Source organism: Syngnathus typhle, linkage group LG16 (assembly GCF_033458585.1).
Source record: "Syngnathus typhle isolate RoL2023-S1 ecotype Sweden linkage group LG16, RoL_Styp_1.0, whole genome shotgun sequence".
In the NCBI taxonomy this organism is placed as follows: domain Eukaryota; kingdom Metazoa; phylum Chordata; class Actinopteri; order Syngnathiformes; family Syngnathidae; genus Syngnathus; species Syngnathus typhle.
Genome location: NC_083753.1, coordinates 3,191,626 through 3,333,797, shown reverse-complemented (window position 1 = coordinate 3,333,797; position 142,172 = coordinate 3,191,626). Strand labels below are relative to the sequence as shown.

The 142,172-nt window shown below is 47.3% G+C and overlaps 6 protein-coding genes across 10 annotated transcripts; 2 read left to right on the top strand and 4 right to left on the bottom strand.

Annotated features, from left to right (window-relative positions):
- The first annotated feature begins 1,644 nt into the window (after nucleotides 1-1,644).
- ap4s1 (adaptor related protein complex 4 subunit sigma 1) lies at nucleotides 1,645-3,048 on the top strand. The gene is made up of 5 exons (XM_061302108.1): nucleotides 1,645-1,791; nucleotides 2,309-2,395; nucleotides 2,492-2,560; nucleotides 2,636-2,647; nucleotides 2,734-3,048. The coding sequence occupies exons 1-5, from the start codon at nucleotides 1,645-1,647 to the stop codon at nucleotides 2,860-2,862; spliced, it is 444 nt and encodes a 147-aa protein (XP_061158092.1). The 3' UTR covers nucleotides 2,863-3,048.
- On the bottom strand, nucleotides 3,047-26,459 carry hectd1 (HECT domain containing 1). The gene is made up of 43 exons (XM_061302106.1): nucleotides 26,292-26,459; nucleotides 20,467-20,584; nucleotides 20,167-20,318; nucleotides 19,864-20,098; nucleotides 19,024-19,251; nucleotides 18,632-18,916; nucleotides 18,217-18,487; nucleotides 17,927-18,003; nucleotides 17,760-17,858; nucleotides 17,561-17,675; nucleotides 17,307-17,481; nucleotides 17,086-17,224; nucleotides 16,847-17,017; nucleotides 16,556-16,778; nucleotides 16,212-16,475; nucleotides 15,905-16,116; nucleotides 15,679-15,822; nucleotides 14,943-15,037; nucleotides 14,744-14,849; nucleotides 14,533-14,667; nucleotides 14,315-14,454; nucleotides 14,033-14,245; nucleotides 13,703-13,813; nucleotides 13,471-13,637; nucleotides 13,211-13,387; nucleotides 11,211-12,077; nucleotides 10,903-11,124; nucleotides 10,497-10,630; nucleotides 10,238-10,394; nucleotides 10,070-10,140; nucleotides 9,830-9,981; nucleotides 9,706-9,754; nucleotides 9,307-9,523; nucleotides 8,884-9,094; nucleotides 8,553-8,754; nucleotides 8,353-8,490; nucleotides 7,743-8,200; nucleotides 5,886-6,044; nucleotides 5,251-5,329; nucleotides 5,092-5,185; nucleotides 3,865-4,015; nucleotides 3,643-3,787; nucleotides 3,047-3,573 (listed from the first exon to the last, which is right to left on the bottom strand). The coding sequence occupies exons 3-43, from the start codon at nucleotides 20,304-20,306 to the stop codon at nucleotides 3,436-3,438; spliced, it is 7,566 nt and encodes a 2,521-aa protein (XP_061158090.1). The 5' UTR covers nucleotides 20,307-20,318; nucleotides 20,467-20,584; nucleotides 26,292-26,459; the 3' UTR covers nucleotides 3,047-3,435.
- A 4,481-nt stretch (nucleotides 26,460-30,940) lies between these two features.
- hikeshi (heat shock protein nuclear import factor hikeshi) lies at nucleotides 30,941-32,857 on the top strand. Its single transcript, XM_061302107.1, has one exon. The coding sequence runs from the start codon at nucleotides 31,280-31,282 to the stop codon at nucleotides 31,871-31,873; it is 594 nt and encodes a 197-aa protein (XP_061158091.1). The 5' UTR covers nucleotides 30,941-31,279; the 3' UTR covers nucleotides 31,874-32,857.
- Nucleotides 32,858-33,425: 568 nt separating this feature from the next.
- LOC133169591 (SUN domain-containing protein 3-like) lies at nucleotides 33,426-37,852 on the bottom strand. The gene is made up of 9 exons (XM_061301931.1): nucleotides 37,624-37,852; nucleotides 36,295-36,385; nucleotides 35,758-35,942; nucleotides 34,705-34,757; nucleotides 34,500-34,629; nucleotides 34,090-34,232; nucleotides 33,855-34,028; nucleotides 33,639-33,728; nucleotides 33,426-33,542 (listed from the first exon to the last, which is right to left on the bottom strand). Exons 2-9 carry the CDS (start codon nucleotides 36,381-36,383, stop codon nucleotides 33,426-33,428), a joined length of 981 nt encoding a protein of 326 aa, XP_061157915.1. The 5' UTR covers nucleotides 36,384-36,385; nucleotides 37,624-37,852.
- Nucleotides 37,853-42,925: 5,073 nt separating this feature from the next.
- Nucleotides 42,926-51,824, bottom strand: mdga2a (MAM domain containing glycosylphosphatidylinositol anchor 2a). Of its 5 annotated transcripts, none has more exons than XM_061301859.1 (18): nucleotides 51,204-51,822; nucleotides 49,057-49,196; nucleotides 48,704-48,878; nucleotides 48,437-48,636; nucleotides 48,225-48,357; nucleotides 47,865-48,137; nucleotides 47,256-47,585; nucleotides 46,865-47,176; nucleotides 46,430-46,702; nucleotides 46,048-46,196; nucleotides 45,789-45,966; nucleotides 45,678-45,698; nucleotides 45,190-45,345; nucleotides 44,424-44,567; nucleotides 44,229-44,353; nucleotides 43,747-43,846; nucleotides 43,541-43,625; nucleotides 42,926-43,297 (listed from the first exon to the last, which is right to left on the bottom strand). In XM_061301859.1, exons 1-18 carry the CDS (start codon nucleotides 51,274-51,276, stop codon nucleotides 43,282-43,284), a joined length of 2,883 nt encoding a protein of 960 aa, XP_061157843.1. In that variant the 5' UTR covers nucleotides 51,277-51,822; the 3' UTR covers nucleotides 42,926-43,281. The 5 variants fall into 5 exon arrangements, with proteins under 5 accessions (XP_061157843.1, XP_061157841.1, XP_061157842.1 ...); XM_061301857.1 differs by lacking the exon at nucleotides 51,204-51,822 and adding an exon at nucleotides 50,777-51,098 and having other exon boundaries at nucleotides 46,048-46,235; nucleotides 47,865-48,161; XM_061301858.1 differs by lacking the exon at nucleotides 51,204-51,822 and adding an exon at nucleotides 50,777-51,094.
- A 2,260-nt stretch (nucleotides 51,825-54,084) lies between these two features.
- Nucleotides 54,085-141,450, bottom strand: LOC133169101 (neuronal PAS domain-containing protein 3). Its single transcript, XM_061301009.1, has 12 exons — nucleotides 141,360-141,450; nucleotides 125,861-125,962; nucleotides 120,542-120,786; nucleotides 110,429-110,511; nucleotides 99,454-99,543; nucleotides 91,656-91,848; nucleotides 66,193-66,311; nucleotides 65,913-66,106; nucleotides 61,700-61,806; nucleotides 58,537-58,684; nucleotides 58,126-58,241; nucleotides 54,085-58,033 (listed from the first exon to the last, which is right to left on the bottom strand). Exons 1-12 carry the CDS (start codon nucleotides 141,407-141,409, stop codon nucleotides 56,661-56,663), a joined length of 2,820 nt encoding a protein of 939 aa, XP_061156993.1. The 5' UTR covers nucleotides 141,410-141,450; the 3' UTR covers nucleotides 54,085-56,660.
- Between the last annotated feature and the right edge of the window lie 722 nt (nucleotides 141,451-142,172).

The following is a 142,172-nucleotide window of genomic DNA, read 5'->3' as shown; positions in this document are numbered from 1 at the left end:
ATACAACTACCCCCCCCCCCAGATTTTCTATTATATACGTATAATAATAATAATTGGCTCGGCTAATTCACACATTTCTTTCTATAATACAACACTTAGACACTGATCCGTTGGCAACAGTCTCTCAACCGGTCGTGAACGGGAAGTCGTGTCACTGACTCGTAAAATCCCGCCTCCATCTATCGCTCGCTGCTGATTGGTCGTTCGCGCAGATTCACGAATGAGTGACAGACAGCATTTCTGCTATGCCAGCCGACACACGTTATGCCAACATTTATGTTTTAATCTTGTATTTGTTGGCTTATAGTTGATGGTGTTATTACACCGAATGTGTTTGTGTTTAAATAAAAGGTTGGAAAAAAACCGTTATGCCGACATAACATAACATTTGTTATTTAAGAGTACACAACTCATATAACAACGTAAAACACATACATATTGTTATATAAAGCAGTTAACCAAATGTCTGATCTTTATGTTTTAATTGGCGAATATGAAAACAAGGAATAAAACACCAGACAATTTTTAACAAATGTTTATCATAGATAATAATAATAACAATAATTATAATAATAATAATAATAATAATAATAATAATAATAATAATAATAATAATAATAATAATAATAATAATAATAATAATAATAATAATAATAATAGTAATAATAAAAGTACATTTCAAACCAGCAATCTAATATGAAATTCCAGTAGATATATAGGATAACAATATTTAGGCGTATATATGCATACACGTTATTTTAAAACAACGATAAGTAAATTATAAATCTACATTCTGGCTTACATAGTTCACGCCAGGAGACGCAACATGTCCGCTGACTGATCCGTTGATGCGGACCTTGACTCGTTCGCGAACGGGAAGTCGTTCCCTCACTCTCGCGATGAACAGGTGTTATGCAAATCACTCACTGAATCGTTCGTTCGTGAACGGGAAGTTGTGTCATTTTCTTCTTCGTTTTGTTTTACGGTGAGGTGGCACCAGCTTCAATGCGCACTGGTTGAAGACATATGCATTATGCACTGAAAGAAGAACGAATCACTTTAGGAAATGATTCGTTAATTCTCGTTCACTGAAAAGAGGCGTTCTTTTGAACGAATCGTTCTTCCAGGAGCCAACGCTAAAGCTGGACACGAGTGGAACCTTAAGCGAGTTTTGTTGGCAAAATATTCAACATTTTCACGAGGAAATGTAATCTGCGATTCGGTGATACTGCCTCGGTTTAAGAACAGCCTAAAAGGATTTCGGTACGAGCTTGATTGTTGCCGTTTTTGGACTCATCTGACGAAGCTCATGTAGGTGCTAAACTACCAGGAAGCTGACCGTAGGTTGACAGTATTTATGGAATCAATGCACGAACGTGTTTTGAAATACTATTAATTATCATTATTAATGCATTGCACTGAGAAATGGACGCAGTCGCACTCCCAAGTTCGCATTAGAATTACGTCAATGTCTCACTTAATGCTTTTTATTTAAACTCATTATTTTTAAACTCAAGGAATAGTTGCAAAAGCAAGGTAACGTGTTTCAAAAATTTGACGCAAAAATTAGAAAAACCTCAAAAGGCCACTGCTTTGTTGTCGTCGGTGACATCGCGATCAACGTCAGAAGGCTTCAGCCAATCAATGTCAAGCATGATCACCTTCATCCTGATGGTGAACCGCCAGGGTCAGACCCGACTCTGCAGGTACTACCAGCCCGTCAACATGAGTTGCAGGACGGCGTTGGAGGCCAACGTCGTCCGTGCCTGCCTAAGCCGCAATAGAGACCAGGTGAGCGCTTGCTGTGCATCACGTGCACTCGGCTTAGCAATAACCCCCGTGCTGTAAATATTCATAAATCTTTGCAGAGGATATAGAATATACATCCGGGAGTACTATACAATAGAAATGCAATACAAAAACTACATCAAAAACTTTACACCGACAAAAAACTGTGTTGCCATCTCGTGGTCAGCGGCAGAACTACACCAGAAATAAACAAGCTGCAAAACAAAATTAGAGATAGCTAGCTACTTTATTGATCCCGGGGGGAAATTCAAGAGCCATCAGTAAAATACAAAAACACACAAATTAAGTACTAACTGTACCCCCCCAAAATAAATAAAATAAATCCACAAACAGGAACCCACAATGGAATTTGTGTATGTTGGCGGCTGCACAGATTTTCTACCTTAAGAAAAGAACAAAACAGAACAGCCCTTATGTAGTAATTGTGAGATTAGTGAATGTGTTCCCAATAGTCCCCAGTTCACTTCCTGTCTGTGCCAAATCTGTCTGTCATTCCCAGTGTTCCTTTGTGGAGTACCAAGACTTGAAAGTGGTTTTCCGGCAGTACGCTGCCCTCTACATCGCCGTGGGCATCACCGAGGATGAGGTGGGTCGCCTTCAGCTCCACGCCTCCCCCGTGACTCGTCCTCACGCGCAGTAGCTGAGCTTAGCGTGAGGACTGATGATTTTCTTGCTCCCGCAGAACGAGTTGTCCATCTATGAGCTAGTACAGAACTTTGTGGAGGTTCTCGACAAATACTTCAGCCACGTGGTGAGTTGGTAAAGATGTCAGTCACATTCGTAGTATCCCACTTCCGTGTTTTTTTCTTTTTTGTACCTTTTGAAGAGCGAACTGGACGTATCCTTTCAAGTCACGTGACCTCAAACTAGTGCGTAAAAATGTACAAAAAAATATGGGTGTTCCTTGAGTCGCTGGTGTCGCAGATTATGTTCAACCTGGACCGCGTTCACATCATCCTGGACGAGATGATCCAGAACGGACGTGTCGTGGAGACCAATAAGAGCAACGTCCTCGGCCTACTCAATACCCTGGACAAGATGGCCGACGGCTGATGCCAAAAGGAGATAAACTGGAATTTTTAAACATTTTTCACCGACACGTCAACTGCTACGCTTTTGGTCGTAATGACAAAGGATGGTTCTTTGTCATTTAATTGCTGTCACGGTCAATCACGCTTAAAGTGTTCAAATGTAAAGTGGTGCAAAGTAAAAAAAAAAAAAAAAAAAATTCAAAAGCTTCTTTTTACCTTGCAAACATTTTAATGATCTTTTTTTTATGGAGCAAACACATTTTTGAAAATATTTGTTTAGCTCAAACTGCAACTTGAGTTAAATAAATGTTTATAATATACAAAGAAAATACAGGATTTTTTTTCTGTTTACCCTTCGCACACGGACAGAAACAAAAGAATGAACGAACGACCAGTGTTTGTGTCTCTGGAAAGAACCACCACGCACGCACAAAGCAATCAAAGACTAAAAACAAAAGCCAAAACAACTCAAAATGTGGTCACAAAAAAGGGAAAGACAGGACACACACATCCACACACATCCACACACATAGCGGGTGGGTGAGAATGGCTGTGGGGAGACCGACCCCCCCCCCACCACCAACCCACCAGGTCATCAGTTGAGGTGGAAGCCCTTCTCCATGGTGGCAGCCAGCAGACGTTCCCTCATGATATCCTCGGACGAGTACTCGGGCAACTTCAGGTAGTGAACGCACGTGTTGACCGACGGGTAGCTCGAGTCCGTCGCGTCCACCTGAGGGTAAAGGTCAAAAAGTTGCAGTCTCATGGAGCGGCCTTGTGCACGGAGACTTTGGCCGCTTACCTTTCTGACGATGGTGAGGCGTGGGTGCAGGTTGGCCAGGCCTCCAGGAGGCAGCGTGGAGCAGCCAGTGGTGAACTGCAGGAAGGCTTTCCTCTCGTCCGACGACATTCCGCACAGGACGCGCACGAAGCGCAGGAAGCCCGCGCTGAGTGTGGCAAAAACAAAGGGGAAAGTTTTCGCGACCCACCCACCCGAGGACGAGGAAGGGCAAGTTGTTGGGACCTGTCTCTGGTGTAGCCCAGCTTTGGCTCAGTGTAGTTGATGATGTCATCAGAAGTCCACGAAGGCGACTGGTTGCCACACAGGATCATCTGAACTTCTTTGTGGCTGAACGAGCTCAACTTCTCCATCGGGAAAACGCAGTTGAAACCCTCTGATGGCAAGGTACCACAGCACCGGCAAATCACTAACTAGCTGGCTAACTAACCAAGTAACCAGCTAAATGGTGTGTTTGTAATTAAGCAGTCAAACCACTACTCACGCAGGTGAAAAAAACCCACTAAGAAACAAAATCACAAATTCATTATCTAGTCTTCAGGGAGTTGGCAACCCTAGTGCGTTTTTTTTTTTCAAGGGCAATGAACATTCAGGAACACAGCAAAAAAGCATCCGGATGTGTTTGTATGGTGTCTCTCTTTTCCACATGTAACAAGGGGGAAAAGCGCGACGAGAGAAGCGAGCGATTTCCTCAAATTGGCATGCGGCCCATCCCTTCACATTGTCCTCACCTTTGACGTCCCCTCCTAAAAAGCAGCTAATTACCGTTGACAACCAGCATTAGCGTTCAGAGAAACCAACTTTTCCAATCCACTCTAAACCGTTGGTCCAACCAAGTATAAAATAAACAACTACCGTTTTTTTCCATGTATAATGCGCCCCCATGTATAATACGCACCCTAAAAATGGCATGTTGATGCTGGAAAAAAGCCTGTACCCATGTATAATACGCACCCAAATTTTTACTCCTACTTAAGTCTGTAAACATAAAATTATTTCAGAAAAAAGATCATCTTTGGGAACAACCGGATGTGGTTCTGCCGGTCAGTATCACTGCGCATGCGCTAGCAAACTCGATAGCGAAGAAACGTTTCGGATTTGTGTAGGGTACATTGTGACAGCAAACGAGCAGGCAAGCGTCTGATACGAGAGCATTGTGTTCGTATGGAGCGTGTTTGAAGTGAACAGCAGAGAAGAAAGCGCATCTGTAATGGCGGCCTCCGTATCCTATCCGGATTAAAAAAAATATTTAAAAAACATTTTTTTTTTTTTTTTTGTACCAATGTATAATGCGCACCCCTGATTTTAGGACGATAAATTAGTTAAATTTTGCGCATTATACATGGAAAAAACGGTAATTAGCTAACAAAAAAACACGACTTACTTTAGCTACTTTATTTCTGACCACTAAATTCCTTGTGGAAGTTAGTACATACACAAGCAAGTGCGTACCTCTGAACGCCTCCATCTGTTTCTGTATCCCCATGTGCATGCAGAAGTCAAACATTAACTCCACGTAGTCCTCGGCGTTCTCCACGGTCACCATCTACACACACCCACACTGGCGTTAGCCAGATGCAGCGCGTTTGCACGTAAAACAGGCATGCTTACCTCGTCGTCTCCGTTGGGTTTGAGGTCCACGGCCGAGAAACCGTGAACTTTGGAAGATGGACAGAACTGGAAGTTCAACCTGCGTGGGAGGAGACACGCGAGTAAGGCCACCGTTTTGCCTTACAAAGGTCAGTTAGCTTAACGCTGACGCGCAATGGAAAACGCCACTGACAGGCTAACAAAAATAGCGTCAATGGAGACACGCGAGTGAGTCCACCATTTTGCCTTACAAAAGTCAGCTAGCTTAACACTGATGCACGATGGAAAACGCCACTGACAGTCTAACAAAACTAGCGTCAATGAAGAGACGCGAGTAAGGCCACCATTTTGCCTTACAAGTCAGCTAGCTTAACGCTGATGCGCAATGGAAAACCCTACTGGCGGGCTAACAAAACTAGCGTCAAACACACAGTGGTGACCTGTTCAGCAACAAATATTAAAAAGAGAGCCAAACACTACATGGAAACACAAAATAATATTCACAGCCATGTATTGTTTATCGTCCAAGAAGAAATGCAAATTTTAAGGCAGCAGCTACAGCTTAAGTTTACGGAGCATCGGATGAACTTGTGTGTTTGTGTTTTTGTGTGTGCGTGCGCATTTGTGTGTTTGTGACAGTTGGGGTCTCAAGTCACCCGAGGTCTTCAATGCCGAGCGGGGGTCCGGAGCCCAGGGTGTTCAGAAGCGTCAGATCCTGCAGTCGCGTGTTCTTCTCGTCCTCGGACAGAATTTTACAGGTCAGGATCTGCCGCCTTTTCACTGCCAGATCCTTGACCTCCTTCAGAAAGCTGGCCCTGTGATTGGTCGACGAGAGAATGTGCTTATTTTGGCCTCATGGCCTGACCACCTCCTCAATTGCTAATCCAATGTACGTCATGGAAACCAAATTTTAAGCAAGATTTTTAAATCAAGCAGCGTCTATATGATGAACTACAGTATACAACAGTGCCTTGCGAAAGTATTCGGCCCCCTTGAACCTTTCAACATTTCGCTACATTTCAGGCTTCAAACAAAGATATAAAAAATTTATTTTTTGTCAAGAATCACCAAAAGTGGAACGAAATTTATTGGATAATTTAAACTTTAACAAATAAAAAACTGAAAAGTGGGGCGTGCAATATTATTCGGCCCTTTACTTTCAGTGCAGCAAACTCACTCCAGAAGTTCAGTGAGGATCTTTGAATGATCCAATGTTGTCCTAAATGACTGATGATGATAAATAGAATGGACCTGTGTGTAATCAAGTCTCCGTATAAATGCACCTGCTCTTTGAGACCCGGCCGTCCCTCCAAACTTTCCTCTCAAACAAGGAGAAGACTGATCAGAGATGCCGCCAAGAGGCCCATGATCATTCTGGATGAACTGCAGATAACTACAGCTGAGGTGGGAGAGTCTGTCCATAGGACAACAATCAGTCGTGCACTGCACAAATCTGGCCTTTATGGAAGAGTGGCAAGAAGAAAGCCATTTCTCAAAGATGTCCATAAAAGGTCTCGTTTAAAGTTTGCCACAAGCCAACTGGGAGACACACCAAACATGTGGAAGAAGGTGCTCTGGTCAGATGAAACCAAAATCGAACTTTTTGGCTACAATGCAAAATGATATGTTTGGCGTAAAAGCAATACAGCTCATCACCCTGAACACACCATCCCAACTGTCAAACATGGTGGTGGCAGCATCATGGTTTGGGCCTGCTTTTCTTCAGCAGGGACAGGGAAGATGGCTAAAATTGATGGGAAGATGGATGGAGCCAAATACAGGACCATTCTGGAAGAAAACCTGTTGGAGTCTGCAAAAGACCTGAGACTGGGACGGAGATTTATCTTCCAACAGGACAATGATCCAAAACATAAAGCCAAATCTACAATGGAATGGTTCACAAATAGACGTATTCAGGTGTTAGAATGGCCAAGTCAAAGTCCAGACCTGAATCCAATCGAGAATCTGTGGAAAGAGCTGAAGATTGCTGTTCACAAACGCTTTCCATCCAACCTCACTGAGCTCGAGCTGTTTTGCAAGGAAGAATGGGCAAGAATTCCAGTCTCTCGATGTGCAAAACTCAGATACCTCAAGCAACTTGCAGCTGTAATTGCAGCAAAAGGTGGCGCTACAAAGTATTAGCGCAAGGGGGCCGAATAATATTGCACGCCCCACTTTTCAGTTTTTTATTTGTTAAAAAAGTTTAAATTATCCAATAAATTTCATTCCACTTCACGATTGTGTCCCACTTGTTGTTGATTCTTGACAAAATATTAAACTTTTATATCTTTATGTTTGAAGCCTGAAATGTTGCGAAATGTTGAAAGGTTCAAGGGGGCCGAATACTTTCGCAAGGCACTGTATACCGTGTGACGCAAACAGTAGTTTAAAACAAAGTAAAAGTCACCCATACTGCAGTACTTGAGTGTGCCTTTAAGGGGCGTGACCTGGTTGGTGACGGCACAACAGCAACAATAAGCAAGTGCAGCGGGTGGAGGCGCGCGCGAGGACACCTGTGCGGGTTGACCAGCTGGAAGTCGTCCCAAGTGAGGATGCCGTGGTACCAGGCGGGGGGTTTGGGCTTGGGCGGGTCCATGATGAACTCTGACTTGGAGTCGTCGTCGAAGCTCCCCACCGAGAAGGTCTCCCGGCTCTCCTCGGTGGACGCCTCGGAGCGCACGTCGGACGGCGGCGAGCGCTCCAGGTCGGCGGCGCCCTGCGACGAGTAGAGCAGCTTGCTCATGTTGGATTTGATGTCGCCCATGCAGAGCAGCTTGAAGAAGGGTTGCGAGATGGGCAGGTCCACCAGCCGGTTGTCCTGGATGCACTTGGCCAGGAAGACGCCCAGGAAGCGAAAGAGCTTGCTGATGCGCTCCAGCTCCTCGCTGTCCTGTGGGAACGGCGCAGGGAAGAGGCCACACGAACGCTGCACGTAGTAGCCCGGCGGCTTAAGGCCACCGCCCAGGTCCACCTGTCACACAGAGGGACGTTAGCTTAGCGTTAACGTGGGAGCATTGGAAAACTGCACCAGTGAGTAAGCGTGCGTGTGTGTGAAAATGGTGAGAGCTCGTTAGAGAGTGTGAGACCCAATAAGGGAGACAAAAAAAATACGTCCATGGCGACCTGTCTGGATTCATCGTCGGGGAAGTCGTCGTCACACAACCAAATTCCCAAGGAGGTGGTCTGGAATTCCGCCGCCACCAAAGCGTAAAACTCCAAAGTGGGTCCCAGACCAGTGCCCTCCTCTCCCTGAAACTCCACCTGGACGAGACACGTGTGTCAAATACAGAACGCAGGCAGGCAGGCAAGCAGCGAGCGCTCACCTCTAACACGGACTTCCTGTCGGCGTGAATCTGCATGACGGCCTCGGCCCACTCCATCATGGTGTCACCTCGGGGCACTTTGACGCGCTCATGCTTGAGACGGCCCACCCGAAAGTCACCGGGGTCGTCCCGGCGGACGGCGGTGGATGGCCGCGACCGCTCCATGGTGGCCTCACGGCGGTTCTGCAGCCACACGATGGCCCTGCAGTACATGCACGTGAGACAAGACATTGACGCACTCCTGGCTCCTCCCGCCACAATTCTCCACCGATTTCAATAACTCTGATCTGGAATTGCCGAATGGGTCTCGAGCAGTGCGCGCGGGTCTCACCTGGAGGCTCCAAAGGCGGTGCAAGTGAAGAAGAGCTGTCGGGTCTCGAAGGGGATGAGGAAAGGACACTTGGAGGTGAGGCGCTCGCACCAGTCAGGCAGCGCGCCGCTGGCCAGGGCCAGCGGCTCCTCGATCTGCTGCAGAATCTTGGTGGTGATTTTCTTGCTGGTGAACTCGTCTGGCGAGGCGTTGAACTGCAGCTCGTCCGCGTCTGCGCTCACGCAGTCGTTCGGGTGAGGTCACGCTGAGGTTAATATGGAATGATTGGCCCCCTTCCCGTGTTTGGGTTGGGCAGCTAACTTGCATATGTAAACAAACCAATGGCATTCACCGGCATCAACTTCCACAGTCATTCAATAGAATAGCAGGCACCAAATCCTAAAGGGTGAGCCAAAAATGCCAATGACAAAGTTGTGTGCCAACCTTCTTGCAGCGTGCGGGCATTGGAGGTGCCGTCTCCCCCGATGATGTAGAGGATGCGCAGCAGCTGCAGGACATCTTCCACGCTGCAGGCGCTGTGCGCTGAGCCCGCCTTGGCCTGCGCCTCCCCGCCACAGGCCAAGATGTCACCGCCGCGCTCGCTTGGCGAGGCGCCGGGACTCGGGCCACCACTGCGGCCCACGCTGTGCTCACACACGTCCTGAAGGCAACCAGCGCATGGTTACGGTGAGGGCGCGACTCGGCGCATATTTATGCTTTGCGTATTGTGCTCCATTGGAACCAAATATCGTGCCACTTAGACATGCCGCCTCCGCCAAATACAAATCAAATATTCACGGGTGCTTTGCATTTTTATTGGTCCCGGCATGCGGCGATAGTTACCGTCTTGTCGCTTTCCTTGTCTGCGTCCTTCAGCTCTCTGTACATGATCCTGAGGCAAGGACAAAAGCGTCAAGACACGTGCGTCTTCGCACGCCGCTGCCGGAAGCTCGTGGTGCGCTCTCACGTGTAAGTTGGCTCCCAAATGCGCCGCAGCTTGTCTGTCTTGACGGCGCCGTTGCACGAGAGCTGCAGGAGCCGCTGGACGTAGAAGAAGATGGTGGACTTGTAGTCGGACAGAAGAAGTTCCACCTCCCGTGTTGCGCCCAGACCTGCCACCTGCGAGAGAGAGAGAGCGAGAGAGAAAGTGCGAGCTTAGGGGGATAAGCCTGCTCATCAGCGTCAGAGGTGTGCCACAAAGAGCTACCTTGAGAGTGAGGGCCAGGTGTGGGGACGGAGCGCACTCCACCTCCTCCTGCACCTCTGAGCAGGGAGTCCCTGAAAGCCACGACCAAGAGAGAACGTTGAGAGCGGAGCAGACATTATTGGCTTTGGGTGAAAACAAAGGCGGCCTGGGGGTGTGGTCTTTGCTTACCCGGCGAGGGGATCTCCAGGTCGGTGGTCTGCTGCACGTTGGTCCTTCCGGGCCGAGGGTCGAAGGCCGGGACCAAAGCCGAGAACTGCCTCTTGAGGACAAAGTCGTCATCCCACGTCCTTCTGCGACCACCTTTGGTCTCGTATTCCTCCTCCTCCTGCGTAAGGTCGGCAGAGCGCGCTCACTGCCCGTTTGCTGGATCTCTTCGTAGGTGCTGGCGACCGAGCGGGTGGGCGCGGCGGGCACTTTGTTGGCATACCAGGACCTCCTCGTAGTCCTGATCCTCCTGATTATCGTCCTCGTTCTCGTCGTCATCGTCATCGGGCTCTGGCAGGTCCTCCTCGTCTTCCAGCTCGGCCAGTAGTGTGTTTGCGCGGCAGCTGTCCAGGAAGTCTGCACGAATGGGGAGTTTTGCAACAGCCAAACAGAACCCAACCATTATTAGGAATTCTACTCAAATCCCCTAAGGTATTGGCGACGGAAACGGGGCCCAACAATTAGAATAGAATCCAAATTTCAAACAGCGAAGGCTACAATAATGACGACGGTGAGCTAGCTAATGCGGCTAGTTTACCCCGACGTCGACTACGTGAGGAAACTCGGCCGACAATTAGCTGCTGCGACTTAAGGATGACGCGACCCTCGGTAAAAATGCGCAAACTGACCGTAGAGCGAGAACTCAGCCTCCTGCCCTGTGTCGCTCTCGCTGGATGTGGAGGTGAGGCTGGCGGTCAAGGTGTTGCTGAGCATCTGTCCCACCGACAGACCAGTGGTCGCCGTGGCAACATTGTTGCTGCTGGTGACGATGGACGTGGACATGGTGACGGTGGAGGTGGTGCCTGTGGTGGTGAGGTTGGGGAAGCTCTGGGCGCCCATGAGGGGAGATGCTGGCAAGGCACACGGCGGCAAGGATGGTTCATATTTCAACAAGCGAGCCCTCGCAGGTCGAGTCGTTTGGATCCCGGCAACTTACTTGCCGCGCTCATGACATTGCGGCCCAGCGTGTTGGTGTTGTTGTCGCTGCTGCTGCGGCTCAGGTTCATGTTGTTGGTGGCGTTGGTGCGGGACATGTTGGGCGCACGGCGCACAAACGACTCCATGAGGCTGGCCTCGCGCGACGACAGATTGGGCACGCTGGCGCTGGAGCTCATAGGGGCACCAGCCGCCAGCAACGAGCTGACCGAGAGGCGGGCGTTGGCGGCAGAGCACAAAGGCCTCTGGGGAGGCGCGTCCTTACTTGGGGACTCTGAGACGGAGCTTACGTCCGGCGAGCTCACGCTGACCAGGCCCATGGAGATGGCTGCCGCCGGGTCGGATGGGTCTTTGGTGCCGTCGGCACCCTCCGCGGCCGAGGGCAGCACCACGACGGCTTCCTGTCGCCGGCCTTCGGAGCCGGCCCCGCCTATGGCGCCGCTGCCCTCCCGGCAGCCCGGGAGAGGCCCCTCGGTCCGCTTGTCTGGCCGCCCTCCAAGGGAGGAGCTCAGGCTGATGTCTGAGGAGGAGGCCACGCTGCACACGGAGCTGTTGCTGCCCTTGCGGCTGGAAGAGCCGACTCCGCTTAGCGCTGAGGCCCCGCCCTTGTCTGGACAGTTATTTTTCACCAGACTGCTCCACGAGGACGGCGTGGACGCGGAGTTGCCGCCGCCGGCTGCCGGGGTCGGGGAGGGTCCCAGCGCGCCAAAGGCGGGGCCTGAAACAGCGGATGAGACAGGTTTGGGTGACGGTGCTGAGGCAGCCGACTCGGGGTCGTACCCCGGAGCAAGCTTGAGGTCAAACTTCCCTTCGGCGCCCATACGGTAAGAGTTTGAGCCGCCGGCATCCCAGGTTACATCAATCCAGCCTGGATGGACAGAGACATAGGAGGACACGCACGTATGGATGTCAGAGACCCGGCAGAGAAGGCCAGAGTGAAAGAGAGAGAGGGAGGGAGGTACAGACTGAACGAAAGAGAAGGAACGAGAGAAAAAGAGAACGAGGCGCATACGACCAACAAATAGCACCGGACCACAGCGCCGGCCCGTTAAGGCCACCAACATAGACGACTGCTAGTATGCGGGGGTCTGATTAAACGCGTTTGGATCCGTAACATCCAATGTTACCGACTGACCTGGAAAAATTGCGCAAAGCGATTTTCGATCAGAGAGCCGCAACAATTCCTGTTCATTTGTAAACTGGTGCCTTGAGATACTTGCAGCCCAACTTTACCAACAGACAAGCCATCCAGTCGTTGCCGCCCCCTTGACTTGCAAAACGAGCCCTTTTGTGCCGCTTCCAGTCGAAGCTGAATGTCTTCATGCTAACACACGACGCAGATATAGGCTGACGACCGGCACCAACGGCGACATGCGAGAACGGGTCTATATTCCTCAACTGCGACTGGTAAAAAAGAAGTGCAATACAAACGTTTGTCGATTTTTTATCCGTATCTCAAGGCAGCAATGTAATCTTATTTCATCCCCGTTGACAAAAACCAGCTCCTCGTATGTTGTACATCCAATGTTTTTTCTTAAGACTGGACTAAAATGGACATTTACTAGAACCCATTTCAACATTCAGCTCGTGATATAAAATTCACTCAAGACGGCAGGGTTCTTCTACATACGAGCCACAAAGTCAAGGGCAAAATGATACTATGCCCAAGCGCCGCCAACAAGAGTTGTCTCAAATGAGGCGTTGCCACCCACGGTGAAGCTTTGCCACAGCCGGGCGCGCGTCTATGGGTGCAGCCTTAAACAAACAGGCGGCTCGAGCGCCATTGTGGTCCGGTGACGGGGAGCACATGAACAAACAGCAGAAGACATTTGAGATCATCATCCTTCACGGCAACAAACTGAGCAAGGGGAGGAGCCTCGGGAAGACGAGCGGAGCAGGTGCATAATTGGCTTGCGTTACAACCGTGTGGCTCCGGCAGCCAATAGATTTTTTTCTCTTTTAGGTGCGCGACAAAGCTTCATCTGCGCCAGCTGTTCTTACCATTGTGGGCCTCTCCGGTGACGGTGCCCTCGCCGGCCGGGTTTCCATCTTGGTCACGCCACTTCCAGTCGATGCCGCGCACCACCCGCGCGCCCGGCACAATGTATTTCATCACTTGAGAGCGGAAGAGGCGGCGCTGGCGCCGCAGGTTGGCCTCAGCCTCCTTTACGGCTTTGCCTGCGGGGGTCAGCAGTTAAGTGTCGCGCGTCGTCATTGTAAGCCTCGATGAGTCGCACTTGCGGCCATGCTGAGGTGCTCACCTAGTTGGTCCTCGCAAACGGCAGTGACTGTGCCGTAGAGTTCCAGGCCCGACAAAGACAAGTAGTGCGTCTGGGCGCTGGCGTTCTTGCCCATCTGCTTAATGCGGATGTGCCTCCAGCCCTGCTTATCATCTTTGGACGGGTCCAGGGGCCAAGTAGCCGTTGACCTGAACACGTAAATCGGTCACGGAGGAGTCTTGCGTGGCCACCGTCATGTGCCAAAAAAGCTTACCCCGGCTCGTTGAGGCTGCAGTCGTCCACGTGCGTGTAAAGCGTGCTCCAGTTCTGACCGTCTTTGGACACCTGGAAGACCCAGCTCCTCAACGCTGAGCGCCCATAACCCCTGAACCGGGACAAAGAATGAGCAGATGACAGCAGCGTGACGGCAAAAAGGCTTCTTTCCTATCGACCTTAAAGGGAGGCATGCGTAGAACTTGCAGGGACAAACAAAAATAACTAAACTGCAGCACAGCAAACTGTGGAAGAATTTGAATACGTTGCCAAGGCCAGCTGAATGAAGCCCATTCCGATTGGCCGGGGCGTCTTTGTTTGGCTTGCGTACCTGGCGTGTCTCAAGGTGTAAGCCGAGGGGATGAGCCAGAGGCCGAGGTCGACGGCGAACCAGGCGTTCTTGTCGTCGTTGGTGTGGCAGTTGAGGGCGGAGCCGTCCCGACTGAGGATGTCTTCGAGACGGCCATAAGGCAGGTTGCGCCCTTCCGATGACGTCACCACCACCAGACCGTAGGCGGCGGGGTTGACCCACTCGTAGGCCGTCCTGCGGGGCAACCGATCCGTTGACGGCTGGCGTCACGGCCAACGGCGAATGTAAGAGGCCACGACTTACTTAGCGTTGGTTCCGACCCAATAGATGACGCCGTTCTCGTCAAAGTCGTGCTGATGCCTAAAGGCAAAGGTCTGGCCTTCCCGCAGCTTCCTGACGAAGACGAAGGAGGAGCGCTCAAAGTCGTACCACTGCTTGGCCACCTGCGCTCACGCCGAGGGAGAGCCAGAAATGAGAATCCAGCAAGGTGGCGGCCAGCACCAGGTCGACTGTGGGCTGACCATCTTGAGCAAGTATTGCTCCAAAGATTCCACGGTGGCCAGCGGTTCCATCTTGAGCATGCGGCCCGTCCGATCGATCAGGGCCGTCTCGCCCGGAGCTCGCTCCAAGCGGAAGCGCAAGCGTCTGGTCAGAATCTGAGAAGGCGATGCGGAGGGTGGCCAACGTGACTGTGACGACCGACTGTGGAGCCGTTGAGAGTGCGTGACCCACCTGCAGGTTGTAGGCAGAGCCGGGAGTGTCATACAGGTGCAGCGGCAGCCGCTCGATGGACTCCAGGACAGCAATTAGCTTGCGGATTAAGGCGACAGCTGGCCGGCTGCGCGCAAACACAGACGCATTCTTCATGCAGTGGCTTTTGCTCACACAAACGTTGCTTTGTTATGGGAGGTCCGGCCCATCACGTCGTTACCTTTCGTCGTCTTCGTTCTCGCTGAAGGCCGCTTTGAAGACATTGATCCTCTCCATTAAAGGCTTCCGATCGGGTTTCGGGTCCACGTCAACACTCTGAACAAAGCAGCACCGTCGATTGTGTGTGAGTGTTTGTGTAACCTGATGACAGTGAGCAACAGCGCGGCTCAGCTTGCGCAACAGTGTTTGCGTGAGACTAAGTCTACGGAAAATTTTGTGTTATCCGAATCCCACAATAATGAGAGTACCTTGATTGAGGTTGCCTGGCCTAAGTGCTTATGTTCAGCCAGGCAACGGTCAAGCCGAACGCGGCAAGACCCACGTGTTACTGTTGGAGCCAACGCAGACTTCAAAACAAAGGCAAGGTACCCAAAAAAAGGAACAGCCATGCCTCAGCACGCTTTTTCCTTCAGGCAGCGCGTTGTCACATCTCTTCGACTTGTGACCACAATCATGGCATATTTCTTAGCGCAAATATTTATCTATATCATGATTACCTGATGAAAAGCAAACACTTGTATTTCTGCTTCTTCTTCACCTGAGCAGAATTGTCAGTGTAATTTTTATAATCCACATACTCGCTCATTCAACACAAGTTTGACTGGGATAGCAAATTGTCGGATGGCGGCAGTGTGTGTGTGTGTGTGTGTGTGTGTGTGTGTGTGTGTGTGTGTGTGTGTGTGTGCGCGCGTGCACCCAAGTGCGCCAAAGAGTGCCTTTGTGCCTGTGTGACTGACGTTGAGCACGATGAAGAGGGCCTGCACCAGGCCGCTGCTGCACATCTCATAGGGTGAAATAGTGTTCTCGTCTTTGAGCACCACAATCAGGTTCTCCAGGGCCGTCTTCATCAGGTCCCTCCACGTGTTCTCCCCTTCAACGCACTGACATTGAACGCAGGCATGCACAATGACAAAGGTTATTGTCAGCAGCAGCGGGGCGCCGACAAGGCGTGATGCTGAGCACCTGTCTGTTGGTGTGCAGCTCCCAGGAGGACTCCAGCTGCGTGGAGATGTTTCGGAGGGTGACCACAACGCCCCTGGGCATGCTCTCCACCGCCTTGAAGTGGTCGTCATACAGCTCCCTGGCCATGCTCTTCACTTTCTGCTTGGTCTTTTCCAGCTTGGACTTGAGTTTGCGACCCCGTTTGCCCGTCCAACCCGTCACAAACTCTGAACCTGCACAAAACGGCAGAACAGCCGGTGTTGGAGCTCCCTCAGCTTGATGCACATTGTTGCCTCATCCTCCGAAATGAAGACAAGAGCGTTCTCACCTAGCGAGGTCTCGGCGGTGAAGGAGTGTTTGGTTCCCCGGTTGGACTCAAAGACAAAGCCGGGCAGGTCCTCCTTCAAGATGGTGGCCTGCTGGCCGTCCGAGTTGTGAATGGCGATCTCGCCGTCCTTCAGGCACATCAGTGACCAGTTGCCCACCGTCAGTTTGGCGGGACCCAGACCGGACAGGACTGGCTGGCTGGACGTGACGGGCTTCACTTGACTCCTGGCACGCTGTAGCTTCTCCAGGAACTCGCTGCGAGACTCTTTGGGAGAAAAAAAAAAGAAAAAGGTGGTCAAATCACTCAAGCGGCTTTTGTTCTTGTACGGCTGGTTTTGGCATTACCAGAGCTGTCGGAGCCACCCTCGGGGCTGCCGCTGGAGTACATGGTGGCCAGCTTGCCGTCAAGGATGAAGCGGAACCAGCCATTGGAGCCATTGGACAGCTCTAGGGCGGCGGCGTCCGACCAGATGTATAGACAGTCCCGGCCCCTGATGATGGACCAGTCCCGCCAGTGGTAAGGCTTTCCTTGGAGGATCTCCCGGGCATCCTCCTGGGCTTCCTCCTCCTGTGCGCACACAATTATGGGTCAAAGTCTTCCGCTGTCCGTCACCCTTCCTCACTCCCTCGACGCACCTTCTCAGCTTTGACCTCATCCTCGTTCTCGTCGTCCGACGTGGGTCCGGCCAGAGTGGACACCTTGTTGATGACGCCCAGTCGAGCTAGCTGGTCCAGAAAAACATCTCCCCCTTTGTCCACCAGGTCTCGGATGATCTGCAGCGCCAGCAGGTGTCCATCGTCGTCATCCTGGGTTGGGGGAGAAAGGCATTCGTTTCATTGGGGCCCGCTCCATCCAAATGGCAAGACGGGGTTACCTCCTGGTCCAGCACGGTGGCGGTGATCTCCACCAGAACAGTGGGCAGATTGTGGCCCGCCTCGCCGTCGCAGACTTCCTTCAGCAGCAACTCGCCGCTGTAGTGGACCATCTTTCGGATCAGGGCCAGGCTGGCTTTCCTGATACAAACAAACACTTGAGGGAGTAAGTCACTGGAAAAAGTACGTCGATTCAGTGAGCCAATCAGGTGAGCAATTCCACCTGATGGAAGGCAGCATGGTCTGCTGGAAGGTTTGTGCAAAAACAGGCAACAGTCTCTTCAGGTAGACTGGTGCCATTTCGGGGTCTCCTTTCGGCTCGCCTCCTTCGTCCTCCTCCTTGCTGACGTCTTTCTTCTTCTTGTCATCGCTCTTGTTTACTGGACACATCCAGTCACCTGACGCACACACAAACACGCACTCGTCAGGTCGGGAGAATGCTATGGTGGCTCTTTTCTCGCCACGCGAGAGACTGACCCGGAGACTGCAGTATGGCCACGACCTCGCTGTGGCCTCGCTCCCTGGCCTTATCCAGGGGGGTCTTTCCATCTTCATCCCTCAGGTCAGGATTGGCGCCGTGACGGAGCAGAGTCTGCGTACAAGTGCACGCATGCATGCACGCACCATTTAGACCAGGCGCTGTTGAGCGGCGCCTTCCACAGTGTCGGGTTGCTACCTTAGCCACTTGCGGCCGCCCGAAACAGGCAGCGTAGTGCAGCGAAGACGACCTCTGTCCTCGGTTGACATCGGCACCACGCTCACACAGGAACTCCACCTGTTGGCAAGCAAAAGAAGCGGGATCAATAGCGGGCACATTTGCGCTGAGCTTTGTGGCTCCTTTACCATTTCCTGCGTGCCGAAGGCAGACGCCCAGTTGAGGAGGGTCTGACCCACGTCGTCCATGAAGTTCACCTCGAAGGCTGCCAACAGTTTAAAATCTCATTTCAGTCGCACCAATGCCGCCCTTTTATGGAGCCTATCAAATGCTCAGATTTGTGACAAAAGCGCCTCAACTTCTGTGTGTGCCGCCATGAGACGGCGCTTGGGCACCATCTTGCAAGAACATTGCCGATTTAACTTGAAAAGCCCTGGTGAGTCTGTACAGCCACGGCGTTCTCGGCCGGCGCCCTCACCTCCCGTGTCGATGGCGTCAATGAGCGCATCCGTGTCTTTGCTGCGAATACAGTCGATGAGCTGCCGGTGGGATCGTTCTCCCGAGCTGTCCAGGCGCCGCAGGCAGGGGATGCGGCTGGAGGAGCCCGCCGCGGACTTGGGCAGCGCCTTGCGGCCCTCAAACAGGAGCACTAGCAGCAGGTCCACCAGGCGCATGGTGTCCAGCACGCAACGCTCATCCCCGCCCAGCGCGCACTCCATGGAGTTGAGCAGCGCGGAGCGTAGCAGGTCCTGTTGGCATCAAAACACTGCGGTGAGCCTCGAGCTGAACTGAGCCTCGCCGAGTTTGAGGAGGAGGGCATGTGCTGAGTGACAGAGAGCCGACCAGCGGTCGGCAGAGGTAATCCCATAAACTGGAGCGGCACGAGGACGTACGTGGGTGACGAGCGGCGAGCCTCGGCACAGCGTGGACAGCAGGCTGACGATGGTGGACACTTGGTTGCTGAGCTTTGAGTCGGGGGTGGAGGGGGCGGCGCCGGCCAATGGGCGGCCAGGCTTGCAGGCGGAGGAGGGGCCCGGCGCGGCGCCACCACCCGCCGCTGCCATGCGCGACAGGAGCTCCTCCGTCAGACCGTGCTTGGCCAGTGGGGCCGGATCCACCCCACGACGCGTGAAGCGGTCAGCCAGTGAGGCAAAGCAGCGCAGGGCGCCGTCCGACACCTGAGCGCAAGCAGACAATTCAATCAAGCCGGCCTTCCCGGAAAACAAATCCAATCTGCCCGAGCAACTGCAGTCGCTTGGAATTGTGTTGAGGAGGCGGGGCGGACCTGGTGGTCTTCGTGCTTGAGGAGGCTGGACAGAGACTCCACGCAGGTCTCCAGGGAAGTGTCCTGGGGCTCCATCTTGCCGCAGAGGCGCGACACCACCGCCATGGCCGAGTGCAGCGTGTCTTTGTGCACCAGGTGGCCGCTGTCACGAATGAAGCTCAGCACGCAGTTCAGGCCGCCCGCCTCAAACACGGCACCAGACTCCCTGGTGCAGATCAACTCCAGGACCTACAACAGCAAGTCCACTCCATTGACTGGATCAGCTTTGGCTGGATCAACTTTGGAGGCTCCACATGCAACACAGCACTCAGTCAATCTTTTAGCAACAGTGCAACACAACGTGCAACTCGCGCTACTAAACACTCCCAATCGCCGACTCCAGCCTTGCATTTCAGAGACTCTCCATGCTTGCCTTTCGAGCCCCAGCTGAAAATTAATATAGGGGCGGCTCACTTTCAAATTGTCGTATCACGACTCCTCACAGGATGTTTTTCAAGAAGTTGCCGTGATTTTTGTTCTGGAGAAGGCTGAAACTTCCACTATTTGAAGTACAAGGCCTCAAGGCATCGCCATACTACAAGTCATTTTTCAAAACACTTGATGGTTTTTCATCTTGCCGGTAGTTAACTTTAATCTAGCTCACTCCATTATATGGTGGAGCCCGGCTACTTGGGTGTTAGTGGGGGGTTGGTAAATCAGTGGCTTGGTAAATCAGTGAATAGATGAATCTGCAAGTATGTGGGGCCTTAGTCAAACCTAAACAAAGACTTCATTTTATTCTCTTCCAAACAAGTAAATGGCGCGGAGGCCCGTATGTTACCCTTTGGCGCCCCGCCTCACCTTGACGCACTGCTCGGCCAGGTCCCTGCTGGTCCTGTTGTTGAGCTCCACCACCACCAGGCGGTTGCACAAGGCTTTAATGGCGCCGTCCACACCAACGATCCTGCGCGTGCACTCGGCAGACACATCTAGGTAGTATGTGATGGCCCGGGCCGTCACCTCCAGAACGTTGTCGGGGGCACTCTCGTCCAGGAAGATCTTGCACAGCGCCGGTAGGAAGGTCCGCGGGGGGCACCTGGACAAAGGCCGGCATGCGTCCTTGAGCAATGAGAACCCTAACCTCTCCCCGGCCCCCCCACTCACGTTTCGAAGCATCGGTCCACGTTGTCAGACATGAGCAGCAGCATGCAGAGCTGCTCCAGCGCAATAAGCTGCATGTCGCGCTCATCGCCCTGACCCATCTGGAGCCACTCGAGCAGGGTGTCGGGGTCCACGTCTGCCATCGCACCTCACCGCTGAAATGTCAAAACATACGGCTTTGCGCAAAAATCAACAAACTAGCCACTTTTACTTACAACAAAATAGAGCAAGCATAACGTAGCACGCACGCTGGGACTCTTGACCACGCAACATGAAACAAAGAAGAAAGAAAAGGTGACCTACCTACCCACCCACCTGGATGGCTCTAGGCCAATCAGTGCTCGCGTTGCTCGGGTTGTTTGGGATTCATCCAAGCCAGCAGAAAGCGGGAAGCGGCTCTCACAGGGAACAAGCGCACAGCCTGGCAGACACACGCAAATGTTCCATCAAAGATGTTGTTCTCCAAAGGTTGTCACTGCCTTTTACTCTGGGAAGCAAATGGCCAGTGGGGCATGTTAATTTCCGATGCAATGCATTGTGGGGGAAGGGGCGGTCACGGAAGGGCATGCTGGGAGATTTGGATGGCGGCTTTAGTTTAAGTCCGGAATAGCTGCAACACCAAATCAGATTTGCTTCTCATGAGCGCTGCACGCTGCTGGTAGGCGCTGATGACCCTTTTCTCTTCTCTTCTTTTGGTTTTCCCCCCTCAATTTACTATTTAACTTTGAACTGAAAATATGCCTCTAAAAACACCAGCACCCCAGAAACCATGACAAAGCGTGCATTTCCGCGAAGAATTGGTTATTGTTATAGAAAAATTATCCCTCCCTCTCTCTCTCTCGTGATTTAAATATTACAAATAATACAAAATCCACTTTTTGGGCTTTTAAATTAATTTCTATGTGTACATATTTGGGGTCTCCAAGAGTGTAGATAAGTGTAACACAGTAATCCCTCTTTTATCGCGGATGATTGGTTCCAAAAACCACCCGCGATAAGTGAAATCCGCAAAGTACGGTCACCAACAAGAAGTTACCGGAAAGACGCTAATTCGCGATCATGCTAACACACGAAAACGGACTTCTAAAGGAATGCAAACGAACATTCGGAGCAATACTAATTTGTCCTAATTTCCTCAATTCATAAGTTTTATTTTGACTTTTAAATGTTTTTTTTAATTTGGAAAAAAAATCTGCGATGTAGTGAAGCCGCGATAAACAAAACGTGAAGTAGCAAGGGATCACTGTATTTCCCTCCAGGTGCAGCAGAGATACTTTTATGATCTGTTTGAGGGGCTATGTTTCTACTCTGTTCAGTTTTCTCCGTTATCTATTATGTATTTTTATCTATTACGTCACATCCGTTGGGGCTAGACAAACCAAACAAGGGAATGAGTGTTTGGCAAACGTAAATCCGAGTCAAAAACATGGCGGGTTTGCGAATCCGCTGTTCCCATTACAAATACAGTGGAGCTTTGGTTTTCGACCACAATACGTTCCAGAAGGCTGTTCGAGAAGTGAATAGTTCGAATTCCGAATCATGTTTTCCAATTACAAATAATTTTTTTTTAAGCATTTTTTCATTTGCGCATATTTGTCCAACCGTGCAACCGTAGCGCGTTGCCGAACGCGCAACTGCACCGCGCTAGTCGCATTATTGTGACAGAGCCGTCACGGAAATTTAGAAAATATTTTTAAAGTCCTGATGTACTTTCCAAAATGTAAGTGGACCTAAGTGCGCAGGGAGCTTAATTTTGTCCGTTCGCCCGAACCCGCAACAGTAGCGCGTCGCCGACCGCGCAACTGCACCGCGCTGGTCGCATTATTGTGACAGAGCCATCGCTAAAATTTTGAAAATATTTTTAAAGTCCTGATCTACTTTCCAAAATTTAAGTGCACCTAAGTGCGCAGGGAGCTTAATTTTGTCCGATCGCGCAACCGCAGCGCGCCGGGCGCTCACTGTCGCATTGCTTTAAGAGCGTCTTTGTGTTTTAGGATGGCTTTACTGCTCCCATTTGCTTTCTTTGGAGGCATGATGAGGGGTTAATACAATCCTCAAAGTAACGAAAATACAATAACAACGGAGTCAGTCGGCATCTGGGCCGCGCGGTCGGGTTTCCTCGGGTCCTCCCGGCTCATCACCCGAGGTTCGACCTCTGAATTTTGTTCGACAACCGAAGCAAAAAAGTCTAGAATTTTTTGTTCGAATTCCGATTATTTCGAGAACCGGGACGTTCGGAAACCAAGGTTTGACTGTAAAATAAATAGATGCAGCTCCCTGACAAGTGCCGCTATTTGAGCTCATTTTATAACAGTCCTGCGGGATATACATGACGTGTGTGTGTGGTGACATTATTTACTGTAAACCTCTGCCGTTTACAAGCTTCTACCCAGCGAAAGCATTTCTCTCGGCCAATCCACGGCTTTGGAAAAGATATGAAGAAAACTCCCCTCATATATCCCAAGTCGCTCCGGCAGACACCAAAGCAGCAGTGTTTGGTTGCAACCATGATAGGTCCGTTTATGTTATTTCTGATAGAAAAATAGCGAGTTGGTCCTTTTCACTCCAGCTGTTCACTACCTGTGCGGCTCGTGTTTGTCCGACCACAGCGCATGCGCAGTTTACTGTTCTAAAAATAGTAACTCTGGGGTAATTGTGACAAGCCCCATTGCATCGAAGGTGCTGTTTTATTCTTGGGGAACACAATAATATGTTAAATGCATTCGTTAGCTTACTTTGCAGCTTGACTCCAGTGCTTGTTTACAACACGTGTTCATAAATATTGTGAGGGGATTTATTACGTGTTATGTATGTATGTGTATGTATGGACAAGTCTTCCGTTGACATCTTTTAATCAATCAAAAAGTTTGCAGCGCAAGTAATCGCTACCTCGGCTAAAAAAACTACAAATATGTCGACTGGAAAAGGAGAGGCACATCTTGCGGCATGTGAAGTATCTAATTTGCATTTAAAGAGACTGCACCAAAATGGCTTGCTCTGAGCTGCACCTCAGAACAAGAAGAAAGGAGGGACCTGTGTTGCGAGCAAAACAAGGAATTCATACAAAAGCATCACTGTTCCACTTTATATAGACCACAACTTAATGAGTAAAACGTAAAACAATAGAATTTATTACCGTGATGTGTGGGCTTTAACAGTTCGCTCATATTCCAACATGTGCGGTACATGCTGCTTTTCAGCTTCGCAGCAGCTTCCATGGTCTCCGGTCGGGACACTTTTAAAATCAAGACAAGCGACTCGATGGGATTTTGCTTGCGTACTTTGCTATTTAAGATCGCCGGCCCAGATTCATTTTGGACAAGACTATCAGGACAAGTCCACTCTTAACACATCTCAGACAGAAAGATCTGTTCAGAGGTCAATCTATCATGCGTTGTCCTTGATCGAAACAGAGACTTGTCCAAAACCACGAGGCGACATTTGGGAGTTGAGTCCCAGTTCCCTTCAAAGAGTGACCTGGACACAGCTCTCCGGTGTTACAACCACAAACCGGTTATCACTTTCTAAGTTTAGCGTAGGGTGACTAGACGTCCTCTTTTTCCCGGACATGTTCTACTTTTGAAACCTAAAATAATCTCCGGGGGGAATTTCAAAATCGTCCAAGATTTTATCGGACTGCCTCAAACATAATACATGTACAGTACATTGTCAATAGAATTGCCACTCCGTTCCATTTCACTCAATTCCAGGTTTTTCAGTATCGTTCGCAAATAAGTCACACCCTTCTCCTGAAATCTAGTCACTTTGCTACAAAGTAGGATGGGCTGGACAGTCTACACCGAGTGTTTACAAGCAGTGCCGGAACAAAAATGCACGTTTACGGAGGAGTTAAATAAAAGATTTCCGGTGCTTTCACCAGGGTCGTGATCAATGTTCCCTCTAAACTGCGCGCGTGCGCAATCGTGAGTGACAGGTGTCCAGCCAATGATACGATACGGTTCACTTACAGTACGAAGCCAATCATGGCATTGACGCTGCTTGCGTCTGGGCCCTGCCTATATGCGCCGTGCAGGTTAGCTAGCAAGTTAATTGATGCTAATACAAACCCCGCATCATGGCGAAACGAACAGGCGGCGATACATCCACTCACCAAGCCACAGTAAAAAAGAAATGCAGTTCTTTTAAGATGGAATGGCTGTCGGAGTATGTGCAAATTGAAGAAAAAGTGGTTAAATTGGGTGAGATTTTTTCTTTTTCAAGTGAGAAAGGTCTACTTAGATGTGAGGAGCTAAAGGAGATCTCACAGCTTGTGGATATTTGTGCTACATTTCAAGCTTCCAGTGCCGACTGTGAAAGAGGATTTAGTTTAATGAATCATATCAAAACAAAATGCAGAAATCATTTTGAAGTGACACATTTGGACCAGCATGCGCATAAAGTCAAAGCAAGAAGCAGACGAAGCCATCAACCTGGACAAAGTGTACAACCATTGGAGAAGTGAGAAGGACAGACGTGAAAAATAAGGTAAAATTTAAGTCAGATTTGTGCATATTCTAGTGACGGTTATTAAGATTTTGTCTTTATGGATATTAATCATTAAATGCTGTTACTATTAGATCATTTATGGGTAGTAGAAATGCCAAGAAAAACTGTGTAATTAATTATTTTACAGACAGTGTTACAGGAATTTGCACTGTATCACAAGCTACAGCACAAGTCATTGTGCAAAATGTGAATGTTTTAATGTGAGCAAAATGTTATGTCTGAAAGGTGTATGTCTCATATTTTCCAGAATAGGACCTTCAGCCAGGCCAAAGCTTCCCATGGCCAAAGCAGGACTCTTCCCATAGCCAAAGCAGGACTCTTCCCATGGCCAAAGCAGGACTCTTCCCATGGCCAAAGCAGGACTCTTCCCATGGCCAAAGCAGGACTCTTCCTATGGCCACAGCAGGACTCTTCCCCATGGCCAAAGCAGGACTCTCACATACTGTATAACATCTACACATCCCATTTTTCAGATTTATGTCTTTTTTTAAGTGGACCAAATTACTTATTTAAAAAATAAAGCGTGCATATCTGATGTTGCTCACAGTAGTCCTCAGTTTGCTCAGGGAGCTTGTGTGTATGCCCAGATACATGAAAAATTAGAGGGAACATTGATCGTGATGCTTATGAAGCCCAGTGCTTGACATGCAAGGTAGGCAAATAAAGGTGCCAACGCAAGAGGAGGACTTTTTTTTTCTTCTTCAAATGGTGCACCGATGGCCGTATTTTTTTTTACTTAGTGTACCACTATATAACTAAAAAATGTCAGTGTACACCTGTTTTTGTTATTGTATCTATGTTGTTTTGTGTGTAAATATGTTTTAGTTATTGTATATATCTTGTTTTGTGTTATTAAGGCCAATAAATGCAATTGCTATACTGACACCATGTCATTTGTGTCAAAAAGAATACCCCAAAATAATGCACAAACCGTGCTAGCTGTCCTGTTGTGCTGGCACGTTTTTATTTTATCGTGTGGCCGCCTCGCCGCTTCCATCACACTCGACTAGTGGTCACAAACGCGCTCCAGCAAGTGTGCATGTAGGTTTAGCATGTTACCATCTCAGACTGATGGGCCGCTAGCGTCAACCAACAACATTCCGTCATAATCGCTCTTGTCAAGCCACTTGACTAAACCGCGAGTACTCGAAAAACCCCAAAACAACCGACGAGGACAAGTGCACATGTTTCATAAGTTTTCCCACGCACATTAGAGGGTCGAATTGCCTTGAATTAGCCGGTTAGCTCGTGGCAAGCTTCGCGCTAGCTTACCCGGAGACTAAGCAGATTTAACAATTGTTTACATGTTCACATAACGCTGTCATATTGGCGTGTTAAATCCACGCACGTGTTTTACCAAACCTGCAGCCACCGACAACGAATGCGACAGTGACGAGTCAGGCTCGGGGTTAGTCGAGGTGACCGCGGACAAAAACACGGGCGGCCTCATGCCTCGGGTCTCGAGTTCCAAGAGAGCCAGCAGGCCGCGACGCAGCCGCCGGATAGCAGACATAAGCCGGCCCGAACACTCACTCTGGCTTTTCTTGACGTGTGCGCGTGTGCATGGGTGGGTGTGCGTGCGTGTATGTGTGCGCGTTGGGAGGGGGATAGTCGCTCCTTACCGCGGGGAAGGAGAAAAGTATCACCGACACCCGTGGGTTGCGTTCCTTTCCAGCGAGGTGCTTCAAGGAGGTCAGCGTGGACCGAGCGGACGGCAGCCCGGAAAACAACACACAAATTCACGCACGCTAACACATGCGCACACAACACACACAAACAGTGGCAAGAAATGGAGTGGAGCGGTGCCCACGGGCCGTGCGACGTTCAAGTACCGCTTGTCCACTGGGAACTATTATACACGCTGACGACCGCCATGTTTTTTCAATTGTCATGGCCTGGTTTAATATTTGCGCGGCGGTATGAAGACATTTAACAAATTGTGGAGTAAGCATGGACTTCTTTGGATGAATAATAAATGATAATGAAAACGATCAGTCCTCGGTATTGGTGAGTCACCTTGGAAATACCCCAAAACATGAAAATAAAATAAAACACATACTACTAATAATAAGTTTATGGCGTATTATGTAACTCGTTTGAGGTGGAAACATAACAGTTAAAGAAAAGAATTAAGGTAACTTTTATTGCATTTCCTTCCCTTTGTTTTTTTTTTCTTTAAAAAAGCGGACCGAAGTTAATACAAATGACCAAATTCATTCAATCAACAAACTTGTATTAATTTGTAATAATTTTGTAAAAAAAAAAATATATATATATATACACGCATCATAGTTGTACTGGGAAAAAAAAATAACTACAACCACAAATTGGAAAAATGCCGTTTGTATAAACCCTTTGTGAGTAGACTTGCTTTTAAGATAAATCTTTAATTCTATTATGCAGGGAAACACTTTTCAGTTGATTTAAAAACAAATAATCCCAAAATAATTTTCAAAGTGTTTGGAAAGAAGGAATCACATGAATTTGACACATCTTTTGTAAACAATGTCACCGTTTATTCTTGCTTTTTGGTCACAACCGAATATGCATAATAATAATAATAATATGCACCCTAAAAATGGCATGTTGATACTGGAAAAAAGCCTGTACCCATGTATAATATGCACCCAAATTTTGACTCTTACTTAAGTCCGTAAACGTAAAATTATTTCAGAAAAAAGATCATCTTTGGGAACAACGGAATGTTATTCTGCCGGTCAGTATCACTGCGCATGCGCTAGTAAACTCGATAGCGAAGAAATGTTTCGGATTTGTGTAGGGCAGTGGTCCCCAACCACCGGGCCGCGGACCGGTATCACGATACGATATCATATCGATACAAAGAACTACGATACGATATTTGCCGATATCTTAAAGCCTGCTGCGATTCATTCACAATATATAGTGCTCTACGATCGATTTCTTTTTTTTTTAAATAAAAAATATAGAACAATATCCTGATTTATAACAATTCATACGCAAAATCAACAAGGTACTGCAAACTCTTTATTTAGGAAATTCCAAGAGTATTGTAGTATACAGAGTGCTTATTTTAACACTGAACTTTGTGCGGCGAGATTTGTGGTCCCTGAATATTTGATCACCGCATGGCAGGATTTACAAACTGGACGTGTCTTATCCGTTTGGCCATTTTTTCTTTGGAATCCAAAGTGCTTCCAAATAGGGGTGTAAATCGCGGGGTTTGTCACGATACGATATCATATCGATACAAAGAACTACGATACGATATTTGCCGATATCTTAAAGCCTGCTGCGATTCATTCACGATATATCACGATGTAGTGCTCTACGATCGATTTTTTTTTTTTTTTTAAATAAAAAATATAGAACAATATCCTGATTTATAGCAATTCATACGCAAAATCAACAGGGTACTGCAAACTCTTTATTTAGGAAATGACAAGAGTATTGTAGTATACAAAGTGTTTATTTTAACACTGAACTTTGATGTCGGGTTTTTTCTTTAAATGTGCGGCGAGATTTGTGCTCCCTGAATATTTGATCACCGCATGGCAGGATTTACAAACTGCACGTGTCTTGTTCGTTGAGCCATCTTTTCTTTGGAATCCAAAGTGCTTCCAAACGAACGACTTGAAGCCTAAAGGGGAGCAAATTTCCTCGTCTTTTTGGACACTAGCCATAGCACCAGCCCAGGAGCCGCGTACTAGTTCTCGACTCCCCTTTCACGTGCGTGCTCTGCTCACAACACAACAACGCCGCGCACTGCTCCCGGAACGAGGAAGCAAGCAACAATGAACTGGATTTCAAAATAAAGTCGCGTCTAATGTCCGAGGTCAAACACGGCAATATAAATCGATGTTTACGTTTAGCATCGATGCCAATAAATCGTAGAGCATTATATCGATTAATCGATGTGTATCGATGAATCGTTACACCCCTACTTCCAAACGAACGACTTGAAGCCTAAAGGGGAGCAAATTTCCTCTGCTTTTTGGACACTAGCCATAGCACCAGCCCAGGAGCCGCGTACTAGTTGTCGACTCCCCTTTCGCGTGCCTGCTCTGCTCACAACACAGCCGCGCACTGCTCCCGGAAAGAGGAAGCAAGCAACAATGAACTGGATTTCAAAATAAAGTAGCGTCTAATGTCCGAGGTCAAACACGGCGATATAAATCGATGTTTACGTTTAGCATCGATGCCAATAAATCGTAGAGCATTATATCGATTAATCGATGTGTATCGATGAATCGTTACACCCCTACTAATATGTGGTGACAGGCTAACTAACCAGGCAAAGAAGCATTCAAAACTGCTTCAACACAAGGAGACCAAGCATCCTGCAATAAAAGACAAACCTTAATCTCTCTGGGTGTCATTGTCTCCGATTACGTCTAGATGGGACCGGCTCGTTTCTGAGAAACAAACTTAGTCCTCCCACTAATTCAACGTAATGGTGAGTTTTATTTTTGTCATTTGTACTTGTTTTTATGTCAGTCGTATCATTTTATTTCAACGTATTTATATATTTATTATAAATGTATTATTTATTTATATAAATTTATTATTTATTTATATAAATGCCGGTCCGCGAAAATATTTCTGAAATGTAACCGGTCCGTGGCGCAAAAAAGGTTGGGGACCACTGGTGTAGGGTACATTGTGACAGCAAACGAGCAGGTGATCGAGGAAGCATCTGATACGAGAGCATTGTGTTCGTATGGAGCGTGTTTGAAGTGAACAGCAGAGAAGAAAGGAACAAGGCAAAGTGTTGTGAAATAAAATATTACCTGTAATACGCATTTTGTTATTTGCTAATTGAAACTGCTAATTAAACTGTGAATTGAATCAACGAACTTGTATTCATTTGTAATAATTTTGTAACATTTTTTTAAAATATACACGCATCATAGTCATACTGAAAAATAACTACAACCACAAATTGGAAAAATGCAATTTCAGTTGACTTAAAAACAAATATTAGTCCCAAGATAATTTGCAAAGTGTTTGGAAAGAAGGAATCACATGAATTTGACAGATCTTTTGTAAACAATGTCACCGTTTATTCTTGCTTTTTGGTCACAACCGAATATCATTGATTTCAGTTTTTAGAAACAGTAGATACCGTGTTTTTCCATGCATAATGTGCCCCCGTGCATAATACGCACCCTAAAAATGGCATGTTGATACTAGAAAAAAGCCTGTACCCATGTATAACACGCACCCAAATTTTGACTTAAATCCGTAAACGTAAAATTATTTCAGAAAAAAGATCATCTTTGGGAACAACCGGATGTTATTCTGCCGGTCAGTATCACTGCGCATTCGCTGGAAAAAAGCCTGTACCCATGTATAATACGCACCCAAATTTTGACTCCCACTTAAGTCCGTAAATGTAAAATTATTTCAGAAAAAAGATCATCTTTGGGAACAACCGGATGTTATTCTGCCGGTCAGTATCACTGCGCATGCGCTAGCAAACTCGATAGCGAAGAAATGTTTCGGATTTGTGTAGGGTACATTGTGACAGCAAACGAGCAAGTGATCGAGCAAGCGTCTGATACGAGAGCATTGTGTTCGTATAGAGCGTGTTTGAAGTGAACAGCAGAGAAGAAAGGAACAAGGCAAAGTGTTGTGAAATAAAATATTACCTGTAATACGCATTTTGTCATTTGCTGATTCAAACTGCTAATTAAACTGTGAATTGAAACTAATAGGTAGAGAACTGAACTCTCGCTCTTTATATAGCTGACGTGTCTTGCGCATCCGTTCTGCGCATACTGTCATGGCGGCCTTCGTATGATATCCGGTCTGCGATGGAGATTAAAAAACAAACAATATTTGACAATAACACACCATCAAGGATTGCACCATCACATCAAACGATGTGTCGTCAATTATGAATTTTACTGACTAAGTGTGTTGGGCAGGATGGCTGAATGCGATGCGCGATTGACAACAAACAAGAAAGGTGTGATTTCAAGTTTTATTTCGAGGGAGATTTTATTCAAAAATTGTTGTAACCATGCATAATGCGCACCCCAGATTTTAGGACAATAAATTAGTTAAATTTTGCGCATTATGCATGGGAAAACACGGTAATACACTTTTATTTGGGTTCCATTATGCCGAATTTAACAACATAAGCAAGAGAAGCTATAAAATGAATGTAAAAAGTGAAGCATTTTCCATGGGGCCATTTGGGGTAAAATAAGAATTTGTTTTTGTTTACAAATAACAATAATATTCTAATATTAATATTAATATTCTTAAGTAACTCCGAGCTCAGGGATTGTAATCGATAGCCGAGCAGATGCGACGCGACCTGAGAAGCTTCTCGAACTTTCTACTGTCGTCTATTGGTTGCATAGCAGTCAAGTGAGCTGGCCTGGCAGTTGGTCAGTGAGACTCCACGAATGGACTGTGCCAGACACCGACCGCAGCTAGCTGTTAATAAAGCCACACCATTGGGGACGCCAGCGGGGCCTAACGTTAGCGGCTAAAGTTACATCGGGTAACGCGTGCTAGCTAATGTTGGCAGCTAAGGCTACACAGAGTGCTCAAATGGCAGCTTTCGCTAGCAGCCAAAGCTAAACTAAGCCAAGGCGGGGAAAAGGACGAGCGGCTAGCCATGTTCGGCTGCTTGGTGGCCGGCCGACTGGTGCAGACCGACGCTGTCCAGGTGGCCCCGGACAAATTCGTCTTCAACCTGCCAGACTACAAGAGCGTAAACCACGTGGTGGTGTTCATGCTGGGCACCGAGCCGTTCCCGGCGTGCATGGGCGGCGCGGTATACTTCTCCTTCCCGGACGCAGGAAGCGGCGAGCCGGTATGGCAGCTGCTCGGCTTTATCGCCAACGATAAGCCCAGCGCCATCTTCAAGATCTCGGGCCTGACGGAGGGCCGGGGCGGGGTACACCCCTTTGGCGGAATGTCCTCAGCCGCTCCCTCCGTGGCGCAGGTCGGCGTGTCGGTGGAGCCGCTGGAGCAGCTGGCGCAGCAGACGCCGGTGTGCGGGGTGGCGGTGTCCACCGCGGACGCGCTGCGGCACTTCACGCAGAAGATGCTGGATAGTTTGTACAACTTCGCGTCGTCGTTCGCCGTGACGCAGGCGCAGATGACGCCCAACCTCAGCGAGACCTTCGTGCCGTCCAGCTGCATCCTTAAATGGTACGACAACTTCCAGAGGCGCATGAACCAGAACCCCAATTTTTGGAAGAACTGAACTCACGGACTGTTTGCTTTCGTTCGTTTCCCCCGAAGGACAACTTGAAGGAATCACGAGCGACATATCCTGTTTATGTTGATTTTTTTAACTACAAATGCGTCAACTTAGTATCGTGTCAAAAGAATAAGCTATCTTAATTAAGCTTGCATTCAATCCATGTGAGAAAAGTCTGAGTTTTGAAAGTTTAAATACTGTATGTTGGGGGAGCCGAGCACAGTGCAAGAGGCTCATTTGCAATTGCTTTGTTTCTTGGCAAATCTTGCTTGGTTTCAGTAAATCGCAATCTTTTGATGTCTTTCCCTTGTACATTTGTGTCAAGTACTTCTTGGCAATTTTTTTTAAATTCCCTGGCGGCAGTCTGAACCCACTTATTGATTGATGCCTTTATTTTGAACATATTTAAAACATAAAAATAACTTAAATAAAACAAATAACACTTTAATGTGCCATATGTAAGGCCGTACAACAAACAATAAACCAACAAACTGAAAAAAATCAATAACAAAGAATGCTTGAAAAGGAGGAAGCATAGCATTTTAGATTCCTACCCCTTTCTCACTTTATCCATTAAAATGATTCAACATATAAATCAACAAGTAGACGCTTACAAACTTGTTTTTCGGTTTCATTTTTGCTTTTATGTAGCCATTTGGCATTTTTAGGCCTTATACCCGCTAAACAACATTTTTTTCCCTTTTTTTGGGCTTAACCAAAGTACTTAAGGACTGTTCCATAGTTTGACCCCAGTAATAGTTATACAGATATTTAGTACGGTTGTTCTTATGTTAAAGATTTTTAAGTTGTGATTGCCCCTTAACATATACAAGGTCTTACCCAACAGGAGTGAGAAGAGAACAGAACCCCCGCCCCATAGATATAAATGCAACCGGAAATGCTTCTTCACATGAAAGCGTAAAAGGAGAAAAGGTGTTTATTGGGGGGAAATAAAAGTCTTGCAATCGATTCTGCAACTCACAAAGACTGCAGTGAGTGAAATGTGCTTTGTCTTTTTTGCCGTTGTTGGGTTCTGTAGAAATGCTAAACAATGTTTAGAATCCAAGGCCTGAAAGTGGACAGGCCGTCTTTTTTTTTTTTTTTTTTGGGCAAGGAAAGGGCCCGGAGAAGTTTTGGCCGCAAGCGACCATGCTAGGCAACCATAACTTGCTATGCTTAGCCACCGATGCCATCGACCGGTGCACAATTAGAAAAGAATCACGCCACTTAAAGTCACGAACCGTCTTCATTTTCCATCAAATATGATTACGACTCATGATGAGCAAACGAGCAATCGCAGTTTGTGACTTGAGATTGGAAAACACATTGAATCATGTATGCAAGAGAACTAGTAAAGTAGAAATACACAGTATTGTACATGCTGTATGGAAAGTGCAGCCTTGCTGGTGAGCTGAACCAAACCTGGGAATGGCTGAAAGGCCGCCCACACCAGGGCCGAGGTCATGTCCGCTTGCAGCGAGCGCTCCCCCATTTGGCGCCGCGGTCCGTCCGCAGCTGTGTGTTGCGTGTCGACGGTGGGACGCGCCCACCCGCCTCAGGACGCCAGAGCTCCGTGCACCCTGAAGCTGTAGAGGCACGTGTAGGTGGGGTCGCCCCAGTTGCTGTGCACGCTCAGCGTCACGTGCGTGCTCACACCGGCGCCTTTGGGCTGCTGCACCAGCACAGCCACACATTGCAAACGCACCTTCTCACAAGCTTTTTAAACTTTAGCCTATTTTTTGCATGCTATATTGGTGGCGTTACTTACCGATATTTGGAAATTTTGGAACACGGGCCCAATCCGCTCATACTTGAACCTTCCCAGTTCCACGGCCGCCGACTCCAAAGACACCAAACCCTACAGGGACAATTGCCATCAGCCCGCGCGCTTCAACACGGACTGGCGATCGGTCGACTGTCCGCGACCCCAAAGTGAGCGGCGAGGAGTTGGTGAGCAGGCAAATGGACGTAGCGCGCTACTCACATAGACTAAGAATTCCTTGGGCGCGTGCGGGATGTCGCCGGTGGGCGAGATGCTTCTGGTGATGTGTCCGAGGGTGACGCTAGTGACCAGCACCGAGTGCGAGAGGGCCACCGTGAGGTTGCCTTGCTGGCCGGCGAAGGCCCAGCAGTCGCCCGGATTCAGCTCCGACTTGCCCTAAGAGACAAACAGCACTGTGTCAAGGCCGCACCGTTTGCAGTTTGCCGCGGCACCTTACCTCAATGACCACTCGTGCCCGGGAGACATAGGGGACATTTCCCCTCCAGCCCAGGAAGGGCACGCGCACCAGGCCCAGGAAGGGCACGCGGAACGCTTTCGCCATGTACGGCAGCGACGAGGCGCTGCACAGCACCCGGGCACCTGACAACAAAGCAAAAGACGCCTTGCTGGCTTCACCCATTGCCGTAAGCAGCTCGGTGCCCCTTGGAATGCGTCATGGTTGCCACCCGTTTGCCACCCGTGTTTATAGTGTTGAATTGTTACCCGTCACTGACACGACTGTCATATTTGGTACATTTTTCCCAGAGCTTCATTTGTAGGCGGGCGCCTTCATGCGTTCAGATGGCGAGATGCTCCTTGAGATCATGATGATGCTAGGGGGTTGCACAGAGATATGTGCACACTCACCCGCCGACTGGAGTGCGTAGTTGGGAATGGAGGTCCACGACGGGTCCTCTTTGCGTATGTGCAGAAGCTCTTTGAGCTCGTTGTACGCTGTGTAAACCTCCTCCAAGAGCTCGTTGCCACGTCCGGCCATCTGGGAGGACGACACCACAGCGTCGTTAGAGAGGTTGCTGATGAGAGAGCTTAGCGTGGAAGAAAGCTCTCATACCGCGTTGGAGGGAGCGGGGCCGCCCGCCATCTGACGGACCAAGGGCTCGCACACTGGAAACAGGAAGTGAAAGATGCGTGAGACCATCTTGAATGGTCGGACCAGAACCTTTCCATCATACAATTGGGACTGGAACTTGCTCTCAGGGGCCACTACCGTCTACCAGAACATTGAAACTTCCGTTGGGAGTAGAAAGTGCACTTGGGAATAGGCTTCTTTCAGGACTCCAAACTTCTCTTTGGACAAGAACCTTCTCTTAAGGCGAGAACTTTGTACAAACCAGAGCGGGGACTGGCACCTCTACTAACTTGGACCTTCTTGCAGGTCTATCAACCTCACATCTCTGGACCACAAGTTTTGCCCTGGACTACGTGGTTCACATTGGACTACAGTAGATATTTGCCAGGAGCCCAGTTTTCTCCTGGTAACATAACTCTCCCTCCTGCTCCCTTGACAGAAACTATTTCTCGGGACTACGGCCGTCTGTTTTGACGGGAACTGTATCTTGTGAGAACCTTGGGTTTGGGCTATCACCTTTATGCTGAACGAGAATATTTTGCTTGGACTGCAACGTTCTCTGGACAAGACCTTTTACCTCGTCATTAGTTTAGGTCTGGACTAAAGCCCTTTCTCATGACATGAGCCGTGCTTCCCCCGTGACAAGGTGCTTCTTTTCAGACTACTTGAATCTTCTCTCCTGACTCAAGCCTCCACCTTACCTTGGAGTGACAAGCGTATCATGACTGGAACATTAGCAGCAGACTACGAGACGAGACTCAAACCACCACTTGGATGATGATCTCTCACGGCCGGAACTTTCTCCCTGGGCTACGAATGTCGCTGGGGACTAAAACGCCAACCTTCCCCTGAATTACTCCCACCACCCACTAGAACTTTCTGACAAGACACACGTCTCTGTCTCATGACTAAAAAGTTCTCTGGGCCAGATACAACGCAACTAGATGGCCCTCTTAGTTGACGAGAACCTTGACCCGAGCCAAGACTTGGACTTAGAACCACAAGTTTCTCTCAGAAACTACTGTGCATACTCACAGATCCAGAGTGCAGGGATGAAGATGGGGATGAGGTAATTCCGTGCCAAGCGTAGCAGTCCTTTTCCTCTGCGTGCCGGTCTGACGTCTTCAACAGGAGAGTCAGGCAGCGGGGTGGCTTCCTTGGCGTTGTCCGTGGCGACCCTGTGGGGGCGCTGCTGAGCGCGGCTCCGTGTCCACAGCTTCCTGTAAAGGGGGGAGGGGGCGCGAGCAAGCAGCGGCGTGGATATCAGATGCACACCAACTTCTGCCATATTGGATGTGGCGGCACAACCTAATGCAGGTGAGGCACTGGCCAGACTCTCCAAAAATGATTCATGCAATTCTTTACTTTGGAATTTCAAATGTTTGATGTGGCCCGGGTAAATGCAGACAGTTGCATCAGGCAGAAAGGGCATCAAACGACTTCTCGCGCTTGTCTTGACACCTTGGCTCCACATTGCCACATCCGTTTATGTAGCAACAAGTGCTCACTGAGCACTCAACTCGCCGCGTTCTGCGTGTGTGTAAGTGCGCCATCATGAACACACCTGCTTACCTGTATGGCGTCTCCTTGTACGAGATGACGGGCTGACCGTCGCTGTTGTAATAGCCCGATAACTCCAGGCGAGAACTTTTTCTTATCATGGCTGCCGGACACAATGGGGGGGGTTAGATTTGAGAAGGAGGAGGAGGCAGCGACCACTATTGATGCTTACCATTTTTTTCCATGTATAATGCGCCCCCATGTATAATACGCACCCTAAAAATGGCATGTCGATGCTGGAAAAAAGCCTGTACCCATGTATAATACGCACCCAAATTTTGACTCCCACTTAAGTCCGTAAACGCAAAATTATTTCACAAAAAGGATCATTTTTGGGAACAACCGGATGTTATTCTGCCGGTCAGTATCACTGCGCATGCGCTAGCAAACTCGATAGCGAAGAAATGTTTCGGATTTGTGTAGGGTACATTGTGACAGCAAACGAGCAGGTGATCGAGCAAGCGTCTGATACGAGAGCATTGTGTTCGTATGGCGCGTGTTTGAAGTGAACAGCAGAGAAGAAAGCGCATCTGTAATGGCGGCCTCCGTATCATATCCGGATTAAAGAAAATAAAAATAAATAAAATAATTGTACCCATGTATAATGCGCACCCCAGATTTTAGGACAATAAATTACTTAAATTTTGCGCATTATACATGGAAAAAAAACGGTATTTTGTTGTTTTTCTTCAGTGAAAAAAAAAAAATCTGTTGGCTAGACAAAGCAAGGACGTCGATTGTGCACATTCAAATCATGTTTCGTCGACGTGAATATGAATAAAATAATGTCATGTTGATCAAACCCAATTGGAATGTGAATGCGTGGAGCCAATATCTATTTTGTTTTGAAAGTTACGGAAGTTTCCAACTAAGTAGAAAAGGTTGTGGCGCAAATCTCGACAGTGGGCACCATATGACGTATATTTACCACTTTTCAATTGTCAACTTTCGGAATATTTGTCACATGCAGGAAAATGATTCTAACTTGCATTGACAAGGCCTGATAATGCTTGTCTCAAGCTTTGAAATTTTACTTGCATACCGCCATGCTACAAGCTGCAGAATGAGATGGCCCGGGAGCATGAAGAGGTTTCAAGACATATTGAAGAATATCAACGTTTAAGTTGGCTGCAAGTGCACATGGACAACCGAGGTGAGCGCACTGGTCAGACATTTGGAGCAAATCCTCAACTACTTTGCCACAAATTGGTCAATTGATGTATTGAGTTGATTACAAACCAAAGGCGTGACGTCAGCCATAGACCCGCCCCTTCCCGCAGCCAGTAAATCAAACCTTTCCAGTTGCCTTTTTCGGTAACCGAGTTTGAACTTTCTACTCACATTTGCACTTGTTTATTCCCACCGTCTTCTTCTCGGTGTCATGTGAGTCGATTGATGTGTTGTTAGATTCCCGTGGCGTGCGTAACGTGACTCGTGAGCTTTGCCAATTTACTGCCTTGGGCGTCTAATCGGGAGGGGCTGCCATTTTGTACCGGTCACCTGGGAGAAGCTCTTCGTCGTAGCGCGTGCGCGCTACAAAGGCCGCCGCCGCCGCCTCAGCAGTCGCCACCTCACCTACCGTGCGTCGTTGACGTCATGGCGCGTCACCGCCAGCTGACGGCCCTGTGAAACGTGACGTCGCACTTTGGGTCAAGGCGCGCAAGAGAGTGCACGTGCAGGCGAGGAGCAGTAGGCTGGTGTAAACTTCGAAAAGGAAGACAAAATTACTTTTGGCTTTTGCAAAGGAAGGAATATTTTTGGTTTGAAAAAAAAAAATCAGTGCATTTAAAAATATATCTTTCCAAATTCCAAGTATTTCCTTCGCGGCTCTAATTTTTATTTGAACATTATTTACCGTGGAAAATTATCAGCTGTTGACTGACTGAAATCTAAATACTAACCCCCAAAAATTACTATCAGCGATTCTCATTATATACGACACTGTTATTATGAATAATAGTTTCCATCACTTCAGCGCCTGCAGGTCAGATTTATGAAATATGTTTATCTAATGAGGCGAAATCACATCCAACGGCAAACATTCTGACCAAATACATCATCTTGAAGAATACATCTAAATAAAGTAATAAAGAAATCAATAGTATTGTCCTTGCACACCACAGTCTCCCTTTTTTGCAAGTGCATCATGGTCTGGAGTAAAATTTGTTGTGGTAATTCTTAGGATAGAGCCGAGGTGTCGGTCCGTTAACCTAGATCTGTGACGGGCTTTATTGACGTTCATGTGGCTGAACGGCTGCTCACACACGCAGGTCGAGCCAAATTGTCCAATCTTTTTTTAAACACTCGGCACTCAGTGTCCACCTTTCTTTTCCTCGGGCCAGTCATTTGAATGGAAGGGTTCCAGGGGAAGGTTTGTGGGTGGCATTAGCGTAAAACTATTTGAAAGCTCAGCGCGCGAATTACGAGAATGCTGACGTCACAGCACTCACTCGAAATTCAGCACCGATGGAAATAGAGCGCGGAGTGCGCCGGTTCCGTACTACTTACAGGACTGTATCAGAAAATTAGAATATTGTGATAAAGTTCTTTATTTTCTGTAATGTAATTAAAAAAACAAAAATGTCATAAATTCTGAATTCATTACAAAACAACTGAAATATTGCTAGCCTTTTATTATTTTAATATTGCTGATTATGGCTTACAGCTTAAGAAAACTCAAATATCCTATCTAAAAAAATTAGAATATTTCCTCAGACCAAGTAAAAAAAAAGATTTATAACAGCAAAACAAAATCAAACATTTGAAAATGTCCATTAATGCACTCAGTACTTGGTTAGGAATCATTTTGCACGGATTACTGCATCAGTGCAGCGTGGCATGGAGGCAATCAGCCTGTGGCATTGCTGAGGTGTTATGGATGCCCAGGATCAATGTTCCCTCTAATTTTTCAAGTTTCTGTGCAAACACACATGCTCCCTGTGCACACTGTGGACCATTGTGTGCAACACCAGATTAAATAAATACTAAATGAATGAACGAATAAATAAATAAATAAATAAATAAATAAATAAATAAATAAATAAATAAATAAATAAATAAATAAATAAATAAATAAATAAATGAATAAATGAATAAATAAATAAATAAATAAATAAATAAATAAATAAATAAATAAATAAATAAATAAATAAATAAATAAATAAATAAATAAATAAATAAATAAATAAATAAAATAAGATATTGTCAACGAGAACTTTAACATACTCAGGGTCGGAATTTGTTTTGTCGGTCTTTTGCGCTCTCCCACAATAATGTACCGATCCCCTGTCCCATCAGGAGTCTTTGTACATTTCCAACAGCTTTCAAATGTAATTTCTGCTAAATGTGACGCTTGAGGTAGCCAAACTTCCATCCAGTCCATATTTTTCCCTCCGTAAACTCGCCCGCCACTTTGGCTTCACTGCATGTTTTGCATAGTAGACCATTCTCACTCAAAAAAGCGAAAATCACACTCAGCTTCACCATTTGTTCTTTTATTTGCACACACTCCGACAACCATTCCATCTTAAAAGAACCGCGGCATCTCTTATTTACAGTACTTTGACTTGACGAGTGGATGCGTCGCTGCTCGTTCGTTTTGCCATGATAAGGGGTTAGCTAACTTAGCATTTGCATCTCTTGACTCCGCCGCAGTGTTGTTAGCTAGCAAACCTGGACGGGACGGATGGGCAGGACACATTTTCAGGCACTGTCAATGCTATGATTGGCTATGTAGCGTAAGTGAACCATATAACATTGGCTGGTCAATCACTGATTTGCACTATAGAAAGGCACAGAAAGAAAGTCATTGGTCCACTTAATTAGATTAAATTATGTCTAACATTAGATACTGAGCAATTAGTGTATGCTGAATTTTATTTTGTGTGCAGCATGGAGTTTCTTGTGCGCAGAGACTTCGCGAGCAGTGTGCAATTGCGCAGCTGCGCAGCTTAGAGGGAACACTGCCCAGGATGCTTCAATAGTTTGAGATAGGATATTTGAGTTTTCTTAAGCTGTATGCCATAATCAGCAATATTAAAATAATAAAAGGCTTGCAATATTTCAATGCTCATTTGCATTGTTGGATCTGGTAACTTTCAGCTTCTTCACAATACCCCACAAATTCTCTATGGGGTTCAGGTCAGGGGAATTGGCAGGCCAATCGAGGACAGTAATGCCATGGTCAGTACATCATTTACTGGTGGTTCTGACACTGGGCAGGTGCCAGATCATGGAAAATTAAATCATCATCCCCATAGAGCTTTTCAATAGACGGAAGCATGCAGTGCTCTAAAATCTGCATTTACTCTGGACTTGATGAAACACCAGCAGCTGACATGGCTCCCCAAACCATCGCTGACTGTGGGAACTTCACACTAGATTTCAAGTAACTTGGATTTTGCTCCTCTCCAGCCTTTCTCCAGACTCTGGCGCCTTGACTTCCAAATGAATCCAGAATGTATGACATTTTTGGTTTTTTAATTAGATTACAGAAAATAAAGAACTTTATCACAATATTCTAATGGATGGAGTCCTGTAGTACGTACACGCACTTGCGAGTGTGCACCGAGCTTTCTGAAATGGCTTCCAGGAGTAAATGCGCGGGCGGGCGCTTCCCTATCTATTGGGGAAACATAGTAATTGCAGGGAAAATGACCCAAAAAAAGTTTTATAATACAATTTATTCAGGTTTGGCGGGCCGGATTAAACGGCACTGTGGGCCGGATGTGGCCCGCGGGCCGTAGTTTGCCCATGTCTAGGTTAGTAACTAGGTTATAACTAACCTCAACCATACGCTTTCTGCTGGGTACATGTGGTACTCCACCCATCCCACTCATTTCTATGTGGAGAACGAGATGTTCAGAATCAACGTCGGCTCCCCCATTTTCAGGACACCTGAACGCGTTGAGCGAGCTGGCTCGAGTGGCTCAACAACCCTCTGTTCACCCAGAATGAACGTCAAAATGGCCATTTCAACCACTTCCGTTAAATCGTTCAGTTAGCTTATCCCAACTGACTGAGGGGTAAAAGTTCTAAATGTTTGATGTTTTAAAGTGTTTAAAACGTAAGCGTGACGTCATAGGATGGTGCATTATTAAAACTGGCAAAGAAATACCTTAAAGCAGCGGTCACCAACTCCGGTCTTCAAGGGCGCCAATCCAGCCATCACACCCCCACCAAGGAATGTTCTCCCTGCAACCCTCTGGGAAGAGGTTTCGCAGCATCCGCAACAGTTTTTTCCCTACTGTCGTCAGACTGTTGAACAGTCAACTTAGCATTCCTCTGCGCACTTTGTAAATACAGTTTTTTGTTTCCTGCACTGGGTACATACTTTATCACTGCTGCGCTTTATACTTGTCTTATTTCATATTCCATCCATCCATCCATTTTCTGTACCGCTTAGTCCCCACGGGGGTCGCGGGCGTGCTGGAGCCTATCCCAGCCGTCGTCGGGCAGTAGGCGGGGGACACCCTGAACCGGTTGCCAGCCAATCGCAGGGCACACAGAGACAAACAACCATACGCACTCGCACTCACACTTAGGGACAATTTGGAGTGCTCAATCGGCCTACCAAGCATGTTTTTGGGTTGTGGGAGGAAACCCGAGTGCCCGGAGAAAACCCACGCGGGCCCGGGGAGAACATGCAAACTCCACACAGGGAGGGCCGGAGGTGGAATCGAACCCGCACCCTCCTAATTGTGAGGCGGACGTGCTACCCAGTGCGCCACCGAGCCGCCTTATTTCATATTTATATAGATATTTACCGTTTTTTTCCATGTATAATGCGCAAAATTTAACTAATTTATTGTCCTAAAATCTGGGGTGCGCATTATACATGGGTACAATTATTTTTTTTTTATCCGGATATCATACGGAGGCCGTCATTACCGATGCGCTTTCTTCTCTGCTGTTCACTTCAAACACGCTCCATACGAACACAATGCTCTCGTATCAGACGCTTGCTCGATCACCTGCTCGTTTGATGTCACAATGTACCCTAAAAAACGGTATATAGAAATGTCACTTTTTATTCAGCCGAAATATCATTTCATTGTTGAGAGCCGTATGCAACGAAATTTCGTTTTGTTTGCACCAAGTGTTTACAAAATGACAATAAAGTCTAAGTCTAAATTTAGGTCCAGCCCTACAACAACACACCTGATTCAAATAATCAGGATCGCTATCAGCCTTAATAGAGCTTGCTGATGAGCTGATCATTTGAATCAGGTGTGTTGTTGTAGGGCTGCACCTAAAACAGGCTGGATTGGCGCCCTTGAGGACCGGAGTTGGTGACCCCTGCTTTAAAGAATAGTTGAGGAAAATGGCAATTATAATCCGTGTGGGCAGAGTCAAACATTTTGGCCCACCCCAAACTGAGCCAGCCAGGGCTTCTCGCCTCATTCTGCAAAACAAAACGCAGCCTCCATTTCATCTAACTGTTTTTTTTTCTGGTGTGGTAGCAATTAGTGTTCACTAAAAAATATTCTAGAAATGTCGACATTGAAGTCAAAGTTGAGAGCTGTTGCTTCTCCCTAGAGTTGCTAAATGGTGAAACACCCTCATGCAAGTGGCGCCCCACCATTTGAGATTCATTGTTGGTGAAGGCTTTTCGGAAGGCGTCCCAAAGGGATGACATTGCCTCAACATGACAAAAATCACTTTTATTGTCTCCAGTCCAACACTTTGTCAAACATGCTGAAGGAAGGAAAAAGTGGCCAAAAGCGAGCGGTCCTCACTCATCATCGCTTTGCAATTTCGTGCCCAGAAAGCGAGTCAATGTTTCTTTGCCCCTGGCAGGGCTGATAAGGGGGGAAAAAAGTTTCAAGCTTTTGTCTTTGTTGTGCTTGTTTGAAAAATAAATTCCACACCGTGGACTTTATAGCGACAGCGAGGCGTCAACCAAGTCTCGTTTTTGCAACTGTCCCTTTTCCGCCGTTCCCGGTCCTCAGGTTGCCGTGAGGCCGGCAAAATCCCGCTTGGTCTCAAGGCACTTTAGTGTCATGGCGGATGCACCCTGAAGCAACAAAAATGCGCCCAACCCCCAAAATTAGTGTGTGCGTATGTTCTCAAGAGTGTGTTCTCGTGTGTGTGTGTGTGTGTGTGTGTGTGTGTGCGTGCGTGTGTTAGTGTGTTTCTGGGTCGAAGGGGTCAGCGGGGTCACAGTAATAACTGGAAAAGAATGCTAAGCTAAGAGCCGTCAATGTTCAGAATGCGGGGGCCAGCGCGCAGGCGGGGCTAAACGTGGTGGCGATGTCACCTCTGTCGGCCAAGTAGGATCAAGCTTAGGGTGACGTGCGGGAGCCAGTCGCCAGGACGGCGGGGCAGGGCCAGCGAGATCAGGTCTGAAAGAGGAGGAGAGAGCAGGAGAGCGGGATCTCATTGGCATGGTTCACAATTCAAACAAAGCACAGTGAAGTCGGTCTGCTCAACCCCACGGAATCAGCAGGCGGCGCTCTCGCTTACTGTTGGATGGCGGGTCTTGGCATGGGCCTTCCTGGATGGTGATGTCGTCGACGGCAATGTCGCCCTCAATTCCCGAGCCGCGCACCCCTTCCAGCACCACCTGAAATAATTCAACCATTCAAAAGAATTGAAACCACGTTCTGATATCAATGATGATTTGGTTCAACGTATCAATAACACACAAATGTGGTGTATCAAAAGCAACTTCTACTGGTGTCCATAAAGCGCGGCCACATCGATTTGACACGATTTGAATTTTGCCATCTTTTTTGCTTCTACTCTTCCTCCTCAGACTGAAGATGGCTCGTCGAGAGCAGAACATATCAAAGAATGCGTTTTTGTTTTTTTAGCATGTGGCCAAACTTTTTGGAGTGCCTGTACATCAAATGATGAACGCTTTAGTTGGATCAATTACCTTTTTAAGTGACAACAGATTACTATTATTGAATGACTACTACTCAACTTTGACTATTATTGAATACCTGGAAATCGGCATCGGGGTGAATGTCGATGGCCGCGCGGCGCCATCGGTCGCCTTGGTTACCCTTCAGACTCCACACCGGCGTCTCCGACACCCCTTTCTGCCGCAGGGAGACGCTCAGCGAGCCTATGTTCAACAGGGGAAGTTGAGGCGAGTTCGGGGCGACGGCACGCCGAGTGACACCGCGCTCACTCACCGATGTGCTTGCCGTACATGTGGTAGTGGAAGGCCAGGCAGTAGGTGGCGCCACTTTTGGAGCCCGTGTTGAAGGAGGGCGACAGGAGGCGGGCCTTGTCGCCCTCTGTTCTGGGTCGGGACGTCTCAATGTAAACGTAGTACCCTGCAGGACACCACCATAGCCGCTCAACTTTTTTTCTCAACAAAAATGGGATTGTTCGTCAAGACAGGAAGCGGATGAAATCCCCAAAGGTCCGCCGCAAAAGTGATTTAAAGAGCAAGCGGCAAAACGGGAAATGATCTGAGAAGCTCGCTGTGTGTGTACGTTTGGGAGCGATTACTTGAGAGTACTTGTATTGTTATGATTACGCACGTAGTCTGCCTTCACAACAAAGAGTCACACATGCACATTTGTCTTTCCTGTGCCTAACACGTACCCTCTTGAGATTCCTGAAATTGTAAATTTGGCAAATCCAGCCCCTGAAATAGAATTAGAAATCCGGTAGAAATGTCAATGGCGAGTGGAGCCGCCCAAAAGCCTCAAAAAGACTCAGAACGTCTGCCATTTGCTTTGAAACATCCATTTTGAACATGATCTTTCCAAATTCAGCGCCCAAAGCCAGTTTAAATTGTCAACATGAACTTTGCTACACGTCAATCATGAGTAAGACAAAGAAGGTCAAACGTTTCAATTCAAAGCATCAATTTTCGGCACATTTTGACCATCCCAAGATTTTGTCAATCTGACAGCGGATTTGAAGCGGGAGTGTGTGTGAGTGAGTGACCTTGTTTGGATCCACGACGGTCGGCGCTGGGTCCGGTGTTGGGTGTGTACTTGGTGTCGCGGGAGGCAGCGCTGTGGCGTGTCCAGTCGAAGTCGTCGCTTTTGTCCTGAGAGAAGAGACACATGGCCTCGTCCTCGAAAGCACACTGGAACTCCCCTGCGGACACGCACACAGGCACAGGGCGCATGCTCGGTATGTGATATCAAATTGATACTCTGCTCTCAACATTAGCTGGATATGGGACTAAAAACACATTTTCAATTCCTGATTGCAAACTTCTGCTCCATTGAAGTTAAATACGGCTGAACCATACTTTAAAAATCCAATCCATTGTAAAGTTCATGTTTGACATAAGCAGTTTTTTGGTGTTCCACTAGGGGAGTCCATTCACCACACGTAGACAATCTCTGCTTTGAACTTTCAATATAGCAAACGTCACGGTCAACGTGTGTTGGAGGGTGATCGTCGGACTACAAAGGAGTACTCACTGAGGTGTGGATTCACGGGCGCTGCGGAGGGAACGCGACACCAGTTAGATGGGTGCACATGTGCAGTGCAGGCTGCGCTTGGCTGCGCGCGGCGGCCACGCCGGGAAGTACCGCTGTAGGCGATGACGCGCTCGGTAGGGTCGCCCTCGCCGTAACGCGTGATGGGCGTCAGGCGGACCAGGTAGGACTCGGGCTTGACCAGCTCCGTCAGGTTGTGGGTCAGCAGCTGGCCCTTGTGGATGTTGACCTCCATGGGGATCTGCTGCTCCCACAAGCGGCCCTGCCCCACCTAACACATGCATGTGTGTGCGCGTTCACTCAGCTTAGCACGCAACCACGGCACTTGGAGCGGCGTCCCTTTGTGCCTCACCTGGCGGATGCCCAGCCTGTAGGCTAGGATGCGGTCTACACCGGCGGGCTCCATTTGGGTCCACTGCAGTGTGAATCCATATGTGCGGGGCCGGTTCTGCCACAGGGCACCGGGCGTGTCATAGTAGAACTCGGGAGGGTACGCCTTCCCTGGCGGAGGTACAACGCGGCCGCTCAAAGTGGAGAGAGCTTGACATCAAGCGTGTGTGTGGGTGTTGTGAGAAAGGGAGAGTATTCAAGTCCAAAGAAGAAGCGTGACAATTGGCTGACTCAGCTCTCGTACATGTTAAGTCCCAACGTGACAAAGGGGAAGGAGCGATGAGCAAGCTAAATCAGAGCAGAAAATGTCCCGTCATGCATCGGCATGCGCCGCCGCGACTAACCCGTGACCAGGAAGGTGCATCTGCCTGCTCCGGCCTCGTTGCTGATGTCGCACGTGTACTCTCCGTAGCCTTCGCGGTTGAGCGCTCGCACCTGGTAGCGCGTCTCGTCGCCCATCTCGTCAAACTGGCCCACAGTCAGGAGTCGCGAGCCGAGCTTCCACTCATAGCGCAGCGGCCGGGCCGGGTGGGCACGCAGCAGTCGGCACGTCAGAGAGAAAGCCCGACCCAGAGCCTGGCGCACCTCCGACAACACCGGCTCCACCGCCGGTGGGACTGCAAAAGGAACTGGGAGTCAAAAGTGGCGCGGCGTTACGCATAGGGCCCGACCAATATGGCATTTTAGAGGCCCGTCTCCAGGGCTGGAGGGGACTGGGGGGCTTTGTGAACAAAATTTTCAATTTTGGCCGGGCACAGGTGTCGGTGCACGCTACCCACACTGTACCACCAGCTGTATGAGGGCCTGTCGAGGTTTGACGTTAAAGCCGTTGTACTGGCTGGTCTGGCAGCGGTAGGTCCCGCCCATCTCCCGCGTCACGTTGGCCAGCCTCAGCACGCCGTCGTGGCTCTCCGTCTGGGCGGCTGCCTCGGCCGGCGGGGGCGCCTCAGGCGCCGCAGGACCGTCCTCCACGCGAGACCACAGAATGACAGGTTTGGGTTTGCCTGACACCAAACACTGCAGCTCCACCGCGTCGCCTTCCTGCGTAATGATGCGTGAGCGTCCCCTGGGCACCGTCAACTCTGGGGGAACTGCAACCGTACACCCAAAGTTCCGTTCATCAAGTTATGCTGAGTGAGTCGAGCGCCGGGTCCCCCTCACCTCCCTCACCTGTCGTGGATGAGATGTTGACATCGATACTAATCTCGGGACTTCCCCCGTCCCTGAGCGAGGCCACGCAGGTGTACGTTCCAAAATCGGTGAACTTGAGGTCGATGATGTCCAGGTTGGTGACACCCGGCGACATTTGCACGTCTGAGTGCGTGATGACCATTCGCTCTGAGCTGCGCAGCGGCCGACCGTTCTTGAGCCAGCCGAATTGCAGCTCCTCGGAGGGCGTGGCCTCCACCTCGCAGCTGATCTTCACCTCACGCCCGATCTGAATGTGGTCATCGTCATGGTATGGGTCCGGAGTGATCCAGAAGCGCGCTTTACGCAGACCTGATGGAGAAGCAAGCACAAACAGGAAGCGTGTCGGATCAAACAAGGAGTGCGAGAAGTGGGTGGAGTCGCAAATGGAAACTGTGCCGAGTCAGAAACGGTAAGTGGCCGAGTCTCGCATTTGCCCGGAATGATTCCGACGCCATTTCGGCCTTGGCCACACGAGAGCACATGTTTGCGTACACGGGAGCCTTTGTACATGTGTGTGCAGTGGCAGGCATCACCCGCGCCCGTATAGCGCCACCTTTCCAGCTGACCGTGGTTCAACAATGGCCTCACCTCTGACTAGGATGTTGGCCGACTTCCTGGCAGTGTTGCCCACGTGGTTGTCGGCCAGACAGCTGTAGACGCCTCCGTCGTCGACGGTGACAGCGGGGATGGTGAGCTTGCCGCCCTGGGCCCGGCTCTTCTTGGGGAGCGGCTCCCTGCCGGGACGAAGCCACCTCAGGGCGGGAGGAGGGTCGCCGCCAGACGCCACGCACACCAGCGTCGCCGTCTCACCAGGGTTCACCACCAGCGGGTCGTCCAGGAGCAGCTTGACGGAGGGAGGGGCTGGCGCACACAAAACACACCCACCTGCCTGCTGTCACCTCCTGATGCGCTGCCGGCATGCGTGTGTGCAAGTGTAGGCATGCGTACCCGTTCTGTTGTTGAGCCTGAAATGCGCGACCTTGTCGGCGATACCACACACGTTCCTGACTGAGGCGATACACGTGTAGTTGGCGTAGTCCTGAGGACGGAGGTTCTTCAGCTTCAGGATCTTCGTCTCTCCCTGAAACGCACGCACACATTGTTTGAGATGCGCGCTGGGCGGTCGGCGCGCTGGAAGAATGCTGGCGGCGCAAGCTCACCTGTGTGAAAAACGGCTCATAAATATCCACTCCGGCGTCCGCTCCCTGCGACAGGTCTTGGCGACCTCTCCTCCAGATGTAGCGCACAGGCGGGTTGGAGGTGGCCACGCAGCGCAGGAACACCGTCCTCTCAGAGTAGAAGAGCTCCTTGGCCCCATCGCCCACGCTTTGGTGCACCGTGACCAGTGGCTGGTCCAAAACTGCACAGCAGAACGTGTGACCTTCAGGGACCGCTTGAGGAGTTTTCATGCGTGCATGCGTGCTCACAGTATACATCAACCCGTATGGAGCGGATGGCGGGGGTCCCAATGCCGTTGTCAGCCTTGCAGTAGTAGCGACCCCCCTGGTTGCGGTCGATTCTTTCTATCTTTAGTGTGTCGTCGTGGGTTCGGGCGTCCCCTTGCCGTTCCAAAGTTCCGCCCGCAGTTTTGGTCCAGCGGACCTGTTCAGAAGACGGCAAGTGAGCGAGCAGCAAGTGAGCAACCTTCTCCTTTCCAAAATGTGTCATCAACAGCTACGTTTATGTGAACGTTTTGTCCACGAGGACAACTCTCGGCCGCCTCCCCTACCCCCAAATGGACAACAATTCCCCATCCGGGCACCAGGTGAGGCATGCTGACCTGTGGTCGCGGGTGTCCGGTGACCAGGCAGAAAAGTTCCAGAGTTTCTCCTTCTTTGATGGTGTAGACTCGCTCGCTGAGTCGCTCCTCCTCCACGTTGCAAGCTTGTCCCGAGTGCACGATGCGAACTGTAGGTGGCGCTGTGCACACATCCCACATTTTTCTTCTTTAAGGCACAATTAGAAATGTTGCCTGTCGCTACGGCAACACAAAGCTCATGTCTTGAAAACGATCAGAATGACGTCAGGGACATGAGCCCCCATCATGACAAAAGGGTGACACAGCATTTAGCAACAAAGGTTGGATGCCATCTCAAGCGCTGGGCACCAAATTGCGCCAAAACCTGATAATAATGAATGGAGGGCCGCGAGGAAGACGAGCACGAGGAGGAAGGTGAAAGAAAAAGAACGAGGGTAGGGGAGAGGCTGGGCAAGGATGTCCTACTTTGCCTCTGCTATTTTTAGCCTGGGATTTTTCTGTTGGTCTCCTCTGACGGCTGAATGCTGATGTCATCAGAGACACACACACACACACGCACACACACGCACACGCACACACACGCACACACACACACAGACACAGACACACACACACGCACTTGACCTCGCGTGACATTTCCCAGTACCGCACACATTCATTTGCTGTTCCAGAATATTAGCAACAGTGTTGTGCGTGCGCGCATGCTCTAATCCAAGGTCTGCTGCTTTTAAGTGTGTCATGCGTTCTCCTTCCTCTGTGACGGCGTTACATAAGATGCCCGACTCCACCCCGCTTACTCGACCGCCCCCCTCGCTTTCTCTCATCTTTCTTTTTGTAGGCCGAGGACACCCCAATCAGTCAGTGGGCCGCACAAAAATAACCGCCATCGCCCCATTGGCTGGCAGCCGCACACACTCATGCATACGGAATGAAGCCCCCAGAGGCCCGAATGATGAATGGAAGATTCACTCACACGATTCCATGCAGCAACCAGCGCAGATGAGCTGTCAATCACAGGGCGATAGTGTCGCAATGTGAAGCACTACCCTACCATTGAGACTCCTGTCAGAGCCAATATTGAGGGTTCCCACCTACAAGGAAATATTTGAGTTCCGAGAGCGCCAGACCCCTGCCGCGAGACGAGGCCTGCAAGTTGCGCAACATTCGGCCACTAGCAGAAAAAAATCTGCAAACATCATCTGATTTTCAGCTGGATGCTAAAATGTCATTAACTTTATCTATTCTTCTATTGTGTTAATGTGTACAAAAAAGCAAAGTTTTGCAAAAAAGGAGGACTTTTTTAAGGTTTTCAAAAGTGCTAAATTCCAATTAATTAAATTCCAAATCGGCAGCTGATAGACCTGAATTGTTGTAATATTTCTAATAAAAAAGAAGTGGGCCGGGTTGTGTTCATTGCATTTCAATTTCTTTCAATGGGGGTGATTTGAAACAGTTGGCGATATGAGCGTTTCTTTCAAGAGCGCAAGTATTCGCAGCGAGCTAGCAGTTTGAAGATGACGATGATGAAGATGACATGTTGCCTCCATCTGCGAGCGAGCTCCAGTAGGGGCGCGCGCCCACAGGAAAAAGAATCGAACCACGCCGTTCGCTGATCGCTAAAACAACATCCAGGTCCGGGAGGCAAACGGTGAATGGATAACATCGCGCACATAGAATAGCGAAAGCACATTCGCGCAAGACCGAAAGAAAAAAACGGCATGAAAATGAAGAATCAAAAAACCTCGATTTTTTTCAACTGGCGCGCAGGGAGTCCTAACCGGGGCGCCGCCCCGGCTCACCCCGGCTTGGCTACGCCTCTGGAGCTTGTCATCGCTGAACATCAACGTTGGCGCAGATGTTCGCGCCTAATCCGCACACACGCACACGGGCCTGCTGTGATGTAAACTAGATGCAATCCACACCGGAAGTGCTCAAATGCCCAATCCTGAGTCACTCCACTTCCGGTGTGTGCCAGGTGACCTTGACAGGTGTTTACCCACCCGCAGGAAAAACGACCGCGTTGTCACGTGACCTGAGGCTTCCCTCTCTGACGTCGCCAGAGGAAGGGGGGGGGGGGGACAGGGGCACGCGCGCAGCCGGTCTACCTGTTGCTCCACAGGCCCACGCTGTCAGTCGTCACAAGGTCACGTGCGTACGCGCGCGCTTACCGTAGACGCCCTGCGCGTGCATGCTGTGCACGAAGCCGCTCAAAAAGCACACGAGCGCCACCAGCGGGCCCATCTTCACATCCTCCCTCCCGGGACGAACTCGAGGGTCCAGGCTCCTGCAGCCGCTCGGTCCCCCTTCTCCTGCCTCTCCTCGTCCTCTTCTTCCTCTTCCTCAGAGCAGAGTCGTGCCCAGAGTCGGCCTCTCATGCAAACATCCCGAGCCGACGCGTCCCGCCAGCGGCCCCCCGTCGGCCGGGCGGTCAGGTGGTCCAGCTCATCCCGAAGCAGGAGGCCGGGGGAAGACGCAAGAGGAGCGCTTCGGGCGCCTCAGCTAGGCGGCTCTCCTTTGCACTGACAATGTGTGTGTGTGCGTGCGTGTGTCTGTGTGTGTGCGCGCGCGTGGGTGCATGCGCCGTAGGGAAGCTCTTGCGTCCGAGCGAGTCCTGCGGTGGGTGCGAAGCTCCACGTCACTCACGCCGAGCCACCCTGCAGAGACTCCTCGCGCTCCGCCTGGCCGCCGAGGTGCGAGCAGAGTGGGCCTGAAGATGGAGCGGCGGTCCGCTCGTTCGCTGCTGGTGGTGCTGGATTTCACCGGTGAGACGTCAGCGAGAAGCCAAGTCGGACGCAGTGGGCCGCCAACATACTTCCTGCTTGGCTTTTCACAGTAAAACGGTCGGGAAGACTCCAGTGACGTGCGGTGAGGGTTAGGGTAGGTGAGGCACTCACTCAGCGTCAGATTTACAAACGTACTGTATGACGCTAAGGCACTGACTCACAGATTTACATGCATACATGGTTGTTATCCCATTCTTGATTAAATTTAATAACATTTTAAACACACCGCTGTACATTGAAACACACCACTGCAGTATTCTTACCTTTACTTGTAAATGAAGTCCATTCTCCTGTCTTTCTGGACGAAGATCTCAATGACAGGGAAAGCAATAAAGTCGATTTTTGGCAGCACAACCACAAAGCCAGTCTTTTTTAGAGTACCAATCCTTTTGAAACGAACGTGTTGTAGTCCGTCCCGGGAGGCCCGTAGTTTGAATTAATCCTCGCAAATCTGGCGTTGGTCTTCCCTTACTTAAGGTTTCTTGCTTTGACTGAAAGTCAAGTTTTGAAAAATTTCTTATTTTCGAGATTATATCCTCTATTGTGGGCGGCTCGGTGGCGCACTGGGTAGCACGTCCGCCTCACAGTTAGGAGGGTGCGGGTTCGATTCCACCTCCGGCCCTCCTTGTGTGGAGTTTGCATGATCTCCCTGGGCCCGCGTGGGTTTTCTCCGGGCACTCCGGTTTCTTCCCACATCACAAAAACATGCTTGGTAGGCCGATTGAAGACTCCAAATTGTCCCTAGGTGTGAGTGCGAGTGCAAATAGTTGTTTGTCTCTGTGTGCCCTGCGATTGGCTGGCAACCGGTTCAGGGTGTCCCCCGCCTACTGCCCGATGACGGCTGGGATAGGCTCCAGCACGCCCGCGACGCCCGTGGGGACTAAGCGCTTCAGAAAATGGATAGATGGATGGATATCCTCTATTGTCAGGGAAAATAAAGCCAAATAGCAACGCGTTAGCACCGAATGTTGTTGGTTGTTTATCTTTTCTTATTACCGTTTTTTTCCATGTATAATGCGCCCCCATGTATAATATGCACCCTAAAAATGGCATGTCGATGCTGGAAAAAAGCCTGTACCCATGTATAATACGCACCCAAATTTTGACTCCCACTTAAGTCCGTAAATGTAAAATTATTTCAGAAAAAAGATCATCTTTGGGAACAACCGGATGTTATTCTGCCGGTCAGTATCACTGCGCATGCGCTAGCAAACTCAATAGCGAAGAAATGTTTCGGATTTGTGTAGGGTACATTGTGACAGCAAACGAGCAGGTGATCGAACAAGCGTCTGATACGAGAGCATTGTGTTCGTATGGAGCATGTTTGAAGTGAACAGCAGAGAAGAAAGCGCATCTGTAATGGCGGCCTCCGTATCATATCTGTATTAAAAAAAATATATATATTTTTTTGTCTTTTTTTTTGTACCCATGTATAATGCGCACCCCAGATTTTAGGACAATAAATTAGTTAAATTTTGCGCATTATACATGGAAAAAAAACGGTAATTCTTAATTTACTCTCGCATTTACTCGTGTCGTGAACTATTAGCCGCAGGCTCACTATCGCCGCATCTTCGAGGCAAAGGTACTGGCTGCCTCAAGGCCCGTATTTTTTCGGTGACTGCAAGCACGCGCCGTTTGCACGCGCTCAGTACAGTGTGTGAGTGGTGCACACTCTCACACGCACGCCCTGAGAGGCACTACCTGTCACTGCCTCAACCTCCATGATTCTCATCTCCCATTGTTATTTGAACAAGAAATACAGCTATTTTGACTATGAAAATGATCCAAATGTATAGGAAACACACCAAAATTGCATTAAAAGCATAGACCACAGGACAGATATATATATTATGTTTTATTGTATTATTCATTTTTTAACAACTTATGGTGACAGCTGAGGAAACCATGTTGAGGCCTTTACTGCCCCTGGTGGCAAGTTGAGGCACTGCCTCACCTGCCTCCTATGAGTGCACGTGCCTGGAAGACTCAGAGGTGCGGCCTGGAATTTGTTCTGCTCATTCAGCGGATTTACCGGAGACAAATTTGACTTTGATTAAAAGGCACTAAAAGTGTCCATGTTCGGCCCCAGGAACAAAATCATTGGCTTCTTTTTCAAATGCTTTTCATTCATGAGAAGTAAAAAAAGATCATGTGATTCAAGGTAACTTGAGCAAATTGCCCAGAGAGGAGTGAGGGGGAGTATTCATTCTCTCAAAGTCGTTTGGGTCATGTTTGTGGCTTCCCAAAAGACGCAACAGGCAAGTTGAAGAGAAAAACCTTTATTGTGAAAATGTCTCCTGCCAGATGTCATAGTGACGCCAACTTAGTAGACGTAGAAAAGAAGAACCGTTATAAAAATGAAGTTTGCACACGCTCAGTTTGCAGCATTTTCGATGGTCAAACGATAAAAAAGAAAAACAAGTACACACAACACAGAGAACCCCCCAAAAAGAGAAAAAACAAGGCAGTCACTCCAAGTTAGCATCCGCGTTAGCATCCTGTTCATGCTCCTCCTCTTCTGTGAGGCAAAAAAAAAACATTAAACAAATGTACCGTGGTTTATTAAGTCTTTTTTCTCACTCTTTTCATCCATTTTTTAAATTGTTGAATAACACCCTTAACATTGATAGTAGGAGAAGAGCCTCACCACCGTCTTCTCGTGAAAAAAGAATTTCCAAAACAGACATAGATTTTGTTCACACTTAAATGACGGGGACGGCAGGCGCCGTTTTCACGCGCAACCGAGGAGGGGAACGCTAAGAAAAAGTGCTTTGCTGGATTTTGGTGGAGTTTTTTTTGCCACAAGTGCGTGTGCACACCTACGTTGCGTGCGCAATGCACGTACTAGGCCACAAAGCATTCTGTAAAACCGGAGCCGTCGCTTTCACACCTGCCGTCACGCGACGCTGAGCATCCTTTGACGGCCGAGTGCAAAGCTCGCTTTCCCTCGTTTGTGTTCTTGACATGTCAAACTTTCAGGACGCGGCGGCCTCGTACTCTTCAGTCTTGTTTGCTTTGTCGTGTCACGTGTTGAAGTTTTTAAGAGCGCCAGCTGCTTTCCTCAAGACATGGTTTCTCCACTTTGAGCCTTCTACATGCGGCTAAGCATTTTTTCCCACAAGTAGTCACGTTGTTCCTCGACAACATTTCCAGCGCTTAAACAAAAAGTCTCCTTTTTCTCTACCTTCAGTGCTTAAAATGCTCCAAAACGGAACTGCTCTTTGAAAACGGCATGGAGTCTTGGAGACAATCATTGTTGGAATATCGGAATACGTGAAGCCGCAACGGCCGGGTCAAAAGGACTGTGTCAAAGGAGCTGTGGAGTCCCAGAATGCTTTGCGTCGCCCGCTCACCATACATCCAGCCGGTTTTGTCAACGAGACGACAGCACGAAAGCAAAGCAGAGAAGACTATGAAAATTTAAAGGAGAAAGTACAAACGTTTTCTTTTTTTTTGTAGTTTCCTGCAGCACAGCAACCTCCCAAACCTCCCTGGGTTGTTTTGGGGTTCACAAGAGAGCACAGAGAAGACACAACGACGATAGCTGCGGCGGCGACAGCGCACACACGGCACAGAGCAACACACACAGGAACAGGAAGTGGCGACACCAAAAACGCGGCGACGGAGGGGAACAAAAAAAACAACACTTTTGCGCGCTAAGCACATTTTTGCGGGCTCATCTTTTTCATCTTAGCAAAAAATACAAATGACGTAGATTCACAGTGCTCGTTAGATTTTTTTTTCCATTTTTGGGGGTGGGCAACGCCCCCTGGACATATGGTCGGTTTTCCAAAGTTGGCGGAAGAAGTGCGGAAAACAAACGTATCATATCAAACAGCAAGCGGTCAGTCAGACATTCATTTTTAAATTAGCCATTCTAACTCGTTAGAATCAATGCTAGCTGATTAGTCCCAATGCTAGCTGATTAGTCCCAATGTCAGCCAATTAGTGTCATTGCTGACCAATTACCATCCATGCTAAATGATAAACTCGCTGACCAGCATCACCATTATTGTCTGTTAAGCTTCACCACAAGCTAATTAGCATAAATGAGTCAATTACAGATGCAATGTAGCTGATTAGCATCCATGCTAACTGATTAACATCAAGCCAATTGCACTAGTGATGCTAAACGATTAGCACCGATGCTAACTGGTTAACGTTGCGGTCCACTGAGTAGCATCAATTCTAATAACCAATTAGCCTTAAAGCTAGTCAGTAACTCACTTCAATACTTATTAATTAGCCAAATGTAGCCAATTCTAGTAGTGATGCTGATTGGTCAGCATCAACAATTGCTAACCAATCAAAATCAACGCTAGCTGCATAGCCTCAGTATCACTGAGACGATAACGTAGCACCACCAGTGTGTCGTCCTCGAAACTCCAAGATGGACGGGACTGGGTGACGCAACAGGAATTAGTTCCACATTCTCAAGTCGCTTGTTTTTCTGTGCATGTCACTTTTGTATTGTTTTCTAGCCTTGCCAGCGACAACAGGAAGTAATGATGTCAACAACCTTCAGCTAGATCAGCGAGGGAGCAAAATGGTGGCAAGAAGAAGTGAGGATTTCAAAAAGTGCTACACAAGCTCTGGCATTCAGGTCATCCTTCCATCTTTCCCTTCTATTTGCTATCCTCACTACTTCTTTTCTTGCCTGTCCTTCCTTCCTTCCTTCCTTCCTTCCTTCCTTCCTTCCTTCCTTCCTTCCTTCCTTCCTTCCTTCCTTCCTTCCTTCCTTCCTTCCTTCCTTCCTTCCTTCCTTCCTTCCTTCAACACAGTAGAGTCGGAAGCACAGTAACCCGGTCTCCGGTCTGGGCCGGTTTGGGCCAGTCCCCACTAGTTGTCCTTTCTCTGGGCTTGAATGCCGTTCGTGTAGATGGGAAACGGCAGCGTGGAGAAAATTCCATCAGCTGTGGTGAACACGTTGGCAGCGGCGGCCGCTGCCGACACCTGCGCTGTCCCTGCGGTGGCCCCTGGAGAGCCTGCAAAGGGCCCTGTGGTGGCAGCGGCTGACATGTTGAGACGGTGCACGTGGTGGTACAGCATCTCCATGGGGGTCTTGGGGTCCAGGCCGAAACCCGGGGCGTCCACAAAGTTCACAGAGGCGTTGGGCAGCAGGCTCCCCGGCGCCATTGGGAGCGTGACGTCAGCGGGCGCATAGCGGATGGTCCCGGTGGTGTACACACGGGGCGGCGTGCTGCCACTGGGCGCCACTGTGACGCGGTGGACAAGCGGCAGGACCATGTTCCCCGCCTGCAAGCGCTGCAGCACTTCCAGGTCACCTGAGCACAACAGCGAAGACGACGAAGCTGAGGACGTGGCCAAAGTTGTAGCGGGGGAGTCTTGCCGCTTGTCGCGCGGCGACGACGAGAGGGGCGGCGATAGGGGATCTGCCGAGGAGCTGCTGGAGGGCAGCACTAAACTGGCCGGGGTGGAGCTTCCATTATAAGGGGGCTTCCTGGCCCCAGCCCCGCCCTCGGTGGCGGGCGGCGTCAGCGCGGTGTCAGGAATGGGGACCTGGAGGGAGCCGCCCTGCTTGAGGGGTCCTGGGGTGGCCGGCTTGGCCGTCATGCTGTACGGCGATTCGTTACGGGAAATCTCCCTGTTGGGCGGAAAGTTCCAGATACTGCTGTCGTTGTCAAAGTTAATGGGCTCCGACATTTCCGTCTTGATCTTCAGGACGGCCAAAGTGCTGCCGCGCAGGGACCCGAGAGGTTGCAAGGAGTCTGGCGCCTCGGTGGCATCCATCAGCGGGACTGGGCTGGCCAGCGTCGATGACAGGCGCAACTTTCTGCCTCGTGTCCGGTCCCATTTATGCAATCTCCGTCGCTTACGGCTTAGGAGGTTTTCCGCGCCGCCGCTGGCCGGCTCATCACCGTCCCTCTCCTCTTCCTCCTCCGACGAGGACGACTGCGAAGGATGAAAATGCTCGTCGGCCTCGCTGTAATGCTCCACTTTGATCTGAAGGCCGTCCAGGACGCTGTCCATCCCGGCCGCTGCTGCAGCGGGCTCGGCGGTGTCGCTGTCTGGGCTATCATCGCTGTCATTGCTGTCCGGACTGTCGGCGTCGTCACAGCACGTCTCGGGCTCCTTCCGCCGCTTGGCTTCCTGCTCGGACGAGCTCTGCAATCGGCCGCGGCGCTGCAAATTGGCCTCCGTGTCCGTGCCATGCTCAGATTGGCCTGGCTTGCACGCCGCCTTCTCGTTGTCTGGCGAGACAAACAAATATTCCACAGATGAACGCAACAAAAAAAACAAGATGTGCTGTTCTCCCCTTAAGTTTGGGATAGGCCAAACTCACCCGAGTTTTCTTTAGACTCACAGTCCGAGTCAGAGGATTCCAAGGAATCCAAAACCTTTTCTGGAAGGTTTGGCATTTGGCCAAAGTCAATGGGCGTGTTCTTGTATTCGTGATTACTGCATATGCAAATGTAGAATCACATGACAAAGAAGAAAAGAAATGGCTCAACAAATATTTAAAACAATATAATATATATTTCATTTCTGTCTTGATATTTTTCTCAAACCGCTGTATTCCTAATAAAATGGTGTGTATGAATGTCAAGTTAAAATGTGTCCAAAAATACAATCAAAATAAAATCTTAACTTTTGAAACTGTTTTAATGAATACCTTAATTTTGATGATAAATAATAATACGTGATCGTATGATTGAAAGAAGGAAAAATGACTGTAGCCTGGGGGACATCAAACCTGAGCACGTAGTTGACCCAGATGACGTTCTTGTCGCCGGCGTTTTTGGCGTTGACGGCGATGGTGGCGCTGGACTGGATCCAAACGTAGCCGGCGCTCCTCTGGATCCAGCGGTAGTACTTGGTCACGCACTGGCCTTTGTTCATAACTGCGCACACACGCGGGCACGTCACAAACCGACTCTCGCTCGGTCACAAATGTAGCTTTTGTACGTGGCAACCACGCGGCCGAGTGGAGGACCTGCGTCATCTCAGGCGCGGTGAGCGTTTTAGTCCACTAGGTGGTGCTGCGACTGTGTGAATGAGAGCACCGTCAAACGACTTTCACTCGCAATTCAGGTGAGGAAGATTGGGAGCCAGGGCAGGACAGGAAGCCTTCTCGCGGGCGGAACGATCTGGCGCCAATGCTGATGGCTAACCATTGATAAAGAACAGTGGCGGTCCCGAGCAATTTGGTGCCCTAGGCAAGATTTTCCCTGGAGCCCCCTGGCCGTGGTCGTGGTGTGCGGCGTATGCACCACGCAAACTCGCGGACTCAGCTGCGTGCATCTAGCACGGTGCTCGAACGTGCAAGATCAGGGGTCACCAACACGGTGCCCGCGGGCACCAGGTCGCCCGTGATGACTCCATGAGTCGCCCGCAAGACTGTTCTAAAATTAGCTCAAATAGCGGCACTTGTCAAGTTGTCAGTGAGCTGCAATTTATTTTACAGTCAAACCTCGGTTTTCGAACGTCCCGGTTCTCGAAATAATCGGGATTCGAACAAAAAATTCGAGACTTTTTTGCTTCGGTTGTTGAACAAAATTCGGAGGTCGAACCTCGGGTGATGAGCTGGGAGGACCCGAGAAAACCCGACCGCGCGGCCCAGATGCCGACTGACTCCGTTGTTATTGTATTTTCGTTACTTTGAGGATTGTATTAACCCCTAATCATGCCTCCAAAGAAAGCAAATGGGAGCAATAAAGCCATACTAAAACACAAAGATGCTCTTAAAGCAGTGCTTCTCAAATAGTGGGGGGGGGGGCGCGGTGCTATACCTGGGGGGGCGCGTGTGACCCTGGGGAACAGGCTTTTTTTTTGGCAGTACTAGAATAAAGTGTAATTTCGCATCTACTACAGCAGGCGGCAGTGGCGTTCTCATTGTTACTTCTGTCACGTTTGCGACAGTGCAACATTTTACGACTTACAAGACAAGTTAGGATAGTCACGGTGGGGAGTGGGGGGGCGCGAATAGTTTTCTTCTTGCTAGGGGGGGGCGTAACAGAAAATAATTGAGAAGCACTGTCTTAAAGAAATGCGACAGTGAGCGCCCGGCGCGCTGCGGTTGCGCGATCGGACCAAATTAAGCTCCCTGCGCACTGAGGTCCACTTAAATTTTGGAAAGTACATCAGGACTTAAAAAATATTTTCTAAATTTTAGCGATAGCTCTGTCACAATAATTCGACCAGCGCGGTGCAGTTGTGCGGTCGGCGACGGGCTACTGTTGCGCGTTCGGTGGTGCGCTGCGGTTGCGCGATCGGACCAAATTGAGCTCCCTGCGCACTGTACATCAGGACTTTAAAAATATGGTGAAAGCCAAATTGAGCAAATTGGCTATTTCAGAAGTGTTTGTCACACTGGTAGCCCTTTGCCTTAATCAGTACCCAGGAAGTAGCTCTTGGTTTAAGAAAGGTTGGTGACCCCGGCGCTAGATCTTCTGCTGGGCTAAACCAAAAGACAGTCAGCTGGAGGGTGTTTGCTGTGATGCCCCAAACATAGAATTGTTAAAGCCTGCAATACGTATGTAGGGTGCCTTTTATGAATTATATCAAAATGTGCATTTATATGAGTTAGAACAACTAATAATAAAATAATAATTAAAAAAGAAATGTTTTTTTCTGGTAGCTCGGTGACGCACTGGGTAGCACGTCCGCCTCACAGTTAGGAGGGTGCGGGTTCGATTCCACCTTCGGCCCTCCCTGTGTGGAGTTTGCATGTTCTCCCCGGGCCCACAAGGATTTTCTCCGGGCACTCCGGTTTCCTCCCACATCCCAAAAACATGCTTGGTAGGCTGATTGAAGACTCCAAATTGGCCCGAGGTGTGAGTGCGAGTGCGAACGGTTGTTTGTCTCTGTGTGCCCTGCGATTGGCTGGCAACCGGTTCAAGGTGTCCCCCGCCTACTTCCTGATGACGGCTGGGATAGGCTCCAGCACTCCCGCGACCCCCGTGTGGACTAAGCGGTTCAGAAAATGGATGGATGGATGTATGTATGTATTTTTCTTTGGGTGGTTGCAGGTCTCCCCCTCTCCCCCAACTGTCGCCCTAGGGCCGCCCTTGACAAATAACCTTTTGGACGACCACCGGGGCAAGAGTTGCGTGGAGGCAGTTGCCTTGGAGGCAGTTGCCGTGGAGGCAGTTGCGATGAGCCACAAATGTCATAACGGCGAACAAAGCCATCAAGTCAGCCAATCAGAGAGAAGCAAGAGCGGGAAATAAGACAAACGTGGACGGTTTTGGGGTTGGTTGCTTGTGGGGCGTGCACGTCGCTTGTAGCTTAGCTTAGCTGTGTGCGCACTGAGTCTGCCAGTCAAGCACATGAAAAAGACAAACTTTGCTCTTTGACATTGAAGTGACTTTGTGCTGCGTTTTACGTCTCCTTTTCGTCTTTTTCAGCGGCGTCCCTCATCATCTTTGCAAAGCGCATCTCGTCAGCCACGGGGGCTTAAAACATGAATGATAGATTGGAAATCGTGTTTGGATCTTGCTGAGGATGAGGAGGACGAGGGTGAGGAAGGTGGGCAAGGATGAGGGGAGCAAGGTAGGATGAGGAAGGGGGAGGTGAAGATTGGAAGGCCGAGGATGAGGGGGGTGATGATGTTAAGGTGAAGAAGGAAAGTTAGGAAGAAGAGATAGATGGGCATGAGGAAGAGGATGAAGGGTGAGGAAGATGAGGAAGGCGATGATGAGGGTCAGGAGGAGGATTTTGACAAAGATGCTTTTCAGTAGTGAAGCTTGAAACAAAGCTTCAAATTTGCTTCATGAACAGGTTATTGTATTTTTTACCTCCTGGCGCCCTGTTCAACATCGGGCTCAAAGTCTGTTGACTTGCCATCAAAGTCGCATCGCAACTAACGGCTTGAATTGTTCCTGTTTCCGGGCAAATCCTACTGGGGCACTACTCACGGTCGAGGTGACTTTGCTTGATGGCGTCCACATCCTCGGCGTGGATCAGCTGGTAGCAGCGTTTGCCCACAATGTCGGTGGCGGACACGTCCATGTAGTCGCTGATTCTGACAATGTAAACGTGAAGCAAAGTTACACACAACGCTTAGTGTGTGTGTGTGTGTGTGTGCGCGTGTGTGTACATACGTGCGCATACAGATCAAAATAGAAGAATTGCCAGATTCCCAGGGCAGTCCAAGTTAAGACCCCACATTCCAAACTTTCGAATGAATTCAGATAAGAGCACACCTTGTCCCCCTGAAGCCGCTTTTGCGCTTCCTGTAATCATTACAGTGTTACAGTGTAATGCAGGGGTGGGCCACATCCCGCGGGACCGTTTGATCCGGCCCGCCAACCCTGAATAAATTGTATTATTAAACATTTTTTTGGTCATTTTGCCTGCAATGACTGCGTTTCCCCAGTAGATGGGGAAGCGCTCGCCTGCGCATTTACTACCGGAAGCCGTGTCAGAAAGCTCGGTGCACACTCACAAGTGCGTGTACGTACTCAGTAGTACGGACATGGCGCACTCGCGCTCTATTTGTATCAGTCTCGAATTTAGAGCGTGGGCTGTGACGACAGCGTTCTTGTAATTCGCGCGCTGAGCTTTCAGATGCAGTTTTACGCTAAAGCCACCCACAAACCTTCCCCTGGAATCCTTCCATTAAAATGAGTGGCCCGAAAAAAAGAAGTGAGTGCCGAATGTTAAAAAAGAGTGGCCAATTTGACTCGACGTACGCGACGTGACGTTCAGCCACATCAACATCACAGATCATGGTAAAGGGACCAATACCTCGGATCTCTCCTAAGAATTGCCACAACAAATTTTACTCCAGACTACGACGCACTCGCAAAAAAGGGAGACCAACAACACTGTTCCCACTGAAAATGAAGGGGAGGCTCTCAAGTTTGTTGTAAAAAAATGCATTTTGAATATGATTTGTACACATAGCAGGGATTGAAACTGCCATTCTCATTTTCAAACAATGCAGGATGCTCAAGGACACCTGTTTGGGACTAATCTTAACCTGTAAAGTTCTTAAGGCTTGCTTTAAGGAAGTGTTTCCCGTCTCCTCACCTCTGTTACCAGGTGAGTTAAAACTCTGCTCTGATTTTCAGATACCCCTCACCCTGTTGCCGTTTTGATTACTTTATTTGGATGTATGCTTTTACCGATTCTTCAAGATGATATATTTGGTCAGAATGTTTGCTGTTTGATGTGATCTCATAAGATAAACATCTTTCATTAATCTGACCTGCAGGCACTGAAGTGATGGAGACTGTTATTCATAATAACTGTCGTATTTTATGAGAATCATTGATAGCAGTTTTTTAGTGTTTTTTTTTTTTTTTTAACGCTGTTAATAAATGCATTTGTTTTCAAAAAACTTTTTTTGAATATCCATGCTTTACTACCTACTAAAGGCCAAAACCCTTTATGCAATGACCTTTACAGGTCGTTTATATTACTCCACACAAACACTACGTCCATCTGCTCCTGGTTCGGCCCTCCGGTCCAAATTTAGAACCCAGTTTGGCCCGCGAGTCAAAATGTTTGCCCACCCCTGGTGTAATGGAAGTGGCCGGCACTCGTCATTGTGTCGCTCGCAGCAGCCACAAAAAGATTCCATTTGAGCCTTGGCTGTTTTTCCCCCTTTTTCCTTTTTTGGTAACAAGAAAACAAGCATCTTTCTTCTCTCTTTGCGCATTGTCGAGCCTGATAGAATCTTGATGGTCGGCCGGTTAAGTCGCAAGCGAGATGGTATCTCTTTTATCTGGACGGCGGCGAACAAGATAGATCCATCAGAGACTCTGCCACCCGCAGTTTATGGCGCGCCGTTCGCGCATGAATAAAAATGTGCGATCGGCCACTGGATGGACAGACGGACGGACGCGGCCTCACATTGGGAATCTTGAAAGAAGGCGGCGGAACGAAATTCAATCACATGCAAAAGTGGAAGAAGCAAATGCGAGAAAAAAGTTTCAAGCGGTTTGTCATCTAAGCAATGCCGCTAAACTGTTGGCATTAGCACGCTAACGGCTGGACAAGGGCCATGTGATGACTTGGAAGTGTCACGTGCTGGCGCCACCTGTGACAGGACCACGCCCCCCCTGTCAGTGGAATCGCCGCCACCTGCCACGGGCTCATGGACAGCGCTATATCAGCGCCGCCAGCGCAGACCCGAGTGTCAGTCTGTCCCGTGATGCTGCTCGCTCTTCTGTCCCTGGAAACTGACTCACTTGACGATTCGGAGATCCCGCAGAATCGCTTGTTCCCCCCAGCCAGATCGCCGCTCCAGCGCCAGCTGTTCCCATCGTACCCCTCCACAATAAAGTCTCTGTCGCTACGCACTTGGCTGTACTGTCCGATCCCTTACAGGAAGAGGAAATGCACAAACACATGAGTCTTGACTACTTTAGCACGATTAGCATTGGCACCCTTCAAGGCAGAGTTCGTCTAGAAGAATTCCACACCCAGTGGCTGTTCTTCACTGAATTACTCTCTGAGCGAGGCGACTTCCGAGCGTGGTTTTTGTTTTTTTATTAGAACAGTATATGCGCCAAAATATTTTAAAAGAGCCCTTGTAAATGTAATTGCGATTGAACTCGATATACCAGAATAACTCTTATACAAAACATCCCTTCATAAATTATAAATTTAAATAATCATGCCTTTACATCCATCCATCCATCCATCCATCCATCCATCCATCCATCCATCCATCCATCCATCCATCCATCCATCCATCCATCCATCCATCCATCCATCCATCCATCCATTTTCTGTACCGCTCAGTCCCCACGGGGGCCGCGGGATGCCGTTACATGCTAAATACTATTAATTTAAATATCATAATAATGAAAGGAATAACTTCATCAATAATAATTATAAATATTAACGTAATAAATGTCATGAATGACAGATAATGAAAAGTTTTTCAAGGAAGGAGGAATGATTAGCTCCTCGGTAATGAAGTGGGTGAAACAGCAACGTGTACATATTTTGTTAAGTTAGACAAACTGATAGACTTTTTCATGTTCATATGTGTGCAAATCTTATGATTTTATATAAACATAACTGCTCAATCAGAACACGGATACAACAGTCTCACACTCTCACACTCTCGCACTCTCGCACACACGCACACACACACACACACACACACGCACACACACAGACACACGCACACACACACACATACAGACACACACACACACACACACGCACACTTTCAATTATGACACAAAAAACTGTTGTCATGAAATATAGTTGCACTAGCAAATGGTAACTGTTTGTCGATGAAACAGATATGAACATTCCGTTAGCTAATTACGGACCAACGAAATAAGTAGGCCTAATAACTGAACTTGTAACAGTCTTGTTGTAAAACACAAAATTAGATCATGTTTGTTGAGTTAAAACCGAATTATAAGTTGTGGCCTATAAGCAAAGCAAGCATAAGGGAAGGCAGAAAATTAACCTAAACAGAATGCTAACAAACGTAAAAGGTAGGTATATCATGAATTATTATTAGCCCTTAATTTACAGTGTTGGGAACTCACTACCTGTTCAAAAAATTAACTGCGTTATTAATTATATTATTGAATAAAAATAACTTGTTACCGGGGAAAGTGTTAGTTAAAAAAAAAAAACATAACACAATAAATGCACGTTTTTGCCTTTAACCGCAATGAAATTGAAATTCATGTTGATATCGCCACCTTGAAAATGCTAACTTTTCAGCTGTCCTGAGTCACCATTTCTGCCTCTTCTGTGTTGTGTATACTACCGATGAAAGTGCGTCGGTCAGCACACGTGAAAAGCACAGGCTCTGATTGGTTACCATAACGCTGCCTTAGCCAATCGCTCACTGACTTGTTAGTTAACCCGGAAACTACTCACTTGCCTCAGGCTCGTCCACCCAGCCTGCAGCTGAAGGGGAGCGAAATTGCCAATTCCCCAGACAGTGATAAAACTGCTTTGCAGCGCAATTTTTTTTAGGGGGAAAGGAGGCTTGAAACATAAATGAATGCCGCCCATGTTGCCCATTTCAAAAACAGCTATTGTCCACACCGAATATTTTCTTTTAAATTGTATGCGTCTCCATGAGAAGAATTTGCATGAGTGCAATGGCGACACATTGATTTGTTTGCCTTTATCTTGTTAGTTCACCTGTTTTCGCAGTAGACAATCTTGAGGTCCATGTTGACGCGTGTGACAAACATCTGACAGTCGATGCGCACCTCATTGATGGTGGGCGGTGGCAGGGCGTGCGCTACCACTACCATACCCATGATCTGATTGGGTGTTGAGCGGCCGTGCGTCAGCGCCATGCGGATGCGCAGGCGACCGGTCACGTGGATCACCTGAGGCACAAACAAATTCACAGGCATTTCAGCCAACCGGGAAGCCTGAAGAATGAGGCCAAGCCAGCCCAGGCCAGACGAGCCACCTTGTATCCTGACGACTTGATGTGGACGCCTCTCTTGGTGAGCGTGGACTTCATTCGGATGAAGAAAGAACGCTCCAGACAGTCGTCCGGAGACAGGTTGCCGGGACTGCTCGACTCCGCTGAAAGCACAACGTTGGTTCAAAATAAACACCCTCTGTCAAACACACGGCGACTTCTGCGACATTGTTGAAGAGAGGATGACGGCAAGCCCACGTGTGGAGGGAAGACGCCGCAGACCGGGCCGAGCAGGACCGAATTCATGCCAATGCATACTTGCGCTCATCTGTAGCGAGAGCATGTAATAGAGATGTTACAGGAGAACTGCAGGTGGTCAAATGTCGGAGCTTGGTCGCCACGCAGCTAACGCTCGCCACGCAGCTAACGTTCACCACGCAGCAGTAAGTCGTGATCCTTTTTCCAGTTTTTGTTGTTACTTTGTTGCCACAGACGGTCCATTCCTGTGCAGTTTTGTTGTTACTTTGTTGCCACAGATGTTCCATTCCTCCATTCTCGTGTAGTTTATTTCACAACTTTGTTAAAGGTGCATGAGATATACGGCTTTGATTTGTTCGAGCTATGAAACGCGTAAAAAAGTAAAGGTGCATGAGATATACAGCTTTGGTTTGTCCGAGCTATGAGATATACGGCTTTGGTTTGTCCGAGCTATGAAACAGCTGGGATTCTAGTCCCAGTGGAAGGAACGGGCTAAGAAAAAACAGAGCTTCTTTTTCTTAATTGAAGAAGGGCGTAGATTCTTTTTTTTGTCCGTTGTTCCAAGCTGTTTGCATGAATGTTGTGTGGTTGAGAGTGTGCGACTGGTAGGATAAATTGACTAAATAGCAGTTCTAGCATTGATCCACGGCAATAACACAGGCTAGTAATTTGTTGAAAGGTCAATTTAAACCTGCATTGAGGATGCTCAAAGAAAGAAAAAATGTAAAAATTGTAAAAATTGTATAAACCTAAAATACCAAATTAAGATGGGAAATAAAACCGGTAAATCCCTAGCTCTTGAAGGAGATGAGAAGTACATGGCGAATACATTTCTTAATTGTATGCAATACATGCCGAAGTGGAAGAGAAAGTATGGAGTAGAAAGGAAGTTGAAAGTTGAAGTGTGGAAGATAGTGGTTGATGTTTTGGAGGAGAGTGTAGATAGGACGACAAAGGGACTGAAAAAGAAAAGGAAAGAGAGAGAGTTGAATTGTGCTAGAACAGGGGTGGGCAAACTACGGCCCGCGGGCCACATCCGGCCCATTTTCAAACAATGCAGGATGCTCAAGGACATTGATGCACCACCAGTTTGCGACTAATCTTAATCTGTAAAATTCTTAAGCCTTACTTTAAGGAAGTGTTTCCCGTTTCCTCGCCTCTGTTATCAGGTGTTTGTGAGTTAAAACTCTGCTCTGATTTTCAGATACCCCTCACTGTGTTGCCGCTTTGATTACTTTATTTGGATGTATGCTTTCATCGATTCCTCAAGATCATGATATATTTGGTCAGAATGTTTGCCGTTTGATGTGATCTCATAAAATAAACATCTTTCATTAATCTGACCTGCAGGCACAGAAGTGATGGAGACTGTTATTCATAATAACAGTGTCGTATTCTATGAGGATCACTGATAGCAGGTTTTTAGTGATTTTTTTTTTTTTTTTAATGCTGTGCATTTGTTTTCAAAAAACTTGTTTGGAATATCCACGCTTTACTACCTACTAAAGGCCAAAATCTTTTATGCAATGACCTTTCCAGGTCACTTATATGACTTCACACAAACAGCTCCTGGTTCGGCCCTCTGGTCCAAATTTAGAACCCAGTTCGGCCCGCGAGTCAAAAAGCCCACTTCCGGGGTTTTTCTACTACGGAATTTGAGTTAGCCCAAAATACACATCTCTTCCCCTCTTACAATGAACGTGCTATATGCACCTATAACTTGACATCTTCAAGATCTATCAATAACTACCATTAAACAATTATCATATATGGTCCAGACAATTATGACAATAATATTCCCATGAAACCTTAACTTTGGGTGAGCGTGGACTACGTCGAATTATACCGAATTATAGCGAAAAACCGATGTCGTACGGCGTCAGCACTACCGTTTTTTTCCGTGTATAGTGCGCCCCCATGTATAATACGCACCCTAAAAATGGCATGCTGATGCTGGAAAAAAGCCTGTACCCATGTATAATATGCACCCAATTTTTATGATTTTTTTTTAATGAAACTTTTTTTTTTTTTTTTTTTTTTAAGTCCCAATGATCGTCACACACGCAGGGAGGCAATGGGTCCCATTTTTATAGTCTTTGGTATGGTCTTAACTAGGCTGGATGTAATTTTTTTTGTTGGCGTTGATTTCTCCGACTGCCCGTAAACGCACCACCGCGCTCCGTGCGCGCACGGGAAAGAGGCGTGCGGACGTGAAAAAGGCGGCTCTGTATGGGAGAGACGTTGAAGAGGAATAAAAACACCCTTGGAAACCAAAACTTGCCCCTCGTCGTGACTCGGAGCCGCAACAAATGTTTCGGATTTGTGTAGGGTACATTGTGACAGACAGCAAACTAGCAGGTGATCGAGCGAGCGTCTGATACGAGAGCATTGCGGTCGTATGGAGCGTGTTTGAAGTGAACAGCAGAGACGAAAGGAACAAGGCAAAGTGTTGTGAAATAAAACATTACCTGTAATACGGATTTAGGTAGAGAACTGAACTCTCACTCTTTATATAGCTGACGTGTCTTGCGCATCCGTTCTGCGCATCTGTAATGGCGGCCTCCGTATGATATCCGGTTTGCGTGTGTGCGCGTGTGCGTGTGTGCGCGTGTGTGCGAGAGCGCGAGAGAGCGAGAGAGAGAGCGCGAGAGAGAACGCTCAACCGTAGCACGCCGCCGACCGCCCAACTGCACCGCGCTGGTAGCATTATTGTGACAGAGCCGTCGCTGAAATTTAGAAGGTATTTTTAAAGTCCTGATGTACTTTCTAAAATTTAAGTGGACCTCAGTGCGCACTGCGCAGGGAGCTTAATTTGGTGCGGTCGCGCAACCGCAGCGCGCCGGGCGCTCACTGTCGCATTGCTTAAAGAGCGCCTTTGTGTTTTAGGATGAACAGCAGAGACCAAAGGAACAAGGCAAAGTGTTGTGAAATAAAATTTTACCTGTAATACGCATTTTGTTATTTGCTGATTGAAACTGCAAATTAAACTGTGAATTGAAACTAATAGGAAGAAAACAACTCTCGCTCTTAATATAGCTGACGTGTCTTGCGCATCCGTTCTGCGCATCTGTAATGGCGGCCTCCTTATGACGTCCGGTCCGCGATGGAGATTAAAAACAAACAATATTTGACAATAACACACCATCAAGGATTGCACCATCGCATCAAACGATGTGTCGTCAATTATGTATTTTACTGACTAAGTGTGTTGGCCAGGATGGCTGAATGCGATGCGCGATTGACAACAAACAAGAAGAAAGGTGAGTTTTATTTCGGGGGAGATTTGTCATGTCTCGTCCCCAGTTTTGCTATGTGTCTAGGTTGCCATAGTTTCTGTTCGCGTCGCCCCTCTCTTCCTGTGTCACCTCAATCGATGTAACGTGTTTTGTATTTAAGTCCTGTCTGCCCCTCGCTCACCGTTGGATCATTGCATGTGTTACTGTCATTCTGTTCCTGTCTTTGGTAATGTCACCCTGTCTTTTTGTTCCACGACTTTGTCGGTCAGTCCTGTTGTTGGTTTTGTTGTACCATGACTTTCTTTAAAAAAATATATATATATATTTTTCCTTTGTACCCATGTATAATACGCACCCCAGATTTTAGGACAATAAATTAGGTAAATTTTGCGCACTATACACGGAAAAAAACGGTAATTGATGATGGGTTCATATCTAGAACACATTCTCCCAAAAAGTTTGTGAAGGTGTGAGGCATGGGCGTTGCCAAGCCTCAGAAGGAGGGAGTGAGTAGGACAGATAGTAATACAACACTTTACGACATATGGATTTTCTAATACATTTGGTGTGATACTGTGGTAAATTTCTATGTATATCTCACTAGTAAGCCTAAGTGTGACCGGGTCATGTTTCGGGTCAGGTTCGTGCGGGATTGTTTGGGCCTTGGTCCATGATCTCATTGGCACGAGACATCTGGTTTCCATTAACAACTGACAAGATATGCACCCAAGTGAGGAAAGGGAGGCTAACTCATAAATAATGAGGAGATATTGGGAGTAATCTGTTGGTCCTTTCTTTAAGACCCTTCCTGGTGTAGATAGGTTCGCAACACGAGAGATTTAGAGGTTCAAAAGAAAGACAGTTAAAAGAAAACAACATTATTGATTCGGACAATTGCAGGCTAACAGGAGCATGAGAAAGAAGAGCTAAAAAGCGGGATCCAATTTGATCAGGGAGATTGGAAATTCACAGCACTGTATTCTAAGTCACATTTTTGAGCAAGCATGACACAGGTAATAACGTTTGAGAGGTCAAGACATAGATCAGAGCTAGATGTGGAACGCAGACCTCGTTGAGTTAATTTTGAATAATGATACTGAAGACAATGTACTGTTCCATTAAATTGGAACTATAGACGAAACGTAGCTCGAAAATAGGATGAGTTACAGGACTTCCAATATAACGACGAGATTGCTGTTACTAGGAGAATTTGAAGTTTGGTAAACAAATGTTACTAGCGAATTGATGGCAGCAGCTACATTTGATTACAAGTTTGATGTCCCAGTCTGTCACTCTCAGTGCCAGGATCCCTGAAACTCGATGCCGAGACTCCGCCTGCAGCCGTGGACGACTACGAAACGGTGCCTGGCTTTGAGGCACCTATGACCTTTGGCAAGGACAAGGAAAGACTGTTGTTGTACTTGGAGGGGGACAAGTACACTCCGGAGGAAAGACGACATCCTCGGGGACGAGAAAAGACAGTGAGAAGCGGAGGAACTCACAATGTTGAAAATCGACTCATTTGAACAATGGACTCATTCGAGAGTGATGGATGGGTCGGCTCTGAAGCAACAACAAAAGAGCACAAACTTGAGAGGGTGAGGTGCGGCAAAAGATATGGACTTGAAATGTCCGACGGCCAAATTGCACTTCTTGCTGTGGCGTTGCTAAATTTGGTGAAGCTTGGGTCAAACTGAACAGGAGCTTTATTGTGCGCTGAGTTTGACAGAACTGAGGAGATTTGTTAAAAAATAATAATAATAATAATTAAATAATGCGTAAAGCTACAGAGAAAAGCATCATAATCGGAGACTGAACAGATTTGGATAGGACAAATAGGCTAAAACGGAAGGAAACAAGAGCGACATCTGATATTTTGGCTCGTCAGGCTTAAGAAGTAGAGGTCGAATTACGTATATAAATTTTAGAATAGGACATTTGGACTAAAGTAAATTCAGTCAAGAGCTTGCTAGGTTGCTCAATGTACCTACTCATTAAAATAGTAAGTTCGTTGCACCACAGTGGAGTTTGGGTGGTCAGAAAGTTGGATACGTTCAATTTTGGACTTTCACACAATCATGCATAGGATCGCACAAGGCGACAGTTAACAAGACTGACTGCAATGGGGGTCACTTACAACTGCACCGACATGGAAAAGTAGAAGCAAGGGAGTTGAGTAAGGGATTATATGCTAAACGGTCCGCCATACAGATACCAATAGGATGTTCTATCAAAAGAAGCTACATGAGAGATGTATGGAATACCTTTGTGTGTTCTGTATTCGTGCGTAATCTCTGTAAAGTTGTGTCAGGCTGTTGTTGTTCATCTGAGCCTTGGGTGCGCGCTCGGTGTGTGTGCGTTTATGTGCACAACCTGTATGGGTGCGAACGTGTTAGGAAGAAGATGGCATGGAAAAGGGAATCTCCTTTAAGACAGGAGGCAATAAATGGGAAAGCCCCTGTCCTGAACGGTCTTTGGTTAGGAGGAATCATTGGGAAGTGCTCAAACTCTTCTTTCAAACACTCCTATCTGCCTCGTTCAAAAAGGCATTACAATTGACTACAAGAGTTTCAAAAAGCAGACGAAGAACATAGGTAGCATGATCAGGGCACTCAGGCTGAAGGATGTGTCAAATGCAAATTTACTGCCGCCTGATCTTTCCTCCTCACAGGTCGACAACCCCATCAATCCAGGAGACTGGGTCTACATCAAGATCATCAAAAGAAAGAACTGGGACAGCCATGGTGGGAGGGACCATTCCAAGTCTTGCTGACTTCCCCCACCGCAGTGAAGATCGCTGTACGACCCATGTGGATTCACCTCAGCCACTGCAAGCTACAGAGAGTGCTGGACCCCTCATTTCGGGGTGGTGGCGAAGTCTACGAACAACGATCCCAACTCCGCTAGGCGGGGGTATGTCTCGGTGTTCCTGTCATCTTAGTAGCAACGGGGCTCCACATGCCAGGTGGATCCGCTGCTGCGTTGTGGTTGGAGCATGCTATAGTCTATGGACACATCTGAACAGACCAAGTGTCAATGTTGACCGTGAAAAACGATGGTCACACGGTGAGAACTTTCAGGACTGGTCATGGGACCCCAGAAACCCATACGAAGCCAACACTTGGTACCGGTATGTGAAGGTCACTGTGGGAGCGCACACACAGGTGGGATGTTATGTGTGTGTTCAAAAACTCCCCTTTCTCCACACAAATTCACTTGGTGGCCAAAGCAATGAATGTCACTGAAGCGAAATGTATGGCATCCATGGAAGGAGTTGGATATCAACACCGTGCTGTCAGTCAGTGACGCTACCCCTACCGCCCTGGACTCGCAGGAATGAATCTGTGATTGAACTCTTTTGGATTGATCCCAATGTAACTGTTGGAGGACGACAGATGCCACAAGTGGCCTAAACAAAGAGGCTACTTGGAATGGACTACACGTGTTTCATCCAAGACAACAAGACCCACGAATGCATTAACGACAACTGCTCTCCAGGAGGAAACTGGATGGGAGCTTTGGACATCACTGCTGTGTGCCAGGATGGGAGAACCACTTCAAGGCGTAAGGGCTCTCCTGCCAACATGGCTGCACCATTGGACGGGACCTGCTTCATTCGGAACGGATTGTGGCTTTATTTCATTTTCTATTGATAGCATTCTGGTCGCCTAAGGCAGAGGGACCGTGTGAGACTTTTCCTGCATATTAACATCGGCCAGCAGGTTTTTAGATCACACAATAAGTTTGGACTGGAGTATTGAGGGAAAACCTCATCTTCACTGGAAGTTATTGCTATCATTGGTTGTTGTTTTTGTCATGTTTCACCCTACACGTTCCCCAGCCCGTCCGCTGTCATCTCTGTTTTTTATTGATCTTTTTTTGTTAGTGTTTTTTTTATTTTTACTATTCTTCTTTATATTTTCTTGCTTGTGTTTGTGGATTGGGTTGACATAATCATATGATAAAACAGGAGGGATATGTCAGGGTTCTCCAAAACTATCTTGATCATATGATTATGTTGGAATGTATGTAATCGGTAATAAATAATCTAGGTAGATTAGTTTTATGCTTATGTTGGTGTGTAAGCAGTAATAAATAACCTAGCTTGTCCCATCCTACACAATGTCGTAAAACATCCCCTGCTCTGCTAATCTAGAGGTCAAGGGCTTTAACTTGTCTATTCAGTCCACTGTCACCCCCACCCTTTTTCTCGTAATAAAGATGCTCTTGTGGGAAGCGAGAGTCAGACGTCATTCGATCATTGCTGTACGCACAGTGACGAATGGACTCTCCGCCTGCAGGTGCCCGAAAAGACTTAATTGTCTCCCATGTTGTTCTTGCAAAATAAGTTAGAGTGACCACCACTCTAACAGACGGGACTTCAGAAAGATTACAGTGTGATTGAGACAGTGACATCTGCGGCAGGAAAGGCTACCAGGAACAGGTAGAATTTACATGGTGACTGGGGGGGTCTAGCAACGCTCTCGGCACAACGAGAAGTGAGGGGAATGATTTAGAAGTCCTGGAGTGCTAGGTTTGTTTGTTTGTTTGTTTGTTTGTTTGTTTGTTTGTTTGTTTGTTTGTTTCAGGGACTGTGTGGGCCTCTGGAAAAGAGGGGTAGGTGTCGGGTGCCCTCGGGCGTTCTGATGAGATTTCGATGAGACGATTGACACAGCTTTTTCCTCGTTGCCCCATCATCGCCAAAGAATTATTTGAGGGGGCCGGTAACACTGGAGCTATTGGGTTGTGTTGCCCCGCCGGCGGTGGCCGACGGGGCCAGAAGGACGTCTGGCCTGGGCTGCTGCCTTTGCCATTATGACTCCACATGTTCGCACTGTTAACGTCACTTGATACAGACAGTAGCTTTAGCTTGTCATAGGTCGCCTGGCTCCTGACCGGGGCCTTGCACGGGATTCAAAGGCCATCATAAGCAACAGGAGGACATTGAACGGACAGCCGGCCCGGGACAGTGCCGTCTACTACTAGTGCTACTCCCCACTGACGGCTCAGTGGACTGGATTTCACATCTGAACGCGCTTGTACATGCAAGGGAGGGCAGCGCAACAGGGGGTTTAATTTTCTTGCATGCTTTGATGATTCGTTTTTATATACCTCACTGTGTTACCTCGTTGTTTTGTCATGTTATTTACTTTGTTACGTGACCTCATTTGTTTACCCCGTGGCATGTTTACCATACGACACTGCATTTTGACCGAATTGTATTGGAGGGCCGTGGTTCTGTTTGTTGCTGTTTTTGGGGCTTGTGCTACGCTTTTTGGAATGTGGTGTGTGCCGGAGCTCCCTTCACCTGGCTTTCGCCAGGTGAGAGGCGTCTCTGGGGGTGTAGAATGGGCCTCCCTCTTTTTCCTCGTCATTAGATTGGCGAGGTTTTTTCGACGGCCGTCCGGCAACCTTTTGGGGCTTCTAACGGGCCACGTCAAAATTCTTCTCTCCAAATTGATGGCGTTGGTGATATATTACCGAAGGGGGGTGTGCGGACGGCGTCAATCAGTTAATGGGGTTGGGGGATTCAATCTTGGTCAAATGTGGTTCCCGAGAGGCCTCAGATTGCTGTCAGGGAGGAATTCGATATTAAATTAGGTTGAGCTTTCTTAGTTAATGTAACCTTAAGTAGCATGCCCTGAGCATGATTTAGGGTGAGACAAATAGGTCCAAATTGTAGACGAAAACCATAAAATGGTTGGGGGAAGGTTTTTGGATGTACCAATGTCATTTCTTGTCGGGTTGTTGCCGGGGCACTTGTTGTGCCCCGTCAGGGGGGAATGTTGTGAATTTTTATTCTGGTATCATGCAATGTACCGTAATGTTTGGACTATAAGTTGCTCCGGAGTATAAGTCGCACCAGCCATAAAATGCCCAAAAATGTGAAAAAAACATATAAGTCGCTCCGGAGTATAAGTCGCATTTTGGGGGGCAATTTATTCGACAAAATCCAACACCAAGAACAGACATGAACGAGCAACAACAGGCTAAATGATACGGTATGCTAACGTGACAAACACAAACGAGGAGCTGAGAACGGGCCTGACGTAACATTCAGTTATTTTAAAAAAAAACGATTACATAAATAACACGTTTATAAAACCATCTGTGTCATTCATTAAATCCATCGATCGTCCTTTGTCAACAATGCCGTGTGCCGCGCCGCAGTTCAAATTATTCCACAGGCCCATACAACGATATATAAACTATATTTTAAATAACTACCACATAAACAACAATATTATCAAACCATTTGTGTCACTCTAAATCATTAAATCCATCGATCAAATTTCTCGTCTTTTATCGATCGTCCTTTGTCAACAATGCCGTGTGCCGCGCCGCAGTTCAAATTATTCCACAGGCCCATACAACGATATCCATCCATCCATCCATTTTCTGTACCGCTTAGTCCCCCCTGGGGTCGCGGGCGTGCTGGAGCCTATCCCAGCCGTCATCGGGCAGTAGGCGGGGGACACCCTGAACCGGTTGCCAGCCAATCGCAGGGCACACAGAGACAAACAACCATTTGCACTCGCACTCACACCTAGGGACAATTTGGAGTGTTCAATCGGCCTACCAAGCATGTTTTTGGGATGTGGGAGGAAACCGGAGTGCCCGGAGAAAACCCACGCGGGCCCGGGGAGAACATGCAAACTCCACACAGGGAGGGCCGGAGGTGGAATCGAACCCGCACCCTCCTAACTGTGAGGCGGACGTGCTACCCAAGTGCGCCACCGAGCCGCCCTCCATACAACGATATATAAACTATATTTTAAATAACTATCACATAAACAACAATATTATCAAACCATTTGTGTCACTCCAAATCATCAAATCCATCGATCAAATTTCTCGTCCTTTATGTCATCCTGGTGACAGAGTGCATGTCCAGAGGATATGGTGCTTTAAAGTGTTAATTACTTTATTTGATTTTTTTCTCTCTTTTTTCATGTTTTGAATATGTTCAAGATAAAGATATCAAAGCATGTGAAGTGATAAACTATACTAAAAATAACATGTGAAGTGGTCAACTATACTTGTAAGTAAGTGATGTGTTAATGATCAAGTAAAAATTTGTGAAAAAAAAAACATATATAAGTCGCTCCTGAGTATAAGTCGCCCCCCCACCCAAACTATGAAAAAAACACGACTTATAGTCCGAAGATTACGGTATATCTCACTAGTAAGCCTAAGTGTGACCGGATCATGTTCGGGTCAGGTTCGTGTGAGATTGTTTGGGACTTGGTCCAGGAATGTAGGCTCATTGGCACCAGACACATCTGGTTTCCATTAACAACTGGTAAGATATGCACCGTGTAGAGTTAGGGACGCTGACTAGGGGGTCATAGATCACCCAACAGCACCGCGTGCGTGCACCCCAGTGAAGGGAAGCACAGGGATATAAGTTTTACGGCAAAGGTAGACAGGGAGACTCGACATCTTGGCTAGGGCGCGAGACACTTCTCTCTGACATCGGTTGACTAAAATCTTTCCCCAATCAGCCATGTGTGACTGAAGTTCTCCTTCCCCAAGCCAGCCACTTTTTCACTGTTTTGTTTGGAAGACCAGCTGACCATCAAAGAGAATTCACCACAGCCTGAAAGGCAGCAGGTGGTGCCGCACGACTTGGGAGCTCATTATTATCAAATGGATATTTATAGAATTATCATTGGCGCTGTGAAACTTTGGCGGCCTTTGAAGGACAAAGCGTTCATTAGGAAGAAACAAGACGCGTGGACAAAACCCACCGCGGCAAGGCTACGTGACGGCGGCAGGTCTCTGCGGGCCATCGTCGTCTTTGTGAAGCCAAAACATGGCCGCTTGCTCGTGAAGCTTCATTGCGTCACACTGATAACCAGGTGTCAAGGTCGCAAAAATGAACGAGTCCTTCAAAGACAAGCTTCATTTTTCTTCAAGGAACTAGCTCGCAATCAATATGCTAATGTAGCTACGTGCTATTGCAGGAGCTTCATAGCATCAATCGGCTAGCGTAGCCAGCTGCTATCAACACAATAACGCTATTACTCAGACAAGTTAAGTTACAAGAGACCACCGACATGCTAACATGGCTCGTCGCTACATCAGCACTATTAACATCCTAGCTAACTGCTAGGTCAGCGATTTGATATTGTCAACACACTTTACTGGCTATACAGTATCAATCTATTTGCTGCCCCCCATCAATGTGCCAAACTGTGTTCAAATGTGTCTCCATGATGTCCAGGGAGTGACAAAGACAGGAAGAGGACAAGAACCGGAAGTAGAATTTTCAATAAATGGAAAACTGACGATTGAGAAAGTGGAAAAACACAGGAAACTGCAATGACGGGAAATGGAAAAAACAGAAAGGGAGAAAGGAAGGAATCAGGAAGTGTATAGCATTTACAATATCGCAATTTGCTAACAAAATTAGCGCTAAGAGACAGACCACTAAGAGACAGCTTTCCAGCAGCTGAGACTGACTGTTATGATGCTAACTTAGCGAGCTGCTAACTATCAGTTACAGTTACAAAAATGTTTCGTCCACCAAGGGGCGTCGTGGTCATGTTTTTTTTAGGTCCCAGCTCATTTTTCCTGTATGCTGCTTTTTCCCCACAATGCAACACATCAGCTAGGGACTACGGCCACCTCCTCTTTTAATTGAATGGAACCTCTAGAATACATTTAGAAATGTTGCCAAGGTGTGACAGATGTTGTTGAAACAAACAAACAAACAAACAAACAAACAAACAAACAAACAAACAAACAAACAAACAAACTAACTAACTAACTAACTAACTAACTAACTAACTAACTAACTAACTAACTAACTAACTAACTAACTAACTAACTAACTAACTAAAAACAGGAAGTTAAAAAAAGAGCACGTGGGAGCAGGATGGGACAAAGACAGGAAGTAGAAAAGACAGGAAATTGAAAAGAGCAAAAGAAAAAAATATAGAAAATCGAAAAGGCAACAAGTGGAAAAAAAGACAGGAAGTCAACCCCCCCACACACACACAAACACAAGCGAAGCAGAGCGTAGTGATGATGATAAATGTGCGCCATTGCTGTGGTGGGCTAATCATGTCATTAGCGACAATAACCATGGCGGCCATGTTGAAATAAGACAGACAACCACCAGTTGGTAATCATGCCCACAAAAACACCTTGAACCAAAACGTGCAGCGCTGCAGAGCCTGGCCCAAAACCTCTGGGACCTCTCAAAACTGCCAATATGATTCTGACGATAAGATAATACAATGCAGCTTGCCTTTTGATTATCCGCTGTGTTACCTGCTGTGAGTGCACGTGCGCCAGTGAGACAATTTGGGTTTGTCACCACTTTCAAGGTTCATTTTATGTACTTTGTGAGTTCTTTTTCCTCATTGAAAGTTGGCAAGCTCATCAATAAGTCCGTCCTGTGTCATCGGACATTTCTGATTGTTGAGTACTCAAGGGCAAAAGTGATAAGGTGGTGGTGAAGGAAGGCAAAGCATCAGGTGGACGTTTGAGGTTCATTTTGAATATTTCCAGTCGTGCTTTTTGGAAAATTCAGCCACTAAAGCTACTTTGACTTCACGTCATTTGAGTCAGATATACGAGTCACATGGTAAATTGCAAAATAGAAAAGAAAAAAGAAATATAGTAGCACACCTGAACCAATTCAGGTCTCATTTTTAGGAGGATCAGAGGAAATCGGCAAACAAACGACAGCATATCCACCACATTTTAGCCCGAGATTAGAATCAGCATTTTTTTTGCTGTGTTCTCACGGTTTTGGCCACGTTGAGCTGCGAGACGTTTGCGCAAAGCTGAGAGAAAAAAGTGGGGGGGAAAAGTGGAATTAATAACCCCATCAAACGCCCCCACCCCACCATGCATCTCCCCGGCTGTCACGCAGCAGCCAAGAGCGGCAAACAAACGGGCGGCAGATGTAATTAGTGCCGTGTCTCGGCGGAGCACCGCAGCCGGCGAGGCAATCTGCAGCATGTTTGAACGTCCTGATGAAGTGACGTCCTCCGCCCAGATCAAGTCGCTTTGTTTAATTTACAAATGGATTTCGCATTAACGCTCAAATTATCATCAGCGGCGCGACAAGCTTCGCCAGGTGAAAAGTCTTCCCGGCGCCGCGCCGAATACTAATGGCGCCGCGGCTCGGGGTTGAATCGGATATAGCGGAACGTTCGCCGAGCGAGGACGCCGCTCTGCAACCCGTATACTAACAATACTACTTTCCTATTGAAGTTGAAATACGCCTGGAGTATTGAAAACAACATTGCTTTGTCGCTTAGCCTAATGCACGTGTGTCAAACTCAAGGCCCAGGGGCCAGATTTGGCCCGCCAGATCATTTTATGTGGCCCGCAAAGACAGACTGTGCATTAAATTCGTGTGTCATTACTAGTGTAGATAATTGCATGATTGTGTATTGTGCTAAAAGAATGTCCCGCACGGCTACCGTAGCTGAGACGAAGAAGCTGCTCTCGCTCCCCGGATGTAACGCAACCAAGTGATAGATTTGGTTCTCTGAATCCTCGTGTGAGTTTATTAAACTGCTGTCCTCTGAACGTATGGTGCTTGCTTCGACGCACATAACGACATGGTGTCAGAAGACGTCTCGGACCTGCCCTCTGTGTATTGAGTGGTGTTTTTTTTCTTCGCCGTGCTCCGAAGTGCGAGGGGAATTAAGTGAAGGCTGACTATGGCGGAAGGATTTCGCAGGCCAGACCCTCTTGTTTTTGAAGGAGACGTTGCCGAGAATTGGCGTATTTTTGAAAGTGAATATGACATTTTTATCGAGGCTGCACACGCGGATAAACCTGCCAAGACAAAAGCGTACATCCTCCTCAACCTTGCTGGAGCAGAAGCCATTGAACGGGAGCGTTCATTTGTATACGCTGCGGAAGTTAGAGCGCCAGGAGAAAATGGAGCCGTTATGGTCCCGGCCGAGTCTCGGGAAGACCCCACATGTCTCAAGCGAAAATTTCGAGAAATGTGCAATCCACAACACAACAAGACGATGGAAAGGCACAAGTTTCACACTCGAAATCAGAAGCAAGGTGAGACTATTGAATCTTTCATCAGTGATTTGAAGATAAAAGCAAAGAGTTGCCACTTTGCAGAGCTCACAGACGAATTGATTTGTGATAGAATCGTGTGTGGCATCAACAACGACAGTATAAGAAAGGCTCTGCTACGCGATAGTGACTTGACCCTCGCTAAGGCAATTTCTATCTGCCGTATTTATGAAATGACCGAGGAAAACACAAGAGCATTAGCTCTGCAAGTAAACCCTGTGGATGCGCTACAACAAAGCTCCAATAGAGGACTGTACAGGTCAAGAAATAAGAAAGCAAATCAATATGATTCAAAGAACATCACTACTTGCAATCATTGTGGAGGCAGCCACCCAGCGCAAAGGGATAGATGTCCAGCGTTTGGCTTGAAATGTCACAAATGTGGAAAGATGAATCATTTCAAGGATTGCTGCAAGTCAAAGCCAGCGTATCACAACACAGAAAGAAAGAGTTTCACAAAGAAAAGCTCCACTAGAAGACCAGTGTATCACGTGAAGGTCGAGCAAGAGAAAGAATACACCGCTGATGATGATACATACTATGTAGATGGAATTTCTGTGGACACTATCAATGCACATATGAAAAATAGAGATGAAGGCTTTGTCACTCTGCATGTGCACGGGAAACCCATCGGAATGAAGATCGACACCGGAGCGAAATGTAATGTAATGGCTAAGGACATGTTTGTACAACTCTCTGAGGGGAACATTATTCCCTGTGGCAAGTCTACAAATCTAGTGGCTTATGGCGGCAGCAAGATCGAAACTGCAGGTCTTGTTTCACTGTCATGCTACTTGGATGAACAGCAACACACGCTACCCTTCTTCCTCGTGGAGCGTGATGTTATTCCACTTTTGGGATTTCGTGCATGTATGCGTCTCGGACTTGTCACATTCAGCCCTCACGTCCACCAGGTCGGCACGGAGACTATCACAGACTTTGTCAAAAATATCAAAGAGAAATACAAAGATGTGTTCAGCGATGAATTAGGAGAACTGCCAATCACCTACTCCATGGTAGTAGATCCAGCTGTACGGCCAGTCGTGCGTCCAGCGCACCGTGTCCCCTTGGCGATGCAGGCCCGCGTTAAAGCTGAACTTGATAACATGACAAGCAAAGGAGTCATCTGCCCCGTCTCTGAGCCCACGGACTGGGTTTCATCGATGGTAGCAGCACACAAGAAAGACAAAGAAGAGATACGACTGTGCATCAACCCAAAAGACTTGAACAATGCTTTAAAGAGACCCCACTATCCGATGCGTAGTGTGGAAGACGTAGCCAGCAAAATGTCAGGTGCCACCCTGTTTTCGGTGCTTGATGCCAAGAACTCCTTTTGGCAAATAAAGCTAGATCAAAAGTCATCCATGTTGACAACATTCAGCACACCTTTTGGGCGCTACCGATTTCTCCGCATGCCATTTGGCATCAACTCAGCAAGTGAAGTTTTCCAAAGCTCAATGGAACAACTGTTTGCCGGTTACCCATGTGCTGTCATAGTCGATGACATCATTGTGGGAGGTCGCGATGCTGCAGAACATGATGCTAATCTGAAGAAAATATTGGATCGTGCACAAGAGATCAAACTTAGACTCAACTCTCAAAAGTGCAAGTTTCGGCTCGACCAAGTCTGCTATGTTGGTCACATATTCACAAAAGAAGGTCTGAAAGCCGATCCAACGAAAACAGAAGCCATCACGGAGATGCCGGTCCCGCAAGATGCCCTAGCTGTGCAACGATTCCTGGGCATGGTGAACTACTTGGGGAAGTTTATCCCAAATCTCAGCGACATTGCAGCACCACTCAGGCAGCTCACTCACAAAGACGCTGCATGGTGCTGGCTCCCCCAACACCAACAGGCATTTGAGGAATTGAAGTCATGTCTATCCAGCTCACCTGTCCTTTCTTATTTTGATGTAGGGAAACCTGTGATGCTAACATGTGATGCATCCCGTTATGGGTTGGGTGCAGCATGTTTACAAGATGGAAAGCCAATTGCGTATGCATCTCGCACATTGTCAGATACAGAAACCCGTTATGCGCAAATTGAAAAAGAACTCCTTGCTGTTGTTTTTGCATGCACTAAGTTTAAGGACTACATCTATGGCAAGCACACTGTCATTGAAACAGACCACCAACCTCTGGTCACTATACTGAAGAAGCCGATCCTCACAGCTCCAGCTCGTCTGCAGAGGATGCTACTTCGTCTACAAGCTTTTGACATCACCTTGGTTTATAAAAAGGGCAAGCAAATGTACCTTTCCGACACCCTGTCAAGAGCCCCAAACGGTAAAGTTTCTGAATTATCTAGTGCTCACAGCTCGTTTGAAGTCATGTCAGTCAGTTTTATCTCGACAGCCAGGCTTGAAGAGCTGAGAACACACACTGCCAGTGACCAAGTGCTTCAAACTCTTAGCAATGTGATCCAGAATGGATGGCCTAACAAAGAACGTCAGGCACCGCTCTCTGTCCGCCCATACTTTCCATACAGAGACGAGTTGGTAGTGGAAGAAGGTATTGTTGTTAAAGGACACAGACCTGTCATACCAATCTCACTGCAACAAGAGTACATCCAAATTATGCATAGAGGTCACCCAGGCCTTGAATCAACTAAATGTAGAGCCAGAAGTACAGTGTTTTGGCCCAACATGAACACGGACATCACAAAAGTACTACTGTCTTGTGCTGTATGCAATAGCACACGACCACACCAGCAAAAGGAACCGCTGAAAGCTCATCCTGTCCCTACCCTGCCATGGTCTACGGTCGCAACGGACATTTTTGAATGGCATGGTCAACAGTATTCAGTCCTTGTTGACTCTTACTCGGGATGGTTCGAAATTGATCTGCTTCGTGATTTGTCTTCAGCTACAGTGATAAAAAAGCTAAAGAGACATTTTTCTGTTCATGGAGCACCCCATACACTGATTTCTGATAATGGCAGACAATACACTAGCCAACGATTCCGCGACTTTTCCAAACAGTGGGACATTACGCACGTTACCAGCAGTCCCGGATACCCGCAGTCGAATGGATTAGCCGAGCGTGCCGTCCGCAGTGCCAAACAGCTCATGGAAAAGTCACACCGAGATGGAACGGATGTTTTTCTCAACCTGCTCAACCTCAGGAACATTCCTCGAGACAGCACGCTTGGATCACCTGCACAGCGTCTCATGTCTCGCCAGACGCGTTCTACCTTTCCTGTCAACAACACTCTGCTTGTGCCTGCAATAAAGGGTGCAGGACAAGTGGCTACTCAGCTTCAAAGGAGAAGACTTGTTCAAAAGCAGTACTATGATGCAACAAGTCGCCCTCTGGTGCCACTTGTGAGAGGACAAATTGTCCGGTTACAGACTGCAGAGGGATATGACCGCCTCGGGAAAGTGGTTCAGGCTTGCAAAGAGCCGCGCTCCTACATCGTTGAATCCAACGGAGGTATCTACAGGAGGAATCGCCGTCACATCCTTCCTGTTGCTGAACCAACCCCACCTTTGCACGCCGACTCTGACCATCACTCTCAACCACCGGTTCCGAGTACGCCAGACCCTCTTCTATCCAGTCCACATGCCCGACCGTCTCACTTCTCTCAACCATCTGCTCACTACTCCACCAATGAGCAATCGACAACATCTCCAGCTGACGTGCCCACCCGAGTGTCACACAATTGTTCTGCTTATGTGACTCGCTCAGGTCGGATTTCTAAGCCGAATCCGAAGTACAAGGATTGAACTGCATGTTTGTTAGTTGCGTTTTGAAAAAAAAAAAGTTAAGCTCTAAGGTTGTTTACATACTTGTTATTATTACCAAGTGTACCTTCGTGCATTTCCAAGAGGAATAATTTGTTAATTCAGTAAGTTTTATGCTGCCAGTTTTACGCAGACTTGTTTATTTGTAGACTGTCACGTCACATTTGTATATTACAGTTTTTTAGTTAACAATATTTTTTATAGAGGCAATGTTCTAAAAGGAGAGGATGTAGATAATTGCATGATTGTGTATTGTGCTAAAAGAATGTCCCGCACGGCTACCGTAGCTGAGACGAAGAAGCTGCTCTCGCTCCCCGGATGTAACGCAACCAAGTGATAGATTTGGTTCTCTGAATCCTCGTGTGAGTTTATTAAACTGCTGTCCTCTGAACGTATGGTGCTTGCTTCGACGCACATAACGACAACTAGAATTGGAAATTGTCTTCACTTTTAATAATATCTTAGTTTTTTTTAAAAATATTTGACCAGTTTTTACTTGTCTGATCTGAAATCAAGTTATTTGTTAATTTGTTTTAAAGTTTTTACTGTATATAATTTGAGATGCTCATACATTTATTTGGGTTGACAGTAGGGGTGTAAATCACCGGGTTTTGTTAAGATACGATATCATATCGATACAAAGATCACGATACGATATTTGCCGATATCTTAAAGCCTGCTGTGATTCATTCACAATACATCACGATATAGTGCTCTACAATCGATATTTACCGTTTTTTTCCATGTATAATGCGCCCCCATGTATAATACGCACCCTAAAAATGGCATATCAATGCTGGAAAAAAGCCTGTACCCATGTATAATACGCACCCGAAAGTCCCAATGATCGTCACACACGCATCTGGGTGTGGTGAAATTTGTCCTCTGCATTTGACCCATACCGTGTGATTTTGATCCATCCCCTCGGGGAGAGGGGAGCAGTGAGCAGCAGCGGCGCCGCGCTCGGGAATCATTTGGTTATCTAACCCCCCAATTCCAACCCTCAATGCTGAGTGCCAAGCAGGGAGGCAATGGGTCCCATTTTTATAGTCTTTGGTATGGTCTTAACTAGGCTGGATGTATTTTTTTTGTTGGCGTTGATTTCTCCGACTGCCCGTAAAGGCACCACCGCGATCAGGTTAAAATGAAGAGAAGAAAGTGACGTGCGGACATGTGAAAAAGGCGGCTCTGTATAGGAGAGAAGTTGAAGAGGAATAAAAACACCCTTGGAAACCAAAACTTGCCCCTCGTCGTGACTCGGAGCCGCAACAAATGTTTCAGATTTGTATAGGGTACATTGTGACAGCAAACGAGCAGGTGATGGAGCAAGCGTCTGATACGAGAGCATTGCGTTTGTATGGAGCGTGTTTGAAGTGAACAGCAGAGACGAAAGGAACAAGGCAAAGTATTGTGAAATAAAATATTACCTGTAATACGCATTTTGTTATTTGCTGATTGTATTAAACTATCACATTCATTGTCAGTCAAGAAGAGAAGAGGACTATTCGCATCGGATCCATAGTGCCCATGCGCAGTGATACTGCCTCCGTATGACGTCCAGTCCGCGATGGAGATTAAAAAACAAACAATATTTGACAATAACACAGGTTTCTGTTCCTGTCTTTGGTAATGTCACCCTTTCTTTTTGTTCCACGTCAGTTCTGTTGTTGGTTTTGTTAGAGAGTTATGTTAGTTTACCAAGTCTGTGTTTTGAGTTCCTCCAATGAACCCTGGTCCAAGCTGCACTTGATCGCAATTAAAATTAAATAAAAAAATAAAAAAATAATTTAAAAAAATTGTACCCATGTATAATGCGCACCCCGGATTTTAAGACAATAAATTAGTTAAATTTTGCGCATTATACATGGAAAAAACGGTATATATTTTTTAAATAAAAAATATAGAACAATATCCTGATTTATAACAATTCATATGCAAAATCAACAAGGTACTGCAAACTCTTTATTTAGGAAATTACAAGAGTATTGTAGTATACAAAGTGCTTATTTTAACACTGAACTTTGATGTCGTGGTAAAAAATATAGAACAATAACCTGATTTAAAACAATTCATACGCAAAATCAACAAGGTACTGCAAACTCTTTATTTAGGAAATAACAAGAGTATTGTAATATACAAAGTGCTTATTTTAACACTAAACTTTGATGTCGTGTTTTTTCTTTAAATGTGCGGCGAGATTTGTGCTCCCTGAATATTTGATCACCGCATGGCAGGATTTACAAACTGCATGTGTCTTGTCCGTTGAGCCATCTTTTCTTTGGAATCCAAAGTGCTTCCAAACGAATGACTTGAAGCCTAAAGGGGAGCAAATTTCCTCGTCTTTTTGGACACTAGCCATAGCACTAGCCCAGGAGCCGCGTACTAGTTGTCGACTCCCCTTTCACGTGCCTGCTCTGCTCACAACGCAACACGCCGCGCACTGCTCCCGGAAAGAGGAAGCAAGCAACAATGAACTGGATTTCAAAATAAAGTCGTGGTGTTATCTTAGATTCAGATCTAAGCTTTAGGTTCCACATTAACAAGGTGACGAAAACATCATTTTTCTACCTTAGAAATATAGCAAAAGTAAGAGCGTTCATAAATCAAAATGATGCTGAGAAACTGATTCATGCCTTTATTTCAAGTAGCCGGCTTGACTACTGTAATGCACTCTTTACTGGTCTCCCGAAAAAAAACACTGATAGACTTCAGCTCATTCAAAACTCTGCAGCTCGGCTATTAACCAGGACCAAGAAGAGAGAGCACATTAAACCAGTTCTAGCTGCTCTGCACTGGCTTCCTGTAACATTTAGAATTGATTTTAAAGTCCTTCTCCTTATATACAAAGGCCTCAACGGGCAGGGACCAAGCTACATTGCTAACTCTCTTGTTAGCTACATACGTACCTCCAAAAACCCTGCGATCATCTGCTGCAGGTTTATTGGAGGCTCCCAGCAACAGCAGTAAGAAGATCGTGATGCAGCCTTTGTTAATTACGCCCCCAAACTATGGAACACACTGCCCATAGATGTCAGGGAAGCCAGCTCGCTAAATATTTTCAAAACAAAACAAAACTTTCTTTACCTGAGCATTTAATTAATTAATTATGTTTTGTAAATTTCATTTTAAACCTCATTTTACCTTTATTTTTTACATTTTCTTAAAGCTTTATTCTTTATTTTATTAACGCTTGCTCTTATTTTAAGCTCACTTTATTAATTGTGTATGCATACATTAATGTCAGAGTCAGAGTCAGAGTCAGCTTTATTGTCAATTCCTTCATGCCAAGACACACAAAGAAATCGAAATTACGTTTCCTCCATCCCACGGTGACGAGTTTTGTTATGTAATGTGTTCATGTTCTTTTTATGTCTGTTCTTATTGTGAAGCATTCAATGCTTATAATTTCTTTCTTTGTTGTAAAGAGCTTTTAGCTGCATTTTTTGTATAATAAAGTTTATTATTACCGTAATTTTCCATGTATAATACGCCCCGATGCATAATACGCACCCTAAAAATGGCATGTCGATGCTGGAAAAAAGCCTGTACCCATGTATAATACACACCCAAATTTTGACTCTTACTTAAGTCCGTAAACGTAAAATTATTTCAGAAGAAAGATCATCTTTGGGAACAACCGCTTTCTTTCCTCTTCCAGGTGCTCTTGCTGAAGCCTTCGCTGTATCTAATTGATTTTATTTCTTCCTCCAGAGTCTTATGTTTGATTCATTGACATCAAATTGGCGCGCAGCTGCCCTATTGCCTAATTCTTCTGCCACTTCAATGACTTTCTTTTGAAATGCTATACTATAACTTGCTCTCTTAACCATTTTGATGAAACTGCTAATTAAACTGAACTCTCGCTCTTTAAATAGCTGACGTGTCTTGCGCATCCGTTCTGCGCATCGGATCCATAGTGCGCATGCGCAGTGATACTGCCTCCGTATGATATCTGGTCTGCGATGGAGATTAAAAAACAAACAATATTTGACAATAACACACCATCAAGGATTGCACCATCGAATCAAACGATGTGTCGTCAATTACGAATTTGACTGACTAAGTGTGTTGGGCAGGATGGCTGAATGCGATGCGCGATTGACGTGTCTTGCGCATCCGTTCTGTGGATACTGTCATGGCGGCCTCCGTATGATATCCGGTCTGGGATGGAGATTAAAAAACGAACAATATTTGACAATAACACACCATCAAGGATTGGACCATCGCATCAAACGATGTGTCGTCAATTATGAATTTTACTGACTAAGTGTGTTGGGCAGGATGGCTGACTGCGATGCGCGATTGACGTGTCTTGCGCATTCGTTCTGCGCATACTGTCATGGCGGCCTCCGTATGATATCCGGTCTGCGATGGAGATTAAAAAACAAACAATATTTGACAATAACACACCATCAAGGATTGCACCATCGCATCAAACGATGTGTCGTCAATTATGAATTTTACTGACTAAGTGTGTTGGCCAGGATGGCTGAATGCGATGCGCGATTGACGTGTCTTGCGCATCCGTTCTGCGCATACTGTCATGGCGACCTCCGTATGATATCCGGTCTGCAATGGAGATTAAAAAACAAACAATATTTGACAATAAAACACCATCAAGGATTGCACCATCGCATCAAACGATGTGTTGTCAATTATGAATTTTACTGACTAAGTGTGTTGGGCAGGATGGCTGAATGCGATGCGAGATTGACAACAAACAAGAAGAAAGGTGATTTCAAGTTTTATTTCGAGGGAGATTTTCTTCAAAAATTGTTGTACCCATGCATAATGCGCATCCCAGATTTTAGGACAATAAATTAGTTAAATTTCGCGCATTATGCATGGAAAATCACGGTATTATTATTCATACTAGAGTTAGGGTTTCAAAGTAGCGTTCAAAGCTAGGGTTTCAAACATGGGTTTAAAGCTATGGTTAGGATTTCAAACTAGGGTTTCAAACTAGGGTTAGGGTTTCAAAGTAGGGTTTAAAGCTTGGGCTAGGGTTTTAAACTAGGGTTTTAAACTAGAGTTCATACTAGAGTTAGGGTTTCAAAATAGGGTTTAAATCACAGGTGTCAAACTCAAGGCCCGGGGGCCAGATACGGCCTGCCAATTGATTTTGTGTGGCCCCCGAAGACAAATTGTGCATCAAATTCGTGTGTCATTACTAAAATTGCAAATTGTCTTCACTTTTATTAATATATATATTTTTTAAATTTGACCAGTCTTTACTCGTCTGATTTGAAAATGAATTATTTATCCCTTTTGTAGCTTTTACTGTATATAATATGAGGTGCTCATACATTGATTTGGGTTGACAGTCATAATGGCCCTCCGAAAGAAGCTATGACTACAATGCGGCCCGCAAAACAAAATAGTTTGACACCCCTGGCCTAATGCTAACAAACTATGCAAAACAACATTTGTGAGGTGCCCTTGTGCTTCAAGAGCTCCATCATCGTACCGGTAGCCAAGAAGCCCGCCATCACAGGTTTGAATGACTATAGACCTGTCGCCTTGACATCCCACGTCATGAAATCCTTTGAGAGTTTAGTGTTGAACCACCTGAAAGACATCACAAGCCCCCTGCTTGACCCCCTGCAGTTTGCCGACCGGGCAAACAGGTTGGTGGATGATGCGGTCAACATGGGACTGCATTACATCTTGCACTACCTGGACACCCCAGGGACGTACACCAGGATCCTGCTTGTGGACATCAGCTCGGCGTTCAATACCATCGCTCCTGAGATCCTCGACCAGAAACTCATCCAACTTGCGGTGCCTGCCTCCACCTGTCAGTGGATCACCAGCTTCCTGACCAACAGGAGACAGCATGTGAGGCTGGGGACCATCACATCCAACACCCGGACCACCAATACTGGCGCCCCCCCAGGGGTGGGTCCTCTCCCCACTGCTCTTCTTTCCCTACACTAACGATTGCGCCTCAGGCGACTCTTCTGTGAAGCTCCTGAAGTATGCGGACGACACCACTCTCATCGGACTGATCCGGGACGGTAACGAGACTGCGTACAGACAGGAGGTGGAGCAGCTGGTCCACTGGTGCAGCCAAAACCACCTGGATCTGAACCCGCTCAAGACCGTGGAGATGACAGTGGACTTCAGGAGAGACCCTTCACCACTTCCACACACACCTTCAAGTTCCTGGGATCCAGAATCTCTCTTGACCTGAAATGGGCCAGCCACATAGACTCTGTCCGGAAGAAGGCCCAGCAGAGGCAGTACTTTCTGAGACAGCTCAGGAAGTTCAACCTGCCACAGGAGCTGCTGAAGACCTTCTATACTGCCATCATCCAGTCTATCCTCTGAACCTCCATCACTCTCTGGTTTGGATCAGCCACCAAACAAGACAAGCACAGACTGCAACGGACAATCAGGACTGCAGAAAAGACCATTGGGAACAACCTCCCATCTATCCAGGACTTGTACCTGTCCAGGACCAGGAAACGTGCAAGTAACATCTCTACAGACCCTTCTCACCCAAGTCGCAGTCTGTTTGTACTACTCCCCTCCGGACGGCATTACAGAGCGCTGTATGCCAAAACCAGCAGACACAGACACAGATTCTTCCCCCAGGCTGTCGCTCTGATGAACACACACCACTCATAGAGTCTCAGAGACATTACTGTGCAATAACATCCTGCTCTCGATGCTTTACCTTTGGATTGTCCATATTATGTCACCTGGACAATCCTGGAAGAGGGATCCTTCTATCTGTGGTCTGTTCTCAAGGTTTCTCATTTCCCCTAGTAAGAGTTTTGACTTTTTACTTGCCCTCCTGGGAGTTTAAGATAAGGGAATGTTTGAGAATAATTGTCAATTTTTGCACATGTCGTCCTGAATGTTGTTAGCTACCTAAATGTTGTACAGAGGCCGAGATCTACCGGAGTCAAATTCCTTATTTGGCATGCTCAAACTTGTCAAATAAAAAGATTGATAAAAAAAAGAAAAAAAAAAGATTGATTGAACTGCTAAGAGTTACCAATGAGCGTGTTGGACAACACTTGCACTCGTCTGTGATTTTTTAGACTTTGCTAATAATAACTTGCATTGATAGGTCGCAGCAGAAGCAGAAATTGATTCCTCTTGGTTTGGCTTCGGCAGTACTGGCTCCCGGTGGCCGAGGGAGCAACGAGCAGCAACGAGCGGCAACCAGTAGCAACGAGCGGCAACGAGGGGCACCGGTTACCTGGCTCGGGCGTCTCAGGGCGCGGCGATGACGGCAACGAGGCCGACGAGGCAGCGTCCTCGTTGATGGTGCCCCGGCACAGTGCTGCTGCCGCCCCCCGGCCAGGCGGGACCTTCATGCCCAGCTGCTCCGCCATCTCCACGTGGTCGCCCGGGTCCACATAGTCGAACACGCTGCTGCCCGTCAGCTCCACCTTAAGGAAATCGGCAGTCATTACTTCCTCGGAATACGATATCCAAAGACCAATGACTATATATTGTTGAGAGGCTTGCATTAAAAAAAAAAAAGAGAAATAAAAGGCTCTGAACAGTGACGCGACGATCGAAATAGTTGTCCATTCATTTGACGGTCGACGAGTTGTTGATGAATCGACTTTGAAGCGGCCACGATGGTCGGGGCTGTTGCGGACGTTTCAGCCTGGGTATGAGATGCAAACGTGCAAAACGTGCGCTGACAGAAATGTGTTCACACTCTGAGGAGGAATTACTTTTGATGTGCGTACACACATGCGAGGTAAATAGACACTCTGGTTGTCAGCCGCTCAAAAGATGACAAATAGATGAGCTCTTTTCTGCTGCCTCAAGGGGACGTGTCAGCTGAGTGCAATTGAATGTGATGCATGAAAGCAAACAAAACACAGGATGCTAAAAACAATCGCATGATGTGGCCCATGAAGGAGGCGCCAAGCAACACGCCCCCCCGACACACGGACACACATGCACGCACACACGCACACTTGCTTGCTTAAGCGGTCCATCGTCGTCGAAGAAGACGTAGCTTCCATTTTGTTGATCTGATTGGTGGCTATCGTTGCTGGCGCAGATGCCATTCTATGTCACTGTGAAGTCCGATCCCGAAGCCACATGTCCTGCCACAGTGAGGACATGTAAGGCCTGGAACAGGGGGTTGGTATGGTTCTGGAACTGCAGAATGGTGTCTTCGCCTCCGCAGGTCCCTCCAGTGTTGATTTCGACACTCTAGGTACATGACCCCATCATGGCACAGCGAGCGCCACAGCGATCGGTTAGCTGCAGCTGCCTAGAGTTCATTGAGTTTGATGTTCCATCTCTTCTTCTGCCCTCTGGGAAGAGGTACAGGAGCCTGCGCTCCCGCACCACCAGACTCACCAACAGGTTCATACTCCAGGCTGTTAGGATCCTGAACTCGCTCCTCCTTTCTGCGTAGCGTCCTGTACTTTGCGCTACGCTTACTGTCTGCTGTGTGCACACTGGCTCAGTTTTGCTCCTCTTATTTATTGGGTTATTTGTTTATTATTTATTCATCACTCATATTATTTATCTATTATTTATTATTTATTGTTTGTGCCTTCTTCTTTTTATTTTGTGTCGTCTACTTGTATGTCTATCGTGTACTATGTCTCGTCACCGTGGGATAGAGGAAACGTAATTTTGGTTTCTTTGTGTGTCTTGACATATGACGGGATTGACAATAAAGCTGACTTTGACTTCAGTGGCCCTTTCAGTTGGACTTCGCAGCTTTTGTCCTCCGGGCTTTCTGCTGGCTGACAGGAGCTGACCATAGACCACCTGACGAGGCAATCGGTGTCCTGGCATCCGAATGGTGTAGCCAACCAGTTGTCTCTGTGCCAGGATTGCCTCTATGATTATGGAGTGCGCTGTAACATGTCCATGTGAGTAACCCGGTCCTGTCATGTGATGCCAAGAATGCATTGAAGGCATCTGATGTTAAATACATCAAGGCAGGGGTATAGTGTCCAGGGCTCTGACCCATACACCAGAGTTGACACACACACACCGCCCTGTAGACTGACACTTTCATTGAGCTTCGAAAATTGTTATTTTCAAACACCCGAGAGCGCAGTCTCCCAAAGGCAGAGGAGGCTGAGTTGACACGAGCCTGGATTTCAGCATTACTGCCGAGGTAGCAAAACTGCTCAAAGACCTTGAAGGGTGTACTGCTGATGGTAAACACTGGGGGTGTAGGAGATGGGGACCTCTCCTGGATAAGTACTTCTGTTTTCTGGGTGTTGATTACCAGACCTAATGAGCAGTAGACTGATGACATGGTGTCTAGTGCATGCTGCATGGCATCGCGGCACCGCTGCTGCTCACTGCTCCCCTCGGGGATGGGTTAAATGCAGAGGACAAATTTCACCACACCCAGATGTGTGTGTGACAATCATTGGGTCTTTACCTTTTTTTATCGGGAGTTTGGGTGAGGAGTGTGCAGTAATCTGCATTTTGCAGCTCCTGGATGTTGGAGTCTGCCATCTTCGTCTTTGCCTGTAGGCGTCGGATGTTGAATAAGCTCCCATGCAGTTGAAACTCGATGGAGACACTGCTATCTTCCCCGATGGACTCGAAATAGGAGTATGGCTGCTGCCAAGAAGAGGTTGAAGCTAGTACACACCCCTGCTTCACCTCTACTTTCACGGGGAATGAGGGGGACTGTTCACTGTCTACAAGTACAGAGGCCTGAATACCATTGTGAAACTGTTATAAAATGCTGAGAATTTCTGGGGGGAACACCAAACTTCATGAGGATACTCCAGACCAAATCACAATTACCAACTGTGTCAAAGGCCTTGGTGAGGTCAATAAAGGTGATGTAGAGGTCCTTGTGTTGTTCCCTGCATTTCTCCTGGATTTGACGGGCAGTGAAAATCATGTCCATATACTTCGGTTCTTTCTGAAGCCACACTGTGTTTCTGGAAGGATGCCCTTTGTTAGAGATGTAAGGTGAGGGAGCATAATTTCCGCAAGTACCTTGCCGGAAATTTCGCTCTCAAAATGGCAAGGACAAAATGCACAGCTAAACGAATATATGAAGATGAACACAGGAAGTTTTTAACAGAGTGGGAAAGTTTATATTTTTTTTGTTGAACGTAATGGCAAGCCATTCTGCCTGATATGTCGGACGTCATTAGCTCATTTAAAAGCTTAAAATCTTCAGCGTCACTTCACTGAGAGAAGGGAGATACTACCACGAATATTACCACAAGATGATTTGTTACCTTTCTTCTTGTAGATCAGTGGTGGCCAACCCGCGGCTCGCAAGCCGCATGCAGCTCTTTGCCTGGTTTCATGCGGCACTTTTACGTTCATATCAACATTTGTGTTTATTTTTTGTGTGTGTTTGCTTCGCTTTAGTTCAATATGGTATTTTGGTCAAACCCTCATGCGCGTGAGGTGAAATTCCGCAAAGGAGGACGGACAAACCCATTCGAGGAGTGTCAATTTCACTCTCAAAATGGCAAGGACAAAATGCACAGCGAAACGAATATATGAAGATGAACACAGGAAGTTTTTAAGAGTGGGAAAGTCTATATTTTTTTGTTGAACCTAACGGCAAGCCATTCTGCCTGATATGTCTGACGTCATTAGCGCATTTAAAAGCTTAAAATCTTTAGCGCCACTTCAGCTCACTTCAAGCAAAGATCGATAAGGACTTTCCAAAAGGGACTGAATTTCTTAAGCGCAGGTTGGACACTTTGAAAAGTCAGGCAGAAAAACAGGTAGTTTTTCAAAAAAATTACGAAGCACTCAGAGACTGTCACACTTGCATTGTTTCAACTGGCTTGGAGAGGAGTTCGTTAAAAAATGCCTCAGTGACGTCATTGAAATCTTGTTTCCTAAAAACGACCAACTAAAACGAATGGTTTGTCCCGCCACACATAGTAAGTGAAAAAATAGGTTTTTGTTTGTGGACTTTGTTGAACTGAGAGTTTGTCTGTGTGAGACAATGCACACAATGTTCATTGTTGAAAATGTGGTCTTTGGTCTGTGGACTTAGTACTGTAGGAGTTATCTTTCTAGACCCATGGGTTCCAATTACCTTAGTCTACAGCAGTGCTTCTCAAATAGTGGGGCGCGCCCCCCTTGGATATTCCTGGGGGGGCGCGTGTGACCCTGGGGAACAGGCTTTTTTTTTGGCAGTACTAGAATAAAGTGTAATTGCGCCTTTACTACAGCAGGGGGCAGTGGCGCTCTCATTGTTACTTCTGTCACGTTTGCGACAGTGCAACATTTTACGACTTACAAGACAAGTTAGGATAGTCACAGTGGGGAGGGGGGGCGCAAATAGTTTTCTTCTTGCTAGGGGGGGGGCGTAACAGAAAATAATTGAGAAGCACTGGTCTACAGCTTGGCATCTGTGCCAACTCGGGCATTGAAATCACGCATGAGGAGAAGTTTATTAGACTTAGGGACTCTGGATAGGACCGCTGCAAGAGAATCGTAGAAGGCATCTTTGATGTTGCTATCAGCATCCAGGGTGGGGGCATACGCACTGAGTAGCGTAGCAAACTGGCCTTTCACCAGGCGGATACGCCAGGTCATGAGCCGTTCACTGATGCCTTGGGGAGACTCTGGGATGTTATTGAGTAGTTTACTTTTTATAGCAAAGCCAACTCCATGGAGCCTCCGTTCGCCTTCTGGGAGACCCTTCCAGAAGAAGGTGTAGCCTTCACCGACTTTTGGCAAGGAGTCTTCACCAGAGATCCGAGTTTCACTGAGTGCTGCAATGTCTACATTGTACCTCCTGAGCTCATGTGCAATGAGCGCCGTCCGTCTATGAGGTCTCTCTGTCCCGTCCTGAGTGTTAAGGAGGGTGCGGACATTCCAGGTAGCCAGATTCATAGTCATGTGTTTTCCTTTATGTTTTCGACTGCAGTAGGGGATGCCTTGGTGGCTGTGGTTGGCCACCCATGTATGAGGAACAAACAATTTGTGGGTCACCTTTTCCAGACCCTTCCCCCATTTGGAATGAGCTCAGTCACATTGGCAGCTGCTGAAGAAAGATCTTGTTCCTGAATCCCAATCTTCCAATGACCCTCACACCCACGCCACCCCTGTGCAGGACTCAAGCTAGGAGCCTCCAGTCACATCCTTGACCTCCCCAGTCACTTTATCCTGTCGCCAGAGGACTTTACAGAAGAAGCTGAAGCTTGCGCAAAGAGTGGATTTGTGTGAGGGATGGGGCGCGCAAGTTCCTTCCCCACAATCTTGGCCACACCCACTATGTTCCACTGGCACGAGAAGCTCGAGACGACCTTCAGATCCGGTCTGTTGGAAACCTGCCCATATGTGTATCGCCCCGGAGCACTGGATCGCTCTTAGTCTAGCCTCTACCCTTTGACCTGTTCAGCTTGGGTAACCCTGCCAGGAGTACAAGACTCCCGCCGACATAGCTCTGGGGGTCATGGCGTGCCCGACCACGATAAGGTGGCGATCCATCGCACACACCGATCGCGCAACTGCAGTGCACCACCGAACGCGCAACCATAGCGCGTCGCCGACCGCGCAACTACATCGCGCTGGTCACATTATTGTGACAGAGCCGTCGCTGAAATTTAGAAAATATTTTTAATGTCCTGATGTACTTTCCAAAATTTAAGTGGACCTCAGTGCGCAAGGAGCTCAATTTGGTCCGATCGCGCAACCGCAGCGTGCCGGGCGCTCACTGTCGCATTGTTTTAAGAGCATCTTTGTGTTTTAGGATGGCTTTACTGCTCCCACTTGCTTCCTTTGGAGGCATGATTACGTAGAGTTGATGCAATCCTCAGAGTAAAGAGATTGTAATAACGAACGGAGTCAGTTGGCATGCGGGTCCTCTTGGATCATCTCGCGAGGTTCAACAACCGAATTTCGTCCGACATCCGAAGCAAAAAAATCTAGAATTTTTTTTTCGAATACCGATTTGTTTGAGAACCGGGACGTTCGAAAACCGAGGCTCCACTGTATTTAAGTTTGCGTCCCACTGGTCCAATTTGGCTCAAAGCAAACGATTCCATGAGAAACTTATTGTGTGTCTTTGCCATACGCATATTATATAATTTTTCCAATATGTTGTGCGGACCTACTTGCAAGGCACTCACATGCGCACACGCACAGTGGCCCGGCAGTGCGCCAAGGACACGTGCGACCTCCTCTGGGGTTTCGATTGAAATTGCGTCGCAGTCTCCAGGGGGAACGTTGACCTTCTGCCGCTCATCGATCGGGCGTGTCAATAAAAATGATCGACTTCATTTGCATCTGAAGTACTTGAATAGCATTCCGCATCCACTTGCGCTGCTTAATATTTACGCGGTCCATCGGCCGTTTCTGACATGGATAGAAATAGACATGCGCAGTTTGCAAAGGTTTCTTCCAAAGATTGGTCTTTGTCTTTGAGGAAACGTCAGACATTTGCAACTTTGCAGGCGACTGAAACAAATGACAAATGGAAAAAACAGAGACTTTTTTGAAGAGCAGAATTGCAACATACAGCGTCCTTGTCGAGGTCACCTCAAAATGAAAGAGAATGCGCACGAGAGTTGCTCGCAGCGATGGCTTTGGTGAATGGGATAGGAAGCCTACTCCCTTTGCCTCCCTTGTTCTCCCTCCCTGGATTAATTGCGCTTCCGGCATTGATTGATGATGTCTATCAAATAATTGATTAATTGTCATGCAAGCAAACCTTATCTTGTTCTTTGGCTTTTATCTTAGCCGTGTTGGCGTGCAGCCTTTAACTGTACGGCGCTTCCACACCCTCCGCCATCTTCTTTGTCGCTGATGATTCTTAAACTTGATGGCGGCACCATCAATTTGAGGGCTGGTCCCCTAAAAAAGCTTTTTGACAAAGCAACGAGTCCTCAACCGGATTTATTTTCCGCAATAACACGACGCAAGAAAAGACTAAATTAAATTACAGGTTCGTTACAATGGCGGAGCTCATGTCAGTAAAATTGTATGCGTCAAAAATTGCCGAAAAAAAAAAGCATGATTTCTTTAATGCATCATACAGCAGCAGTTGCTTGGTCAACTTTCACAAATCAGGCTAATTGTGAGAGTCAGCATAAGGCTGAAGTTTCCTGCCAAAGATGTGATCAGTGAGCTCACCTCGGCCTCGATGCGCAACCGATAGTTGCGTGGTCGCCTATGACGCCCATTGGAAGGTCACACTGAGCGATTTGCACGGAAAGGCCCGGTGAAGATCCACAATCATTTTCAAGCCACGTACACTTCTAACTCCATTCAAGTGCAGAATTGTTTGGAATGAACGTGCAACTAACACAACGCTACGTGCCAACTGAGACATCACAGCGCCGCCGATTTGCATAATCCTGCCCCCACGTCACCACCGACCACTTGCCCAACTAGGCCAGGTGAAGATACAGAGCCATTTTTCAGCTGGTGACTTGAGTGACTGGGTCATTGCAATACATATCTCTGCCACATTGTGGCGCTCTACAGCACAAGCTGTGTTAAATAGTCATTCCACATTGAAAACTACTGAAAATCTCAATGTAAATATTGGGCATAGAAACCTGACCTTGGTGCTTCCATTAAAGCGAGGAGTCCGCGGCGAGTGCACGGATAGGGAAGCGTGGCTCGTTCGCGAGCTGACTCGCGCACATGCGCACACGCACACACAGAATAAAAATTGTTGACCAAATGAGATTAATTAAACAGGGCCCGATTGGTCAGAAAAAACAAAAAGTGAAGCCAAAAGCAATCACACTTAAAAAAATTGACGGACACACGTGGCAGTATGGACGTCAAGATTCAAATGCAGATGTTGCCCTTAGAAAGGAGAGCAACATCTGCATTTCCATTTTGCGCACCAAGAGGTATGAAGACGGCGATATCCGGACTAGATCCTGGCCACCAGGGGGCAGTATAATACTTACATAGCCCAGACTGCAAACTGTCCAGCGCAATAAGAGTTGCCCCTTTGTGCAATCATGAGGAATGTGTTGCATTGCCGCTTACGCTCAACTCATTTTTTGTTGACATCAACGCTTATTTTGTTAGCTGCATGGACGGCGTGGACTGACCTGCGAGAGTCCCAGGTATATGGAGACGGTCTCAGAGATGTAGAGGAAGCGGCCTTCTTTGTTGAGTGCAAATACAAAGCCGTCCAGAGACTGGAAAGAAAACATACTACAACAATAAGGCAAAGGCGGGGTCAATAATCAATCAATATGGTCAACGCCATCAGCCAATGAGATCAATACCACATAAGCGTCGGGGTGCCGCCCGCCACGAGGCGCTAGCGATCACACGTTAGTGTTCGCTTGAAGGAGGCACCGACGCGTTGGCCAACAAATGGCAACACGTGCTTGTGATGGCGAGTGACGTAGGGACTTTTGGGGGAGCCTCCCGTCAGAGTTGCCGTTTGGCGCGCAAACAAACGCGATGGTCTCGTGCTTAATGCGGAGACGGGCAGACAAGCGTGTCTAATGGCGGATTGATGTGAAGATCACGTCGTGACGCTCCGAGGGGGCCACGTATCACATGAGCGCATGCGCGCAGCAGATGTGTGCGCTTCTCTACATGATTGCAGTGAGTAAGCCGAATGACGCGTGCGCAGGCACACCTTAAAGTGTACCTTTGTTCAAACTGTATAACGCAGACACTGATTTAGTATAAACTTTATATTGTCTACTTTATACTATAAAGTAAACGTACAATATCAAAAACGAAATAACACAACAACTCTTAGGGACAAGAGATATATAGCCTGAAACATTGCCCTTTGACCGGCACTTTTGCTGCCTGGGGAAGAAATATGGCGCCCCGGATATGACGTCACAAAGTTGATTCTGTTTTAGGCCGCTCCAATCAGGCCTATATACTACCTTTATAAGAAATCGATTATGTTGAAATTTAAGGGTAATGTGAGTAATGATGTAGGAATAAATGAATACAACGATTAGTTCTGTAGAAAAGACATATTCGTAGAATAGAAAAATGTTAATATGGCTAATGACCAAAGGTACCCTTTAATTACAGCACCCATCTCACCTGACGATTGGCAGATATGTTGTTGTAAAAACCAACATTATACTAGGACCGGGTTTTGGCAGAAAAAATAACGATAACCGATTAATAAAACAACTTATATTGCCCCCCCCCCCACGCATGTCAATGTGTTTCTACTATAAACTCTCAACTTGAACTTTCTTTCAATCGCTCTGGCACACACGAGTGAAGCACTCTCATAATGGCAACGTATGTGACGTGTGTGCGCGTGCGCAGGTGTCCAAGTAAGCCAAGCCTTTTGTCGGCAGAGTTGTCCTTGCATAAAAAGACGTTTGTGTTCTGACGGTAGCGGCGAGCGTCGCTGACCTCACCTGTCGGACGTGGATTTTGTTTTCAAGGCCCGCCGCTTGTTTCTCCCACCAGCCTATTTGCATATTAATAATACGTGCGTGTGCGCTGGGCCCCGAGGTGTGTGTGTGTGTGTGTGCGTGTGTGTGTGTGTAACAGAAGGACCACAAGAGATGGCCACTCACACACGTGAAGAAAACAACAAACACGTTCCCTTGCCTCGCACCCGCGCCGCCAATGCGAAATCACAGAGGCACTGACCGCCTCCTAGTAATTATGCTAATTGCCCGGATGCCCTTGCCTTAATTTATGCACGGCTGCTAAGATAAATAAAAGGAAATTGCTTTGGCTCTAACTGTATTCATTTCAGCATGCTAACTAGAACGCTAACGCCGTGTGTGTGAGCAAGGGGGTGGCGCACATTTGTTTGCCCTTCACAAATTCCGCAGGTAATTGCAATTTTGATTGTACATTTATTTATTCTATTTGTTGTGTGGACCGCTTGTATTGACTTAATAGTGTGTGTGTGTGTGCGTGCGTGTGTGTGTGCGTGTGTGTGAGTCACAATAAATTGCTTTGTCCTATTAAGCAGAATGAAAATGTTGAAAAAGCTTCAGCACTTTTGAAGTCATAACAAAACAACTTTGACTTTATGATAACGCAAATGTATCTGCATACACGCACACGCACACACATATATCGGCATCCATTCATCCATTCATCTTCTACCGCTTATCCGGGGTCAGGTTGCGGGGGCAGCAGCTTTAGGAGAGACACCCAGATTCCCTCTCCCGAGCCACTTCATCCAGCTAATCCCAGGGGATCCCAAGGCGTTCCCAGGCCAGCCGAAAGACATAGTCTCTCCTGCACGTCCTGGGTCGTCCTCACGGTCTCCTGCCGGTGGGACATGCCTGGAACACCTCCCCGAGGAGGCGCCCAGGAGGCATCCTAATGAGATGCCCAGCCACCTCATCTGGCTCCTCTCGATGTGGAGGAGCAGCGGCTCGACAATGACCGAGCTTCTCACCCTATCTCTAAGGGAGAGCCCGAACACCCTGCGGATGAAATTCATTTCGTCCGCTTGTATCTGAGATCTTGTTCTTTCGGTCACGGCCCATAGCTCGTGACTAGGGGTGTAACGATACATCGATTAATCGATATAATGCTCTACGATTTATTGGCATCGATGCTAAAGGTAAACATCGATTTATATCGCCGTGTTTGACCTCGGACATTAGACGCGACTTTATTTTGAAATCCAGTTCATTGTTGCTTGCTTCCTCTTTCCGAGAGCGCACTGCGCGTGTTATGTTGTGAGCAGAGCACGCACGTGAAAGGGGAGTCGACAACTAGTACGCGGCTCCTGGGCTGGTGCTATGGCTAGTGTCCAAAAAGACAAGGAAATTTGCTCCCCTTTAGGCTTCAAGTCATTCGTTTGGAAGCACTTTGGATTCCAAAGAAAAGATGGCTCAACGGACAAGACACGTGCAGTTTGTAAATCCTGCCATGCAGTGATCAAATATTCAGGGAGCACAAATCTCGCCGCACATTTAAAGAAAAAACACGACATCAAAGTTCAGTGTTAAAATAAGCACTTTGTATACTACAATACTCTTGTAATTTCCTAAATAAAGAGTTTGCAGTACCTTGTTGATTTTGCGTATGAATTGTTATAAATCAGGATATTGTTCTATATTTTTTATTAAAAAAAAAAAAAATCGATCGTAGAGCACTATATCGCGATATATCGTGAATGAATCGCAGCAGGCTTTAGGATATCGGCAAATATCGTATCGTAGTTCTTTGTATCGATATTATATCGTATCGTGACAAAACCCGTCGTCCCCGGGGTATCCTACTGGTGGGACATGCCCAGAACACCTCCCCAGGGAGGCATCCAGGAGGCGTCCTGATGAGATGCCCGAGCCACCTCATCTGGCTCCTCTCAAGTGGAGGAGTAGGGACTCTAATCTGAGTCTCTCCCGGATGACCGAGCGTCTCACCCTATCTCTAAGGGAGAGCCTGGACATCCTGCGGAGAAAACTCATTTCGGCCGCTTGTATCCGGGCTCTCGTTCTTTTACCATAGGTGAGGGTAGGAGCGCAACTCAACGGGTAAATTGAGAGCTTTGCCTTTTGGCTCAGCTCTCTCTTTACCACAACGGACCGGTACAGAGTCCGCATTACTTTTACTGACTGTGGGAATCTCACACTGGATTTCAAGCAACTTGGATTTTGCTCCACTTCAGCCTTTCTCCAGACTCTGGTGCCTTGACTTCTAAATGAAATACAAAACTTGCTTTCATCTGAAAAGAAGACTTTGGACCACTCTGCAACTGTCCAGTGCTTCTTTTCCATAGCCCAAGTCAGACGCTTCAGAAGTGGCTTGACCATAGGAATACGGCTATTGTATGTTCACGTATGTGAACAGTGGCTTTTAATACTTAAAAAAAAAAGTTAAAGTTAAAGTCCCAATGATTGTCACACACACATTTGGGTGTGGTGAAATTTGTCCTCTGCATTTAACCCATCCCCATGTGATTTTGATCCATTTCCTGGGGGAGAGGGGAGCAGTGAGCAGCAGCGGTGCCGCGCTTGGGAATCATTTGGTGATTTAACCCCCCAATTCCAACCCTTAATGCTGAGTGCCAAGCAGGGAGGCAATGGGTCCCATTTTTTTATAGTCTTTGGTATGACCCGGCCAGGGTTTGAACCTACAACCTTCCAGTCTCAGGCCGGACACTCTACCACTAGCTGGCCACTTGGACTCCAGCTTCAGTCCACTGTCCTTGAAGCTGCCCCAAATTCTGGAAGCGACTCTTCTTCACAATGCTGTGAAGGCCACGGTCATCTCTCTTGGTTGTGCAGCGTTTCCTGCCACATCTCCCCCTTCCAACAGACTATTTGTGGATGTGCTTTGAAACTGTACTCTGTGAACAGCTTGCTCTTTGAGAAATTTCTTTTTGTGTCTTACACTCATGATGGAGGGTGTCAATGACGGTCCTCTGGACAGCAGTCAGATCAGCAGTCTTCCCCATACTTGTCATTTAGTTTACTGAACCAAGCTGTGTGTTTCTCCATGCTCAGGAAGCCCTTGCAGGTGTTTCGAGTTAATTAGACGATTCAAGTGATTAGTTGAATACCCTACTCGTTTACTTTTTCATGATATTCTAATATTTTGAGATAGGATATTTGAGTTTTCTTAAGCTGTATGCCATAATTTGTTGTTTGTGGACTTCAGTTCTGCCTTCAACACCATTGTGCCACAACGTCTCATCAGCAAACTCGACAAGCTGGGCCTCAATACCTACCTCTGCAACTGGCTACTGGACTTCCTCTGTCAGAGGCCACAGGTGGTACGTGTTGGCGACAAAATCTCCGCCAGCATCACGCTGAGCACAGGGGCCCCCCAAGGCTGCGTGCTCAGTCCTCTGCTCTTCACCTTGCTGACGCATGACTGCACTGCAGCCTACAGCGACAACCGCATTGTGAAGTTTGCTGACGACACGACTCTGGTGGGTCTCATCACCAAGGGAGACGAGACTCATTACAGGTTGGAGGTTGACCTTCTGACCACGTGGTGCAGGGACAACAACCTCCTGCTGAACGTCGACAAGACCAAGGAGATTGTTGTTGACTTCCGGGAGGGTCACACCCAACACCTGCCGCTGACCATCGACGGTGCTGTGGTGGAGAGAGTGAGCAGCGCCAGGTTACTGGGGGTGCACATCAGTGAGGATCTCTCCTGGTCCACCAACACCGCATCACTGGCGAAGAAGGCCCAGCGCCGCCTGTACTTCCTGCGGAAACTCAGGCGAGCGAGCGCTCCTCTGGCCGTCATGACTACTTTTTACCGTGGCACCATTGAGAGCATCCTCTCCAGCTGTATTGCTGTTTGGGGTGGTAGCTGCACTGACTACAACATGAAGGCCCTGCAGCGCATAGTGAACACGGCTGGTAAGATTATTGGTGCTTCACTCCCCTCCTTGAAAGACATTTACATCTCCCATCTCACCCGCAAGGCGACCACGATTGTGAGTGATGTGAGTCACCCCGCTCACTCTTTGTTTGATCTTCTGCCCTCTGGGAAGAGGTACAGGAGCCTGCGCTCCCGCACCACCAGACTCACCAACAGCTTCATACTCCAGGCTGTTAGGATCCTGAAGTCTCTCCCCCTTTCTGCGTAGCGTCCTGTACTTTGCGCTATGCTTACTGTCTGCTGTATGCACACTGGCTCCGTTTTGCTCCTCTTATTTATTGTGTTATTTGTTTATTTATTATTTATTCATCAGTCTTATTATTTATTGTTTGTGCTTTCTTGTTTTTATTTTGTGTCGTTTACTTGTATGTCTATCGTGTACTATGTCTCGTCACCGTGGGATAGAGGAAACGTAATTTCGGTTTCTTTGTGTGTCTTGACATGTGAAGGGATTGACAATAAAGCAGACTTTGACTTTGACTTTGATAATCAGCAATATTAAAATAATAAAAGGCTTGCAATATTTCAGTTGATTTGTAACGAATCAAGAATGTATGACATTTTTGTTTTTTTAATTGCATTTCAGAAAATAAAGAACTTTATCACAATATTCAAAATTTCTGAGAGTCCTGTATATACTATATATATGTGTGTGTGTATGTATCTATAAAGGTTATTTGCCCGTGTCAAACATTATCAGCATGAATTAGCGATTGCTAGCAGCTTTTGCCCAGATTAGCATCAGCATGCAACGTCACCGCAGCGAGCACATTTTTACAATAGCCATTAGTCTTTAACATCATGCAGACTCGACTTGGCTAACGGTATTAGTACAGATTAGCATGAGCTAAGAGTGCTAGCCGACACCAGTGATAAATAATTGATTGTGATCAAAGTGGTGTGTTGACATCAGATTCCTACACCCACAGAAGGCAGCGTGACATGCACCTGCCCGCGCACGTGCCATTGATTGAGAGAGCTGCCGAACGCTTCTTTCACTCTCTCGCTGCTTGCCACCTTCCTTCTGCAGATTACTGCATCGATCGCCCAACCTCATACGCGCAATGAAGATGAGGCCATCTTTTAACCATTCAGAACAGACTGTTTCAATTTTACTGTTGAGCTGCCTCGTAGTGACAAATGGAAAATGTCTGTGTGTGTGTGTATCCATGAGAAATGAATGGTAAAAGAAAATAATGTGATGTATGCAAAAGGCACAAGTAAAGAAATCAAGCCAGGACTAGCAGGTGTGATTAAAAGCAATTCAGGGAGAAGATGGGCGCACAAGATGAGGAAGAACCAAAGAAATGTCCTTGCCTTGCCCGATTCCGGCCGGGTGGAAGGTGAAGCCTCCAGAGCACAAACCTGATTTGAAAGCCCAACGGCAGCTTTGAACTAGAACCATTTGGAAGTTGAAATCAGAGCAGGTCACGTACTTCTTGCATTCCTCTATTTCCTGTCTCGCTGAGGCACTTCCTGACGCTCGTCCCGCAAAGGTCAACTTTTGCGCCATTACTGCCAAGTCCAAAAGGCCAACTTGCTGCTGATTGGCGATAGAACGATCAGGATGAAGTTATTGATCGTTTGTGGGGGGTTAGGGTTGGGGGGGGGGGTTGCGGGCGGGAGGCCAGGCGAGCAGGGAGGGGGCGAGCGAGGTGAGAGCACAACAAAGTCAGAAAAGGCCAACGGTCAATAATGCCAAGATGGGGTTGACACAGCGAGCAAGAGGACGCCAAAGCAAAAACACACTCATCATCACGTTACAAGCAACCAATCCGCCATCTCAATAGGTTCCAATGATGGATGGCGACCAGTAGATTGCTCTCCAAATGTACTTTGACTTTGGCCAGCGACTGGTCCGTTGTTAGTCGATAACAATTAATGCCTTTGAAACGCGCAAAGAAGAGGAAGCTTTGCTATCGCTCGACAATGAAAAGCAGCTTTTAGCGTTAGCTATGACCTGTGAAATATTGACAGGTCACATGACACCCGCTGGCTTGTTAAAGGTGTTGCCGCTCAAAGGCTCAAACCCAAGGATGGACGCCTTAAACGCTCTCCTTCTTGTCGTCACATTAACCTCAGCATACCCTACCAAACGCATCCAAAACACTGAACGTCTCTCTTGCGTTCCGTTTGTGTGTTCTTTGAAAACAGACAGATCCTCCACCAAACACCCACACACATTTCCAGTGTCGTGTCTGTCTTGTCTTTAGGCACAATTAATGAGCCTTACATCATATTAGCGTAGCATGTCGTGACTGTCATGCAGTGTGTTTAAACAGTAAGAATGTACACGTCTGTGTTTGAGTATATCTACATGTAGCATGTGTTGTGGTCATACAGCACAGGGAGTGTGTGTCTGTGGAGCCTGATTTAGACACAGACAAGGGAGTTGTAAAGCACTTTGCTAATCATCAGGATATCAAGCAGTGCATTGGGGACACAGTCTCGATATCACCTTTAAGATTAGCGAGAAAGTTAAACGGCCACACCGATTTGATGGATGCGGCGTGACGCTAGCCTAGCATTGACGTAGCGGCAGGAAGTGGACGTCCTGACGACTCATCAGTCACAGGACTCACGCTAATCACCATTATTGATGATTAATGGTGAGAAGTGACGATGCTAATATTTCACGCTATCGCATCCCCAAAAGATGACGCGGTCGATGGACTCGCACATATTTGGAAATTACTTCAAAAGCAAAATATCTGCATCTGTAAATGACAACTCATTCCCTTAAGGATTGATTCTACTACCACAGATGATCACAGGCGGAACTGCAAGTCCGCTCGCGAGAACCCATTGGGTTTGGGGCAGCATGGCGCATTCCCCTGAGAGGCCAGCGGCAGTGCTGTTGCGCTGGCATCCAAATTGAGTCGTCGCACAAGGCGGCAAGTGGGTGTGCGGAGGAGGAGGAGGGCGTCGCCGGACGGCTAATGAGTCCAAAGCGGCGCTGTGCTCCATTTGTCTTCATTTGGCCTGACGGCCTTCATGCGTTTTGATTAGCCGAAGAAAGAAAGAAAGAAAGAAAGAAAGAAAGAAAGAAAGAAAGAAAGAAAGAAAGAAAGAAAGAAAGAAAGAAAGAAAGAAAGAAAGAAAGAAAGAAAGAAAGAAAGAATGTGGAGAGAGTGACCAAGTGGAGAAGAAATGACATTCCACCAAGGTGAAAGCACAACCAGACGTTTGAGTGACGGCACGTTTGAGGAAGCTTGATTTGGCCTTGTGACCTCACCAAACATGATACAACAATAACAAGGTGTCGCAAAAATTCGATGACAAATTGACAACAAATAAGTGAAAGAGCGTCGCCACAGCAGCTTCCATGGCAAAAGTCGCCAGGTGCTCTTTTTGGCAAAGCCGCCCCAAGCGCTGTGAAAAGTTGCTCCAACCAAAAGTTGCTTCAAGCATTAAGGGCAACAATCCAGCGCCCCGGCAAGGACGAAACAAACAGCGCGAGAATATCGGGGCTATCCACAACGCAACAAATCGGATGGACGCGGGAAACAGATTGCTGATAGGAGCCAAGCCATAAAGCCGACAACCCCGCCCCTCCCCCTCCCTGCCCACCTCTGGAGAGCGCCCTTGCCAGCTGCTGCAGCACATAACAGCGGAGAGGATGAGAGTGACGGCGAGCCATTACAGATGGATGAAGGGCGACACACATTACTGAAGTGAAGGAAGGGGGGAGCGACAGAGAGAGAGACAGAGAGCGAGAGCGCACGCAGATGCACACACACGCACGTACATCCCTTGTCGTTTCCTGGATGACAGTCGAAGCACACTTCCTAATATCTTTCCTCAATTTAAGCAGCTTTCTGATGAGCATGTGGAGGAATTCGACACAGAAAAGGCTTGCTAGCAGAATCGTCATTTACGCGGTCAAAGCAAAAAGCATCCAAACGAGGCGCACCAGCAAACCCACTCGGGGCACTTTGGCGCAAACGGCAATGACGCCCTGGAAAGCCAACGCCTGGTTGCCTTTTTATTTCATGATTTGAATTTGGTGCTCTTCAAAAATGCCACAAAAGGTTTGTGTTTAATTTTTTTTTTTCCTAAAAGGGGGAAATTGCTTGGATGTTGGTGTCACGTCTTAAAGAATAGTGATAAAAATGAATAAATGAATAGCAGAAATCTCTGCATATCTGACTAAAAATAAAAAATAAAAGACTAGCATAGAAGTGTCTTTGGTCCGCGCCACGCCGCACCCGCGTACAATCATGCCGGCGCGCTCACGAGCGTTGCCCCGCTCACCTACACGTAAATGTAAACGTCCATATATTAACCTTTACGCACGAGGGACAGCGGCGGCCGTGTCTGCAAATTGGCCTCATTAATCGTTGCCCTAATTGATTGTGAGATGTTTGGGGATGACATTTGAAGAACGCGAGCGAGGCAGCGTGATTGATCGTGTCCGAGCGCGGCGCTAATGAATGCCGGCCGCTCGCTTAGCGACGCGCTGAGCGGGGGAGATTAAATCCGGAGGCCAGATGTCTTAATGAAGATGCCACCGACGGCGGAGGCGGTGGACACTAGTTTAGGTGCTAGCTGACCTGCAAGCTAACACACTAACTCACGCGCTCGCTATCTGGTCATTGTCCATGAAGGCGCACCTCCGTCTCCTCATACAAGCTGTTGGTGGCATTTGGCTCATGTTGTACTCTTAATGTCATAATTTGCTCAAATATGTCTGGAAATCGGCAGAATTGTCCAAAAACGATTCCCGTGAATGCTAAAATAGCGTTTGTTGCTATGCTAAGTCCATGACCCCCGATGCTGGCTTCCGATTGGTCGATCACCGTTGGTTGGAGCAGCGAAATGCACAATAATCACAGATGGACACGGCGCAATGGAGCAGCCCTGTTGGCAGGGGCGACTTTCCCATCAAAGGCACCGAGAACAAACCGCAACTTGCTCGTTTCTCAAACTATCTGGTCTTTTTTGTCAACGCCGGAGCGTAGCCTATCCTATCGATACAGGGCATCTTACCAAAAGCCCCCCAAAATATTTTGAGTCTTTCCGATAGGAGGCGAGCAGCAACATGGCGGCATCTTTGGCTGCCCAGAGATGCTAGCTAGCGTTATCATTAAGGTACAAAAAGTGACGGAATGTGCTCGCTTGATATACAGTGCCATTCTCTTTGTCTTATGTTGCCAAATATGCTGTTCATCACGTGACGGTGGGCAATCAGCGCTACTGAACGTCGCAAATAAAAGACACCTCACACACAAGACAAAAACACACGTTGCGGGTGTCACTTCCAAACGCGGTGGGGCTTCAATCAGGACTTATTCACGGCGGGGTTGCCGCGGAAACTCTTGGGGGGGGATCATGACGATTTATTATGGGATGTCAAGCACATCGGGGGGATTAGAGCGAGGCGACCGCGGCGCCCTCTGCTCGTCACGCCGCGCTCGTTCACCCGCTGTCGCTCCTGTTTGATCATGTGACCTGGTCACGCTGTCCGCTCTCGCTATCGTTATCTGTTTGGTCAAAAAAGGGATTGGCTCCATCAAAAAAATTAATAAGGGTGGATTGCTGAAAGAGGAAAAACTGCAGCTCACAGCAAACATTCAGGAATGCCTGACACTTAGAACTGCGGTGACAAAATTATAAACAAAGGTTTTTGGTCACAAGAAAAAAAAAAAAGATGTTAAACACCTGGGTAAAATAAGCCGGCGATGGGGGGGAAATACTGCGACGTTTGTGGGCCCGTCCTACCTGCAGGATGTGGCTGCCCAGGTGCGGTTCAAAGATGTCCGAGGCCAACGCGCCGGGGGTCCTCCTCCTCTGGCCGCCGATGGCTGCGCGCACACACCAGGACGCACGTGCAAACGCACATGCACACCCACGTACACACGGGGAGGGAGAAAGCACAGGACAGGACAGAAGAAGACCGGTGAGACTCGGACACATTGAAACAAGCAAAGCCGCACGCACAACGCACGCGCGCACGCACACACGTACACACGTGTATGTATGTGCGCCCGCACGCACACACGCACACGTACACACACACACACACACAGAGGTTGAGTCAGCCTGGCGTGACAAACACACATTGCACAGGACAAGAGGAACCAGTGAGGTCGGGCAGCTTTTCAGGTTAGCCCAGGGGTGGGCAAACTACGGCCCGCGGGCCACATCCGGCCCACGGGACCGTTTAATCCGGCCCGCCGACCCTGAACAAATTGTATTATTAAACTTTTTTTTTTTTTGGTCATTTTGCCTGCAATGACTGCGTTTCCCCAGTAGATGGCGAAGCGCTCGCCTGCGCATTCACTACCGGAAGCCGTGTCAGAAAGCTTGGCGCACACTCACAAGTGCGTGTACGTACTCAGTAGTACGGACATGGCGCACTCTCGCTCTATTCGTATCAGTCCCGAATTTAGATCGTGGGCTGTGACATCTGCATTCTTGTAATTCGCGCGCTGAGCTTTCAGATGCAGTTTTGCGCTAAAGCCGCCCACAAACCTTCCCCTGGAATCCTTCCATTAAAATGAGTCGCCCAAGGAAAAGCAGTGCCGAGCGTTTAAAAGAGAGTGGCCAATTTGGCTCGACGTACGCGACGTGACGTTCAGCCACATCAACATCAACCCATCACAGATCGAGGTAAACGGACCAACACCTCGGATCTCTCCTAAGAATTGCCACAACAAATTTTACTCCAGACTATGACGCACTAGCAAAAAAGGGAGACCAACAACACTGTTCCCACTGAAAATGAACGGGAGGCTCTCAAGTTTATTGTAAAAAAATGCATTTTGAATATGATTTGTACACATAGCAGGGATTGAAACTAGCGACCATTCTCATTTTCAAACAATGCAGGATGCTCAAGGACATTGATGCACCACCTATTTGCGACTAATCTTAACCTGTAAAGTTCTTAAGGCTTACTTTAAGGAAGTGTTTCCCGTTTCCTCACCTCTGTTACCAAGTGTTTGTGAGTTAAAACTCTGCTCTGATTTTCAGATACCCCTCACCGTGTTGCTGTTTTGATGACTTTATTTGGATGTATGCTTTCACCGATTCTTCAAGATGATATATTTGGTCAGAATGTTTGCCGTTTGATGTGATCTCATAAGATAAACATCTTTCATTAATCTGACCTGCAGGCACTGAAGTGATGGAGACTGTTATTCATAATAACAGTGTCGTATTTTATGAGAATCAGCAGTTTTTTAGTGAATTATTATTAAAAAAAATTTAATGCTGTTAATAAATGCATTTGTTTTCAAAAAACTTGTTTGGAATATCCATGCTTTACTACCTACTAAAGGCCAAAATCTTTTATGCAATGACCTTTACAGGTCGCTTATATGACTTCACACAAAGCCTACGTCCATCTGCTCCTGGTTCGGCCCTCCGGTCCAAATTTAGAACCCAGTCCGGCCCGCGAGTCAAAAAGTTTGCCCACCCCTGGGTTAGCCGCACGCTACGCTAATCACAATGAGCGGGACCATGCTATATGCCGCAGCGAGCTGGCGGAAGCTAATGGTGACATTTGCCCTGAAGTCCACTCACTCGAGTCACTTCAGAGCGAAAACGGGAAGTAGACCAACATGAAGTCGAAGAAGGCGGCCGTGTGCAATAATTTGCATCGGGAGCAGACAGACGCGCAGGTGCCGAGATGGCGCGTGTGCGTCTTTGTGGCCCGAGGTGTTTGTGAGGTCCCCGCAGATCTCATTAGACCAAATCGAAACTCCCGCCCTCCCCCTTTTATTCCTGTGCCGAGAATCGCCAATCATGATGTCATCGGGCAGCTCATCGGGCAGCTCGTCCGAAAGCTCGTCCCCGCCACCGCCCGATGATGATTCCGGGTACACTTCACCTTCATCGTCGTCATCATTATCTTCATCCAAATAAAGGCGCACTAAGAGCACCGCCGAGACTTCAAAACAACAAAATAAAAGAAGGAAAAGTCCGCAAATGATAAAAGCCCCGCGGTCATGCTCTCAGCGCTTCGCAACAAGTGCGCGCGTGTTCAAACGTGTGTGTGTGTGTGTGTGTGTGTGTGTGTGTGTGTGTGTGTGCGCAAAACACAAGAACGACTGTTAATATTGCAAATGAATCATGCGTGCATGCATGTGCGCGGGTCCGCTCAATGAGGCATTTCAAAGTCAAACAATAGGTAGTTTTTTAAATTGTCTTTTTTGAAAATGTGCATGCCCAAATACTCATAACCACATGCACGCACTCACGCACGCACGCACGCACGCACGCACGCACGCACGCACACACACACTTGTCTGCTAACGTGGACATGATAAACCAACAGGATGCTTCCTTACAAACTACCGTTTTTTTCCATGTATAATGCGCAAAATTTAACTAATTTATTGTCCTAAAATCTGGGGTGCGCATTATACATAGGTACAATTTTTGTTTTAATTCTTTTTTTAAGAAAATCATGGTACAACAATTTTTGAAGAAAATCTTGTCACGGATGGAGTGTGGAAAGGAGCAGGGCAACTAAGTGCAGCTTGGACCAGGGTTCATTGGAGGAACTCAAAACACAAACTTGGTAAACTAACATAACTCTCTAACAAAACCAACAACAGGACTGACCGACAAAGACGTGGAACAAAAAGACAAGGTGACATTACCAAAGACAGGAACAGAAACCTGTGTTATTGTCAAATATTGTTTGTTTTTTAATCTCCATCGCGGACTGGACGTCATACGGAGGCAGTATCACTGCGCATGCGCACTATGGATCCGATGCGAATAGTCCTCTTCTTGACTGACAATGAATGTGATAGTTTAATACAATCAGCAAATAACAAAATGCGTATACAGGTAATATTTTATTTCACAACACTTTGCCTTGTTCCTTTCGTCTCTGCTGTTCACTTCAAACACGCTCCATACGAACGCAATGCTCTCGTATCAGACGCTTGCTCCATCACCTGCTCGTTTGCTGTCACAATGTACCCTATACAAATCTGAAACATTTGTTGCGGCTCCGAGTCACGACGAGGGGCAAGTTTTGGTTTCCAAGGGTGTTTATATTCCTCTTCAACTTCTCTCCCATACAGAGCCGCCTTTTTCACATGTCTGTTTTCCTCTGTTTTCATCTGATCGCGGTGGTGCCTTTACAGGCAGTCGGAGAAATTAACGCCAACAAAAAAAAATACATCCAGCCTAGTTAAGACCATACCAAAGACTATAAAAATGGGACCCATTGCCTCCCTGCTTGGCACTCAGCATTAAGGGTTGGAATTGGGGGGTTAGATCACCAAATGATTCCCGAGCGCGGCGCCGCTGCTGCTCACTGCTCCCCTCTCCCCCAGGGGATGGATCAAAATCACACGGGGATGGGTCAAATGCAGAGGACAAATTTCACCACACCCAGATGTGTGTGTGACGATCATTGGGACTTAAAAAAAAAAAAAAAAAATTGGGTGCGTATTATACATGGGTACAGGCTTTTTTCCAGCATCAACATGCCATTTTTAGGGTGCGTATTATACATGGGGGCGCATTATACATGGAAAAAAACGGTACTTGACAATCACATCCAATTTGTTTTATTTTGCAGTCTCAAATGAAAAAAAACACAATAATAACTCGTAGTGCGCATGTGTGTGCGTGTGTGCGTGCTCGCGATAAGCTATCTGGTACAGTAGAACTATGATGTATGATGCCCATCCCGGGGCTCAGGCACAGCTCTCTCTCATACACACACGCGCGCACACTCTACGAGTGATTTCGAGTTGATAAGCTTGCAATAAAAGCTGGTCCACACTGAAAAGTTTACAATCTGCTTCATTGTGTACGTTGTTGAAGGTCAAAAAAGACAAAGGAGGGCTAAAAGAAAAGTCGAAACTTTGGACACAAGTGCTGGCGCGTACACACATACTACGCAGGCTTTTCCCTAATGAGCTTGCTTGCGAGGAAAGGCGAGTTTATTGATGCCAAATGTGCGTAAAGATCGTGTGACAAGAGTGAGAAATGACGGGTTTTTTTTGGGGGGGGGGGGGGGCAGTCTTCATTTCCCTTCCGGAGGGAGAATCCTGTCTGTGTTGTCCCTGTCTTCATCTTTTCACGAAGTTTCTTTTCTGGGTTTTTGCTTTGAAAGATGAAATACAGGTAGTGCCCTGGTTAGCGCGTCTGGCTCACAGCTAGGAGAATGCGGGTTCAATTCCACCTCCGGCCCTCCCTGTGTGGAGATTGTATGTTCTCCCCGTGCCCACGTGGGTTTTCTCCGGGCACTCCGGTTTCCTCCCACATCCTAAAAACATGCTTGGTAGGCCAATTGAGCACTCCAAATTGCTCTCGGTGTGAGTGCGAGTGCAGATGGTTGTTCGTCTCTGTGTGCCCTGCAATTGGCTGGCAACCAGTTCAGGGTGTTCCCCGCCTACTGCTCGATGACTACTGGGATAAGCTTCAGGACGCCCATGACCCCCGTGGGGACAAAGCGGTCCCGAAAATGGATAGATGGATGGATGGATGGAAGATGAAATACACTCGCAACATTCCAAACGCGTTGAACTCACCGATGGAGCACACAGAAGATTATATTTAGAAGATGGATGGATGAAGATGCAAGCTGATGGGGTGGCCGACAGACGGGTGGTGGGAGGGGGAGGATAAGTTATTAGTAAATGAGCCGGCCACTTCCGCCGCCAGTCTACAAATAGCGGCCGAACTTCACAGTTCAGTGAACATGCACCCCCTCCCCCTTCTCCAGTTGATCTGGTTTGATTCATTCATCTTTGCGTCCTCCAACTCTCTTGCTGGCTTTTGCAAAGACATTAAAAACTTCCCTTTTTGCGGGCGCGCGTGTTTACGTGTGTGCGCAGGTAAGAAGGGATTTGAGCCAGCGTGCTTGGCGAAGGTTGCGGTGAAGGTCATGTCGGTGCGCTGACAAAGTGACGCTTGGCTTCGGTTCCAGTCGGCATCACGCGTGATGACATCACTCAGCTTGATTAAGATAAAATGGTGGGGGAGGGGGGGTGTTTACGGCAACGAGTCACTCGTGTGGGCTGAAGGTGACCTTGAAGCGCAGACAAGGGCAAAGAAGGTTCTCCCGGGTTAGAGCAGCCAACGCTTGCTTCAGAGATCGACTCCACTCTCAAAATGTTTGATTCACTTGGCTGACGAAATAAGTGGCAAACTCATTTTATGTAAAGAATCCAATTGATAGCAATTTCACCTGAACATTGAAAGTATTTTGTATTGTGACGATTCCATTTGCCAAAGCACTTCCTCCTCTCGAGGGTTGCGGTCGCGTTGGAGCGAAGCCGAGTTGCCTTGAAGCGTAAACTGCGCAATTACAAAGCGGCATGCGCATCAACAAACATTTTTGTCAACAAATAAATAGATAAAAGTGTTTTTGCACGGACACTTCTGGGAGAGCCGCGCAGAAGCTTCCAGATCAAACATTGAAAGGCTGAGCTGCCAACGAGTCCTGGCAGTTGCCATGGTAACCCCATTTCTCTAGTTACACACTTGCGCGCACCCAAACTTCAGTAACGCCGAAGCAAATCGACAAGGACGGAAACAAAACAACAGCAACGTCAAAGTAGAGCTCCGGGAAAAGAAAGAAAGAGTCAAAGCGAAATGAAATCAAAACGACGTCACCAAGAATGAAAGCTACTGAAAAGAATCAAAACTTTAGAAGAATCAAAGTGACAGAAAAACAATGCAAATCAAATAAAGACAATAGGAAAAATAGATGGATGGATGGATGGAAAAATAATTATCTAGAACAAGAATCACAGGGTTCTCACCTGAATGTATCGTTTGTTAGCATGACGCTAAATGGATGGATTGTCATTTTTCTGTTTGGTCAGATTGGGCAAAACTTTCTGGAGCGTCATCTGAAGGCGGTGTCAGCGTTCCGCGACAAAATGCTGCTCATTGTGGCAAAACCTTGCCCCAAACGACACAAACCAATTTGGGAAACAGAACCAGTAGGAAGCGGTGCTGCTTCACGCCAGCGACCGTTCCCGGGTAGTCAAAGCCACTTACAAGTCGGCGGCATTCTGCAAAGCGGCACCGCGCGGCTAATTGGCCGGCATGTCTTTCACAAACAATTTCTGCCATTACGGCGTGATGCGACTCAACCATGCCCCCCGCTGGGCTTTTGTGTCTGCCGGCAAAATAAAGGCACGCCGGCTTGCGGCCATTGTCTCAACGGCGATTACATTCCCAGATGGAAGAGGCGAGACATGCCCAATGTCATTTCCGGGCGCAAATACGGCGGGCGAGGCCGAGGCTTCGGTTATCATCAACGTTTGCTCCTTTCTTTTGCAATGACGAAGGCGCTCGCAAGCTTGCCGCTCGCCAGAAGCAAAGCAAGTGCAGTGCCAAAAGGAAGGGATCTTCTGATGGGCCACGCAGCCACATTCCGCCTGCATTCGGGGCCATATGAGCCGAGATGAGCCGAGACGAGGACGCCGCTCCCGCCATCACCGCCCTCCTCGCTCGCTCGCTCACTCTGACATCCCTTAGTCTGGATGAAACGCAGCTCCACTTGCTGTCAAGCTCACATCTCATGACACACGCACGTGCGCGTATGCACACATGCACCTAGCAAAATTGTTGACAAATGGGAACAGAATGCGTGAACACAAACACACACACGCGCGCACACACACACACACACGTCAAGTCAAGTCAAGTCAAGTTTATTTGTATAGCCCTAAATCACAAGCAGTCTCAAAGGGCTTCACATAGACAGAAATTGACAATTATTCTCAAAGCATCCCCTGATCTTAAGCTCCCAAAAGGGCAAGGAAAAACTTAAAAACCCCTAGCAGGGGGAAAATGAGAAACCTTGAGAAGGGACCACAGATGGAAGGATCCCCCTTTCAGGATCACCAGGTTGAAATGGATGCAGAGAGGGCACAAATGATACAACATGAAAATCAATTAAATAAAAAGTGGATGTCCATGTCACAGCAGAGGGCTGCCGAAAGGAGCCCTCAATTGTCCTGGCAGTGCTCTTCGAGGAGGTTGAGCTGCAGTTCCCCTATCCTGAATTGGCCACGAGAATCCAGATAGCCGCTGTCAGCATGGGTACCACCTAACCACCTCCCCGGCCGGGGAGGGGGGAGGGAGGGGGTGTAGAGGGAGAGAAAACAAACTCCAGCCGAATCGGCCACTACAGGTTAGTTAAAGGCCATGTCATAGAAATGTGTCTTTAAACGTGTCTTAAATGTTTCTACTGAGGTAGCAGTCCTAATATCCATTGGTAGGGCATTCCAAAGCTCTGGAGCCCGAATAGAAAATGCTCTAGAGCCTGCAGACATTTTCTTAGCCCTCGGTGTCGCTAAAAGGGTAGCGTTTTGCGAACGAAGGTTACGAGACGGAACATAAGGAACAACTAGGTCGACGAGATATGAAGGCGCTAAGCCATGCAGCGATTTATAGGTTAATAGAAGAACCTTGAAGTCACATCTTAAATGGACCGGAAGCCAATGTAAGTTGGCTAGTATTGGGGTAATGTGATCAAATTTTCTTGTCCGAGAGAGCAGCCTTGCAGCGGCATTTTGTACTAACTGTAGACTTTTGATGCGGGACTTAGGAAGACCCGAAAACACACACACACAATGAATGACATACACAAACAGACACACACTCATGAAGCATCAACAAATAGGAAACAATGTCACTGGATGGGAAAGAACAAAACAGTGAAAACATACATACTTTTAAAATCTACTCATATAGCAAAAGAATGATACTGACACTTGATAGTGAACATCATACCACACTCACAAGTAGACCTGCCTTAAAAAAAAGTCAAATTATTCATATTCTAAAGACCAAATATGGTGCAAGTCAAGTCATGATGTGCAAGTGTGTGCGTGTGTGTGTGTGCGCGCGTGTGTGTGCATGTGTGTGCATGTGTGTGTCTGTGGCCTTTTAGTGTCTGTTGCACTCTGCATGCATAATGAATGAGCAGGTGTCAAAGCAGGTCACACACGCAAATGCAATAGATAGTCCAGAACACACACACAGCTCTACATTGCTAGAATTGCAGCCCTCCCTCAAACGCACTAAACGGTCTCCTGCGGGCACGCGCGCATGCATGCACGCACTCATGCACGCACTCATGCACGGGTGTCAGGATGCTGCAAAGGTCAGCTGTGTTTGTGTGGCACAACAGATGTGGAGAGCGTGTGACAGCAAGTCAGAAGCTGCAACACTAAACTGCAGAAGAGCAACTGATGGGTCAATTATCGCAAAGGGCAAGTGGTGGGCAATGGCGGTGGGGGGGGGCTATGGCATTGGGGGACGTACAGAGTTTGTGCTCAAATTGCTCACTACTGACCAGTCCACAAGTCTGCCTTTCGTACTTCAGAAAGTCATGGTGCTAGCTGCTAACGCTAGTGGCAGTGCTTGTGGCTAGCTAGTGGCAGCAGTCGTGTGTCTAATGACAATAAAATTCATTCAAGAGGAAGAGGTGGTAAAAGTAGGAGGAGTACTCGTCACGCGGTGGTCATACAATGTAGTTGTTGTGGTACAAGTCTACAGAAGGAACAGTACTTGCGTGTATGTTGGCACGAGTAGCGGCAAGCAAAAACTTGGAGTGCGAGTCAAAGAAGACTTGTAGAGTGTGAGATTTAAAAAAAGTCACACAGTATTGTAAGCGAGAATTCTCAAAAGACGGTTTGACAATATGAAAATAAATGAAGCCCACATGTGATATTCATTGAAAAAGCCGAACGTGAAGGAAATACTCTCTCTCTTTTTGCTTCCCGCTACAAGCTTGGAGTGAAACGTATCACTTCTCAAGTTAGCGTTTACGTCCAGTCCGGTCTTGACCTGTGCTGGCGCCGATGAGCCACTTCACGCAACCTTTGGACATATACAGGAAAAATGGCCATCTCCTTATATGACACCGGCAAAAGGTAGACACACACACATATGCACACCCAAACAGGTGTTTGGGTTGCTTTCATTAAAATGCATGGGGCTCTTCAAAGTGCTGACAACAATGATGCCATCTGCTGCGGCGAGGCGACCGTATGTGCCGTCTTCCTTTGGAGATGCCGCTGCATGCATATGCGCACACGCATGTGCACATGGCCTGCTGTGAATGCCCATTTCAACGTGTTGGCTTCTGCCGCACAAATTCATCCGAACTGACGTCGAGGAAAACAGACCTTATCAGCGCAACAGCGAACGGCCTGTCCGTCTGTCCATGCATTTGCTCGTCTGTCTCGCTCGGCCGAGAGCTTGACTTGGCTTGGAATTCCCACGTGACTCGACAAGTCTTGCCCGTTTACATTTGGCGATCGGCGCTTCGTCGCCTAGCGAAGGTGAGTCCTCCTGCGACCGAGCCAGTAACGCAGGCCGATGCCAAATATGTTTCCCCCGGCAAAATAGTGCTCAACTTTGTTTCAGTTGCCCAACAACCAGCCTTGGAATAGCTCAACGTGTTTTTTACTTGACTCGCTCGTCGGTCGCCCGAATATGAGAATCAAGCTCGGCAGGCAAATTAGCTTCGATGCAACGTGGATATTTGAACACAAAGAGCGCATCTACACAACTGCTTACGTGATGTACACAAACCGATTTCTTTGTGAAATAAAATATTTGTGCACTTTTCTATTTTGATCCGCATGTGTGATAGCACCCCCGGTGGCCAAGGCATACACCACAGAAGAAGCGGCATCATGTCCAATTGTGCTCAGTTCTTCCTATTCTATTTGAAGGATGTCATGATTGTATGTTTTCACTCTTATAGAGCAGATTTTTTTTGTCAACGTATTTTTTCTTTGGGCTGCAAGTGATGGTGGCCTTTGCTTTGACTTGAATGGGGAAAGCGGGGTGCAGCATTTGCATGAGTTCCCGGCAGCGATGTGGTGGCTGTACCTTTGACTGAGGTGTTGGGGGGCGCAGCATCCACAAGCAAATTCCACGGGGGGTCCCCTTGGTTCGCAAAGTCCCTCATCTTCAGGTAGCTGATGGTGAGGCGAATGATGGAGGCTTTGTCCAGCTGACTGGTGATAGCGCCCGGCAGTGGGAGCATCTTGGCCAGCTCGTAGAACTCAAAGTTCTCCTTTCCGCGCCGTGACCTCGCCGCGTCCCGGGACTTCTCCTTGCGCAGAGCCTGCAGCCTGCCGAGCCACACACAGCATGCGCTAGTTGAGAGAAGAGACCCGGTTCGGTGAGAGGAGGCGACGTGTGGGCTGCCCGTCGTCACTGTCCATGGTTCTGACAAGCTATGACATATTATGTTAACACTTGATTTAAAATTCAAATCACATTCATACAGAGAAAATATGCGTTTCAAACTTCTGCTGGATGTAGTGGTCCAAAATGGCCACCACCCCTTCATTCTTCATCAGGCTAGCGCGCTGCTGGCTTGACTCTCCTGCTGACCGCGCAAACTTAACTGACATGCACGTGAGGAGGTGTGTTTGACTTGGGCTCCGTCAGACGGACTTGTCAGATCCGAGGAGCCGCACTCGTCCCGTCGCTGCTGCCCGCGCGAGCGTGCATTTAAAACGCGTTGAAAGTACGTCGTAAAGTTGGGCCTGCTGACTTGATAGCGTTTTAAAGAGCTTGACGCAGAGTGCATGTGTGCGCGCGCCGGCTCATCATAAAGCTCTACAAGCTGTGTCGCACTTGTCGACCAGGAAGTAAGATGTGTGTTTTGTGGCGCGTGCGCAGGCAGCCAGCACGACAGGAAGGTCGCCTGCCGGGATCAAGGTTTAACTTGCAGGTCAAACGCCCCGTGCATCATGTGACAGGAATGCCCGTCACCGGGCAGATTTACAGTCGGGTTGAAGGTAATGTTGTGTTACCAACGTTGCGTGGCAACCTACAGCCCTCCACGCTGCACTGTCCCACCTGGAGCAGCCGGGAAGCTATGTGCGGATGCTCTTCGTGGCCTTTAGCTCTGCTTTTAACACCATCCTCCCCCACAGACTGGTGGACATACTGGGGGGCCTGGGACTTCCACACAATACTTGCAGGTGGATTAAGAGCTTCCTGATGGGTCGCAACCAGAGGGTGAGAGTGGGCCGTCATACATCCACACTTCTCAGTCTTAGTACCGGCTCCCCACAGGGCTGCGTACTGAGCCCACTGCTTTACACGCTCTACACACATACATGGACCCCTGCCCACTGCAGCAACACCATCGTGAAATTTGCGGATGACACCACCGTGGTGGGGCTCATCTCAAAGGGGGATGAGTCTGCCTAGAGGGACGAAGTGGTGCATATATCGGAGTGGTGAGGTGAGAACAATCTGCTCCTAAACACGGCTAAAACCCGAAAACTGGTTATTGATTTTAGGAGGAAAAATAAAACGAACATTCCACCAGTTATCATCAACGGGGTCTGTGTGGAGAGGCTGTCCTCCTTCCGCTACCTGGGAGTCCACATCGAGGAGGACTTCACCTGGAGCGTGAACACCTCTGAGCTGCTAAAAAAGGCCCAGCAAAGACTCTACTTCCTAAGGGTGCTGAGGAGGCACAGCATTACACAAAGACTGCTGGTGTCCTTCTATCACTGCTCCATAGAAAGCACTTTAACGTACTGTATATGTGTTTGGTACTCCAGCTGCACTGCTGCTCAGAGGAAAAAAGCTCCAAGGGGTCATCAACACAGCACAGAAGATCATTGGCTGCCCTCTCCCCACACTGGAAGACCTACACAGAACCCACTGTCCCAAAAAAACACAGAACATTCTGAAGAACACTTCCCACCCTGACCACTCCCTTTTCGAACTGTTGCCATCAGGCAGACGCTATAGATCAATTTCCGTTTTTTCCCCCGTGTATAATGCGCCCCCATACGCACCCTAAAAATGGCATGTTGATGCTGGAAAAAAGCCTGTACCCATGTATAATACGCACCCAATCTTTTTTATTTTTTTTATTTTAAGTCCCAATGATCGTCACACACGCAGGGAGGCAATGGGTCCCATTTTTATAGTCTTTGGTATGGTCTTAACTAGGCTGGATGTCATTTTTTTTGTTGGCGTTGATTTCTCCGACTGCCCGTAAACGCACCACCGCGATCAGTGCGGACATGTGAAAAAGGCGTGCGGACGTGAAAAAGGCGGCTCTGTATGGGAGAGACGTTGAAGAGGAATAAACACACCCTTGGAAACCAAAACTTGCCCCTCGTCGTGACTCGGAGCCGCAACAAATGTTTCGGATTTGTGTAGGGTACATTGTGACAGCAAACGAGCAGGTGATCGAGCAAGCGTCTGATACGAGAGCATTGCGGTCGTATGGAGCGTGTTTGAAGTGAACAGCAGAGACGAAAGGAACAAGGCAAAGTGTTGTGAAATAAAATATTACCTGTAATACGCATTTTGTTATTTGCTGATTGAAACTGCTAATTAAACTGTGAATTGAAACTAATAGGAAGAAAACAACTCTCGCTCTTTATATAGCTGACGTGTCTTGCGCATCCGTTCTGCGCATCGGATCCATAGTGCGCATGCGCAGTCATACTGCCTCCGTATGACGTCCGGTCCGCGATGGAGATTAAAAAACAAACAATATTTGACAATAACACACCATCAAGGATTGCACCATCGCATCAAACGATGTGTCGTCAATTATGAATTTTACTGACTAAGTGTGTTGGGCAGGATGGCTGAATGCGATGCGCGATTGACAACAAACAAGAAGAAAGGTGATTTCAAGTTTTATTTCGAGGGAGATTTGTCATGTCTCGTCCCCAGTTTTGCTATGTGTCTAGGTTGACATAGTTTCTGTTCGCGTCGCCCCTCCCTTCCTGCGTCACCTCAATCAATGTAACGTGTTTTGTATTTTAGTCCTGTCTGCCCCTCGCTCACCTTCGGATCATTGCATGTGTTACTGTCATGATGTCTGTTTGGTTTCTGTTTCTGTCTTTGGTAATGTCACCCTGTCTTTTTGTTCCACGTCTTTGTCGGTCAGTCCTGTTGTTGGTTTTGTTGTACCATGATTTTCTTTAAAAAAAAAAAAAAAAATTTATTATTATTATTTTTTTTTAAATTGTACCCATGTATAATGCGCACCCCAGATTTTAGGACAATAAATTAGTTAAATTTCGCGCATTATACACGGAAAAAAACGGTAGGTCAAGGACTAGCAGATTTGCCAACAGTTTTTACCCTACAGCGGTAGTCACATTGAATGCCGCTAAACGCAAGTGATTATGTCTGTGTATGTTCTTCTGTGGGTTTTTAGCTTGTATTTTTTTATCTTTTTATTCTATTTATTCTAACGTTTTTTTTTTTATGTATAATGCGCAAAATGTAACTAATTTATTGTCCTAAAATCTGGGGTGCGCATTATACATGGGTACACATTTTTTTTTCCATCCGGATATGATACGGAGGCCGCCATTACAGATGCGCTTTCTTCTCTGCTGTTCACTTCAAACACGCTCCATACGAACACAATGCTCTCGTATTAGACGCTTGCTCGATCACCTGCTCGTTTGCTGTCACAATGTACCCTACACAAATCCGAAACATTTCTTCGCTATCGAGTTTGGTAGCGCATGCGCAGTGATACTGACCGGCAGAATAACATCCGGTTGTTCCCAAAGATGATCTTTTTTCTGAAATAATTTTACGTCAAAATTTGGGTGCGTATTATACATGGGTACAGGCTTTTTTCCAGCATCAACATGCCATTTTTAGGGTGCGTATTATACATGGGGGCCATTATACATGGAAAAAAACGGGATTTATTTTTTATCTCATGCGCTGATCGGTTGGCACTTTTTAAATTACGTGTACGTAACAACGTGCACGTAAAGTACGTGTGACAATGACAAATAAAGATCTATTCTATTCTATTCTATTCTATTCTATTATTACTGTGTTGCGTTCAAACATCATCGGTCACTCGTTTCAATCTCAGGATATTAGCAGGGGAGATCAATGATGAAATATTACTGGGAATTTTCTCCAAAATTATGACGAGAAAGAGAAGCAAAGAGCTACTTTGGCACAATATTGCACCCGGGTTATTGCGTCTCAGAAGATCATCTTGACAGAAACAAAGCAGACCTTTTCCAACACTGGCGACCGGAGATCATATTATAATATCAATATTGCAGGGTCTGCACCGCCACGGCAGCGCTAATTAGTTTGGTGTGGCAACAACACACCTTTGGCCTCCAACACGCCGCACGCATCGAAGAGAAGCCAAAACATGGAGAAGCAACCAAAACAACAACATTGACGCCGACGCACCTGCTGCATAATAGCCGTCGCAAAAACGGAGGCAAATGAGGAGATCCAAACACGGGGGGAAAAAAAACAGGCAAGGCCCAAGCCGCCACCGGAAAAACTGTTGGGGTCTTCTTTATTCAAACTGGGCACACGCGACGACTTTGCAATCAGACAAACAAGCGCGCGGAAACGCTCCAAACGCTATCCGCTTGGCTTTTTATTTATCTATTTATTTAATACTTATTCATTGCTCTTATTCGTTCATTGTTTGTGCCTTCTTGTTTTTACTTTTTGTATTGTTTACTTGAATGTTTTGTTTGTCCGTGGACCCATATAATATAATATATATTATATAATATTTAATATGTTGTGTCACTGTGGGATAGTAGGAAACGCAATTTCGATCTCTTTGTATGTCTTGACATGTAAAGAAAGTGACAATAAAGCAGACTTTGACTTTTATGAGTGAAGTCAATCCATTATTAACGCGCTTGCCGGCAGACGGTCAAATGTTGGGAAATACAAAGACGGAGAAGACGTTGAATCATTGAAGCGCTCGCTCGGCAACAAAAATAGAAGAAGAAAGAAAGAAGGGGGGGTACGATGGCAGCGACAACCTGGGAGCGGGAACTGGGTTCCGGGCGGTGCCATCAAAGACAGCAAGTGGCCCGTGCGTCGCCTCATGTGGAAAACAAGTTTGTGTGTGTGTGTACGTGTGGCGTTAAGCCTGTAATGAGCTAATAACTGCCGCTGTTTTCTTTTAGCTGCGCCTGACTCGACACAAATCCTCCTTTTACTTCACATCTGCCACACACACTCAAACACAAACCATGTCATCCTCATACGCACTATGATACTCCAAATCCCTTTTCTCTGTGCCTTCCAAGTTGGTGGACAAAACAGGTCGATCCAACTTGCTAGCGCTCGCGGGCGCCGCGCACATCAGCAGTAGCATTGGCGTGGGCATCATTACGGCCGCTGTTATGGCATGTGCGCGGTTACCATGGCGATGAGGTATGCTGCTGTCCTGCGGCCAGGTGAAGGCTCTTGGGCCGGGCGGCGGAGCAGCTGCCCACGTTGGCCGGACGCTCCCAGTAGGGGTCGCTGTGAAACACACAAAAAGAAGATGAAGATGAAGCTATTTGGAATGGAGCAAGTCCCCACAGCCGATCGGCATCTGACTGGACATGCCAGCACATTTTTTTTCTTCTGGGCATTGAAATGTCCCCATCGTCTTGACCAACATTTGACATGGTCATAAACGTGTTGAGAGCAGCGAGCGCTGTGATTTACTGCCGGTTTTACACATAGATGCACGGCGCACGCCAACACTCTATGTTGTCAATTGATGAGACTGTCCATATAGGAAATCTGCAAATCAGCTGGTCATGATGATGTCACAGTCTTGTCACATGACGGCATCGTGAAGCCAGTTCAAAGGAGTCCCGTGATGTGGGGTTAGGGCGAAAGTGACGTCACGTCAGAATGATTTTGCAAAGTCCAAATGACGTGATGTGACATGGCGATGGCAAAAGGCAAAATGAAAGCTTCCGACAACGTTTTCAAGAAGAAGCCAGTTGACTTTCTACACACTCGCTTTCCAAGCAGGGGGTGTTGGACCACGTAAATAAATAGCAGTTGGGGCCACCCCCCCATCCGAGGATGGACAGGCAGGGGGTCGTCCAAAGAAGCGTTTAAGGAGCAGGCCGGCGGTGCGTTTGATGTTTGCAACCTCCCTTCCGGCGCCTCGAGAGCACCGTGAGAGCGAGCGTGTCGGCCGGCGCATCGAGTCAATCAAACGCTCCTCATGTCTGCGCCAAAGGTTAGACGAGGAAGAGGAAGGGAGAGGAAGAAGGAAAAAAAAATCCAATGCGGGCCAATCTCGGCCAGCCCTTCCATCGCACATGCAAAAGGTGTCGGCTTGCCAATTGTGCACACAAGAAGTGTTGGTGATGAATTTCAGCCTTGCAAGTGATGGACGTTGATTAATTGGGCTTTGGGCTTCCCAAAATCGAAAGGCAGCAAAAAGTGAGAAGTATTTGTTTTGAGGACAAAACAAAGACTTCCTGTCACGTGATGTTCAAAATAAAAGCTAGAGCTCAACCGAACAAGAAATACAACGGCAACGCCCCGGCCAACTGTGTCGCAATGACCTCTGCGACTACGCACGTACACACACAAACACACCAGGCATTTTTTAATCAAGTGGTGTCCAATTAGTGGCTAACGATATAAAAGCTTTGTGCTACGACAACAAGCCGGGATGACCGTCACACTGCGGCCCAATAATTCACTTTCCGCGTGCCCGCCCGCGTTTGTGTGTCACAGAAACGTCAGCGTGCGTGTAGCTGTGCATGTGTGCGCGTGCGCGTGTGTGTTGATGTATATCAAGCCTATTTAGCTGCACACATTGAGGCAGAGTGCCCTGAGTCTCCATTACAAGGACAATATTTCCTGTCATATCTGATTTGTGAGAGGAGGGGGGAGGGGGTGACAGCAGAGGGAGGGGACAATGCAAGAGTAAGTGGGGGAGGGGGCATGCCAGAACAAAATTGTGAGAAGCTCCTTCACGTTCATTGTTCTTTCTTTCAAAAGGTGAAAAGTTGCAAAAAAGGGGAAGGAAGGAAGGAAGGAAGGAAGGAAGGAAGGAAGGAAGGAAGGAAGGAAGGAAGGAAGGAAGGAAGGAAGGAAGGAAGGAAGGAAGGAAGGAAGGAAGGAAGGAAGGAAGGAAGGAAGGAAGGAAGGAAGGAAGGAAGGAAGGAAGGAAGGAAGGAAGGAAGGAAGGAAGGAAGGAAGGAAGGAAGACCTTTCAGCAATTCTTTGATTGAGTCTGATGAGTCCAAAGTGGCAATTGTATGACTTTTCTCTGCAACAAGGTGAGCATACGACATCATGAAAGAGTGCGGCGAATTCCAGCGTATGGCATCATCACCAAGTGACGTGAGAAAGTGAAAGCAGAATGGAGGACACGTCTTGCTTTTGGCCGTAATTCCTTGTTGAGGTGGAGTGTAAATAATGACCGACCGCTGCGACGGCGGCGGTGCAGATAAAAACCAGTCGTACTTGAAAAGAAAAGCGCAAGCGTGTGTCAATACAATATATATGCTAATCACGCCTTTAGCGACCGTGCGCATTTCATTACAAGTAAAACACTCAAATGGGCACAAACAAAAACTCTGGCGCTGCGACCGTCAAGGTCGTTCAGTCGACATCCCATGCCGCTTTGGAGAAGGACAATGTCAGGCCGTCGTCCGCAAGAGGCGCTCGGGTTGACCGCCCGGAACGCACACGGCGCCGACCGGCGGGCTCTGTGCTCTTTCGCCACCCGACAGAAACTCCTGTCCGTCTTTTGTCCTCCCATAGCGCAACAGCTTCAACTTTTGATTGAGCTGAGCTCATGCTCATGATAATTGCTAATCACAGCACAACAGCAGCGTACGTCAGCAGTGTGTGCGTGTGTGGCGGAATCGTGTTCCACACATGCTGGCTAATACACTCTATTTATCCCCAAAACATGACAAAACAAAGTGCAGACTCCATGGAATTGGCCTGCATTCACAACTCGACGCAAATGAGCAAATGCACACACATGCACAAAACACACACACAGGAAGCATGGCAATCGCCATGAATATTTATGGCATCCTTTGCAAAGAGAAACATTGATAAACTGCAGCTTGGGAAATTAATGCTGACTTGATTTTTTTTCCCAAAAGTGCATTAAAGCAAAAAAATGAAAGGAATGAAATAATTGAACATTTGTTCATTGTAAACACACACGCACGCACACACCCGCACACGTACACACACGCACGCACACACACACACACACACACACACACACACACATATATATATATATATATATATATATATATATATATATATATATATATATATATATATATATATAGTATATGTATTATTATTACATTATTATTATTATGTCACGCACCAACATGATAATGACAAATTGACTCCTACAGTACTAAAACCACAGACCAAAGACCACATTTTTAACAATGAACATTGTGTGCATTGTCTCACACAGACAAACTCTCAGTTCAACAAATTCCACAAACAAAAACATACGTTTTTTCACTTACTATGTGTGGCGGGACAGACCATTCCTTTTAGTTTGTCGTTTTCAGGAGACAAGATTTCAATAACGTCACTGAGGCATTTTTTAACGAACTCCACTTCATTGTATGGCTTTTTAGCCCGTGCAATGTTCCAAGCCAGTTGAAACAATGCAAGTGTGACAGTCTCTGAGTGCTTCGTAATTTTTTTGAAAAACTACCTACTAGGGGTGTAAATCGCGGGTTTTGTCACGATACGATATAATATCGATACAAAGAACTACGATACGATATTTGCCGATATCTTAAAGCCTGCTGCGATTCATTCACGATATATCGCGATATAGTGCTCTACGATCGATATATATATTTTTTTAATAAAAAATATAGAACAATATCCTGATTTATAACAATTCATACGCAAAATCAACAAGGTACTGCAAACTCTTTATTTAGGAAATTACAAGAGTATTGTAGTATACAAAGTGCGTATTTTAACACTGAACTTTGATGTCGTGTTTTTTCTTTAAATGTGCGGCGAGATTTGTGCTCCCTGAATATTTGATCACCGCATGGCAGGATTTACAAACTGCACGTGTCTTGTCCGTTGAGCCATCTTTTCTTTGCAATCCAAAGTGCTTCCAAACGAATGACTTGAAGCCTAAAGGGGAGCAAATTTCCTCGTCTTTTTGGACACTAGCCAAAGCACCAGCCCAGGAGCCGCGTACTAGTTGTCGACTCCCCTTTCACGTGCCTGCTCTGCTCACAACACAACAACGCCGCGCGCACTGCTCCCGGAAAGAGGAAGCGAGCAACAATGAACTGGATTTCAGAATAAAGTCGCGTCTAATGTCCGAGGTCAAACACGGCGATATAAATCGATGTTTACGTTTAGCATCGATGCCAATAAATCGTAGAGCATTATATCGATTAATCGATGTGTATCGATGAATCGTTACACCCCTAATATATATATATATATATATATATATATATATATATATATATATATATATATATATATATATATATATGTGTGTGTGTGTATACACATCCATCCATTTTCTATACCGCTTTGTAGTGGAGCCTATCCCAGCAGTCATCGGGCAGTAGGCAGGGGACACCCTGAACCGGTTGCCAGCCAATGGCAGGGCACACAGAGACGAACAACCATCCGCACTCGCACTCACACCTAGGGGCAATTTGGAGTGCTCAATTGGCCTACCAAGCATGTTTTTGGGACATGGGAGGAAACTGGAGTGCCCGGAGTGCCTGAAGAAAACCCATGCTGGCACAGGGAGAACATGCAAACTCCACACTGGGAGGGTCGGAGGTGGAATCGAACCGGCACCGTCCTAACTGTGAGGCGGACGTGCTAACCAGTGATGTATATATATAGTTTGTCGCGTTGTTGTTGTGCAGTCAACAAGTGATTTTCATTAGTGATAGCGCCTCCCACAAATCAAAACGTGTCGTCGCTGGCTCGGGGCTCCTTTCATTTCCTGTCGTGCAAGTGCGAAGGATTGCGAGCGCGGCGGCAGGAAGGGATGGGATAAAGGTGGCGGTGGCCAGGAGGAAGACGAAGACAATGAGGAAGATGAGGAGGAGGAAGATGAGGAGGAGGCGGAGTGGTGTGCTGCAAATTAGGCCATCGGCCGACACAAAAGGTCATCGCGGCTTGTTCGGCGGAGATCTCGCACACGACCGAGATACAAAAACAGTCACGTCGACAACGATGTCGCTCTGTATGGCCCGTTGCCACCGCTCGGCTGCAGGATAACGGTCGCTAAGGATGTGACGCGGACGTCGATTTGATTAAGAAACAGGTCCAAAAAAAGGAAAAAGAAGGCCGCAATCGAAAATGGATCCATCTTTCGAAAAAAAAAAAATCTAATTTGCATTTTCCTTTTCCCAAAATAAAAGAGTTTCAAAAAAGCAAAATTTTCTCAGGAAGGGCTACATATTTTGCCGGCAGGCCGTCTTTTCATGCCAACTTTAGTTTCTTTTGACTTTCTTTCAACTCGTCCCACTTCTGATCTGGCTAAAATGACAACGCATATGGCAATTCATTCACGTTGGAGCAGAATTGTCTATCATTTTCCTAAAACACCGCATCAAGTCACTGGCAAAATGTTGAAGCCAATGTAAAATATTGACAAAGAATATCACAAAGTCAACGGAAAAGGGCAGAAATAGCGTTAGAATGATGCCACCCAGGCACGCAGGCATGCTACCGGCCAGCCGACTTTTGGATCAAGCTGTATTAAGACTTGGATGGCGTGGAGCTCATTTCGCATCTGTTGTCAACGCCCACGAAGGCTTTGCTGGCTCTGCGAAGTTTTGCAGCAAATCATTCATTCACTCATCATCAGCGGAAGCGCTTCTCCTCGCTCATGAGGGCCCGCCCCAGCTGACTTCCAACAGCAAATCCAAAGTCTGGCGCCCGGTGGGGGAAAGTGAGCAAAAGATGCGGGGCAGCTAGAGAAGCACAGGAGAGAGGCAGGAGAGGCTGGAGAGCTAGCCTTGTGCAGCTAGTGCAACGCAAAGGCGTATTTTCCCACTGTTTGCCGTTGCCCCCTGCTCGCCTGCTAACAGAGTAATTCCCAGCAAAGAGGCAGAGCACAAAGCGCGACACGCGCTTGAAGGGTGCCGGGGGGGGGGAAGGCGAGGGGGTGGTACGAAGGAGGAGAAAATGATGGCGGCAAAGGGGGTTTGATGCTGGGAGGGAGAGTAGTAAATTGTTCAATTTTTGCGGGTAATCTAAATGCTAACTAGAGGCAACTTATCAGCACAATGGATTCCCGAGCATCTGCTCAAATAACGGGGGATTTGTTGGCCATGATGGCGGCCAGATTAGGACGGCGGCGACCAAAGAGCGAGCAAGGTGGCTGCGGTGGAAAAGAGAAGATGCCAAGAATTGTGCAAACAAGAGCAAATGACGCCCTCCCAATCACACCGCTCAAGTCACAAGCAGACTTGAGCGGGTCTCCAAAGTGAGCAAATCAAAGCAGAAGCCCCAAAAAGGAAACCAAATAAAGGAGGGAGAGAAGGAGGGATCACCACAAGCAGAGGAAACAAGTGCATCAAAAAAGGGACAAAAAGGGCAACTGTGTGAAACAAGATCTTTCTCCATTTTTGGAACGGCTTCTATGCTAAGCTAAAGCTAAACATTTTGACAGACGAGTGAACACAAAATGGCGTTGACATTCAACTAAAAGAAAAATTTATTTCGTAGTCTCGATGATTAAATAAATGACGGCCACGCAGCAGAGCTCAGATATGCAAATCAACACTTTTCAACATCCCAGAGTGCGACGCTGATCGCTGACAACAGGTGCGCGTAGGAACGCCGACACGTGTATGCCGGCACATGTCCTATGTGTGCATCGACCGCTCTCCGGGAATTTACAGGTTTAGGCAAACGGGGGAATGGTCACCAGTCGAAGAATTTGAGTATTATTCAATTGAAGCCATTTTGCACAAACAAAAATGCATGTTGGAAAAAACAAACACCATAGCTAGCCTAATGATGCATATTTTTTGCCGAGCGAACAATACTTTTTACTCACAAACAAAAACAACAGCTAGACATACGAGCAAAACTAAGCAAAAAACAGTTTATTTGCAATTCACAAACATGCTAACAACAATGACACCAAACATGCTAACAATGCTAATGATGCTAACAATGCTAATGATCTTAGTTCAGCATCTTACATCTAAGTCAGGAGTGTCAAACTCTTTGTCTTCGCGGGCCACATTGTAGTCATAGCTTCTTTCGGAGGGCCATTATGACTGTCAACCCAAATAAATGTATGAGCACCTCATATTATATACAGTAAAAGCTACAAAACAAACTGAAAAATAACTCATTTTCAAACCAGATGAGTAAAAACTGGTCAAATATTTCAAGAAAAAGGTATTAAAAGTGAAGACAATTTGCAATTCTAGTAATGACACATGACTTTGATGCACAATTTGTCTTCGCGGGCCGCAAAAAATGATGTGGCGGTCCGTATCTGGCCCCCGGGCCTTGAGTTTGACATCTGTGATCTAAGTTAACAGCACATGTTGTTTTTCTAGAAATAATACACAGTCACCCCCCCCCCCCCCCCACACACACACACACACACACTGACACAACGCCAACGCGCACTCTAAGATTGCAAATCAGGCAGAAAGATATTTGAACATTGTAGAGTACGATATTGATGTGGTGCGCAGGGAAGCTGCTCAAATAGTCTCGTCATTGAAAGGAAATCAAATCAAATCAGTCAAGGCCACCAAAACTTTATCTCACGTACGTATTTCTTATATTCGCATACAGTGGCGCCTTGAGATGTTTACGGATTTTTTTTGCTTTGACATTTGAAGCTAAAAACGGGTGCCGTGTGCTGGTGGTGGGCTCAATTCAACTCGCAAGCAGCCATTTGCGAGGAAGTCAACCGCCTCGAAAAAAGTTGGGGGGGGCACTCACTGTCTACAGGCGCCGGCAAAAAGTAATAACTGAGATATCAGTGCATGCACGCACGCACGCACACGCACACACACTCACACGCAGAGGCGCCAACAGACATACCGTAATTTTCGAACTAAAAGAATATAGGTCGCATTAGCCATAAAATGCACAATAACGTGAAAAAAACCATATATAAGTCGCTCCGGAGCAGGGCTGTGGACTCGGTCGGATTTTTGCACCGAGTCCGAGTCAGAGTCCGGCCTCTTGGCCATGAGTCCGAGTCCGGCTGTCCATTTTTTCTGTTAATTCATGTGACTGCTTAGTCTTTATTCAAGGCTAATTTAGATCAAAATCTAAATAATTACAACAGTTTTGTGATGGCTTTGTCTTTATTAAACATATAAACGAATACAATAAACAAATACTTTCAAGTTTTAATCATTAATTACACCATTATAGCTCAGACATTTATCTAAACACAAATAATTAGTGACGACCCCTTATTTGGAAAGCGAAAAACCCATGTCGTACGGCGTCAGCACTATGTTGTTTTCAATAAAAACATGAACTCACGTTTGCGTCAGTCAATTTTAATTTTTATAAAGGATTCTTCTCATTTGATGCCATCCGCGTTCTGCCATTGAAGCGGGGTGCATTCAAAGACCAGTCGTACAGACGGAACACTCATTCACTTCACCAAAACGCAACAATATAATTACGTGAGCTCTTTGCATAAACATCGATGCAAAGAAACTCCTCTTTTTGGGTACAGGCTACAAGGAGTATATATTACAAAGGAGACTTTCTACTTAATTGTGATCATCATTCATCCATCTATTTTATTTTATTACTCAGGTATTTTCAAAGCAAATTAATATTGTTGCATTTATTAATTTGCTTTAACATGACAGCGCAATATAATTAAAAGCTGACACGATAGCAATGTCAAACGTGTTCATTTAAGAAAAAGCCACACACGTTTTGTGATCAAATCTTTCATAACGAGAATGATTTGAGTGAATTGATTTTACAGTTTTTATCCCCCCTCCCCACCATCTGTCACTTTGCTTGGGACAAAAGGAGCCTTCAGAACTGAAATTTTGTCTCAATTATTCATTCAAATCATTCTCGTTATGAAAGATTTGATCACAAAACGTTTCCGTCTGTACGACTGGTTTTTGAATGCACCCCGCTTCAATGGCAGAACGCGGATGAATTTAAAGACATCAAATGAGAATAATCCTTTATAAAAATTAAAATTGACTGACGCAAACGTGAGTTCTTCATGTTTTTATTGAAAACAACATAGTGCTGACGCCGTACGACGCCGTACGACATCGGTTTTTCGCTATAATTCGGTATAATTTGACGTAGTCCAAACTCACCCAAAGTTAAGGTTTCATGGGAATATTATTGTCATAATTGTCTGGACCATATATGATATTTGTTTAATGGTAGTTATTGTCGGACTCGGTGGACTCTGTCAAAATCAGCACCGAGTCCGAGTCCGGCAAAAATGACCGAGTCCGACCGAGTCCGAGTCCCCGAGTCCCCGAGTCCGAACCGAGTCCACAGCCCTGCTCCGGAGTATACGTCGCATTTTGGGGGACATTTATTCGACAAAATCCAACACCAGGAACAGACATGAATGAGCAACAACAGGCTAAACGATAGGTAAGCTAACGTAACATAAACACAAACGAAGAGCTGAGAATGGGCCTGACGTAACATTCAGAGTTATTAAAAAAATATTATATAAATAACACGTTTATGAAACCATCTGTGTCACTCCAATTCATTAAATCCATTGATTGTCCTTTGTCAACAATGGGTGCGCGCCGCTGACGGCGCTTTCACTTCAAAATATTCCACAGGCCCATACAACAATATATAAATTAGATATCAAATAACTATTATATAAGCAATAATATTATCAAACCATCTGTGTCACTCCAAATCATTAAATCCATCGATCAAATTCCTCGTCCTTTGTCAACAACGCCGCGCGTGCGCCCTGATGTCAGCCTCGTTGTTATTCCACAGATCTAGTATATAACTACTATATTGTAGCGTTAACAAAGTACAACGAAAGATGTGGGTTTGGTAAACGGCTCTTTATTTAACAAAACAAGAGTTCAACAAGCCAACAACTACTGAACAAAACCACATACAAGTTGCTAAACGAAATAAAATATATCAAACAACTATAACATAAATAGTTCACCGCAACACGGCCCCAAGCGGCGGCGTTGACTTCCAGGCGTGTGGCGGCGTGGACTTCCATTCCCGGAGGTGGCACTTCCAGCCACGGAGGTGGAAGAGAACTCCATAGAAAAGCCATAACCGAGCCCCATCCACCGTCCCCGGACAGCCACCCGGCCGAGCGCCGGCCGCCGACTTCCATCCACGGAGGTGAAAGAGAGCTCCGTAGAGTAGGACCGGGCGTGCGTAAAAGCCATAATAGTTTTTCAAACCTTCTGTGTCACTCCAAATACTTAAATCCTTCAAACTTTTCGGCCTCCGTGTCATTTAGAAACAAAGCCCCTAATGATGCCGGTAGTACGTGGCGCCCTTCGTCATCCCGTGATCTAATCTTTGTGCTTTATGTAAACAACCGCCGCGCTGCTGACGTCACTTGAAATTCAAACTACAGTAATTCCTTGCTACATCGCGGTTCGGCTTTTTTTTTTTTTTTTTTTAAAGATTTTTGAAAAAATTCACATATAAGTCGCTCCTCAGTATAAGTCGCTCCCCCACCCAAACTATGAAAGAAACCGCGACTTATAGTCCGAAAATTACGGTACGTATTTCTTATGACAGCATGGGAAATCCTCCGCTGAGCCGTGCCCTAACAATATGAGAGGGATGCTGGAAGAACGTGTGTGTGTGTGCGTATGTGCGTGTGTGTGTGTGTGTGCACGCCTGTGTCAAAGTGCAAGTGTCACCCTGAAGTGTCAGCGGTCTCCAGAGACACGTTAGCTGGGCAAGAGGGGGAGAAAGCGCAATCATTCCGTCTCTCCAAGGAGTTTCCGTCCATCAGGCCGCATGACATCACCTGGCAAGGCTCACTTTTTAGGTACAGCGTGTCACGGTAGCAGTTCCCAACTATGTCGTGATTAGGGGTGTAAATCGCGTGTTTTGTCACGATACGATATCATATCGATACAAAGAACTACGATACGATATTTGCCGATATCTTAAAGCCTGCTGTGATTCATTCACGATACATCACGATATAGTGCTCTACGATCGATATAGAACAATATCCTGATTTATAACAATTCGTACGCAAAATCAACAAGGTACTGCAAACTCTTTATTTAGGAAATTACAAAGTGCTTCCAAACGAATGACTTGAAGCCCAAAGGGAAGCGAATTTCCTCGTCTTCTTGGACACTAGCCATAGCACCAGCCCAGGAGCCGCGTAGTTGTCGGGTCCCCTTTCACGTGCCTGCTCTGCTCACAACACAACACGCCGCGCACTGCTCCCGGAAAGAGGAAGCAAGCAACAATGAACTGGATTTCAAAATAAAGTCGCGTCTAATGTCCGAGGTCAAAAACGGGCGATATAGATTGATGTTTACTAGGGGTGTAACGATTCATCAATACACATTGATTAATCGATATAATGCTCTACGATTTATTGGCATCGATGCTAAACGTAAACATCAATTTATATCGCCGTGTTTGACCTCGGACATTAGACGCGACTTTATTTTGAAATCCAGTTCATTGTTGCTCGCTTCCTCTTTCCGGGAGCAGTGCGTGCGGCGTTGTTGTGTTGTGAGCAGAGCAGGCACGTGAAAGGGGAGTCGACAACTAGTACGCAGCTCCTGGGCTGGTGCTATGGCTAGTGTCCAAAAAGACGAGGAAATTTGCTCCCCTTTAGGCTTCAAGTCATTCGTTTGGAAGCACTTTGGATTCCAAAGAAAAGCTAGCTCAACGGACAAGACACGTACAGTTTGTAAATCCTGCCATGCGGTGATCAAATATTCAGGGAGCACAAATCTCGCCGCACATTTAAAGAAAAAACACGACATCAAAGTTCAGTGTTAAAATAAGCACTTTGTACACTACAATACTCTTGTAATTTCCTAAATAAAGAGTTTTCAGTACCTCGTTGATTTTGCGTATGAATTGTTATAAATCAGGATATTGTTCTATATTTTTTATAAAAAAAAGAAAATCGATCGTAGAGCACTATATCGCGATATATCGCGATATATCGTGAATAAATCGCAGCAGGCTTTAAGATATCGGCAAATATCGTATCGTAGTTCTTTGTATCGATATGATATTGTATCGTGACAAAACCCGCGATTTACACCCCTAATGTTTACGTTTAGCATCGATGCCAACAAATCGTAGAGCATTATATCGATTAATCGATGTGTATCGATTAATCGTTACACCCCTAATCGTGATGTATCGTGAATGAATCACAGCAAGCTTTAAGATATCGGCAAATATCGTATTGTGGTTCTTTGCATCGATATGATATCGTATTGTGACAAAACCCGCGATTTACACCCCTACTATTTCCCACCGCGGCCCTAAAAGCCAGAGACGTGAACTTTCACACCTCCAAACAGGAAACGCAAGGACAAACATGAGCGCCAAAACGCGCAGCTCACGTTAGGTCCCAACGCTGGCCATCTTGATAGTCCGTGTGAAGGATGAACGTTATTAAAATGTAAATAAACCTTCGGCAAACTTACACCGGGCTCTTATCTGGGCTGGGAAAATAGATATAAATAAATAAATATTTTCCCCCTCCCCATCGATAGACAAACACAGTCAATGAAAACACACACAGATGAGAGCATATTTGCGCGTGTGCATGAGTGCGTGCGCACGCGTCACCGTAAGCTCGGGCCACTATCGGCGTTAAAACGATTACAGCGCACCATTTGTCACGTGAATGGTGGCAACATATAACTCGACATTTCATTTAGGGCGATGGGGGGAATTGTGCATTGTGTCTGCCATTGACCCACATACATAAGAAGCCTCGAAGGAAGGAAGGGAAAAGAATGACATGGAGAAAGGGACAGATGTAATTGAAAGAGAACGAGAAAAGGCAAAGTGCATGGGTGTGTGCGTGCGTGGGCGCGCATCATCCATCCAGCCAAGCGAAAGCAAACAAATTTGATTCTGCATGAGCAACGCTTGAATGGATTTTGGGCTGCATGAACGAAAATGAGCCATTTTGTTGGTTTTGCTTAAATTTGCGCAAGGACATAATTTCATGTGCTTCGGAAGGCTAAGCTTACACCTCGCTAACGAGGCCGCTGCTTTATTCTTACCAAAGCTGACGCTAGCACTAGGGCCAAAGCGCTTCACTCAACTCGTTTTGCGTTTAACCTTTGCAAAGTTGAGATGGGTGTGTGTGTGTGTCGACACGTGTTGTTTTGTGCTAAATCTCACCAGTGTCACCTTAGTCATTTGGAGTTCAAATGTCAGCTGTGCATGCAAAACTTGAATACATTCAAACTTTTGGGGGAGAGGGTGGGGATTCACAAGGTGGTGTGACAGCAGACGGGACAAGTTGGGACAAATGACATCCGGCAGGTGGACGGAGGCCAAACAACGCCAAGCCTGGATTGGGACGCTTCCAATCAAAATGGTCGACTTCCTGTTCAATTGTGGCTTTTTGGAGACTTTTTTTGGACTGCATCAAGTTTTGTGCGCACTTGTGTCAGGCTTCATATGTTCTACGTTTGCTAAGGGCACAATGGGCGGCGGCACAATGGGCGGCGGCACAATGGGCGGCGGCACAATGGGCGGCGGCGCAAGGGCAGCGGCGCAAGGGCAGCGGCGCGAGGGCTGCACGAGGGCGGCAAGGAGAGCGGCAAGGAGAGCGGCAAGGAGAGCGGCGGCGGCAGAGGGTTGCGGCGGCGGTGGAGGGCCGCGGCGGCGGCGGATGGTCGCAGTGGCGCTTCAATCGCGTGGCAATCGTAAACTTGCATTGCGAGTAGTGACGCGTTCACTTGGAAGGAAGGAAACAGGAAGGAGGAAAGCCACGACAAGCCGAGGATCCGAGGAAGATGGCCAAGGCTTGTACATGTGATGATCATTTGCTGTTGCTATGGTTACGGCAGTATGGGTTCACCGGCGAGTAAGTGACGGCCACCTTCGGGCATGGCGGCGATTGGTCGATGAATCGACACCCCGACCATTGGTGGGGGGGTTGCTTTGTATCCACAATCAGACATTGGTAAACCCATTAACAAAGCGAGTTGCTGCCCTCGCCGTTTCGAGTTGTGTCAGCGGCAATGTTTCGGGCCTTTGTCTTACTTCTGACACAAAGGAAAATTTGAAAGCATTTTTGGGAAACAACAAATGTTACGTTTTGCACCCAACAATGCTTGATGCACGACTTGCGCCACATTTGGAAACATCTTGGAGTTTCTAGAAATGATGGGCCCCAAACACCCAAAGTCAAATGTTGCCAACATTTGCCCGACGTGATCTAAAAGGCCCGCGTGCCATGAAAAAAGCGCAAGAGTGTCCAACTAAGCACTTAGTCAGGTCGTAGTCGAGCGCCACCCAAAGTTCGCCAATGAAGGCCGCGCTATCCGGATGCTAACATTCTTTCTGAGTCAGATTTCAAGGTGGCACCATAAACATCCTGATTTTCACATCGCAAATCTGAAAAAAGACAGAAAGCGCATGAGAAAGCGTCCTTGTTTGGAATTCTTTTGCTCCTCCCCGTCTTGTTTTGTTGCTGATGACTCAACAGTGCACAATTGGCTTGGACATTGGGCGAGAGGCGTAGGCAGCCATGCAGCCGCCGCGATGCTGCGCCAGCCACACACGTCGTGTCGGCACACAGCGGCGGGCAGCGTGTCACGCTAGCTGTCGGACCCGCCTCAGCAATCGTCTTAGCTGAATTCATGTTCAGCCACACACGCGCGAACATTCGAACACGCAATCAGCAGTCATGTGCTAGCACTGGCGCACACTCGCACGCAATTGCGTCATCGTTATTTCATGGAGGTGCAAGGATTGCTCGCTTCGCTTCATCAACGACGACCGGATTAGTAACCGATGACTATTTGAATGATTGGAGAATTTCTTTGTTGCTTTTTGTAATTTCAGCCTCCCGAGCCTGAACATTCACAGATTTCTCCATTCTTGTGAAAAGTGGACAGATTATTTGGGTTTTGTTTTTCAAAAGTAGACTATTTTGCTTACATCAACTTATGTTTCGCACTCTCAATTGGAAAGAATGTCCTGTTGATGATTAGAAGCCTGGAAATTAACATTTTTGGGATATCCCATTCATCACTTGAAAACAGAACAGATAGTTAAATCGATAAAAATAATCGTTAGTCGCTGCTCTGCGCTGAAGCTACGACTAGGACCGCAAGTCCGACTTTTTCCATTGGCAATATTTATATTTATGTACGTTTTTTTGATGTTACACATATCTTCTTATGCTTGACCCCTATTTTTTTATTTTTGACACCTGAAAGGAAGTGCTTCAATCTGATTGTGGCAATAAAAGTGCAATCGCTGGATGAGGCTGAAGAAAGCATCACAATAACTGCCCCAACAGTAAGACGTCATCATCATCAAACGAGCATGTGAGCAACAAGTAACAACTTCAGTTAGAAGGGAGGGGTTAGGAAAGACTCAATTCGTCTTATTCATGAATTAACCTAAAAGGCCACGAAAGTCAACACATGTGTCACATTCAACCAGAACAACAGCTTCTGAAGACGAATGAGTGACGTTCGAGCGCGCTCACATAATCTCCTCTCAGGTGGCTTCGCGTGCATGCGCTGCTATAAAACTTCATGCGGATGCAAGCATTGCCGAGTAGGCGCGTGTACGCGGGCCTGTTGCTCAGCCAGCACGCGCACGCGTACGCTGCCAACACACGCGTGCGCGCGCGGCGACGGCCACGGGGGCACGCGCCCAAATAGTCACACACATGCTCACACATCGCTTGCTTTACCGTTGTGTGCGCGCGTGCTCGTGCTGGGTGCTGGTCTTGGTGGGCGCCATGTTCCCGGTGGTTGTAGTCGCGGGGTGGGGGCTTGGGGTTCGCAAGGTGGGGGGGGGGGGGCTGGATCAAGCTTCTCCTCTCAGACGTCGGCAGCAGCGCCAATGCGTCACGGCGGCGGCCGTGCGAGACAAAGCCATGTCCCCGTGCACGCGCGTGCTCGTAAAGGGGCGTTCGGCGGGCTGCATGCCGAGCGCGGCGTGGGGGTCCCCCGCCAAGCGCCTCCGACGTCCGCGCGCCTCGTCAATCCCAGCCGCGGCGGAGCTCCGAGCCTGCCACGATTTCTCCCAAGCGCAGAATCGGGACGACAAGACAAATCAAGAAAAAATACGACTCCCCCACCCTCCCCCCCAAAAAAGCAAAACAAGTGGACGACACGCCGATGGGCAGTCGGGGAGCGGCGTGTCCCCCTCCCCTCCAACTCGTCTTCCCGCTGGCGGCGTTTTCTCTCCCGCCCGCCTGCGTGCCGCAGACACGCCGCTCGCCTCGTGCGTGTGCGCGCCTAAATGCATGCGATAGCATGCGTGGAAGCACGCTCGCGCGTGTGCGTTTGTTTAATTCCCCGCGTGGCGTCTTACAGGTTGCATCCAATGTCAGCACAATGTGGGGGCGCATTGGAGGTGGGGGGTCTTTAGGATAACGCGCTTGTAAATTTCACATGCACTCGCACGAAGTTTCCGCTTGCTATTTATTGAACCTGTTGGTGAGCTGAAATGCAAAAGAAGGGAAAAGTGGAAACATGGGGCGGGCTAATAGTTTGGAGCA

Coding starts and splice junctions, on each gene's coding strand:
- hectd1 (XM_061302106.1), bottom strand. CDS start 20,306: ATGGCAGACGTGGACCCCGACACCCTGCTCGAGTGGCTCCAGATGGGT. Junction 16,779..16,846: donor ATGAGGTCAAAGCTGAGAAG/GTGCGTCGAGGG, acceptor GTGTGCGCACAG/GAGGAGGAAGCCCAGGAGGA. Junction 9,095..9,306: donor TGCCCGCACGCTGCAAGAAG/GTTGGCACACAA, acceptor GCGTGAGCGCAG/ACGCGGACGAGCTGCAGTTC.
- hikeshi (XM_061302107.1), top strand. CDS start 31,280: ATGTTCGGCTGCTTGGTGGCCGGCCGACTGGTGCAGACCGACGCTGTC.
- LOC133169591 (XM_061301931.1), bottom strand. CDS start 36,383: ATGATAAGAAAAAGTTCTCGCCTGGAGTTATCGGGCTATTACAACAGC. Junction 34,233..34,499: donor CTACGCACTCCAGTCGGCGG/GTGAGTGTGCAC, acceptor CTTTGTTGTCAG/GTGCCCGGGTGCTGTGCAGC. Junction 33,543..33,638: donor TCCAAAATTTCCAAATATCG/GTAAGTAACGCC, acceptor GTGCTGGTGCAG/CAGCCCAAAGGCGCCGGTGT.
- ap4s1 (XM_061302108.1), top strand. CDS start 1,645: ATGTCAAGCATGATCACCTTCATCCTGATGGTGAACCGCCAGGGTCAG. Junction 1,792..2,308: donor TAAGCCGCAATAGAGACCAG/GTGAGCGCTTGC, acceptor TGTCATTCCCAG/TGTTCCTTTGTGGAGTACCA. Junction 2,396..2,491: donor TGGGCATCACCGAGGATGAG/GTGGGTCGCCTT, acceptor TTGCTCCCGCAG/AACGAGTTGTCCATCTATGA.
- LOC133169101 (XM_061301009.1), bottom strand. CDS start 141,409: ATGGCGCCCACCAAGACCAGCACCCAGCACGAGCACGCGCGCACACAA. Junction 91,849..99,453: donor TATACCTGGGACTCTCGCAG/GTCAGTCCACGC, acceptor GATTTCCTTAAG/GTGGAGCTGACGGGCAGCAG. Junction 58,685..61,699: donor CAAGCAAAGTCACCTCGACC/GTGAGTAGTGCC, acceptor GTGTGTGCGCAG/TTATGAACAAAGGCCAGTGC.
- mdga2a (XM_061301854.1), bottom strand. CDS start 50,876: ATGTTCAGCGATGACAAGCTCCAGAGGCGTAGCCAAGCCGGGGTGAGC. Junction 45,967..46,047: donor ACAGGCTGGGCATCCGCCAG/GTGAGGCACAAA, acceptor TGCATGTGTTAG/GTGGGGCAGGGCCGCTTGTG. Junction 44,354..44,423: donor CATGTACGGCAAGCACATCG/GTGAGTGAGCGC, acceptor TGTTGAACATAG/GCTCGCTGAGCGTCTCCCTG.